Raw genomic sequence first — 120,607 nt, forward strand, 5'->3', positions numbered from 1 at the left:
ATATAAAATAGGTCTGGGAGTATAGCCCAGAGGTAGTAGGGCCCTGGGTTCCACCCCTGTAGAGAGAATTTCTGTGCAGAGGCAGCACACCTGTGAGGCAGAGTGGCATGAAGGAGCAGCAGTGGGGTACAGTCAGAGGATGGGGTGCTTTGAAGGAAGAGGGAAGGATGATACCAAAAATACAGGAAGGAGCAAGCCACGGAGGCCCCGTGGCTGTGGAAAGACTGGTTTTTCTGTCATCCTGCGATCAGAAACACTGCGGTTAACCAACATGTAGAGTTATGTTAGGTTTCAATCGGCAGGTTTATATTGCTGAGGTGAGGCCTGTCTGATGGAATATTGAGCTGGATAACTTAAATAACGTGGCTTAAAACAGGGTATGCATCTCTGCGACAGAGGTGGAGTTGAGTGAGGAGCTGGCCACAAAGGATTACCAGACCTCATAAGGCAGAGAGCCATTCTGTTCCAACGGCAATACAATCATAAAGAATACCCAGTTCAGGAGCTCGGAAGAGCTGCTACCATTTTCTATGTCATATTTAAGCAAAGTAGGATTCTCAAGAAACAAGACTCCTCTTTCATTTCAATATAATTTGCAGACCTAAAAAGTATACAAAAACCATACAAGTATACTAGCTAAACATTATTCTATACTATGAATGTATAAAAAAGTCCTACATTTGTCTTTTAATTCCTTGAGTGATGTAGCTCAGTGGTAAAACACTTTCCTAGGATGCATAAGTTAAAGAAAAATGTGTCCTCTTAAGGATGCTTTCTGGAAGTTATAGTTACCATTTACATTTATATTCCATTGGCCAGAACTTAGCTGTATGGTATAAATGCAAAGAAGGATGGGAAATGTAGCCTTTTTTCTGGGTAGCCATATGTCCAGCTAAACATAGAGAATTTTACTACTAAAGATGAAAAGAAGCTGGGTGTGGTAGTACATGCCTGTGATCCCAGGATTTGGAAGGCTGAGACAGGAGAATCATAGGTTTGTGGTCAGTCTCAGCACTTAGAGAGAATGTTTCAAAATAAGATAAAATAAAATAGTTCTGGGGGTGTAGCTCAGAGGTAGAATGGCCCTGAGTTCAATTCCCAGAACCACAAAAAAAAAAAAAAGAAGAAGAAAAAGAAATATAGAGATACTGAGGATAGGCATGGTGGTGTATGCTTGTAATCCCAAAACTTGGTCCTCCACAACCCAGTGAAACCCTGTTTCCAAATAAAAAAAAAAAATTGAGCTAGGGGTGTAACTCAGAGGTAGAATGCCTCTGGGTTCACTCCCCAGTACTAAAAAATAAATAAATAAATTAATTAATTAATTTAGAATAATTAATGATCTGTATCAAGCCAGATGAATAACTCTACTGTAGAGGAAATAAAAATATTTATTATTATTATTATTATTATTATTATTATTATTATTATTATGTGGTACTGGGGATGGAACCCAGGGGCATTCTACCTCCGAAGTCCACCACAACCCTATTTTTTATTCTTTATTTTGAAACAAGCTCTCACTGAATTGCAAAGGACCTCACTAAGTAACTGAGGCTGTCCTCAAACTGCAGTCCTCCTGTCTCAGCCTCCCAAATGCTGGGACAAGCGTGCACAACCAAGCCTGGCTGAAAGGTTATATTATTAAAGAGTATGTGTGGCCGGGCGTGGTGGCACACGCCTGTAATCCTCGCACTTGGTAGGCGGAGACAAGAGGATCGCAGATTCGAAGCCCCTGGCTTAACAGACCCTGTTTCCAAAAATTTAAAAAAAAGTATAAAATAGGTCTGGGAGTGTAGCCCATAGGCAGAAGGTCTTCCAGGAACTCCAGTGCCACACACACACACACACACACACACACACACACACACACACACACAAAAAGAGTATGTGGAACACTGGATTAACTACTAGGGCTTTGTTTTGAGTTTTGATGCTGGGGTATGAACTCAAAGTATTCTAACTCTGATGGACACCCACAGCTCTTTTTGTATTTTTTTATTTGGAAACAGGGCCTTGCTAAGTTGCTAAGGCTGGTCTCACACTTGTGATCTTCCTTGTAATCCCAAGTACTGGGATTACTGGCATGTACCACCATGCTCTACAGTAGTAGGGTTTTATTTTATTTTTTATTTATTTTTTAATTTGGTGGTACTGGGGATGGAACCCTTCTACCTCCGGGCTACACTCCCAGACCTATTTTATATTTTATTTGGAAACAGGGTCTCTTAAGCCAGCGAGGCTGCCTTCGAACCCGCGCGATCCTCCTGTCTCCGCCTCCCAAGCGTGGGGATTATAAGTGTGGACCACCACGCCCAGCAGTAGTAGGGTTTTATATCCCCAGAATTGTTCTTACTCAGACAAGCTTTTGCTGTGACCCCAGGCCGTTTCCCCTGCTCAGCCCTACCATATGTCCTGTTAAAATCCTACTCGTCTTTCCAGCCCCACTTCGAATGCTGTATCTGTGGAGTTATTCCTGAGCCTCCCCAAAGGGCTAGAACTTGGCCCTCTAGAACTTCACATATGCAGTTCCATGGGCTTTGGCTTTCTGGACACAGGCTGCTTTAGGTCTTTGGTAAAGACTGGGTACTAGAGTGTAAATTATCCAATAAATAGGACAGAGCCTTTCCCAACTTTCTAGACATCACAGTGTAGTAGAATGCATTTAATATTTGCAAATTACATTGAATAGTTAAAGAAAGGATTTGCCTATGTGAATGGAGCAAGGGAGGAAAACAATGTGAAGTCCTTCTACCCTTTTAAGGGAAGTGTTAGTGCACCAAGTGAAACTTCCGGCGAATGCATTGCAAAGCGTGATCTTTGCTAACGTTGCAATTCCTCCTTAGAGGCCTAATTTGGCTTGGTCTGCATTGCTGAGCAAACATTGGCTGTTTCTCATTTCCCAATTCTTCCTAAAAGCTTTGCTAACACAAGGAAAGTAAAATGTTAAAATTATGACAACGGACAATATGAAAGCCACGAGCAATATTAATATCAGCTCTCAATGTAACATGCTCATTCTGTGTCTAGCACATGCTACGCGCGTCCTGTCTTCGCTCCCCTGTCATCTTTCAACAACCCGGGAGGCACCTTAATCATCTTGAGGGGATGGAGGGATCCAGGTAACCGCAAGGTTGGGATATCCCTGATCATATGACTCTGTAAATATGTATATTATTTTTTATCATAAAACTTCATATAGATCATTTTCACCCTTCAAAAAAGTCTCCTTTGATAGGTAGCCCCTGATATTACCCTTTTTAAAAAAAATATATGCAACAGAAACCCTTTTTATAAACCATTTATAATTCGCTGATAGATATAAAATAAAATCTCTAGTTATTTGTGATATGCTAATTTGTACAGCCCATATTTGTGGGATCAGGTATTTTAGAAAATAATCCCTATTAAATAACCTGTCTTTTTTCTTTTTGGTACTGGGGATTGAACCCAGGTGTGTTCTATCTCTGAGGTATACCCTCAGCCCTTTTTATTTTTTTTGAAATAAGGTCTCAATAAGTTGTTGAGGGTCTTGCTAAGTTGCTGAGGCTGTTCTCAAACCTGTGATCCTTCTGTCTCAGCCTCCCAAGTACTGGGGTTACAGGTGTGCACCACACCCTTGGCTATAACTATCTTTTCTATTCACCAGTGGAAGAATTCATTTGTAGTTGTGCATGGATATCTTTTCTTAAACATAAGTGCTATAAACATATGGGTTTCTGGTAATCAATAATTAAAGATAATAATATTAGCTTTCATTTCATTAAAACAGTGTATCATTTCTTTTTCTTCTCTTTCTTTTTCTTTCTTTCTTTTTTTTTTTTTTGTTGTTGTTGCAGTGCTGGAGATTGAAACCAGGACATTCTATCTCCAAACTACAGCCCAGCCCTGTTTTTTATTCTTTATTTTTGAAATAAGGTCTCACTGAGTTGCAGGGAGCCTAAGTAGCTGAATGCTGGGATTACAAGCATGCGCCACCACGCCCAGCTAAAATGGCACATTCTTTCTACTAGTTAAGAAAGGTAATTTGTGTATTATGTGGTTAAATGGATTCCACTGTTTCATATTTGTCATCCTAGATTTGGTGACCTCAAAATATGTTGTAAATGTTGGTCAAGTCATAGATTCTTAGGCCCTATGAAATTAGGACCTATGTAGATGGAAAGTATTGGATCTCATAATTTGCAATGTTCTTGTTTTCCTTTGGCTTGCAGAGGCCAACACAAAGATACCCAGATAGATGCCACTTTTTTCAGTTTCTGAGGCCAAACTTCCTGTTGGATCACTTTAGACGGGAATTCAGTGTGCGCAACCTGTCCACGCTCCCGACACGCCTGCGGCCCTCCATTTCCTCTCCTCTAGAAACCTTTCATCTCTTTGTTCTAAACATGTTAACGTTTCTCTCACTCTCAAACCACTTTCTTAGTGCTGCCTTCCTCTTTAGCGACCCCGTTTTTCTTCCTTTTTCACATGGGCAAAGAGTCTAGACAGAGTGACCTATCTGCTTCTGGTTTCTACCTTCAACTAAACCACAAAAGTCCACAAAACCATGGCCTTTCCCACCCCTATCCCACAGCGAAATCTAAAGGAAAAATTTCACTCCTTTGATGGCCTGTTGGTCTTGAATTTGACATTGTCGGTTCATTCTTTCTAGTTTATTTTGTAGTCTTCTCTTCCAGTATTCCTTATTATTTTTTTTAATTGTTATTTTTAGGTACTGAGGATTGAACCAAGGGCCACGCTACCTCTGAGGCCCCCAGGGGCTAGGTTGTTGAGAGCCTGTCTAAGTGCTGAGGCTGGCCTGGAACCTGCGACCCTCCTGTCTTTGCCTCCCAAGTACTGGGATTACAGGCCTGTGCCATCATGCTTGACTCCATTCATTCTTTAAGTTATATTTGGTTGTTTTCCCAGCTTCTAACTTGTTTTCACTGCTCTTCCCACTATACATTTTTCATAGATGGAGTCTACCCACTGTCATAAATTTCATCTACCACATGATGGGATAAGACACTTCCCCGGGGCTATGAACTTAAATATTCACGTGATTCATGGATGTCTCTGCTTTGCCTCCCATTTGCCCAAACTTCCTATTTCTAAAACAGAGCTCAGCATCTTCCCTTTCAATCAATCCTCTCCTTAGAGTGAATCAGGTGAATGATTAGCCAGCCACTGAAGCCCCAAAATCTGAGAGTCCCCATAAGCTCCTCTCATCTGTGAATCTACTGACCTGGTAAATATTCATCTTATTCCTTCCTCTCTGGCCTTGCTTATTACCTATCTCAGGCTCCCACTGTCTTCTGCTTGGACTAGTTGAGTCGTTTTCTGACACCTGTGTGGGAGACCTCATTTTCATTCTCAGAATGCTACCAGTGCTCTCTTTGTAATATGAATCTGACTATGCATGTCGCCCCTCACCCCCCCCACCCACCCCCCCGCCCCGCTAAGGGTCTTCAATGTGTCCATGGATGCATTCCGGATTAGAGGCTTGGCTGTCAAAGGTGTTTGGAGACTGGTTCTCTTCTGATTTCTCTAGTTCCAACTCTGAGGCTTCGCTTTAAAAGCAAGGCCTTCTTCCATCTTCCCTCACTTCTTTCTTTAAGAGAGTTGATCCAGATGTCGTGGTTCTGCACTCCCATTGCAGCCAGCACACTCTTCTATCACAATCCTCTCATTGCAGTTTTTAAGATGGTAATTTAATATTCTATTTCAGATCCCCAGGGCCCGAAAATATATATACACAATAAGCACCAGTATAACAATAACGAGCTCCTTTACGCAGAGTTGCCAACGTGGCAAATCAATAAATGAGAATAAAAAAATTAATCTGTGCCTCCCCGTCGGGGAATCGAACCCCGGTCTCCCGCGTGACAGGCGGGGATACTCACCACTATACTAACGAGGAACTGCACAACCTCCTGTCTTCTGATAGGCCTTTTAGCCTGTTCTATCCTTCCCGCTTCATCAACAGCCAACCAGACATTCTTTTGTAGCCATAGCAATTCCCACCGAAGTGGAAAGGAACGAAAATGGACACTTGGTCTTCCCACTCCACTTCTCACCATTCCCTCAGCCCACCCTCCCTCTAGCCAACCCGGCTTGGGAAGGCCCTCGGTGCCCCCGCGCATCCCCTACCCGCGCATTCCCAGGAAGCACCGCGCGCACGGCCGCGCTGCACCACGGGATTGGTAGTCCCCGCGCGCCGCCCCCGTCGCCGCTCAGCCTGGGCGCGCCTCGGTTTCCCGGCGTGCCCCTCGAGTCCTCGCCTTCCTCCGCCGCGCCCCGGGCTCCGACTCCCAGTCCCGCGGCAGAGTGTCGGGGAGCGGACGCGGAGCGTGGGGCCGGCGGCGGAGCCATGCCGGAGGTCGTGGATTCCTGCTCTTTGGCCTCTCCGGCCTCCGTCTGCCAGACCAAGCACCTGCACCTGCGCTGCAGCGTCGACTTCGCTCGCCGGGCGCTGATCGGGACCGCCGCGCTCTCCGTGCAGTCTCAGGAGGACAATCTGCGCAGCCTGGTACGGGGGCGCGCGTCCCGCTTCTCCCCGGCCACCTCCTCTCGCTCCCTGCCGCCCCCTCCGCGGCCTCCTGGATCCACAGCCCTCTGCCCCGCCCAGCGCCTGCTCTCCAGACCCTACGCATCTCGGCGTCCCCCGCCTCAACCCGGCGCTCCCCGTAGCACCCCGCCACCCTTCCCCTGCCTAGGCAGCCCTTCCCAGGGGTGAGGAGACGGCGCCCCATCCCCCATCCCCGGTACCTCCTCCCCAGGGCCCGGCACGCCCCAGCGCCCCATCCATTTCATCTTTGCCCTGGTCCCTCCTTCTGCAGTAATCCAATATTCCAGCGCCAACTCCCCCGTGGCCTCTCCATTTTCTCCGGCCGCCAGAGAAGCCCCTCCTTCAGGCCCCCAGACTTCCCCCAGCCCCTAACTCTGTCCTCAGTCCAGTTCCATGGAGCTCTCAGGTCCCGTACCCGTTGATCCCGGCTCCCACTCTTCAGCCTTTTTTGCAGCCAGTAGGTACGCAGGTTACCACCGATTACCGTATTCTCAAGGCTCTTAGGATTCCCAGCCCCCCGCCCTTCTCTCGGCCTGGCTTTTAAACTTCCAGCCTCTGCACCCCAAGTCGTGGTGCAGCTATTTTTCTTTAGGATCCTTTATTACCTGTGCTTATCACGCTTCGTAATTTAAGGACGGGTGGGACGCATTCAAGCTTTAGGAGCAAGTAATGACTGTACTTCATAGAAAATATGCACTTCTATCAAACTCTAACCGTTCAAATAAAGATTTGTTTAGATTCGTGGACTATCATTCAATGACTTTTTATGTACCATATAACCTACATTCTGTGGTCTTACGCTATCTGATGGTATTTGGACTGTACTTTTCTCCTGAAGAATTTCATAGGAGAGCATTTTGGAAATAAGAGGGAAATGAAAAGACTAACCATATTTAGCCTCCTTAAACGGGGCAGGATAGCACACAGTGTATTTTACAGTGTGGTATGATGGTATCTGCTTAAAGCAAAGCAATAAGTCATTAGGTCAGGTATTGAGGAAGGAAATGTAGGGTCAAACAATTGGGCAAAATTACAAGTGGAAAGCTGGGCATGGTGGTGCACGCTTGTAATCCCAGCATTTGGGAGGCTGACGCCAGAGGATCGCGGTTCCCAGACAGCCTCAGCTACTCAGGCCCTTCGCAACTCAGACCCTGTTTCAAAATAAAGAATAAAAAATAGGGCAGGGGATGTAGCTTGGAGGTCGAATGCCCCTGAGTTCCAACCCCAGACCCGCCAAAAAAATTACAAGCGTCGATAAAAATTTGTGGGTTTTGTGCCTCTTTTTCCTACTTGTGTAATATATCTCTATTTTGAGTTCATTAATATGAATGAGTAAAGCACTTACTCTTTAGTATTGATATGCAATCACCGAAAGTACTGCAAGAAAGAAAAGCAAAAGCATTAGAAGGAAGAAGGTAACTATTTCCTTGTGTATTGCACTTTGATCTTCTTCAAATACCTTATTATCTTTTATTGCACTGCCAACTTTACCCCAGCGGGGCTGAAGTTAGTTTCAATTTCAATGCATTCTCTGCTTTTATTAAAAGAAAGTGAATTTGGCTAGTTCATCGCCTCTTTATATGACCTTGAACTGCCTTCTGATTTGTTTTTTTAAAAAGCTTTATTCTATTAGTAAGCAAGAGCCAGGAGGCCTAAATTTGGAAAAGAATGTCCCAATCTAAAACTTGTCATTGTTTTTACATTCCTCACATCTAGAGAAAGGATTTTTTGAATCATGATTTCTGGCTGGCATGTCTCTTCAGTAAATTAGAGTTATACTAATGTTAAGATTTGTACAAGGGAAGAGGAAGGTTATTTGTAGTCCACAGTAACATCTGTTTATAATTATTTGCATATTTATGATAATAACCTGAGACCAAGAGCTTGGTCTTAGTTATATTCAAGTTAGCTTGTTTTTTTCTCCCACTAGATTAGGAACTCTTGAGTGTAGGGACTGTGTTTCATATCTCTATTATCAGATTCCTGGTATAGCACCTGGAATGCAGAGGACACTAAAAAGTTTGATTAAAGGATCAATTCCACTAGTTGGCTGCACTGATAATAGTGCCAGCTGTGTCTTAAAGGTGAGGTGGCACCATACCACCTGCCACTGACAGTGAAGACCTAGTGGGCATTAGTGTTGGGTGAGGAGACATTGTGCTTTCTTTAACACCCCATTCTTAGAGTCCCTGATGCTGGGGAATCTCAAAGGATCCTCTAGGAAGACTGACCTACTTCCCAGCTTTCTAAAATCCATTTTAAGTTTTTGTTTATTTACACTGAAGTCTGGTCCCCAAAATTTATTGTAACATTCAAGCATTTGTTTCTTTTATTGCAGTTTTCAATTTTTCTCAAGTGTCTTAAAGGTGGGTTAGTGTTATGGCCAAGATCTTCCAGAGTAAGTGATAGCAGCCAGGAATTCAACATGGTCTTTCTGACCACCAAGCCTCTGCTCTTTACCCAGTAAACATCTGAGCTGAGACTCAAAAGAGGTTTTCTTTTTTGGTTTTGGTTTTAACATGTAAGCCTGTGGTGTACTGTATCACTGCAGACTGTCTATATAACACAAAGAAAATATAGACTTAATATGAGGCATAAGGCTTTCCTTTTTCAAACCATGGTTTGTTTGAGAAAGAATTTGAGACTGCTTATAATAACATGCAATATAATAAGGTAAAATAACTAAGAAATTTGGAAGAAGAGAAATAAAGATAGGAAATAAAATACATGGTATTAGGCCCTACGCACATAAAAAGAAGTGGGCCACAAAGTTGAGATGGAACATCCCAGCAGCCTTTGACAACTGACCAGCCACTCAGCAGTACAACCCTTTTTGGTGTGTTACTCAAAGAGGATGCTATGATAAGAAGTTACTGAGTAACTATTTAAGATATAAACCATATATTCTGAATATGCAAGTGCAGAAGTTAAGCCAGTTCTAGTTAGAGTAAGGGTAGCCATTGAGATACCTCCAAGAGAAAGTAACCTGAAAGAAATAATTGTCCATTAGAAGGAAAATAGATGATGCTCATAACAAAGTTGACCACTCTTTAAATAAATAAGAATAAAAGAAAACTAAACCAAGATGGAAATTTCTTCCCAAACAAATATTATTGGCTTCAGAGAGATGGGAATAAAAGTTAGTAATAGCCCCTGTGACTTTTTCTGCACTTGGTCTCCACAGTTAACTAATAGAAAAAAGAGGTAACTAGGAAGTTTCTTGACAATCTAACTTCTAATGCATTTTCAGGCCAGAAGTCAGGGAGTGGTTAAAGGCTGCCAGCGGTGGGGAGATGAAATAGAAGGGAGCTCTGGCAGTCCAGATTCTGACCAAGGGTGGCCGTAAAAGGAAGAAAAAGCAAACGTGAAGGCAGGCTGAAGAAAGAGCCTTCTGACTGGCTATGTGGGATTAGGAAGTGAGATAGTTGTGGAGTAGAGCGTTTCAAACCTTTGATACCTTGAGGAGTTTCGTTGAACAAATCGAGAAATCAGGAGAGAGCTGATTCAGAGGGCATAGATATCGTGGGTAGGGGATACAACTGTAAAACCAGATTGGTGGTAGTCGTCTGCACGGAGATATTAGTTGAAGATGTGGGCAAGAGTAAGAGCTGGGGAGTGAAGAACATGGTAAAAGAAGAAAGAAAAAAAAAGGAAAGGACCAAGGCCAGGACTTTGGGACATGTCAGTATTTAGGAATTGTAAGAAGGGGAGAGAAGCATTAGACAAATTAGGAGAACCATTTATGTGTGAGGGCAGAGAAGCCAAGGAAGGGTTTCAGCCAGGCGGTGTGCTCCACAAGACCTGTGAGTAGACAGTAGGTCAGGGTATGGGGCTGCGGGAGACCTCCTGGACCAGGAAGACGGCCCTTTCAGGATCAAAGGGGCTAGACGCCAGACTGCAGGGAAGAGGAGTGATGAGGAAGCAGAAGGACCATCCCTAGATTGCAGTGGGTAGAGGATCAAGTGACACTTTAAAAATAACACGAGAGGTTTGTTCAGATTGCTTGCTAACAGTTTGGTGGCACAGAAAGGCTGAAGATCCTAGAGCAAGAGATTAGTAGAGAGATAGCGAAAGGGTTTGGCTTTCAGGGTGCAGACAGGGAATTATTGGGGTGAAAAGCAGTCAGGTCATTTATTTGTAGCTACTCCTTTCTGCCCCAAGCAGTTCTTAATTGACCACAGGGAATATGTATGGCCCCCCAGACCACTATAAGGTCATGAGTCATGTGATTCGGGTTGTAGTACCAGGTTGAGCTTTTTCTAGTTAATAGGGATGCACAGTATGCTTATTTTCCTAGTAAGAGCCAAGGTTTGTTTTAATTTTTGTAAATTTTTGCAAATTAAGCTGTAGGCGTTTATATGAAAGTACACTGTAGGATTTGGACTGTATGGCTTCTAGGAAAAAGTATATAGTGGGATACTGAGTCAGGGTGAAAGAAATTTAAGTTATAGGTGAAGATTTTTTAATAAGTCTCAGGAGACAGAATTAAAGACATTTTATTTTACATTGGCTTTTATTTAGATCCCCAAATTTATGTGACTATCTCAGAATTACCTCATAATACGTATGCAGATCTTAGAACCCTGAAATTTCCAGGCAGCTTAGGTTCTTATTTTTAAATGTTATTTCTTTTTTTGTTTTTAGGAAGCTTGGATTCTTGAGGGACAAACCTTAGTCTAGTTTTTTATTTCACTCTGTATTTTACTTTCTATAAGCAACAGTTTTATAATCATTTTAGTTAACTTATATCTAGTACTATTTTCTGATGTATAAAACTATTTTCTTATTATTTAAAAACATTATTTTTATTTAGGTTTTGGATACAAAAGATCTTACAATAGAGAAAGTGGTGATCAATGGACAAGAAGTGAAATACACTCTTGGAGAAAGACAGAGCTACAAAGGATCACCAATGGAGATCTCTCTTCCTATCGCTCTGAGCAAGTATGAATGTGTTCTCTTTCCCTTTCAGTGATGAATAATGGCAAAAATATATCTTAAATAACACTATATATATATGTGTGTGTGTGTGTGTGTGTGTGTGTGTGTGTGTGTGTGTGTAGTAATTGGCACGCTATTGTTGATCTGTTCAGATTTAATTTTACACTGCAAATTATGTCCTTAAGATACTAAAAAAAAATGTTGCATAAAATACTCGAGAATCGAACTTTGGATAACTGTGACTTTAGTTACTCATCATTTTACTAATGTCTAGAGTAATGATGGGACATGCCTTCTTAAGAAGGCAGTTCAGGATGGCCTGGGGAGCTGCACACTCTACATCCCTTGCCCCAGAGGCCAGCTGCCGCTGTTGTTAAAGTCATTCTACTAACGGTAATGCCAGACAGGATGTCAACCATGTGCCTGCCACTCTTGGGATGAGTGCTTTAGAGGCATTCTTCAATCCCCACAGTAATACAGTCTGTACTTTACAGATGAGGAAAGGGAATTTCAGAGAAAGTAACTTATTTGAGAAAACAATAGACAGAATGGTCATATGTGTGGAATATGTCTCAAACCTAGATACACTGGAGAAAGGAAAAGGGGTGAAAACTATTTGCCTAGAAAAAGGACGCTCTGTCCCCATCTTCCCAGGGCCAGTGTTTTCATGCCTTCCCTTCCCCTTTAAGAAGAAGAAAGGAAAGCCGGGCGTGGTGGCGCACACTTGTAATCCCAGCATTCGGGAGGCTGAGCCTGGAGGATCGCGGTTTGCGGACAGCCTCAGCTACTTAGTGAGGCCCTCCGCAACTCAGTGAGACCCGGTTTCAAAATAAAGAATAAAAAATAGGGCAGGGGGTGTAGCTCGGAGGTCGAATACCCCTGGGTTCCATCCCCAGACCCTCAAAAAAAAAAAGAAGAAGAAGAAAGGAAAGGCCCAGGTATAACTTGTGAGGAGGATGTCACGAGCCACATTCTGCTGATGACAAAGCTGTGGCCTGCCGGCGTCAGCCGGGTGCCCAAGTTCACAGCAGCTGTAGAATGTGGTAGCGTCAGCTCCAGCCGGGGCTGTGCAGCTGCTCTCCAAAGCTCTTGCTATCTGCTCATCGTCAACGCTTCTGAAATTAACTGGGGTGAAGGAGCAGTTACTGTTTTCTCCAAGTCTACCAATAGATGAATGCTTTTGTAAAATGCAAAAGGTATGAATTATTAGGAAGAGATTAAATATACGCACACTTTTTTGTTAGATTCAGCCGACAAAAAGTGAGTCTGCACATTTCTATACACTCCCTCTTGGTTTCTTGATTTACCATTGTCACCGATCAGTCACAGTTTGCAGATCAACACTGCTCTTCATCATACCCCGGCACCCGCTACTGGTAGTCAGAGTTCCAGAATTATGCTGGTCGCGGTAGCGCGTGCTTTTAATCCCAGTACTTGGGAGGCTGAGAGAGGATTGCGTGGGTTCGAAGCCAGCCTCAGCTACTTAGTGAGTCTCTCAGCAACTCAGTGAGGCCCTGTTTCCAAATAAAATATAAAATAGATCTGGGAGTGTAACCTGGAGGTAGAAGGCCGCTGGGTTCCATCCCCAGTGCCACACACACAAAAAAAGGTTCTGAAATGATTTCTTCCACTTCTCTGCTGTCATAAAAGACTAAATGGTATCACAGATGCACAGCGTGTCACACTGTGGGGCACTCAACTAATACCAGCTCCCATTGGGTCCTCATCAGCCTGGTAGAGGGGAAGGATCCACAGGCTGGCATCCAGGTAGGAAAGAGGAAGCAAACGTACCTGTGATGCAGTATCCCTAGAGCTCGCTCTTAATCAGTACCAAGACGTCGTATGATATTGTTTATAATAGGCGCTGTATGGATTATGCATTTGAATTTTAGTGAGATAGAATTGTACTCTGACATATTTACTTGTTTCATTTACTTGTTTCATACAGGAATCAAGAAGTTGTTATAGAAATATCTTTTGAGACATCTCCACAGTCTTCTGCCCTGCAGTGGCTCACTCCTGAGCAAACTTCTGGAAAGGAGCATCCGTATCTCTTTAGTCAGTGCCAGGTAACGGGTCACAGAGTGATGTATCATACAGAAAATCCCCAGCTCAGGAAGTTAGATGAAGCAAGATGCACAAGGATCTTATGAACATGTGGGGCTTACCTAATCTTAACTTATATTGTAAAAACCATATATTCTCATTTGTATCTCTTGCTGTTAACACATTCATGTATTATTTTTAAAAATGAGTGTCATTGAGTTTGGAGACAGTGTACTGAAATTAAAGAACCCAAGTCTTAAGTTATATTTACAATTCCCACCGCTTAACATAGAGCCTGTCATAGAGTGGGAACTTACTAGTCCTAAGATGCCAGGAAAAGATGAAGAAAATAAAAAATATATGTACCGATTATGAAAAATGCTAATAGTAAAGAAGAAGAAAGTCAAAGATCAAATTCCTTTGCCTCCCAGGAGTGGACACAGGCCTATTTGTAAACAGGACAGATTAGAAAACGGTAGGTTCTCTGGGCATTCTTCATGATATTTATCACAAATTGATGCAGAGAAATACTTTACAGATTATAAGAATAAAAATATCTAGATGGTATTCTTTATATGTATTTTCTCTTGTTTCATGTTTTCACTTTTTTTTTTTTTCTTTTTTGCGGTACTGGGGATGGAACCCAGGGACATTCTACCCCTGAGTTATACTCTCAGGCTATTTTTAATTTTTTTTTTCTTTATTTTGAAACATGGTCTCACTGAGTTGCAAAGGGCCTCACTAAAGTAATAGCTGAGGCTGTCTGCGAATTGTAGTCTTCCTGTCTCAGCCTCCCAAATGCTGGGATTACAAGCTTGCACCACCACACTGGGCTTCCTGTTTTTACTTTCAAAGTTTGCTGCAAGATTGAAATGTCAAGACAATAGTAGCATTTCTTAAGTTGTTTTCCTCAGAACACTGATGTTCCATTAGATATTAATAACTAATCAGAGAAAATGGGATTTATGTTACAATAAATATGGGAATTAGACTCTTTCTTCTCGCCACTCCCCCCCACCGTTTTTCTTTTTCTTTCTTTTTTTTGGGGGGTGGGGTGGGGGGTGGTGCTAGAGATCAAACGCAGGGCCTCATGCATAGGAAAGAGTTCTACCACTGATCTATACCCCAAGCCCCAGACAGCTTTCTTAGAGCCTTCGGAAACCTAATGTTTCTAGTGACTCTCTAACATAGGAATGTAATATGCTGTGGTTTACTACAGAGCCCTTTTTCCTCAGGGATCTTGAGAACCTCTCCCTGGGCACTACTGTGACATAGAGGACAGAGTAGGAAACACTGCTTAAGCCTCATGCTTCAATTGAAATTTGAGGGTTGACCATGGATTAAAAGGGAAAGTCTGACTCTTAAATTCATAAGTAATTTTGCAACTTTAAGAAATCCCCAGGGATGAGAGATGTATCTTGTGTGTCTGGTGGGGGAGGGGTACTGGAGGTGGAACCCAGGGGCTTTTCTACCTCCCGGCTACACTCCCAGACCTATTTTATACTTTATTTGGAAACAGGGCCTCACTAAGTTTCTGAGGCTGCCTTCAAACCTGTGTGATCCTCCTGTCTCAGCCTCCCAAGTGCTGGGATTACAAGGGTGCGCCACCATGCCCAGCTGAGACATATTTTTATTTTGGGAAGAGAGTATATCCAAGAACAGTACTGTGATTTTAATTATTTCTTAATGACTTCATTTATGATAAATGGAAATAGCTCTTTCTTTTTCTCTCCCTCAGGCCATCCACTGCAGAGCAATTCTTCCTTGCCAGGACACTCCATCTGTGAAATTAACTTACACTGCAGAGGTAAGCATTGCAGAATTACATGATAAGTATAAGATGTGGTATAAATGATACACTGTATAAAACAATTCTATTTTACAACATATACTTGGAGCTATAAGTAGAACCTTTAAAAATAGCCTTCAGTATTATAAATGCATCCTCTGGCCATGTAAACATCTATGTAGGTAACCTAATGGGAATATATCACATACTTGTCTGTATACATTTCTGACTTATTCCTGTTTTAGATATTGCTAATCTTTAGGCCGGGCGTGGTGGCGCACGCTTACAATCCCTGCGCTTGGGAGGCAGAGACAGGAGGATCGCGCAGGTTCGAAGCCAGCCACGCGCGCTGGCTTAGGAGACCCTGTTTCCAAATAAAAATGTAAAAATAGGTCTGGGAGTGTAGCCTGGAGGTCCAGGAACCCCAGTACCACCGGGGGGGGGAAAAAAAAAGATATTGCTAATCTTTTGGAGGAAAGGAGACTAAAATACTGAATGCTAATCATAATTGATTTTTTAGAGGGGAGTACTGGGAATTGAACCCAGGGGCATTCTACCTCTAAGCTACACCCCAAGCCCTATTTTATTTTTTAGTTGAGGTTGGCTGAAAACTTGCGATCTTCCTATCTCAGCCTCCCAAATATTGGGATTACAAGCATGCACCGCCACACCTGGTTTAATTTTTAAGGCTAGAAACATTTTACTTAATGAAATTCTACCTGAGATATGTATAAAAGGACCTCATTCTGAATCTTTGCTTTACAGGCAGTTTTAAACATTATAAGTATCATAAAAGGAAATGGTTATCATTCTCACTTTAAAAAAGCAATTCAGAGTTCTGGACCTAAAGGCAAGAGTTGAGAATGTCCATTTATTTATTTATTTATTTATTTATTTATTTATTTTTAAAATTGACATTGAGCTGGTCGTGGTAACTCATGCTTGCAATCCCGGCATTTGGGAGGCTGAGACAGGAGGATCATGGTTTACAGCCAGCCTCAGCTACTTAGTGAGGCCCTTTGCAACTTAGTGAGACCCTGTTTCAAAATAAAGAATAAAAAATAGGGCTGGGGTATAGCTTGGGTAGAATGCCCTGGGTTCCATCCCCAGACCCAGAAAAAAAAAAAAAAAAAAAAAATTGACATTGTGCTGGGCTCAGTGGTGCATGACTGTAATTTCAGTACTTGGGAAGCTGAGACAGGAGAATTGCAAGTTCAAGGCCAGCCTCAGTAATTTAGTAAGACCCTGTTTCAAAATTAAGAATCTCCAAAAATGAAAAAAAGAAAAGAAAGGAAAAGGGGTCTGGGAGTATAGTGTAGCTCAGAGGTAGAATGTCCCTGGGTTCAAACCTCAGTGCTAATAAGTGAGTAAAATCTGACATTTGCATGATCAAAGTTTCTATAAATCATGCTGTAGCCATATAAACATGTATCTAGGTAACCTAATGGGTAGATTTGTCAGAATGTATTTCTAACTTAATTCCTTTTGTAGGTACTGTAATGTTTTTTGGAAAAAAGTAGACTAATTTACAAAGCACCATCCCAGAGGCTGGACCTACTTAGACAAAGCAGAAATATTGAGAGCAACCTGTACTTATGGGGGCTTCTTGACGCTTCGATCATCCCACACTGAACCACATCTCGTGTAGTGCTAGGAGACATGCTTGGAGGGATTCTGGACTCGGGGTTCTGGACTCTACCCTCAGGAGCCTTGTGACCTTGGGCAAGTTTTACAGCATCACATTCTCAGTTGTCTCACATGTATAGCCTATGGCCACCTAAATTAAAGAAGGAGCTGGACCTAATTACGTCCTGAATGCTGATTACTTATTGCTGGTTCAAGAGTTCCTTTTCTGTTCCTGCCTCAGTAAATGTTTGGAGTCCCAAGCCGTGCAAAAAGAACATGAAAGTTGAGCTCGTACTGGAATGTATGCTGCTAGATCAATGATATCGGAGATAGTCCTTTATTCTGACATTTATTAGAAGTAGAACTTTCGGAATCACAGGGCTAGGATAGAACCTATGGTTTATCCCATAAGGACCTTTTGCGTACAGATATCCAGAGAAAATTATTTCACAGTTCTTGTTAATACATTTTAGTTTCTCACAGTTTCTATCATTAAAAGTACTATTTGTAGCTCTAAGTATATATTAAAGGTAAAATTGTCCAAAACTGCATTCTCTGTTCTACTTTTGTAGCATTTATTTCGGAGGTGTGGAGGGGGCAAAGGTGGCGGCGACCATTGCCAGACATGGTGTTAGAGTCTTCACTTATTTTACTTCTTAAAGCAAACATATGGAGTTTGCTATATTTAGTGAGGAAAATTGAGGCTCAGGAAGGTGGTTCGGGCAAACCCCCACAGTGAATAGGTGTCAGAACTGGGCTTTTAATCTTAGCTTCCACAAACACTTTGCTCTTAGTAGTCATGGAGGAATAGATGGATTTCACATTCATTTGTAAAGACGCCAGTTTTGTATATTGCTAATTCTTTTTACAAAACTAACATGTGCATGTTTTTGAGTTCGTAGTTTACTATATAAATAGAAAAGAAGGGAGGCAAAGGATTACTTCACATGTGTAGTTCAATACATACATTTATAACTAGAAGTGACTTTTTCTCTTGATTAGGTGTCTGTCCCAAAAGAACTGGTGGCACTTATGAGTGCTATTCGTGATGGAGAAGCACCTGACCCAGAAGACCCAAGCAGGAAAATATACAGATTCAGCCAAAAAGTAAGATCATAGTGTCTAGATTTCATTTTAATTGATAGTGAATTGCAAATAGCTTTTACGCATTTGGAGAGCAAAGTAGCTCTTGAACATTTCAAATTTTACAAAGCAGTTTTTTGTTTTCTTCATTTCATTTTCTTTAGTACTTTTAGAAGATTTCATTCCGCTTAAAGTTTTGCATTGAAGTAATGTGTTGCTGGACAGGCATAGTGCCAGTCTGTTTTTCCTCATTCCAGTTGCTAGCCAGCTTCCTGTTCCTCTAAGTCTGTACACTTTTGCCCACCCTGGAACTATCTTGTGGGAGTGTGGCTGCTGAGAGTATTTAAAATGAAAGAGCTACCTTACCCTGGGGAAAGTACTATGCTACCATCCTGCAGATTAAAAAGAACTGTGTTAACATCTTTTAAGTTAAGATTTCTCTGTAGCTGGTAATTGGACTTGTATCTTTGACCTGTAATAAATAGAATGTGCATGTGTGTTTGTATATGTTTGTATCTATATGCTCGTGTGCATATTTTAATAACTGATCTTACAATGGACAATTTTGCTTCTACCCCATCTTCTAGAGTTTCTAAGCTCCCAGAGCTTTGGGGTCCATTCACGCTGGTTTAAAACATAAAGAAATTTTTAAAATAAAAAATGTTTTAAAAGTCAAGGACAAGCCGGGCGTGGTGGCGCACACTTGTAATCCCCGCACTTGGGAGGTGGAGACAGGAGGATCGCACAGGTTCGAAGCCAGCCGCACTGGCTTAAGAGACCCTGTTTCCAAATAAAAAGTATAAAATAGGTCTGGGAGTGTGGCCTGGAGGTAGAAGGGTTTCCAGGAACCCCAGTACCACCAAAAAGAAAAACAAAAAAAAGTCAAGGACAAAAACATAAGGGTAGAAGCACAGTTGCTTTTTATATATTGTTACTTAGAAACATTTGAAAATATTTGGGAAATATTTGAGAAATGCTTATAACTTATGTTTTTAGACTCTGTGCAACCATGGTTTTTGTATATCAGAAGCTTTCTTCCAGGAAGTAAAAGGGAACTAGATGTTTTGAAATGTTACATCATTTTGAACTGCTTCATCCCTTAAAAATGAGAATTACTAGGGAAAAAGGGGAAGCAGGGGGAGGGGGACACTAAGTACTGTGTGACTATATGCAGTTGTCAGCATGATCCATATATGTTGTGAGACTATAGTGCACCAATAAAAAAACAATTGATTTTAAAAAATGAGAGTTATTTGAGAAGTACAAAGGGAAAGTAATCTGTACTCATTTTTGGAGATTTGAAAGGGAATTTACTTAATTTTAAGCATGAATTTCAAACACTAATGGAAGCATGTGGTGTGTATTTGCTCCCTGTAGGTCCCGATACCCTGCTACCTGATTGCTTTAGTTGTTGGAGCTCTAGAAAGCAGGTGAGCTTTTGAATGCAGTATGAAGTTTGTGAAAAGACTAAACCCTAGGCATCTTGAATCTCTGTCGGGATTAGTGGCTAGATCATGTATATATTTCTCAAGACACCAAACTGACAGCCCCCCAAAATTTAAATTCATTATAAAATACAAGCAACGCATTAATTTTAAACTAAGAAGTCTTCACTGCTTGCCTCTTAGGTTCTCCAACTATTATAGAATGAGCATGCTTTTGTCTTTAGTTTCACGTATGGATTCTGATGGCAGCTTGACCGAGACACTTCTCGTAATAGCCATTTCTGCATTCTGGGGATGGTAAAACCTGCCTTTCCTGCCTCCAGTGGGAAATAAGCGAAATAAAACATAAAACAGCACCTGGAGCAGGCTTATATCATTTAAACTCTTCTCCCCATGAACACATGGTCAGCCCAAGCCCAGATGAGTAATTCACCTTGAATTTTTTTTTTTCATAAAGCTTTTTAATTTTGCAGGCAAATTGGCCCAAGAACTTTGGTATGGTCTGAGAAGGAGCAGGTGGAAAAGTCTGCTTATGAATTTTCTGAGGTTGGTCACATAGTTATCCTTTTAAATACTTGTGGGTGATGATACATTTAAAATTTGGGCATGGCCAGGTGTGGTGGCACATGCCTGTGATTCCAGTACTTGGGAGGCTGGGTTGTGGCCAGCCTCAGCAACTGTGAGGCCCTCTACAACTTAGTGAGACCTTGTTTCAAAAATAAAGAATAGGGACTTCCGGGAAGATGGCGACCGAGAAAAGCGGGGCTTAAGAGTCCCGCTAACAACCAATCTCCATTACCACAAAAAGAGCGCCTTTCATAGCCAGAAAACACCATCACCAGAAAAACAAAAAAAACCACCAGGCTCTAGAGAGAAAGCGGACTGAGAACAGAGCTCAGGGCCACAGAGGAGACACACGAGCCCAAGGATGCGGCAGCAGCGCCATACTGCCGGCGGCAGCGGCGAACTCAACGGACGGCTACAGCAAGCCAGGTGAGCCGCTGCGGAACAGCCAGGCGGGATCTTTCGGCGCAGACAGCATTTAAAGCTCCCAGTGGCTGAGCTCAGCACACGCTGCAGGGAGTCAGAGTGGAAATCAAAACCAGAGAAGAAAAAATACGCCAGCCTCATGGCCGAGGGCGTGGCAGAGGCGCCATATTGCCACCGGCGGCGGCAGCAGCAGAGAATTCACCGAGTCCAGTACAGCTACATCTGCGTACTCAAGAACAGTGAGTCAAATTGTGGGCCACAGAGGAGAAATCGCAGTATTGGTCCTCCTGGGACTTGACCCAGTGAGGGAGTGGTGGTGGCAGAGATATCACACCATAGGAGAACGTGCAACCTGGCACCCCCCATAGTTTAAAGCAGCCTCTATCGACTCCCTGGGTCGGAGACTCTGTGATACAACCCAGTAAAGGAGTAGTGGGGTCTGAGGTAATACAGACTCGAGATCCAGAGCACCTTAAGTGAAGCCATAGTGACCCAAGGGAAGAACCCAGAGAAGGCACAAACCTCCGAAATCATGGGAAAGAGAAATAACACTGGAGTAATGAATGTGCACAACCCCACAACATCAGAACCTGATAAAACAGAAAATCAGAGATTTCTAGAAGATCAAATCAGGAAAATAACTGTAGAAATAATAGAGGTGCTTCGAAAAGAACTCAGAGAGAGCCAAAAAGAGATAAAGGATGCAATTAATGAAGTAAAGGCCTCAATTCAAAGCACAAACAACCGATTAGACCACATGGAGAACAGAATCTCGCTCTTAGAAGATGAGCAATCCAAAAATGAATGCATAGTTTCTAATCTAGAAAAAAATATCCAACAGCAGGAATCTGACATTGAAGAAATATGGGCCCATCTTAAGAGAGCTAACCTAAGAATAATTGGAATAGAGGAGGGAAAAGAAAGTGATACCAAAGGGATCAACAATCTCTTCAAGGAAGTAATAGCAGAAAATTTTCCAAATATAGAGCAAGAGGTTGATATACAGATCCAGGAAACCTATAGAACTCCCTTTAGACAGGATCGGAGAAGAGGATCCCCACGCCATATAATTGTCAAAATGACCAATGTGGAAGCCAAGTAGAGAATCTTAAAGGCAACAAAAACAAAGGGCCAAGTGACATTCAGAGGCAAACCAATTAGAATCACTCCAGACTTCCCAAACCAAGTCATGAGAGCCAGAAGGGCTTGGAGTAACATATTCCAAACTCTGAAAGAAAACAACTTCCAGCCAAAAATTTCCTATCCAGCAAAACTTTCTATCAAATTAGATGGAGAAATAAGAAGCTTCCATGACAAACAGAAACTGAAGGAATTTATGTCTTCAAAACCAGCGCTAGAGAAAATACTCAAAGAGATTAACTACAAAGAAGAAATAGGTAACACTCACCAGAACCAGAGAAACAAGAGTTTCCATCCAACAGACAACTAAGATTGGTTATCTGTGGAGACTCATTATTTATGTTAGTCTTTTACCTATCTCTAAGTTGTATTGTTTGCCTTTATTGTTGTTAATTTTTAGGATTTCTAGTTGGAATATTAATATACCTTCAGATATAGCATTTGGAAATATTTTATCCAATTCTATTAGTAACTTTTAACTCTGTTTACATTGTCTTTGGATATACAATATTTTCTTTTATTTTTTAGGGAGTTTGTATATTCTTCTGTTGCCTGTGCCATTGAAATCATATCCAAGAAATCACTGCCAATTTCAATGTTGTGAGGTTTTATGACCCAGATTTTCTCCTAAAAGTTTATAGTCTTAAGATTTATATTTAGGTCTTTTATCTATTTTGAGTTAATACTTGTATATGGGATTAGGTAAAGGTCCAATTTTATTCTTTTCCATGTAATTATTATTTTTCAACAATATTTAGTTAAAAGATTATTATTTCCACCACCAAATGTTCGTGGAAACCTTGTCAAAAATAACTTGACAATATAGGGAAGAATTTAGCTCTAGGCTTGTATTTAACTCCAATGGTCTATATATCTGCCTTTAGAACAGTACTACACTGTTTCAATTATTGTAGCTTTATATGGTTTGAAATCAGAAAATATATATCTGCTAGCTTTGTTCTTTTTCAAGATCGTTTTGGGTATCTAGAATTCATATTCCATATTAGGATAGATTTTTTTTCTGAAAAATAAATATATAAATATATGATAGTTTCACCTAAAAAAACAGAAAAAAAATATGCTCTAGTAAGAAAGAAAGCAAAAAGAAATATTGAAATGCTATCTTTAAATCATCAAACACTTGGTATCAGACAAATGAAACTGTTTTGTGAGATTATCATTTTTAATTTTGGATAAATTGCTATAATACTAGATGTCAACCACTAAGCCAAGCATGGGAAGGAGGGATGGGGAGAGAATGGGGGGGGGGAGGATCGGGTGGGGGCTGACTGGGCGATGTGTGCATGTATGTCTACAAAAGTTTGTATCCCACTATGATGTATGAATACAGTGCACCAATAAAATAAAATTAAAAAAAAAATAAAGAATAAAAAATTGTGCTGGGGGTGGAGCTCAGAGGTAGAATACTCCTGAGTTCAATCCCCAGTACCACAAAATAAATAAACAGATAACAAATAAATTTGAGTGTGACCTGATAGCTTTAAGTAATATGGCAAAAGCATCATGTATTTCTTATATGAATTTGAAGTTGCTATATTTTTAGCATACTTATTTAAAATAAGCATCATTCTAGCCGGGTGTGGTGGTGCACTTGTAATGCCTGTACTTGGGAGGCTGAGACAGGAGGATCACACAGATTCGAAGCCAGCCTCAGCTACTTAGTAAGGCTCTCAGCAACTTAGTGCGACCCTGTTTCCAAATAAAGTATAAAAAATAGGAGAGTATTGCCCAGAGGTAGAAAAGCCCCTGGGTTCTACTCTCAGTACCACCAAAAAAAAAAAGCATCGTTCTAAATTATGAATATAACATGGTTAACCTGGACACTCATTGTTGGATGGGGGGAGGGGAGAGGGTACCAAGCACAGTCTGAATGTATGCCATACATTCATAGAACTTTTAAGAAATTGCTCTGGCAGTAATTAAAGCATGCAAATACATGTGCATTTATTTTTCAGACTGAAACTATGCTTAAAATTGCAGAAGACCTGGGAGGACCCTATGTGTGGGGGCAGTATGACCTATTGGTCTTGCCCCCGTCCTTCCCTTACGGCGGCATGGAAAACCCTTGCCTTACTTTTGTAACTCCTACTCTGCTGGTAAGGATAAATATTCCTTCATTTGAAATTGAGATCTCAACAATAAGCCCAGATAGGAAGACACTTACAGTCCTACTTAATATTTTAAAAAATGTTTTCTTTGTTTATATAACTCTTGTTTCTTCCTTTTTCAAAAGAAAATGATTTGAGCATTTGAGGAAAGAAAATATTATGTCTCTGGTATTGGGGGTACTATATAACAACAATCCATTGATGAATTATGTATCCCCACAAATAAGGCTGTACACCATTTATACATGACATATAGGTGCTGGTAAAACAAAGAAACAAAATTCAGCATGCCATCCTTGTATTGGCAAGTAGGCCCAGAGTACATTGTTATCTATGTGTCTTATAAACTCTTGTGAATCCTTCCTAGAACCAAGCATGTAATGCATTAGCAGAACATATAGAACACTGTAAACAATTAGAGACCACTATTTCCTAGTATTGAGGAAAAGAAAAAGGGTGCTATTTTTCAATCTTAGCTCTTTTGAACTCTTTAAAGTGCCGTGCCATAGTAGAAATTACAGTGGACTATCAATGCAAGCACTAGATGTGAAAGTTGGCAGTCTTTTAGAAGTTTCCTGTAATTTTTTAATTTGATTACTGAAATAGTAAGATATTTTCCTTCTCTTTCTCTTAGGCAGGTGACAAGTCACTCTCCAATGTAAGTTAAAACTTCTTATTACAGTTTTATCCTCAAGAAGTATTAAGTAACTGACTTGAAAATATGCATCGTATTGTAATGTTTTAAGATGTGGTTATAAAAGATAAGTTGGGGATTCTCCTCCAAAGACATTATTGTGTTAAGGATTAGATCTAAAGACCTAAGAAAAATTTATGGCTTGATTTCTTCAAATGCTTACGGAATATTTTTAATGGAGTCATGTGTCCATTAACATATTTTTTATTTTTTTCTAATTATCTTAACTATGCCTTGATTTTTTTGGGGCTCTGGTTAAAAAAATTATGTTTTTAAATTTTGTTTCTTTTTTTTTTTGCTGAACTGAGTAATTCCATCAGTATATTTTTATTTTCATTCTATTGATTTATTTTGCAAGTCTAGGGATTGAACCTAGGCTATTCTACCTCAGCTACACCCCGGCACTATTTTTTATTCTTTCTTTTGAAACAGGGTCTCACTAAGTTGCAGAGGGCCTCACTAAGTAGCTGAGGCTGGCTGCAAACCTGCAATCGCCCTATCTCAGCCTCCCAAGTACTGTGATTCCAAGCATGTGCCACCACACCCGGCAGCTTGAGTATATTTTTAAGAGAATTGAGTAACGGGGAGTGGAAAGAACAAGAAAGAGTGCTTAACAATAGCTTGTCTTAGGTTAAGATAATCAGTTTTTCTACTAAGCACTCAGTATTCCCTTTAGGTTATTGCACATGAAATATCTCATAGTTGGACAGGAAATCTAGTGACCAACAAAACTTGGGACCACTTTTGGTAAGATTTTAAAAAATTATTTCTTTGCTTTTGTTACTAATTCTGGCCTCCTACCACTCTGAATTGTTTTCTGTGTATTTCTTTGCTATCATCATCCTTGGTAGATAGGGGTTTTTTGTTTTTTTTAATCCTGTAACATTTGTCCTGTGCTCAGCTATATGCATGTTTTCACTTTATACTTCTTGCTTAGTTCTTGACATAGTCACATTTTGACACACGGATGTGTAAACCCAGAAGCATGGCCTAATTTTCCTGCTGCCCTCTGCTGGGCTGGACTCTTTGCTATGCTCACTGCCTGGGAACCCATACACGGTGGGCTTAAAGGATAGTGGCCATGCTTTGCTCATGCTTCCCAACTGCTATCTTACATAGGAAACCAAAAAAAAGTATCTTGTTGATTAAAATGCCTTTCCCTCTCAGCTGTGACAGCATTTTTATTTAAAAAACTTTTTTTTTTTTTCAGGTTAAACGAAGGACATACTGTGTATTTGGAACGCCACATTTGTGGACAATTGTTTGGTGAAAAATTCAGACATTTTCATGCTCTGGGTGGATGGGGAGAACTACAGAATTCGGTAAATAAATTGAGCTATTAAAAGCATTCAAAGTTGTATAGTTGCTAAAATGTGGAATTTATATTTACTAATTAGCAACAAGAAAGTCATTTTCACAGGTGTGGAAACAAAACAGATGCTGTTAAAATATTCCAGCGATGTGTGTCACTGTTGAGTAGTATTGGTGACCTGACTGGATTCGGGAGCTATGAGGCCTCATTGAGTCTTTGCTATTAATACAGCCGGCTATGTGCTTGAACTTTATTTAGTATATTAAGTTCTCTCTCCTGAAAGCTGATTTACTGACCAGACATTGAATCATATTTCTAGTGTTTGGTAAGAATAAAGCCTATTATTGGGCAGAAAACATCAGCGCTATGTACGAGGCCATTTTTTAAATTAGCACCTCACAAGTTTTGACAGCATACTGCAGTATTTCCAGTTGAGAAGTTTAAGTTTGGGATTTCCCCAAAGTGAAGCAGCCAATTGAAGTATTACTTTCTCACCAGCGTGCTTGCATGTTAATACCTGTTCTTGTACATGAATGTTCATCTTTTTGTCCTGCAGATAAAAACTTTTGGGGAGACACATCCATTCACCAAACTTGTGGTGGACCTGACAGATGTAGACCCTGATGTTGCCTACTCCTCAGTCCCCTACGAGAAGGGCTTCGCTTTACTCTTTTACCTTGAACAGCTTCTTGGAGGGCCAGGTAAGTAATTGACTTTTTTTTTTTTTTCTTCTTCATGACAATGTATAAAGAATACGGAAGAATTGCAAGCCATTGTTTTGCTTCACTTTATATTCCCACTTTATTCTGCTAGAGAAATCTGTATTGTTTTCTGATGTTGTTTCTACCCTTAAAACTTTGCTTCTTAATTTAAATTTTTTTCATCAGTATTTTAAGGACTAGGATAATAGTTGGTATTTACTGAAAAAATGTCTATGGTATAGAAGTTTATGAGCGTAACAAGTGAGATTCCCTCCACCTTTCTCATTCCCCATTACCAATTTGTGTGGGCTCCAGATTACTTTCTCAGTGTGAATGAATAAACAGATGAATAAATGTGTATAGTTACGTGATTTAAAAAATGGACCCTGCAGCAGTGGCCTTTTACTCCTGTGTCCTCTTTCCACAGTGCAGTTACTGGCAATCCATCACATAACAACGAACACAAGTTTCTCTTTCCTTCTTCACGGTTTCATGGAGAGAAGATTAATTCTTACTTTAGATCTTAGTGGCCTCAACATGATTTTTTTCTTTCTTTATTAAGTTGAGACCTTTTACCTTTTCACTTAAAGGAAGCATTTTATTTGCTTTATTTTGGCATATCTGAATTACCAGCATCAGGGCTTCTGTGCTTTGGGGCTATTAATAGATAAAGCAAGAGTTCCTTCAATACAAGCACTGCAGTAGCTTAACCGTCCATCTGATACCCATTGTGGCTTCTAAGGTAGTTTTAAGAGAGAGGGATACCGAGTTCACATAGCTTTCATTACAATATATTGTCATATTGTTCTATTTTGTATTAAGCATTTTTAGCCTCTTGCTGAATCTAGTTTATGAATGATATTTTATCATAGGTATGTATGTTTAAGAAAACACAGTATGCCGGGCGTGGTGGCGCACGCTTGTAATCCCCGCGCTTCGGAGGCTGAGATAGGAGGATCGCACAGGTTCGAAGCCAGCCTCAGCTACTTAGTGAGGCTCTCAGAACATAGTGAGACCCTGTTTCCAAATAAAGTATAAAAAATAGGGCTGGGAGTATAACCTGGAGGTAGAAAGCCCCTGGGTTCCACCCCCAGTACCGCAAAAAAAAAAAAAAAAAAAAAAAAAAGAAAAGAAAAGAAAACACAGTATATATAGGGTTTGGTACTATCCATAATTTTAGGCATCCACTTGAGTCTTAAAATATATCCCCCATGAATTGGAGGATATTACTCTATTATACATTTGCTCCAAATCTGGTTGTTTTTTTTTTTTTTTTTTTTTTTTTTTTTTTTTTTTTTGGTGGTACTGGGGTTCCTGGAAGCCCTTCTATCTCCGGGCTACACTCCCAGACCTATTTTTACATTTTTATTTGGAGACAGGGTCTCCTAAGCCAGCGCACGCGGCTAGCTTCGAACCTGCGCGATCCTCCTGTCTCTGCCTCCCAAGCGCGGGGATTACAAGCGTGCACCACCACGCCCGGCTCCAAATCTGTTTTTTTTTTTAACCCAATATTTCACATTCTATTTTTTCTGGTTTTTTTTTAGTCTTTTTATTTTTGAAACAGTCTCACTGAGTTGCAAAGGGCCTCACTGCGTAGCTGAGAGTATCCGGGAACTGCGATACTCCTGTTTCAGCCTCCCCAAATGCTGGGATTACAGCGCCACCATGCCCGGCTATATCAGACTTTTTAATGACATCATAATAATTATTAGATGTGGTGAGTATGTGACCTTCCCCTCCTGATGGCAAGTGAGGCGTCATTTTTTGTTGATTAGCTTTGAAGGCCCTCCCTGGTCCCTGAACCCATTCTGCCTGTCTGATCCAATTTTCCTCCCCTCAAATCCTACCAGGGGTGTTGCTCTTAGAACCTGTGTTAAATGCCGGGCGTGGTGGCGCACGCTTGTAATCCCTGTACTTGGGAGGAGGTGGAGACAGGAGGATGGCGCAGGTTTGAAGCCAGCTGCGCTGGCTTAAGAGACCCTGTTTCCAAAAATAAAATAGGTCTGGGAGTGTAGCCCAGAGGTAGAAGGGCTCCAGGAACCCCCGTACCACCAAAAATTTAAAAATAAATAAATAAATAAAAAGATATATTTTTGCCATTATTCATCACTGAAAGGGAAAGAGAACACATTCATACTTGCTCAGAGCGATAGGAAGAGAAATCTCCATTGGTGATCCTTTGTAGCTCTGTCTTTCTCCAAGAGTGTATTTCACTTCTTGTCCATTGATCACCACTTTCTCGATTGTAAGATCTTTTGTATCCAAAACCTAAATGAAAATAATGTTTTTAAATAATAAGAAAATAGTTTTATACATCAGAAAAATAGTACTAGATATAAGTTAACTAAAATGATTATAAAACTGTTGCTTATAGAAAGTAAAATACAGAGTGAAATAAAAAACTAGACTAAGGTTTGTCCCTCAAGAATCCAAGCTTCCTAAAAACAAAAAAAGAAATAACATTTAAAAATAAGAACCTAAGCTGCCTGGAAATTTCAGGGTTCTAAGATTTGCATATGTATTATGAGGTAATTCTGAGATAGTCACATAAATTTGGGGGTCTAAATAAAAGTAAAAAAAAAAAGAACCTTTGTTATATATTTCTATTCTGTGTCTTTAGTGTATAATTAGGATTACTCTGCCCCCCCTCCGCCAAATTGCATCCACTCTTTAAGGCCCAGCATAAATCAAGCTTCCTTTTTTGAACATTTTTTCACTTTTACCACCCTCATTGGCCTCCTGTTCTCTGTTCTCTGTGGTTAATAGTTCAATGCTAAGCACACACAAAAATAGTCAAATAATTTTCTTGGGGAGTTCCCTCTTCTCTGTGGTTAATAATACAATGCTAAGCACAAAAAAGTCAAATAATGACTTCTTTATGTATTGACTGTTTTTTTTCCCCTTGTTTTTAAATTTTTTACTCTTAGAGGTTTTCCTAGGATTCCTAAAGGCTTATGTTGAGAAATTTTCCTACAAGAGCATAACTACTGATGACTGGAAGAACTTCCTGTATTCCCACTTTAAAGACAAGGTTGGAGTTAAAAGCTTATTTTGCACACTCAATATATATATTTGTATTCACTATTTGTTAGGCTAACTCAATGGTATTGGTCAAGGATTTGCTTTTTGACTCAATCTTGAGGGTTTTTTTCTTATTAATAATGTGATCTCAACATCATGAACTAATGTGTCAATTATTCATATTCAGAGATCCTTAGTCGTATGGTTTAGAATTTTACTTTGTATGTGTACTTAATTCTCTTAATTATTTAACAGAACATTACTAATGAATATAAATTTCTTTTAGAAGAGATTTAGATGAAATCTGTGTACATATATATCAAACATCACATTGTACTATTAAATATACACAGTGATCTGTCAGTTAAAAATAATACTAGTCAGGATGGGTGTGATGGTACACTCCTATAATTGCAGACAGGAGGATCACAGGTTCAAGGCCAGCCTCAGCAAATTAGTGAGACCTTTTTTTCCAAAAAAATAATAAAAATAAATAAATTAAAAATAAATAAATAAATAAAAAGGGTTGGGGATATAGTTCGGAGGTAGTATGCCCCTGGTTTCAATCTTCAACTCCCCCCTCCAAGGAAAATTAACAATGCTAATTAAGAAAAGAGAGAGACTTAGAAATTATCCTGAGCGGGGCTTGGTGGCGCACGCTTGTAATCCCAGTACATGAGAGGCCGAGTGAGGATCATCTCAGGTTTGAAGCCAGCTGCAGCAACTTAATGAGGCTCTCAGCAACTTAGTGAGACCCTGTTTACAAATAAAAAATAAAATAGGTCTGGCAATATAGCCCAGAGGTTGAAGGTCCCTGGCTTTCTTCCCCAGGACCACACCAAAAAAAATTTAAAGAAAAGAAAAGAAATTATTTTGACATGGCAGAATAGACACAATTATAAATTTTCAGGACTTACAAGTTTGTTTTAGCCTCTCCTTCCCCAAAAGGTCATGCTGTAAAAAATGAGTATGCTCACTGTTCCTAGGTTGATATTCTCAATCAAGTGGATTGGAATGCCTGGCTCTACTCTCCTGGTCTGCCTCCTGTAAAGCCCAAGTAAGTACTTACTCGAGCAGCCTCTTCTCCTTCACTAAATTTTAGGGCTCCTTAAAGTATTTGAAAGGGCCAAGCATGGTGGCACACGCTTGTAATCCCAGCATTCAGGAGGCAGAGACTGGAGGATCAGCTGCTGGGTGAGGCCCCTTGCACCTCAGTGAGACCCTGTTTCAAAAAATATAAAGACTAAAAAAATAGGATTGGGGGTGTAGCTCAGAGGTGGAATGCCCCTGGGTTCCATCCCTAGTACCGCAAAAAAAAAAAAAAAAAAAAAAAAAAAAATATATATATATATATATATATATATATATATAACTATAGATATATATTTTAAAGGATTTTATGCCTTCCTTAAGCTGTTACTAGTTAATGATGAGAGCAGAGTTCTTAGGTGTTTAGATCTTAACCCTGAGGCCAAAAGATTAATCACCATGATTCATAAACATAAATTAGTTCATGTCATTGCAAGTAATTATTGAGTGACTCCTTTCTGTGTCAGTGAAGGTAAGAGGTTTACAGAAGAGTAAGCTATTGTCCCTTCCTTAAACCTTTTTCACTAAGAAAAATAACATCTTATAAGAATTAATCTTTACAATAGCGTTACAAGTTATTATCCTCATTCCCAGGGATCCGGTGCACAAATTAGGTTTAGCCAGCTTGCCAAAACGTGCCCAAGCTTCCTTGGCTAGTAAGTCATAAGAGTTGCAGTTCAAACCTTGGCCGTCTCGCTTGCTTTAATGTACTGACTTTTAAAGTGAACACTCTCCTTGAGTCAGGCACCGGAACCCTGATTGTCCATGAGTCATGTGAGAATTTTGACTTCTCATGATCCAGCTCCTTTTCATTTTCCTTTGAATCACAGAAACTGCTTACCAGCTACTCATCTGCTAAACAGCCTGGTGTAACTGCTGTACAGGGGAGTGGCAGGGAATAAGGTAGAAGAAGGATATCATGGTCATCTTTGTTTGCAAAGTCCCTTGCATGGCCAGGCCGAGAAGAGTTTGGTTAGGAAGATATTAGGAGTTTGGACCTGAAAGAGAGCTGGTCATTCACTGGGAAGGCCTGGGTGTCACAGACTGGTGGGAAACAGGTACTCAAAAGCTGGGAGGGTCGATTCAACAGAATTGTTTCAGATTTTGTTTTAGAAACAGGCAGGTGGCATAAATTGTCAATAAACTCTTTAATGTCTAAGAAAAACACACTGAAATAATACTTTATATTTTTCTAGTATTTCCTCGCTAAAGTGCCATCATAACTGGGTGTAGTGGCACATGCCTGTAATCCCAGGACTTGGGATGGTGAGGATCTCAAGATTCAGGGCCCGCCTCAGGATCTTGCAAGACCCTCAACAACTTAGCAAGATCCTATTTCAAATAAAAAGTACCATCAAATACATGATCCCATTAACTCTTACAGTAGCCTCATCAGAAATAGTAGGGGCCTGAAGTAAGGCAGAGGAAGTAGGAAAAGAAAGGAGTAACTGAGTTTTAGGGGTAGCATCTATTGGCAACCAGTTGACCATGGTGAATTTCTTTGAAATTCTTCAAAGAATAATTTAAGAGTGACCCAGCAGAGATGTTGTGGTTAAGGATTCAGTTTAGTCCAGGTCACTTTTATGAGTGGCAAGACACTGTGATGATGAGCGACAGATAAGGAACACAGGAGGTAGCAGTAATTATAATACAATGGGAGTGTTTTTTTTTAATATATCTAATAAGTGCGACAAGTGAGAACAGTATTAATTAAAATAGATATAATTTGGACATCAGCCCAGAGGCAGCTTACAAAGAGGACTACAAGCAAAGTTTAAAACCTTAGTAAATCTCCACTTGAGAGCTAGGAGAGAAGAAAGATAGCAAAATTGACTAAAGATCAAAAGACACAGAGATTAGCTCGTTCAGGAGCTGGTGGCAGGAAGTCATTTAAAAGTGACAGAATGGTCACAGTGTAGTGTGTTGTACAGTTACGAGGGATGAAGGAGATGGAAAAACATAGAATTTAAAGTTAGGGGTCTTTTCTAAGACTCTAATTTCAGTGGCCTGAGAAGGGCCAGATAGTTGCAGAAAGTTGAGTGAATAAACCCTTGGCCATTGATTGGAAGCTAAGGAAATCTGGGTTTTCCCAGTCTCACTGCTGCTAAGGGATCATTTGGGGCTCTTGATTCATTCTAGACCTCTTGAGGTTGCTTCCAAGCCAGCCATACCAAAGTGCTGGAGAAACCTCAAAGTCCTTCCTGAACCCTAGGGGTCCTGTAGAGATTGTTTCTAAGCCATAGAAAATACTTTGCAAATCTATTGCAGCACAGAACGTGGGCTTCCAAGTCCTGTTTATTGCTGCTTCACATTTTTCTCTAGACTATGAAAGTCTTTTTCTACCAAACTATAAAAACCATGAGAACAAAGTTCGTGACTCTAATTTTGTGGATTACTTTTTGTAGGACTTTCAATCCTTTTTATTTTTCTTCTTTCTTTTGGTGTGTGCGTGTTTTGCTAGGGATTGAGCCCAGGTACATTCTACCTCTGAGCTACACCCCAGCCCTATTTTGTTTTTTTTATTTTGAAACAGGGCCTCACTAAGTTGTGGAGGGCCTTGCTAAGTTGCTGAAGCTGGCCAGGAACCCATGATCCCCCTGTCTCAGCCTCCCAAGTACTGGGATTACAGGTATGTGCCTCCATGCCAAGCTAGATTAGTTCTTTTATTATACTGAGAGGAGGTTTCAGAACACTTAAGAGATCCACCAGCCAAAAGATTTCCACTATTCTATTGTTTAAGAAATCATTGCTGAGTAATAGTCTCATCAAAGGTGACTTGTTGCCGAAGAAGTCGAGGACCTCTGGAGACCTCTCTCCTACTTGTTCTTGAAAGCACACATGGTGGCTTGCCTGCATCCACAGCCTGTCTACTTCATGAAGAAAAACTGGTGCCTCAGAGCCCCTCTTTTCTCTCCCCTAGGAAACAATCAGGGAGCCCAATCCAAACTCTCTTTAATTCAGGTTCAATACCTTCTAATTAAAACTTAATTTTACTTAGGTCCTAAGTTGCAGGTGCCTCGCTGTTATCCAGTATAGATGTTTCACAGCAAGCGAGCTGGATTTGCAGACAGAGAGGGATGTTTCACAAGAATTTCATGTATATGTTCTTTTTTGTGGTTGAAAATGTAATTTATTTTCTAAGGTGAAAATATATACACATTGGTATAATTTTCTTAATAATCACAGTGTGTTAATTCCACTTTATTCTGAAAGTAAAGTCATCACAGGAAGATTTGGGACACTCAAAAGGGTCTAGCATCCAGCACAGTGCCTATTACTTAGCAGGCACTTGCACATTTATTGGATGATGAGAAAGTTGGAACAACAGAGAATAAAATTCTAGAGCGTAGGACTTGGTGTTCCTCTTGTTGTTTTGATTGCCTAGAACCATTCCAGCCCGACAGCAAGCACTAAGCTTGCTCAGCTGATTACAGCTTCCTTATCAAGCACTACGTGAGCAGGTGACAGTCTTGTGCTGAGACGCTTTCAGAAAGATTGGTCAGGAGTTTCATTCATGTCATATCCACTTGGATTGGTGAGTTCTTAAATGAGGCCAGTCATACTTAGGTCAAAGATGTACTCTTTCTATCGCTTTAGATTCCTCGTCTTCATTTAAAAGAAACTGAGATTTAAGCGTGTGATTTATAGCTTTAAAACTGCCTTTATGCAAAAGAACATGCATGTTTATTATATTTCATCTTTAATTTTTTTATCTTTACAGTTATGATATGACTCTGACAAATGCTTGTATTGCCTTAAGCCAAAGATGGATTACTGTAAGTAGTAATAGATGGGGTTTTTTTTGACTCTTTTTTTTAATTGCACAAATGTGTCTCTACTCATAGAGGATGAGTTTTAAATCATGAGCAGGTGCATTCAAAAGAGCTATTTGAAAGTTCATTTTGCCCAAAGTGATACTATCTCTACCCTTAATGTATGAAATTAAGTTTCATAGTAAAAAAGAATATTGTCCTCATAAATCATTTAAAAGATACTTCTTACAATATAGCATTTATGCATACTGAGTAATCTAAAATGATCTCGCATGACTGTCAATGTCATCTGCCAGAAATGGGAAGAATTCTAGGACTTTTGCTCATTGTTAACTTTGTTCATTTCTTCAAAACTTCTTCAAGTACAGACTAAAACACAGCCCTTCGGGAAACCAGAGCAGAGATGTGCCTTCGATAATTCTTTAATGGAAAAATAAGAGAAAATTGAGCAGTAGTAGTATTTCAGTTATTTGCAACATATTTTGATGTGAAATTTGCTTCAAAAGTTTATTCAACCGATATTTCTTGGTGCTCCCCTGTGTACAAAGTGCTGAGCAAGGCGCAGAGATACACTTGCTTTTGGAGTATCCGTAGTCCAATTAAAGAAATTAACTGACTGTAATTTATAGTAAATAACAGTGAATAATGAGCAGCACACGAAGGATAATGAGGAATCAAAAAGAGTTGAACAAGGCACCTTCCCTGGGGCTGGGACCTGGGATTGGCAAAGCCAGTTAGGGGACAGGACCTCCAGCTGTTCTGAATATGATTTGAGCATAGCTAGGTGCAAGAAGACATACTGGGTGAGCCGGGTAGTGTTTCACCAAAGGTTTTCATTAAAAGCTGCAACACGGTGTAGTACTATTTACAGAATTTCCTCTGTCACTCCCCTTTCATCAGTTCGCCTGTTGTTTGATACGATCTCGTATGACGGACACATTTGGAAGCACATAGAGCTGCCTGAGTGCAGGAAGGCATGTGGGGGTGGGGTGAGGGGACCAGTGGTCCCAGGTGCCCCCCCCCCCCGGACAAATCTGTGCTCTGGACATTAGTCATTTAGTCATTTTAATTTATGGAGGGAATAGGGAGTACTGGATAATCTGTTCTTAGAATAGCCCATTTAAGATTGTTTTTGCTGTATTTGTTAACTTTTCTGCATATCCCACCAGACTATGAGCTTCTTGAGAGTAGAAATTGTTTTTATTCCTCTCCATATCTCCAGGGTCATCACATTTATTCATTGTTGGATGAGTACATGAATTAGTAGAGGGAAAACAAAATTGGGAAGATAAATAAGCTTGTCAGGCTAAGGATTAAAACATAATCTCTAGGAAAGGTTTTTAAATTGCAAATGAATGATGAGAGATGGGTGTTATAACCATTAACCTAGGAGCATGGTAGATGGGCTCGGCTAAGGTGGCTAAGTTAGAACTAGTAAGTAAACCAGTTAGAATAGTAGCCATAGTAGTGCAGATAAGATTTGAGGGCTTTTGAATTAGGATAATGCAGGAGGAAATATTAAGTTGAAGCTGGGCGTGGTGGCATACACTTGTAATCCCATTGACTTGGGAGGTGGCGACAGGGGGATTGCAGATTGGCAGCTAGCCTAGTAACTCAGTGAAACCCTCTGCAGTTTAGTGAGACTCAGTTTCAAAATTAAAAAAAAAAAGGGGGGGGCTGAGGATGTAGCTCAAAAGTAGAAAGCCCCTAGGTTCAATCCCTAGTACCAATAAAATAAAAATTATGAGAGGTGTGTGTTACAACCATTGATCTAGGAGTATGGTAGACAGGCTCGGCTACGGTGGCTAAGTTAGAGCTAGTAAATAGAAAGGTGCAATGATTTTCATCCAGAGAGAAATCTGGTAGCGCATCTTACCCCAGATAATACCTTGTTCTCCTACCTCCATCTGGAACACAGTTTTTTGTTCCACAAGTCCTGGAGATAAAGATAATAGATGTTTGTGGGAGGCAGCGTTTCTTTCATAACATGAGTCTGTTAGAACTCTTTTTTAATTTGAAAAATATATTCCAGCTTGCCTGGTAGTAGATAAAACTGCTACTGATTTCTGCTCAGATCTTCTTGGGCTGGGCAGCTACAGTGGGTCACTTTAGAGAGTTCAGCGTCCGTGGGAGTGGGCAGCACTGGGAATAGAGTGAGGACAAAGTAGTCACCGGCACACTCTAATCGTGTACTTGCTCAAATAAATGCAAAAGAGTGTGTACTCTAAAAACATACTGAGACAGAAGAGAAACTATAAAAAAAAAATGTCCATGTACCCACCACGAGCACAAGAAAGCAAGCCTTTGACCAGGACCTTCGCAGCATCCCCCAACAGCCCATCCCTCCCCCACCTGGCTGACCCCCCACGTAACCATTGTGCTCAGCGACGGTTTCTCAGTCCCTTGCATTATTTTGTGTTTTTACCAATATAAATTTATCCTTAATTAATGCATAATTTAGATTTGCATGTTTCTGAGCAGAGGATGAGACGGAATTATCAATTCTGTTATTAAGGTGAGGTTCTAAATGGGAAGGAAGTTCACATAGGAGAATTCTGAAAGGTGGAGGGATGTGCAAGGTAAACAATTCTTTAAAAGGACATGTGTAGCTGGGCGTGGTGGTACACACCTATAATCCAGTACTTGGGAGGCTGAGGCAGGAAGATCACAGGTTCAAAACTAGCCTCAGCAACTTAGTGAGACTCTGTTTCAAGATGAAAAGGGCTGCAGGTATAGCCCAGAGGTAGAACACTCCAGGGTTCAATCCCCAGTACCAAAACAACAACAATAAAGGATCTCTTATGTGTGCACTAAATGTTCTGGAAGGATATTCAAGAACTATTAGTACTGGTTAATAAGGAGTAAACTTAGAAACAGGGTCAAAAGTGAAGAAATTTCTCATTCTGTCCCATTTGATTTTTACATTTGCATATATTTTTAAAGTTGAAAAAAACCCTGCAGTTCAAAATGATTTAAAATGAGTCTAAGATTTTAAAGTACTTATTTTTTATAAGTTTTACTTAATATTCCTTAATTGTATTCTCAAAACTTTTGGCAGTGAATCCTAATTTTGAAAGTGTAGGCCAGCCTTTTTCTTAGATGATTTTCAAGATGAAGTAGGGAAAATAAAATATATGGGGATAGAGGGGAACATCAGTTTGTGACCTGATATTCATTAATATCATGGTAAGAAGAATATGCAATTTGATGTGTGTGTGTGTGTGTGTGTGTGTGTGTGTGTGTGTGTGTGTGTGTGTGTTGCTGGATATTAAACCCAGGGGCATTCTACCTCCAAGCTACACTCCCAGCCCTATATTTTATTCTTTATTTTTGGTTGTGGAGGGCCTCACTAAGTAGCTGATGCTGGCCACAACCCTGGATTCTCCTGTCTCAGCCTCCCAAATGCTGGCATTACGAATATGTGCCACCATGCCTGGCTTGCAATTTGATCTTTTACCCACATATTTTAAATGGCCTATAAATTAGCTTACATGCTTTTTGTAATGTTTGCTTTGGAAATCTCCATATTTCAAATGGCATAAAAGATTTCAAAAAAGAATAGCTATTCTTTCATTCTTACAATTAATAGTCTACTTTTTCTCAATAATACAGATTCTAGAAATCATCTTTTTAAGTCATACTAACTTAATTTCGGGGTTATATAATCCTGACTTGTTTTGTATGATGTATTTCTGTGTTTTTCTTAATTTTGACTTTTGTGTCAGACAAACTAATAGTTATTACTAAATTTTACACGAATACAAATAACCAGATACTGTTTATATTAGGCCAAAGAAGAAGATTTAAGTTCATTCAATGCCACAGACTTGAAAGATCTCTCTTCTCATCAGTTGAATGAGTTTTTAGCACAGATGCTCCAGAGAGTAAGTACCTGCTCGAATCATTTGAAATTAAGATGGGCACAAAGGCACAGCACATATGTTATACTCAAGTTGGGAATTCATTGGAAAATAGCTTGCACAATTCATTCTTTTATTTTTAGAACAGCATGTATTAAATGCCAACTATATTTAATATTGTGCTGAATATAAAAATTATGTAGGGTAGAATATGCCTTGCTCTCAAAAAACTTACAATCTAGTAGGAAGGGGAACAGATGCCAAATTTAGCAGTAAAAGGAAATATGTAGCTGGGCGTGGTGATGCATGCCCATCATCCCAGTACTTGGGAGACTGAGGAAGGAAAATAGAAGGTTTGAGGCCAGTCTCAGCAATGTAGTGAGACTCTCGGCAACCTAGCAAGACCCTGTTTCAAAACAAAAAATAAAAAGGGCCTAGGGTGTAGCTTGGAGGTAGAAGTCCAATCCCCAGTACTACAGTGAATAAAAGGAATTATATTGTAGTTATTATCTGGGGAAAAAAAACTTAATTAGTGACGAAGGCCTCTTTTCTAATTGGAGTCATCAAGGAAGGATCTTTGGAGCAGTGAGTGAGCCTTGATTTGGTGTTAGCAGGGAGGAAGAAATTCAAATGGAAGGGCTCACCGAGAGGCGCGCGGTGCCAGTGTCGAGGGGTAAGCAGTAGACTGGAGTTAGTGAAGCTGCCCTAGAGAGGAGGGTAGGGTCAGAGGCCACGAGTCCTGAATGCCAAGCCAAGAAGTTTAGATTTTTATTCTGCCAGTCAGAAAGGATTTCTAGTCCTAACAGGAGAGCTCTTGATGGAAGGGTGACTGCTGTTGGGAGAGAGGGGTGAGCTGGTGAGGAAGGAGAGTCCAGCCAGATGAGAGATGCTGCAGCCTGGCATGGGCTCGTGACTCGCTGGATCTGGAGGTCACTAAGAAAGAGTCTGAATAGGTTTTAAGGTTTCAAGCCCAAGTGTTTAAAAGAATTCAGGACTGGGTCCTTAGGACTGGCTCTGAGGATCTTGAGGGGGCTAGAGAAGATTTGGATCAGAATTTTTATTGGGACTAACACAGAAATGAAGGTGAAGACCTTGAGGCAAAGGCAGCAGGGGCCCTGTCCATGTCAGAGTGAATCAGTTTTAGTACACGAATTTCTGTAGTACTGCAGTGGCTTAGGACGAGGAAGAGACAAAGCCTGACCGACGACCTGGGAATGTGTGACCAGCCCGGGAAAGCCAGGGAGCTGTGAAGGTGACCTGAACTGATTGACATGCCGGGGGGGCGGGGGGGCTTTTCTTGAATGTGTCCTTTGGGAGCCAATAGACTGACTAGTTTGGGCTCGGCCTGGCAGTTAGTGAGAGCAGAGCTGGTCAGTGGGTGTGAGGGAGATTGCCGTCAGGTAAGGGGGCCGTGGCTGGAGAGGAGTGTGACTGTCTACCTAGTGGTACCGCTGCCTGTCCTCTGCAGGCGCCTCAAACCCTCTGCCTGTTCTAGCTGAACTCTCCTCCTTTCTCTCCTTCACCCAAACTGTTCCCCGCAATGCAGGTTAACACGGCGCAGGAGGCGCATGAGCCCCTGACATTGCATATAGGTGTTTGTATGTACATGGTAAAAGTGTTTCCCCCACCTCGGGAAAGGATGCATTGTATCCATTAGATTCTCAAAGGGGTCTATATTATAAAAGTCTAAGAGCTGCCGCATGTGAGTCGCATGTGAGTAACAAGAAAATTTAGAAGTGATTTCAGAAGAAATAACAAAGATAAAGCCAGAGGCAATCAATAAGGGAAGAACTAAGTCATTTAATCTGGAGAATGGCATAAACTTAAGCTATATGAGGTAAAGGGAAGAACTTAAAAGACTCTGGAAGGTAATAGTTATACCAAAAAGTTCTTTTAATAGTTATACTGTTAAATACTATTCAGTAGTTACCTAGAAGGTAATAGTTATACTAAGAAGTACTTTTAAATACCTCACAAAGTAAATTATCCCTATGTTCCCAGTAAAACAGCTTTATCCAGAGTATGTTTGCACAAAATTTGCCTTAGTGTACATTTGTTTCTTTATTTTTTAATCTAACTTACTTCTATATTATAAAATATTTAGGATTTTAATCTGGCTAAGAATCTCTCTCCGGCGCCTTTCTTCCAAGGAATCCTGTTGAAATGATCTGTCATACTTGTTTATTTTGCTCTTAGGCACCTCTTCCATTGGGGCACATAAAGCGAATGCAAGAGGTGTACAACTTCAATGCCATTAACAATTCTGAAATACGATTCAGGTACATCATTTTAACTTGTCTCTGTGGAAGAAAGCAGAATAGCAACCCGAGGTGGAGGAGGGAGAGCAGAGCACGCGGCAGCCCTGGGTCTTGCGAAGTCCTTGCCAGATTTACTGCATCAAAGTCGTTAGACTAGCACCCGAGGGGTAGTGACAGTGTCTTCAAGATGATGATAATAAGCTTTTTGTTAGGCTGTGTTTTAAGCTTGCTTTAAATTTTTTTTTTTTAATTGAAGGGATTCAGTGGTAAATAGGCTTTCTTTCACAGCCAGCGAAATCAAGTCTGAAATAGAAATAGTTAGAAACTTTTGATTCTTATTATACTTAATCTTTCTTCATTCAGATTTGTAGTGTGAGGTTTAAACCAAAGTGCAGTTCCTTTAGAAATTATATCCTTAAGTTACATGAGCACCTCCATAATCTTCCTTTTAGAACATATGATCTTTTCCAAGAACCAACTCCACTTCCTTCTCTTCTCCAGTTGTTATATTTGTATTATATATGGGTTTGAGATTCTCAGAGGAAAGCTAGAAAGTGGTATAAAATATGACTATAATGGGATTATTCATCCTTACAGCAGTAAGATTCAGGTATACCTATTGCTTCTGGTTCCTGCCTTTTCATTTTCTCATCCTTTAAAAATCCTCCTTTCAGATGGTTACGGCTCTGCATTCAATCGAAGTGGGAGGAAGCAATTCCTTTGGCTCTAAAAATGGCAACTGAACAAGGAAGAATGAAGTTTACACGACCCTTATTCAAGTAAGGCCAAGCCACACGAGGCCTCGTATTATTCAAGGAATGGGAAGAAAAATCTTAACATTTTTAATTTTTAAAATACGGTGTAAAGTACCATCTATACAATAGATATTTTTAAATTTCTTGAAGTTTATTATTGATGTAATTTTGGAATAGGAATTCACACTTCTACTTTTTTAAAATTGGAGGCAATTTTTTTTTAGAAACATAATTTATAAATTACCTATTATTAATCAAATGAGGTTAGCCTCTGATAAAAAAGGAAATAAATTGAAGACAATCTTATATACACAGAAGGATTTTAAAAATAAATGTATTGGTGAGTAAGTATAGACAAAAAGAGTCCAAAACTAAATATAAGGAGATATGAGAAGATTAAGCAAAATCTTTGATTCAGATGTTGCTAAGAGGCAGAAGAGTAGGTTCCTTCACATAATAAAGGAATACTTGGTACAGGGGAAGGTTTGATGTTTTGCTTGCAAGATGTAATTTAAGAATATCAAGCTGGGTTATAATTTTAAGAATATCAAGCTGGGTGTGGTAGCACACATTGGGGATCCCAGCGCTTGGGAGGCTGAGACAGAGGATCGCATAGGTTCAAAGCTAGCCTCAGCTACTTAGTGAGGCTCTCAGTAAGTTAGTGAGACCCTTTTCCCAAATAAAATATAAAATAGTTCTGGGAGTATAGCCTGGAGGTAAAAAGCCTCTGGGTTCCACACCCCAGTACCAAAATACATACACACACACACACACACACACACACACACACACACATACACACATATACACACACACACACACACACACACACACACACACACACACATATATATATATATATATATATATATATCAATCAGCTGGGTACTATGACACATGCCTGTAATCCCCCAGTACTTTGGATGCTGAGATAGGAGGATTTGTAGGTTCAAGGCCAGTCTCAGTAACTTAGCAACACACTTTTTTAAATTTGAAAAAGAACTGCTGGGGGTATAGTTTGTAGGTAGAATGCCCCCTGGGTTCAATCTCCAGTCCAAAAAGAAGAAAAAAAAAAAACTCCATAAAACTCTTTGATAAATATTTGGTCCATACTCTGAAAACAAACATAAATAAAGCATTTCAATTTGTATTTTATTTGCTTTCTATGATTAAATTGAGTAAAACATAACTTTAAGTAGGTTTTAAAGAAGAATGTACCTTTTGTGGGGAAAATAAATATTTCTTATTTATAAATAGCTACATTTAAAGTGACTAACCTACAGTTTTGTTTGGTTGCTCTAATTTACCATTATTATTTCAGTATGGTTAGTATTGTTACACTCAATTTAATTGAAATCTTCAGTTTTGGGTTTTTTTTTTTTTTTGGTACAGGAGTTCCTGGAAACCCTCTACCTCCGGGCTACACTCCCAGACCTATTTTTATACTTTTTATTTATTTGGAAACAGGGTCTCTTAAGCCAGCATGGCTGGCTTCGAACCTGCGCGATCCTCCTGTCTTCACCTCCTAAGCATGGGGATTACAAGCGTGCGCCACCACGCCCGGTGCAGAATTTTAAAAAATATATTTAGTATTTTTATACTCAAAAAATATATATGCATATATTTATTTTATTTTTGCAGTATTTGGATTGGAACTCAGGGGCATTCCACCTCTGAGCTATTCCCCCAGCCCTATTTTTTATTCTTTATTTTGAAACAGTCTCACTGAGTTGCAAAGGGCCTCACTAAGTAACTGAGGCTGGCTGCCAACCACGATCCTCATGTCTCAGTCTCCCAAATGCTGGGATTACAAGCATGCACCACCATGCCTGGCTTTATACTCAAAATCTTAATGGAAAATAAACTTTAGAAAGCAATTTTTTTTTTTTAAGGACAAAAAGCCAGTCGTAGTGGCACATATTTGTAATCCCAGCATTTGGGAGGCTGAGACAGGAGGATCATGGTTCACAGCCATCCTCAGCTACTACTTAATGAGGCCCTTTGCAACTCAGTGAGACCCTGTTTCAAAATAAAGAATAAGCGGGGCGTGGTGGCATACACTTGTAATCCCCACACTTGGGAGGCTGAGACAGGAGGATCGTGCAGGTTCAAAGCCAGCCTCAGCTACTTAGTGAGGCTCTCAGCAACTTAGTGAGACCCTGTTTCCAAATAAAATAGAAAATGGGTCTGGGAGTATAGCCCGGAGGTAGAAAGCCTCTGGGTTCCATCCCAAGTACCACCAAAAAAAAAAAAAAAAAGAAGAAGAAGAAAAACAAAATAAAGAATAAAAAATAGGGCTGGGGGTTTGGCTCAGAGGCAGAATGCCCATGGGTTTTATCCTCAGTAGCAAAAAATTAATTAATTTAATTAATTTAATTAAAAAATAATGAAAGACAAAAGTTGTTGAGGTACACTCTACTTCCATGTACTTGGTAAAAAGCTACTGACCCTGCCACCCTGGCCCTTCCCTGTAACTCCCCAATATATCTGCTCTGCCAGTTTAAAGGTCCGTCTGCGATACAGGAATGGACCAAGGCTTCCTGGCTGGGGCGCATGCTCTCCTAGGTATTTAGCTATTAATGCTATTGCCATTTTTAGTTCATTCTCCAGTATTGACTTATATTCTTGTTCTCCCTTTCCCTTGCTCTCTGCCCTTCTTTCTCTCCCCTACCACCCTTTTCTCTTTCTGCTTCTGCTTCTGCTTCTCCTTCTGTTTCTTCCTCCTCCTCTTCCCCCTCTCCTCCTCTTCTTCTTTTCTTCTCCTTTTTTTTTTTTTTTGGCAGGGACCTCGCGGCCTTTGACAAATCCCATGACCTAGCCGTCAGTGCCTACCAACAGCACAGAGCGAGCATGCACCCTGTCACTGCGATGCTGGTGGGGAAGGATTTGAAAGTAGATTGAGGACCTGGCCGGTACTGATTGCAGAAATGTCTCTTTTTAAAATTGAATTTATGAAGAAATATAAAACATCAGCTTACATTGTAATTAAATGTGCTTTTTAAGTTTGGCTTTTTATTGTTCTGTCAGTGATTTTGCTAAATTTTGCTACTTTTTTCCCCCAGTAGTGGTATATTCTTTGTAAAATAAATTTTAGCAAACTTTAATCCTTTGATTTGTTTCAGTTTTTAATTAGCTTTATTATTATTCCCCCAGTATGATCACAAAATATATTCAACATATTATTTATCTGATGTTGTATTGAAGTTTAGTCTTAATCTGCTAAAACTAAAAGTTGAGCCTAATGAGGGTTTTGCTTTTTAAATAACCTTAAACATGAACACTCAGACTTGCTCACCACACCTGGTAGGCATAGAAGTCCCTTCCCAAAGTGTATAAACTCTTATGGGAGCCCTCTACTCCCCAGCCAATCCAGTGGGCTCGTCCTGGTCTCTTGTGCTCCAGGGTCAGGTGGCCACCCTGAACATCAGCCTGTCCGTCAGCCTCATCTCAGCCAATGTTCTTCACCCACACCGAACATGGAAGCACATTAAACACCATCCAGCCTGAATCAAATCAAAGACAAGTAACAGCACCCATGAGAATGTGGTGACCCTTTGGTTGCGAGTACCAGCAATGCAATGACTGAAGTTACAGGGGAAGAGGATATGGTTTTAAGGTACAAGCTAGGAAGACGTTACCAGCACCTGTGGCCAGACAGAAGTCAGCAGAGCGTCGGTGCTCCTGCCCCGTCTCTGCTTCTCTACTCCACGTTGTGCAGTCCAGGTGCCTTCCAGCTCCACTGTGGCAAATGGTTCCTTCCTACCACCTGGAGAGATAGGTCATCTCCTTCCAGACTCCCAGAGATAAGACTGACCCAGGCTGGGTCCACCCCTGGCCAGATAGACTCTAGTCAAAAGGAATGTTGCCTTGGTATAAGCCTGAATAAGAGTGTGTCATCACCAAATTACTAACACACACACACACACACACACACACACACACACACACAATGCTAATACAGTGACTAAACTCTTGAAATACATAGGAGCAGACATTCAGAAGATAAGTCTGGGATCACGGGGACATATTCCTGCTTATTCCTGGAATCCTGAAGCCTCCCTCACTTTCCCTTCCCCCGGGAAGCTCTGTCCTTTGGACATTTACCTACACCACAGTGCGACTGTTTCTTAAGGCTCTTCTTCTCACTTGTCTCTATGCCAGGAGCACCAGAGGAGAGAGTTCAACTCAAATCCCTGTATGCAATTGTGTTCTAAATGATTAGACTTAAATCCTTACATCCAAATAATGTTTTGTGAGGCTTCTGCCCTATGAGTTCACAAGACAAACTCTTAAGCTACTACTATCACTTTTCTGAAGTCACAAACAAGCAAAGGATGCTTGCAGGGCTGTGTGGAAGGGCTCTGTGAAGAAGACAGAGGGCGCTAAAGAGGCATCCACGTAGGGTTTACCTAGGGCCACTTCTTCAGTTCAGCTGGTGCCTATTTCTTAGGTGTACTTGTGCCATCTTGGCTATACATAGGATTACTGGATGAACAAAAATAATTAATTTCTGCTAGTGGAGGAAGGTGGGCAGTGCCTGCCTATAATTCCAACTACCTGGGAGGCTGAGGCAGGAGGATCACAAATTACAGACCAGCTAGGCAACTTAGTGAGACCCTGCCTCAAAAATAAAAAGGACCAGGGCTCTACCAATGGTAGAGGGTTTGCCTAGCATGTTTGAGGTCATGGGTAAATAGAAAAGAAGGTTATGCTAAAGCAGCCTGGAAAAGGGTTGCTTAACCAACCTGACCAAAGGTTTAGGGGACACTGCCTGGGGAAGAAAAGGCCTGAATTGAGATTTCAAGAATAAGAAACATCTAGTCAAGGAAATAAAGGTGGTAGAAGGATAACAGGAGTCAGTCAGCTCCACAATGTCTAGGGGCTGAATTTAGAGTCCTGGGATTGCTGGGGGTGGAAGTCACTGGTAGCTGGTGTTATCTTGGAAAGCTGAGCTCAGCTGGAGTGCCCAGTCATTTGGGATTTCTTCCAGCATGGGGGTTAGTTGGACATCATATTAGTCTTTCTAAGTCTGTATCCATCACCAGACAATAAGTGCCATAATGGCAGAAAATGAATCCCTTTATTTCATCCTGAGCATCTGATACAGAGCTTGACCCATAACAACTGCTCAAGAAATATTCATTAAATGAATGAATAAATGGATGAATGTAGGCAGGCAAAGAGTGACGGTCATCATATCTGATAGCCTCATTTTTTCCAGATAGTAGATGATAAAGCCTTCCTCTGAGAGTCAAGGTGGGTATTGAGAAATGGAGGTTTTGGAGACTCACTGAGGTGGTGGGACAAGTCAAAGGAGAATACCATGATTCTGTATGACCAGAGGACTTACTGTACAGTGTTTGGCCTGGGTGAATAGAGATGGTAGTTTGTTAGGAACCAGGGCATAGTTTTACTCCAAACGTAGGCTTAGATTTAGGGCTACCAAAGACCTTCAAAAGGCTTAAGAAGAGTGGTTCTAGCTGGGCAAGGTGGCACGTACCTGTAATCCCTGTAGGTGGGAGGCTGAAACAGTACTATCGCAGGTTCAAGGACAGCCCAGCAAGTAGTGAAAACTTCATCAATCTAGCAAGACCCTGTTTCCAAATTAAAATAGATCTGGGAATGTAGCTTAAAGGTAGAATGCCCCTGGGCTCAGTGTGGGGGTTGGGGGGAGTGGTCCAAGCCAACAACCAGCATAAGGTCTCTATGAAAGTGAGGAGACTGGTGGGAGTAGAGAGAAGAAGGGACCAAATAGATCAGGTTCAAGGGTAGAGATGATTGAAGTAAAGGGAGAACGGGAAGGCTAGGTGGTCGTGGTCAGAAGGTAGAATACTAGAATTTAAGATGACGTATGTGAGCCGGGTGTGGTGGCACACACTTGTAATCCCAGCATTCGGGAGGCTGAGAACAGAGGATCGCGGTTCGAGGACAGCCTCAGCTACTTAGTGAGGCCCTTTGCAACACAGTGAGACCCAGTTTCAAAATAAAAAGAAGAAAAAATAGGGCAGGGGGTGTAGCTCTGAGGTCAAATGCCCCTAGGTTCCATCCCCAGACCTGCAAATAAATAAATAGATAGGTAAATAAATAAATAAATAAATAAATAATAAAATAAGATGACGTATGTGTATCCAACTCAGGTGATGATGAATTCCAGGGCACACTCAGAATGTGACTGAAGGAAACATTTCAAATAGACAGTGGGAGGCAGAATTAGAAACTGACAAAGGCATAGGCATTTGTTGGCGGTGTTTCTTCATCTCCAATGAAGTCTGTGGTGGTGGAAACACACTTGTTAGCATTTTCTACTTCAATAATCAAATCTCTGCTTGGTAAAAATCATGCACACATTTCTTTGGTTCCTTTTTCACACCATCAGAGTTCCTTAAGGCTAGTGGTAGTGAACTAGATACAGGAGGCATCTCCTGTGATGGAGAAATTTAATTGCATGAGGAATATCCAGGGGCCAAGACGAAAGAGTATTCACAAAGCACCCAAGGTAACATAGAGTATTGAAGTCCAAATGATAGTGACCACAAATATGTCCCCCCATGCATCTCCAGCGGCCAGCTGCTGTCTCAGGGCTGTTACAAGTTCCTCAAGATTAACTGAGGAAGCCGAGGCCTCAAGAAGACATAACTTTGCTAGTGGTTAAACTGCTAGTAAATCCAGAACTGGGATTTGATCGCAGGTAGATACTGCAGGTTACGGCACTGAGCAGATGCCCTCCCCGCTCCTGTGCCTTCGGATGAGGAAGCAACAGCTAACAGCTCACTGCGGCCGGTGCGCTGGGGACCTCTGAGCCGCGGGTCTGCCGGCCCAGAGATAACCTTGAGTTGTGGCGATGCTCTGTGGCCTCCATAGCTTCCTCTGTGGAGCAAGAGCTTCAGAAGCCTCTCGGGTGGCGGGGCGTCTGTTGCCCAATGTGTTTGTGTGATAAACAAATGATGGAGATTGCCACACTCCCAGGTGTCACAGTTGGCCAGGAGGCTGCATTCCAGATAAAGACAGGAACATGGTGTTTATAAGCTGCCCTGAATGGAGGACAACTAGCACAGAAATGAGGAGAGAGGGAGAAACTGAAGACCCTGACCAGAGGGGGCTGGTGGCCATTGCCCAAAGAGGCTGAGCTCCCCAGGGTGGGAGACCCCAGACCTTTCTCCCTCAGGACTGGATCACAGATGGACAGGGGCTCACCTGCCAGCAGCCCCCTCTCCTGCCACTAGCGTAGCTGCAAAAAGCCAAAGGGACACCCGGGGCCCTCAATAAATATTTGTCCAATGTATGAATGAGTTAAAGGGAGGGAATTAGCATGTTTCGAAAGTCCATCCCTGGCTGTCCTGCCAGCCACACCTAGAGTCACTTCTAGATAAAAACTCTCTCTCCAGAGACACTGTCTGCAAAGCGGAACCGTCAACTTTCTGTGGGCCTTTGTGTGAGATCGGAGCCATGCCCAGGTACACAGTACATGTGCGTGGGGAATGGCTGGCGGTGCCCTGCAGGGACCCGCAGCTCACGGTGGGCTGGCTGGGCCGCGAGGCCGTGCGGCGCTACATGAAGAACAAGCCGGACAACGGCGGCTTCACCTCGGTGGACGACGTGCGCTTCCTCGTGCGACGCTGCAAGGGACTGGGCCTGCTGGACAATGAGGACCTGCTGGAGGTGGCCCTGGAGGACAACGAGTTCGTGGAAGTGGGTGAGTGAGCGCAGGCGAGGAGGATGCACTGGTGGGGCACGGCTGGGCTCTGTCCTAAAGAGCCTGGGAGGGGACTCTAGTCACCCAACCATTGGGGGACAGCTTGTTAAGCGCTTGCTCTGAGTATCAAATCCTCACACCATAGGACTCTGGGAGAACAGGTAGGCTTCTTGCCACACTCCACGGACAGCAGGTGAGCCGGCTAGCAGTGTAGTACCACGGTCAGGCAGCTAACGCCATACTTGAACCCGAGCCTGCAGGGATGAATGCTTAGCAGTGGCTAAATCATTTCAAAGGCCCTTTTGCCCTTTAGTAGACCTCCCCAAACTGCAGATCAGAAGAAACAGGCATTCAGATTTAAAAATCAACACAGCAGGCAGTAGGGATGGAGGTGAGTTTAGAGCTTGGTCTTTTGCCTCTACCTCTGTGTCTACACCTCTGCCTTTTGCTCTCCTGTGTGACAATGCTAAGGCTGCTTGAACGCATCACCAGTGATGGTAAAGCAGCCACTTCTATAGAATGCATGGGCTGTGGACCGGCCCTCTCGGGCTTAGCAGCAGCTCAGACATGGCTCGACATGGTTCATCAGGGCTCCCTCTCGCCTTCTTGTTTCAGTGATAGAAGGCGATGTGATGTCCCCTGACTTCATTCCCTCTCAACCAGAAGGAGTTTACCTGTATCCTTTCCTGCAAGGCTCTCTGATCAGCTCTGGGGGCTACTCCAGTTGGGGTGAGGCTGGAGCTTTGCCACACTACCCAGTATTTTCTTTTACCTGGCTTCAGATATAGCAAATACAAGGAGCCTGACAAGGTAAGCTGCAAACCATTCTCTTTTTGTTGAGAAAATGAAGTTCTCCCATTTAAGTGTGTGTGTGTGGGGGGGGTACGGAAGGCTGGCAACATTTCTTTCTTTCTTTTTTGGCACAGAGGACATTTTACTCCCGAGCTATGCCTTCAGCCCCTTTGTTGTTGTTGTTGTTGTTGTTGTTTTGAAATGGTCTTGCTAAATTGCTGAGGCTGGCCTTGAACCTGGGATCCTCCTATCTCCCAAGTACTGGGAGTACAGGCATGCTCCACCTTGCCCAGCAAACATTTCTGAGTATATACTATTGAGACTTTCTCCCTTCTCCTCTCTCTCTCTCTCTCTCTCTCTCTCTCTCTCTCTCTCTCTCTCAGTCTGGTACATGCTAGGCAAGTGCTCTACCACTGAGCTATACTCTCAGCCTTTTTATTCTATTTTGAGACAGGGTCTCACTAAGTTGCCCAGGCTGAACTTGAACTTGTCATTCTTCTGCCTCAGTCTCCCCAGTAGTTAGGATTACTCCTGTCTCCGCCTCCCAAGTGCAGGGATTACAAGCGTGCACTACCATGCCCAGCTCAAGCAAGCTGTCTTTTTTTTTTCTTTTCTTTTTTTTTTTTTTTTTGGTACTGGGGTTTCTGGAAGCCCTTCTACCTCCGGACTACACTCCCAGATCTATTTTCACATTTTTATTTGGAAACAGGGTCTCCTAAGCCAGCGCACGTGGCTGGCTTCGAACCTGCGCGATCCTCCTGTCTCTGCCTCCCAAACGCGGGGATTACAAGCGTGCGCCACCACGCCCGGCGCAGGCTGTCTTTTTAAGTAGCACATTAATGTTTCACAGCAAGAGAAATTTCTGAGGTGTCAAAGTCTGACTCTGCTGGGGGCTTCTCATGAGAACAACTCAGCATTTCAGAGCTGGACATGGTGCACACACCTGTAATACTAGTACTTGGGAGGCTGAGACAAGACCAGGATGCTTGCCAAGTTCAAGACCAGCCTTAGCAACCTGGCAGTACTCTCCACAACCTAGGGAGATCCTGTTTCAAATCAAAAAATAAAAAGGGCTGGAAGAATAGTTTGGAGGTAGAATAACACACACACACCCCGTTCAATTCTCAGTACGAAAAATAAAACAAAACAAAACAAGGGTTTATACTCACTGAGATTCCTTCTTTTTGTCTAGTACATCCGCTTGGATGGGGACAGCCTGACCACAGAGGACCTGGTCAACTTGGGAAAGGGACGCTACAAAATAAAGGTATGGGGCAGAGAGGGAAGGACATCCTTTGGCTACCTTCTTCGCGAGTTCTGATAGGAAAGTCTTTGACGAGCTCATTTCTAACCAACGTCTCCCTAGCTCACTGAGACTGCTGAACAGAAGGTGAAAAAGTCCAGGGAAGTCATAGACAAAATCATAAATGAAAAAACAGGTATCCTTTTCTCCTTATAACATTCTTTTTATAGTTTAAAACACTGCCCGTGCCTGATTGCGTAATGTCTTTTTTTTTTGTTTGTTATTATTCCAGTTGTTTATGGCATTACTACAGGTTTTGGGAAATTTGCCAACACTGTCATTCCTATCAACAAACTACAGTAAGTTTGAAACATCCGTACAGTCACATTCCACCTGCCCCTATCTTTGAGATTTTTTTCAGCAAGGGAAATCACTGACGATTGTCCCAGTTTCCAGAGGAGCAGGGTGAAGCTTGGGCTACCATGCATATAACTTGGTAGTGAAAGCACAATTTGGTTGTTTTCCTCCATTGCGATTGTGAGGATTCTTCCCTCCGTCTTCCCAGCATAGGGTGTCTTTTCACATGGAGGTATATGACAGAGTGTTTACCTTTCTTTTCCAGGGAGCTTCAGGTCAACTTGGTTCGTTCACACTCATCAGGTAAACCCAAAGCTTTGGGTGCCTCCTGTATCTTATTTGCTAAATGAATAAAGCCCAATGTGAACCATCCAGCAATACACTGAACAGCGAGTGTGCTCCAAGCGCACTCCCTGGGCCGGAGGCTGGCTGGAGGGACGGGACACAGATGGCACCAGGCCAGATGGCCTTCCTGCCAGCGGGAGGGCGGGGATGGGACAGAGTGTCCCAGCCTTCAGGGAGAATGGTGCGGTCCAGGCGAATGAATGTGGGAACTCAGGGAATGAGCTAAGATGGGCAAGGCAAGATGAGAAAGTCTAAGACTCAGTGCCCAACCAACCGCGTGCTAGGGAGTCTTTACGCTGTTCATTTGACTTTGGTGATGCTGGGAGACATCATTCTAAAGGTGTTTGGGAGGCTGGAGTTCACCGAGGCATCCAGGGACGGGTCCCGAGAAGACAGATTTGGACCTTTACCTTTGTCTGGAAGCGGAGGCCTTGAGAAGCAAAGCAGGTCACAGGGAGAGCTGTGGAGAGCAGGCGGGACATAGGGCTGATGAGGGGAGAGAGTGAGGGAGAGAGGCAGCTGGGAGGTGCAAAAGCTTGGCTTTTCTTAGAGGCAATGTCAACTCTGTTTTGTAGGTGTTGGGAAACCACTCAGTCCCGAGAGGTGTCGGATGCTCTTGGCTTTACGGATCAATGTCTTAGCTAAAGGGTACAGTGGCATTTCCCTGGAGACCCTCCAACAAGTCATCGAAGCATTTAATGGTATAGTAGTGAATCCCCAGACAGAGCTTCCACAGAGGCTGGGCGGGTCCCCCAGAGTAGACCGATGGAACGACTGAGTTGAGAAGACAGTGACATGAAGCCGGGCGTGGAGGTGCAAACCTGTAATTTCAGAATTTGAAAGGCTGAGATAGGAGGACTACTGGCTCGAGGCCAGCCTCAGAAACTCAGGAAGGCCCTCAGCAACTTAGCAAGACTCTGTTTCAAAAAAAAAAAAAAAAAGAAAGAAAGAAAAGCTGAGTGTGGTGGTGCACGCTTGTAATCCCCATTGTTGGGAGGCTGAGACAGGAAGATCTCAGCTAAAGGTTTTCGGCCAGGCATATATACTTAATAAGGCCCTCTGCAACTTGGTGAGAACCTGTTTCAAAAAAAAAAAAAAAATAGGGCCGGGGTGTGGCTTAGAGGTAAAATACCCACCCCTGAGGCCAACCCTTAGCACAAAATAATTGAGATGAGTGGAAACGGGGGCCTGGCAAGGAGTAGGAGGGCTAGACAAGGTCAGGGAACAGGAGGGGTGGCAGTTACTCCTATGAACTTGAACCCATCTTACAGCCCACTTGACTTAGCTTTTGGCATCTTTAAGACTAGCATGAGTCCCTTGAGTCTGCGCTGCAGTACAGGTCTAGATAGAGCCTCAATTCAGCAGTTGCTTGAGGAACTCTCTGTCCCCCATGTTTATGCCACAGAGTGACTCTGGCTGTCTCTGAGGCGGAGGCTGTATTGGCTGGAGAGGAGGAGGGGGGACAAGCGAAGTGAGGCAGGGATCCTGAGGTCTCCCCGCCTCTCTTGCAGCCTCCTGCCTTTCCTATGTTCCTGAGAAGGGGACCGTTGGTGCCAGCGGAGACCTGGCCCCGCTCTCTCACCTTGCCCTGGGGCTCATCGGAGAAGGGAAGATGTGGTCTCCAAAGAGTGGCTGGGCTGATGCTAAATATGTAAGACTTTATAATAATCATGAAGTCAATTCATTATAACTTAGAATTAAGTCATAACAACAGCCTCCAGCCACAGTGGTTCCCCTGGCTGGCTACCTGGTATCGCTGCATGCCGATGGCAGCCCCAAAGGAGCGAGTCGAGCCTCTCCTTATGTCCCAGATGAGAACTCACACTTGGAAGCCCAACTAGACAAGGCCATTTGCTCCTACACTCAGCCTCTTGCATCTGGGGATCGCCTTGGCGAAAGGGCACAGCTGCCGGTGTTGATCTAGGAAGATATTTGGCACCTAAAACACTTCCAGTGCCCATGAGGGAGGTCACACACTGTCCCAGTTGTATTTTGGAGTTCATCTCACCAATGCAGAGCTGTGGATTATAGTGCTTACCGTATGGCGTTTAGGAAGCAGGTCCATTTTCTTCCCAAGCTCCTTCCCTGATGGCTAATTGGAAAGGTGTGTCTTCCATAAAGCTTTTAGGTTCTCTTCATCCATCCAGGTTCCATCAGAGCACCACATAGCATCATTTAAAGTGGCATCTCTGATGGATTTCTGGGAGGTACCCTAACAATGAGTAGAAGGGACAGAGGGCCGCCAAGGAGGAGGAACGAGTTGTGTGAATGGATCATTCTTTGGGGGTCCAGGCTGCAGAGCATCTTCTTCCCAGCGGCAGCATCTTGACTGTCCCTCAGTGCACCCGTTTTTTCTGCCTTCTTCATGCTCCAGTCAGCCCCATCTCTCCAAACAGCAAGTCCAAACATGTTCTAACTAAAACTTGCAATGTTGGCTGGGTGTGGCGGCACATACTTATAATTTGTAGTACTTGGGAGGCTGAGTCAAGAGAATCACAGGTTCATGGCCAGCCTCAGCAATTTAGCAAGGTCCTGTTCCAAAAATAATAATAATTAAATAGGGCTAGGGGTATAGTTCAGAGCTAGAACACCCCTGGGTTCAATGCCCAGTATCATAAAAACAAAACAACCTGTAATGCTTTCCCATGACCTTAGGATAAGTCTAGACTTAATGTGGCTTCAAGATTGTTGTCACATGATCCCCCTAATCCCTCCTACCCAGGATTCTCTATCTCAGATATTAGAGGTTGCTTGCCTACATATGGAGAGTGCTGGGTACTAGGCAGGGGACCTAGCACAAGCACCTTATTCTCCTACCCACCTGTCTCACTCTTATTTTTCCATCTGCAGAGTCTCTAGGAAGCTCTTTTTTCTGGTCCTCTGGTCCTTTTCCCTACCCCGCAAGTCTCCCGTGCCCCTACTTCATGTGGTCCTACCAGCCATGATTGTTATTATTTTTTAGACATTTATAAAATGCAGGATACAGAATATCCCTGGAAGAACTTACGAACTGGCAATGCAAAAGTGTTCTGGAGTGAAATAATATAATATGGGCTTCTAATCTAGTTGGTGGACAAATTCATTGATGGATTATCTGAATGGATTTACCAGATGGTAATTAAGGAAGGCAGGATGCGGCTGGAGAAGGCTGGTCACTGGGGATTTGGCCTTGGGGACTATATATGTCCCTCCTCTCTTGTCCTTGTTCACTCTGCTTTGGGCCTCTATGATGTGGGAGCAGCATCCCTCAACAAACAAAAAATAATAATAAAAAATGAAGTTTATTTTTATGTACTTTTTTTTTTTGGTGGTACTAGAGATTGAATCCAGGGGCATTCTACTCCAAGCTCCACCTCAAGCCCTAGTTTTTTTTAATTCTTTACTTTGAGAAACAGGGTCTCACTAAGTTGCAGAGAAACTCACTAAGTAACTGAGGCTGACCACAAACCTGCGATCGTCCTGTCTCAGCCTCCCAAGCACTGGGATTACAAGCGTGTGCCACCACACCTGGCTCAGAGTTAATTTTTAACAAATGTGACATATGTCTACTATAGTACATTATAGTACTATATAGTACTATAGTACACTTGGAATTTCCTTTTTTAAATATTTTTATTGGCGCAATGCAATTCTCTATCATGGTGAGATTTGGAGTGGTAACAACCACACATGCACACATCGCTTGTCGTATTTCCCTCTGTAATCCCTCTTCCCTTCCCACCTTCCCCACACATGTTAGTGAGAAAATGAGGACTGAGGAAGGGAAGAGTTCAAATAAGTTTACATCCATATGAGGTTTCCCCATCAAGCCCACTATGGGATGCTTATCCATTGAACTCTCCTCACTTTCTACACCCTCAGAGACTCTACATACCACTACTCTAATTTCCTCTGAACTTGCCTGTCTCCATTTTTCCTGAGTTCAGCCCAGCCTAACACCCAGAAGAGAATCAGGCATGTGACTGATACTCAGATCTTCTTGTGAAGTGGACTTGGTTAAGTGACGCTAGCTCTGTCTTTCTCTTACTTGATCTCCTCCTTCCTTCTTCTCTCGAGGGCCCAGAGCTTGGTGGCTCTTTTTACTTCTTTTATTTCAGGGAAGACCATCCTTCCACTTTCCTCTTTTGGGTTTTGTCTCCTGCTGGCAGAGGAGATTCAATAAGCCCTTTTTGGTTGGTGCACACAGATTTGCCAGCCGAGCTCTGCTCTGAAGTTCTGCCAGCGCAGGAATGAGGAATAGACACCAAAACCAAATCTGATTCTGTACGTAACAGAGTTCCTGGTTTAAGTACAAAAGTTGTTTGAAAGATAAGTCTGCTTTCAAAGAATGGAACTAGAGATGAGAGCAAAAGGCACAAAAGAAAAACCAATTCATATAGGTCTAATCTTAGAAATTGGATTTACAGGCTTTACAGACTTTTTTATTGGAATTTATATGAAATCAGAAACAGGCTGGTATCCACTTGACACCCACTTTTATATTTGTAATAATTCTCTAGGTCCTGGAAGCCCATGGATTAAAGCCAATTGTTTTGAAGCCAAAAGAGGTAAAGAGATTCAAGAACATTTTATTCATATTAATAGTTATGTTTGTATTATTTTCAATCTAATAGCAGTCTCACTAGTTACCCCAAACAAAGGTGACTTACAGATTTGTTTTAAGTTGCTCACTGAAAAAAAAATGGTACCTAAAAGATTTTTCATGCCCCCAAATGCTTGGGGGATTTTCTCCAAGTCTAGTTCCCTAAGAGTCCCTAGGAGATGATGTCAGTTAAGGTCCCTTAGGATGCTCTAAGCCAAAAGGCTTTGACTAGAATTATCTTAGGATGTCTCATCTACAATGGTGAGATATCAAAGAAGTAATACAGTATAATAAAGAGCTAAAGATTGTATTGCCATCTATATGCCAGAGGTCTATGGCTACCTGAAGGTGACCACTCAACAGGTATTTCCCCCTTACCAGATTTGTGCTAGTGATTTCATATATGATGATACTGATGGTACTTATCTCTCCAGTGCTTAAATAAGTATTACTGCCCTGGCTTTAAGAAAGCAGAGGTAAACAGTTCAACTGATAGACTAACCTCTTCTCTTATAAAAGCAAAGGTTATAAAATCCACTTGTATGTAGGTTGATCACTGTAAGTGCAGTAGGGAACTTCTCTCTCCTTCCCCAAAGGGCCTGGCACTCATCAATGGGACGCAGATGATCACCTCCCTGGGCTGTGAGGCCATTGAGCGGGCCAGCGCCATTGCACGGCAGGCTGACATCGTGGCGTCCCTCACCCTGGAGGTGCTGAAGGGCACCACCAAAGCCTTCGACACTGGTCAGCAGGGTTCTCCCCTTCAGTGGTGTTTATTCACCAGAGCTGGTGGGGCAGGATGGCTGGGGTCTGGAGGCACAGGAGTGGTAGGGTTGGATAGTAGGGAAGAAGGAGAAAACCCAGGTGCCCATGACTCACCCAGTCCTGATACGGCTTCATCCAAGTTATGCCACACTTGATCTTGCAAGACGGTGCGTTAGAGACAGTGACTCAGGGGGTCAAGTGAGATCACCCTGTGGTGTGTGTGTGTCAAACTAGGTATGGTTTCAGAAATCTATTTTGCGGGACTTTTAAAACTAGAGTAGGAGCTGGGTGTGGTGGTGCATGCTTGTAATCCCATTGCTTGAGAGGATGAGATAGGAGGATTGCAAGTTCAAGACTAACCTGAGTAACTAGAAAAACTCTCAGTCACCTAGTGAGACTGTTTCAAAACAAAACAAAAAAACAAACAAACAAATAAGAAGGGCTTCAATGTAGCTAAGAAGTAGAAAACCCCTGGGTTCAATTCCTAGTAACACACACACACACACACACACACACACACACACACTTAGGATTAGGATTGGTCCCAATTAGAAAATTGCAAAAGGAAAACTATAAAAGTCGTTTATCTGAAAAGTACAATATTTCAAAGACTCCCTACTATAATAAAAAAAAGAGGGCAGAAATCTATCTAAAAATGACTTAGTTAAATTAGGCCACTATTTGAGCTTCCTGCTGTCATCAGCCCAATTTTTTTTTTTTTTTTTATGTGTGAATTGCAATCATACATCTTGGTGAGATACAAGATGGTGGAGACATACACGCACACATCACCCAATTAGCCCTAACCCAGTTCCCGCCTCCTTCCCTCTCCTTCCTTCTTACTCATGTTTGTCTTAGTGATTGGCATTGGTATTTTGTTAAAGTACATCATGTGCATTAGAGAATTTCCCTCTACTCTGCTCCCATCCCCTCAGGTCGCCTTTTTTGCTCATTTATAGTATCTCCTTCTACTTCTAGAGTTCCTCCTGTGACTCTTTTTCTCCTTAGCTTTCACATATTAGAGAGAACATTCTATTTCTTGATTTCTTACTTTTTGTGACTAACTAATCTCACTTAGCATAATGTTCTCCAGTTCCATCCACTTCCCTGTAAATGACATAATTTTTTTTATTCTTTATGGCTGAGTAAAATTTCATTGTGCCCAATTTTTTAAGGGGAGGCCCGATGTCTTGAGTTCAGTCCTAGGGGGCTCAACACATAGTTTGATTCCCAATATTTAAAGTAGGAAGAATAAAGTCAAGAAAAAAATTTTTGCTCTTGAAATTAAGTCTCTAATTCTGAGTGGCAGGTAAAGCCCATTGGGACTTTTGAGAGCCAGGCCTGTGCCTTGTATGGTCCTGAGCTGCCGGGTGGTAGTTCATTCTAATACCAGAATCGCTGAGCCCGCTTCACCTTTCTCAATTCCAGATATTCACGCTGTTCGTCCTCATCGTGGGCAAATTGAAGTTGCTTTCCGGTTTCGTTCACTCTTGGACTCAGATCACCACCCTTCGGAAATAGCAGGTGCGGGCATGTTTGTGTGACTGGTTATGAGTTCTGTGGGAAGAATTGGTAACAGCCAGGTGTGGTGGTGCATGCCTATACCTGGGAGATTGAGAAATAGGTTTGGCACCAGCCTCAGCAACTCAGTGAGACCCTGTTTCAAAATAAAATAAAATAGAGCCGGGCGTGGTGGCGCACGCTTGTAATCCCCGTGCTTGGGAGGCTGAGACAGGAGGATCGCGCAGGTTCGAAGCCAGCCTTAGCTGGTTTAAGAGACCCTGTTTCCAAATAAAAAATATAAAATAGGTCTGGGAGTGTAGCCCAGAGGTAGAAGGCCCATGGGTTCCATTCCCAGTACCACCAAAAATAAAAAAAATAAAATAGGGCTGGGGATATAGCTCGAAGATAGAATGCCCCTGGGTTTGATCTCTAGGACAGAAAGAAAAGAAGAAAGGAAGAAAGAAAGAAAGAAAGAAAGAAAGAAAGAAAGAAAGAAAGACAGAAGAAAGAAAGGAGAAAGAAAGAAAGAAAGAAAGAAAGAAAGAAAGAAAGAAAGAAAGAAAGAAAGAAAGAAAGAAAGAAGATTCAGTAATATTTTCCTCCCTCCAACTCTTCCACAGAAAGCCACAGGTTCTGTGACCGAGTTCAGGACGCATACACCTTGCGCTGCTGTCCACAGGTAAAACAAACAAAACAAGAAACCAGCCAAGTTTCTTTTCTCCCTCTTACCCCCAAATTCAGGGAAAAGAATTAGAAAAAAGGTGTTAGAAAATCACATCATAGCCAATTATAATCCACATTTCCTTACTACCTCCACTAAAAATTATATACATCACACCTTCAATTCTCCAATTATTATAAACTTTCTACTCTCTATGCTAAATTGTTTGTTTTCTTTGGGGTTGCTTTGCTTAACCTCCTTGCACAGTTCAAATAGACAACCTGCTATATTGATTTAGTGTAACAGCTACACAGAGTTAAAACAGTTTTGCTGGTTCTCACTGTTAGATAAAACTTGAACCAGCCAGTGAGGGATGTTCATAGAAAAGTCTCATTCTATCCTTCAAAATTCAAATGTGTGTTCGTGAATATACCTTATCTGCACTTTTTATTTAAATATAAATTTTATCTCAAGGTAGGGAGAAAAAGGGTCATAGGAAAAACTCTAGATGAAGGAGGAGAAACCATAGATGAGCAAATAAGGAGGCCTAATTTGCAGGTGATGGGAAGCAGGTGGAGAGGGAAATTCCCTAACATACAGGATGAACATTCACAAACATCAAAGTCAATCACTAAGCCAAACCTGAGAAGGAGGGAGGGGGAAGGAACTGGGGAAGGGCTAAATGAGTGATGTGTGCATGTATCTCTACCATCTTGTACTCCACTAAGATGTATGACTACAATGCACCAATTAAAAAATAAAAATTATATAAATTATTATAGATTAACTTAAATTAAAAATGCAGATGACTGGGGTTGCCATTAGGCGTCCTGTTTTGCAGTAGCATCAACTCATTTACATAAATTGATGGAGAGATAAACAAGAATCTCATAAAGCCATACGTTGGCTTATGGCAAATTCCAATCTAGAGTGTAATACAGAGTCCTCCCTGGAGTGAGTGCCCTCATTTCCTTTTACTCAATCCTATTCTTGCTAGCTTAATCCCCGCATTTGGGAGACGGAGACTGGAGGATCGCAGTTCGTGAACAACCTCAGCTACTTAGCAAGGCCCTTCACAACTCAGTGAGACCTTGTTTCAAAAAAAAAAAAAAAAAAAAAGACTAAAAACTAGGACTGGGGTGGGTGTAGCTCAAAGGTAGAATGCCCCTGGGTTCCATCCCCAGTACCACACACACGAAAAAATCTATGGGAAAGAACTGTCCAATCATTATACTATAAGAATAAGTCTTGGCTGAAAACCTCTCTGATGTTCTAAGAATCATAACCAACTCTGATATGCTCCAACATGTTAATTCACTAGCCCTTCCCATTCAATTGTCCTATGAGATAGATATTTCCTTCCATGTTGCAGTTGAGAACTAAGGACAGAGTTAAGTACTTGCCCAAGATTACACAGCTGGAGCTTTACTTCCTTGACTTCTGGGAGAAGCTGGGTGGCCGGCACTACTACTCATCATGGTGGCTGTGCAGGGTAGCTGCCTTGCTTTTGAGAATCTTCTAGTGTAGTACCGTCATGTTTCATGAACAGCCTCCTTGAATAGTAGTGACCATCTGAGTGATCTCTGAGTCATGTCTAAGAGTTTGTCTGCATTATCTTATTTACTTCTCAAAAGCAATAAGGCATATTACATTATTTGTTTTCTAAGACTGTTTCAACTATAAACTTAAGTAACTAGCCCGCGTCCTACCAGTAACCTGGAAGTAAAACCCCCTGGATCTAGAGTTGGCATCCTTTCTCCTACATCACACTGTTCTGTATAGATTTGTCTTCTGTAAACCCATATTGTCTTGTATAAACCCATGAATTTATTCTAACTTGCCTCATGGGAACCCAGAAGATGTATCAAAGTCATCTTCATAATTCTAAACGAGCCCAGTATAATTTCCATGGTAATAAATGCCAAGCACTTACTAGGGAGAGGCTGGAGATAAGATCTTAGTAGAATTGATGGAACCCATTTTGATTGTATTTTAGATCCATGGCGTGGTGAACGACACGATAGCCTTTGTGAAGGACATCATTACCACAGAACTGAACAGTGCCACAGACAACCCTGTATCTTTTGAATCTCTACTAATCTGCAATTATAGAGTTCCAGCTGGTAATGTCAGGATCCACCTAAGCAACTGTTGTGCAAGCACCTCAATCTACTAATTCCATTACATAGTTAAATGATTTTGTCCCTGAGGCTATAGTTCAGGGAGTAAGTGACAGAAGCAAGCCAGGAACCCACTCTCAGGCTCCAAGTCTAATATGCTATGCTTTTAACATTAACCCATTAATGACCAGGGTAGGAATTTTTCCAGCACTGGCTTTCACAAAGACATTTGCCTTAATACCCACCGCTGAAGTTGTAAGTAGAGTGATGAAGACCCTTGTCACCAACCTGATTATGGAGACTGTGGTATAACTGGCCCACCTTTGTGCAGGACCCACTGGTTCTACCAACGCAAGACGCAGTAAACAGAAGACAACACTCTCACGGGGCGTGGTGGCGCACACTTGTAATCCCCGCGCTTGGGAGGCTGGGACAGGATCGCACAGATTCGAAGCCAACCTCAGCTACTGAATGAGGCTCTCAGCAACTTAGTGAGACCCTGTTTCCAAAGAAAGTATTAATAGGAGTATAGCCCAGAGGTAGAAAAGCCTCTGGGTTCCACCCCCAGTACCACACACACACACACACACACACAAAGACAACATTCTCACCCCTACCAGTGTTATCAAACATGGCTTTCCTCATCCCAAGTTTTTATCTCTAATGTGGACTTAAGTCATTACTTCTATATTTGCATAAAGAACAGTAAGAATGCTTCCATTTTTCAATGGTGGAGCTGTTCTTTCCTCAATGGGAAAGAACATCTGCCTTTTTCTATGGAATGTTCTGATGGTTTTCTTCCCTAGAAGTGGAGGTGATCAGTCAGGAGTGCAGTCTTCACAGAGACAACACTGCTTGTGATTGTGGCCAAACCACTTAGGGATCTACTTTTCCCCTTCTAATTGCAGCTCTGGAAGCAGTTGATAACCTACGTTAACAGCTGGCCACACTAGAGCTGTGCAAGGTTGTATCTCTCTTCTGACAATCCTGTGCTGATGTGTGTTTCAAGTTCTTTCAGATTTCTTCACAGCTGATTAAAACCCACACTAAATAATCTTCAGGGCTGTGATCTCTCAACTCCTCAACACCACCCATCTCCCCAAGAATAGTCGTGGTTTTCAGGAACTCTACTTGGTCTTATCTCACATATCCAGTCTTGCACAGTTGAGGAGAGGTATCTCTTCAACATCTACATAATTTAGACCTTAAAGGGTATTGTATGGACTTAAAAAGAAAAAAATACTATTGGATATGGAGGGTAAGTCTTTTACTTTCTCAATGAAAGACTCTTTAATTTTCAATAGGCTAATAAGTGAACATTCTCCTGAAATACTGACATTACCCAAAAGAGTATATAGAGTGCCTATTACGTCTACATTCTAACTGGCATAATATAATGGCCAACAAACAAATTTAGAACAACTAGAGGATAATAGAACATGCTGAAGTCCTACATTAGTGCAGCAATCAATGGCTCAAGGGATTCTGAGAGTTATGAGAAGACCAGGGCCTGAGGTTGGGCAGATTCCTGGAGAAGAGCAGGAGTGAGGTCTAATAGGTTCACAGTTACGTGCATAGAGTCTCTACAAATGTGACCAGATTTATGTAACACATGCATCTCCAACTCTTCGAAAGTCAGAGCCTTTCTCACACACACTGCGTTCCAAGTAAGTTGTGAGTAGCTATCCCTTGGTTTCTGTGGGAGAGTGATTCCAGGACCGTTCTGTGAATACCAAAATCTGCAGATGCTTAAGTTTTTTTTTAATATAAAATGGCACAGTATTTAACCTATGCACACCCTCCTGTATACTTCAAATCACCTCTAGATTAGTTGTAATGCTAATATAATGTTATATGAACAGTTATGTTGTATTATTTAGGGAATAATGACAAGAAAAACATCTGTATGTGTTTAGTACAAACACCTTGTTTTCCCTATTTAGGGAAATATTTCAATCTGAACTGAATTAAATTCACAGATGCAGAATCCATAGATACAAGGATTGACTGTATTCTTTAGTCTAATAGGCAAAATATGAGATGTTTGGAACCAGAAAGTTGGATTCGATACCATTTTTGCCTGGGTGTCTGTTGGTTTTAGTAAAGTGCAGAACAGTAAACACTTTACTAAAAGTAAACACTTTTAGTAAAGTGTTTATTTCAGCAAATAGGACTGTCAGAAGAGAGATGCTAAAATCATCTTGTCAACAGACTCTTCTATAGAGCACAAACTCACAGCGCTCACCAAAGAAAGAGAATTTACTTTCAAACAGGTTTACTGGTCTCTCTTCTTAGTTTCAGTTTCTAAATCTTTTGAGTACAAGTACTAATGATTAAATCAGTAGAGTTATGATACTCATCTCAAGAGAAAACAGCATTTCATACTCCATTATTTTTGGCCTCCAATAGGTATACATAATTTACCTTTCTTTCTTTTTTTTTTTCTTTTGTGTGCCTTCACGTCAACAATTCTTTCAGGGTGTCCTGCCTTTTTTCCTTTATCCTACATTTGCACAAAGATTACTCTATTTCACTGCTAAAAATCAGCAGGTGGGAGCAGGAGTTATATACCATATGATCAGCAAAAATTCTGTTCAAGCCTTAACCTGTTTTCAAAGATGGTCTTTGCCAGTCGGGGAGAGACAATTTCAGGAGGAAACTTCCACGGTGAATACCCAGCCAAAGTAAGCTTTAAAAAATTGCTCCTGCTGCGAAATGCATATCCCAATAGCGTCCAACTGAATTGAGACATTCTTTCAGGCCTTGGACTATTTGGCCATTGGCGTCCATGAACTTGCTGCGATTAGCGAAAGGAGAATCGAAAGGCTCTGTAATCCGTCCCTCAGTGAGCTGCCTGCCTTCCTGGTGGCTGAAGGTGGACTGAACTCCGGGTTCATGATAGCCCACTGCACAGCCGCAGCCCTTGGTAAGAATGCTGCCTTTTCCCCAGAACACAAACCTGTCCATCTGACAGCCCTTCCATTTTACTGATAATACCAAATCTTGCCTTTGAATGAGATTTCACATTTTACCACTTTTATTTGTATTCTACCTCTGTCAGTACAAATGTAGCAGTTTGATATTTACTTATTTATTTATTTATTTATTTATTTATGTTAGTGATACTGGGAATTGAACCCAGGGGCATTGTACTTCTGAGCTACACCCCCCAACCTTTGTATTCTGAAACAAGGCCTTGCTAAGTTACTGAGACCTTGCTAAATTGTCAAGGTTGGCCTTGAACCTTGATCCTCCTCTCTCAGCCTCCCAAGCACTGGGATTACAGGCATGTGTCACCATGCCCAGCTGCAGGTTGATCCTTTAAACATTTCTTTTGAAAAAATAAAATAAGATATACACAATGTTATCCTGAAACATAATAATACAATACCGACATTGTGTAAATGGACATTTTCTCTGTGGAGAGCAATCTGATGTTGCATGTGAACTTTATCACTATAGCTTTTTCCAAACTCAATTTGAAGATTATCAAAAGAAGAAAGGACAAAAGACAAAATGCACATAGCTAATGGTGAAACTTGAACCAGCTGGAATGATGAAATTTGGAGGACATTCTGTTAGCACTACCAAACACTCAAAAGATGAATATCAAGACCAGCGTGGTGGTGCACGCTTGTAATCCCAGTACTTGGGAGGCTGAGACAGGAAGATCATGGTTCACGGACAGCCTCAGCTATGTAGTGAGGCCCCTTGCAACTGAGTGAGACCCTGTTTCAAAATAAAGAATAGAAAATAGGGCTGCGGGGGTAGCTCGGACGTAGAATGCCCCTGGGTCCCATCCCCAGTACTGAAAAATAAAAAAAGAAGAAAAGAAAAGAAAAAAAAAGATTAAGATCTTCTTCCAACATATAAAAAATGCTTACAAGAAGCAAAATGCTTCAAAAAATTGAGCTTCAAAATAGCTGATTGCTGACTCAAGACTGTAAGGGGCAAATAAATAACACGTCAGAATAATACCACAAAGTAAGTGCTAAGGTCCCCACTTGTAACTCAATACTCCAACAATATCACGAGGGAAATACTATTATAATCTCCAGCTTATAGATAGGATATCTGAAGAGCTGAGAAGTTAAGTGATTCAAATGGGTAATATTAATGCACTCGAGCTGGGCAAGGTGGTGCACACTTGTAATCCCCACGCTTGGGAAGTTGAGACAGGAGGATCGCACAGGTTTGAAGCCAGCCTCAGCTACTTAGTGAGGCTCTCAGCAACTTAGTGAGACCCTGTTTCCAGATAAAATATAAAATAGGTCTAGGAGTATAGCTCAGTTAGAAAGCCCCTGGGTTCCACTCCCAGTACCACCAAAAATAAATTATAATAATGCACTCAATATTAAGTAACCAATATTGCACTACCAATCAAATGTACAACAAAATTCAAACCCAGGCATATTGGCTCCCAAGTTTGCTTTAATGAGAATTTCATTTTAACGGATATTTATTCCTAAAATAGGGCTGCTAATCTTAACAAACAAAAATACAGGATGCCCTCTCTGAATTATTTGGAACTCCACTTGTACTAAAAAAATTATTTTTTCAATCTGAAATTCATACTTAATTGGTGATTCTGTATTTTCTTTTTTTTTCATATTTATTTTTAATTGGTGCACTGTATTCATACATCATAGTGGGATACATACTTTTGTAGACATACATGCACACATTGCCCAGTCAGCCCCCACCCGATCCCCACCCCGTTCTCTCCCTATCCCCCCCTCCTATGCTTGGCTTAGTAGTTGACATCTAGTATTATAGCAATTTATCCAAAATTAAAAATGATAATCTCTCATAACAGTTTCATTTGTCTGATACCAAGCTTTTGATGACTTAAAGATAACATTTCAATATTTCTTTTTGCTTTCTTTCTTACCAGAGAATCTATTTTTTTCTATTTTTTAGGTGAAACTATCATATATTTATATATTTATTTTTCAGGAAAAAAAATCTATCCTAATATGGAATATGGACTCTAGGTACCCACATCGATCTTGAAAAAGAACAAAGCTAGAAGATATATATTTTCTGATTTCAAACCATATAAAGCTACAATAATTGAAACAGTGTAGTACTGTTCTAAAGGCAGATATATAAACCATTGGAGTTAAATAAAAGCCTAGAGCTAAATTCTTCCCTATATTGTCAAGTTATTTTTGACAAGGTTTCCACGAACATTTGGTGGGGGAAATAATAATCTTTTAACTAAATATTGTTGAAACATAATAATTACATGGAAAAGAATAAAATTGGACCCTTACCTAATCCCATATACAAGTATTAACTCAAAATAGATAAAAGACCTAAATATAAATCTTAAGACTATAAACTTTTAGGAGAAAATCTGGTCATAAAACCTCACAACATTGAAATTGGCAGTGATTTCTTGGTTATGATTTCAATGGCACAGGCAACAGAAGAGTATACAAACTCCCTAAAAAATAAAAAACATATTGTATATCCAAAGACAATGTAAACAGAGTTAAAAATTACTAATAGAATGGGATAAAATATTTCCAAATGCTATATCTGAAGGTATATTAATATTCCAACTAGAAATCCTAAAAATTAACAACAATAAAGGCAAACAATACCCTTTACAGATAGGTAACAGACTAACATAAATAATGAATCTCCACAGATAACCAATCTTAGTTGTCTGTTGGATGGAAAATCTTGTTTCTCTAGTTCTGATGTGTGTTACCTATTTCTTCTTTGTAGTTAATCTCTTTGAGTATTTTCTCTAGTGCTGGTTTTGAAGACATAAATTCCTTCAGTTTCTGTTTGTCATGGAAGCTTCTTATTTCTCCATCTAATTTGATAGAGAGTTTTGCTGGGTAGGAAATTTTTGGCTGGAAGTTGTTTTCTTTCAGAGTTTGGAATATGTTACTCCAAGCCCTTCTGGCTCTCATAACTTGGTTTGGGAAGTCTGGAGTGATTCTAATTGGTTTGCCTCTGAATGTCACTTGGCCCTTTGCTTTTGTTGCCTTTAAGATTCTCTGCTTGGCTTCCACATTGGTCATTTTGACAATTATGTGGCGTGGGGATCCTCTTCTCCGATCCTGTCTAAAGGGAGTTCTATAAGTTTCCTGGACCTGTGTATCGACCTCTTGCTCTATGTCTGGAAAATTTTCTGCTATTACTTCCTTGAAGAGATTGTTGATCCCTTTAGTTTCACTTTCTTTTCCCTCCTCTATTCCAATTATTCTTAGGTTAGCTCTCTTAAGATGGGCCCATATTTCTTCAATATCAGATTCCTGCTGTCGGATATTTTTTCTGAGATTAGAAACTATGCGTTCATTTTTGGAATGATCATCTTCTAAGAGCGAGATTCTGTTCTCCATGTGTTCTAATCGGTTGTTTGTGCTTTGAATTGAGGCCTTTACTTCATTAATTGCATCCTTTATCTCTTTTTGGCTCTCTCTGAGTTCTTTTCGAAGCACCTCTATTATTTCTACAGTTATTTTCCTGATTTGATCTTCTAGAAATCTCTGATTTTCTCTTTTATCGGGTTCTGATGTTGTGGGGTTGTGAGCATTCATTGCTCCAGTATTATTCCTCTTTCCCATGATTTCGGAAGTTTGTGCCTTCTCTGGGTTCTTCCCTTGGGTCACTATGACTTCACTTAAGGTGCTCTGGATCTCGAGTCAGTAGTATCTCAGACCCCACTACTCCTTTACTGGGTTTTATCACAGAGTCTCCGACCCAGAGAGTCGATAGAGGCTGCTTTAGACCGTGGGGGGTGCCAGGTTGCACGTTCTCCTATGGTTTGATATCACTGCCACCACCCCTCTCCCACTGGGTCAAGTCCCAGTGAGTACAGTACTGGGATTTCTCCGCTGTGGCCCGCAATTTGACTCACTGTTCTTGAGTACGCAGATGTAGCTGTAGTGAGTTCCGTGCTGCTGCCGCCGGTGGCAATATGGCGCCGCTGCTACGCCCTCGGCCGTTGGGCTGGCGTTTTGTTTTTTTTTTTTTTTTTCTTGGTTTTGATTTCCACTCTGAATCCCTGCAGCGTGTGCTGAGCTCAGACACTGGGAGCTTTAGATGTCCTCTGCGCCGAGAAATCCCGCCTGGCTGTTCCGCAGCGGCTCCCCTCGGCTTGCTATGGCCGTCCCGTGAATTCGCCAGCAGTATGGCGCTGCTGCCGCGTCTGCCGCGTCCTCGGGCGTGAGGATATCCTCTGTGGCTCTGTTCTCAGTCCGCTTTCTCTTTGGAGCCTGGTGATTTTTTTTTGTTTTCTCTGGTGATGTTGTTTTCTGGCTTTGAAAGGCGCTGATTTTGTGGTAATGGATATTTGTTGTTAGCGGGGCTCTTAAGCCCCGCTTTTCTCGGTCGCCATCTTCCCGGAAGTCTCCCTCTGTATTTTCTTAAACAATTCTACCTCGAAAGGTGGGATGACATGGTGATTAACAGCTAGAGCTAAATTCCATCTTTGCAATTTATTAGCAGTGTCATATCAAGTCTTTTAGTCCTATTGAGCCTCAGTTTACCCCTGCATAAAATGATGAATTGACCTACTGGGGCTGTTTGGAGGATGAAATGAATTAATACATAAAAATGACTATGCTTGGCAAAGCATAAACACAGAATAAATATTAGTTTTTATTAACAATATTACTCTTAAGGCCTTCCTCACCTATGCCTCTCACTAAAACTCACCACAAATAGCCAACAAACAGCCACTGAGTTATCTTCACTGTTCCAGTATGGATTTTCTATTTGCTTATTTGCTTGCCTATTTATTATTTACTTGGTACTAGGGATTGAACCCAGGGTCATTCTACCTCCAAGTTATACTCTCAGTCCTTTTTTTTTTGTTTTGTTCTAATTTTGAAACAGGGTGTTGCTAAGTTGCTGAGGGGGCCACTAGGTTGCTGAGGCTGACCTTGAACCTGTGAACCTCCTGTCTCAGCTCCCGAGTACTGAGATCACAGATGTGTAACACCACTGTGCATGGCTACTTTCCTGCTTATGTAAATACCCCTTTAGAAGATAGATTTTGAGCCGGGCGTGGTGGCGCACGCTTGTAATCCCAGCATTCAGGAGGCTGAGACAGTAGGATCATGGTTCATGGACAGCCTCAGCTACTTAGTGAGGCCCTCCGCAACCTAGTGAGACCCCTGTTTCAAAATAAAGAATAAAAAATAGGGCAGGGGGTGTAGCTCAGAAGTCAATGCCCCTGGGTTCCATCCCTAGACCCACAAAAAGAAGATTTCTCACTCTAACATGGTCGTAGAGGGAGCAGTAACTGAGTTTTAGAGAGCATTATGGGCCTTGAGAAGCCTGCTTTGAGTGACTTTAGCTTTCCACGCTGCCTATTGGCGTTGTTCAGCTTGCTTTCTTAATGAAAATGATGTTTAATTTTTAGGGGAGTCACCTTAGATTATCTTTTAGAACGAGCCTCACCACAAGGTGCTTGTCATCACAACCCTCGGTTAGGATCCCCAGGGCGTGTGACGAGCAATGCCAGAGCCTGCAAAGTCCTGGAAACCAGGACCAGCAGATGACCCTAGTTTACACTTAGGTTCTTGCAGGACCACATCCCTTACAGTCTAAAACAGAGCTCAAGATATGCTCAAGGCCAATGGCAGAGGTTAAAAGACTTTGACTTTAATCTTTTCTGACTTCTGAAGCTGGGAATAAGGAACTCCAACAACTAGGTCCCTGCCACTCAAAGTGTTGTCTTCAGACCAAAAATATAGCATCATCTGGGAGCTCCTTAGAGGAAGGGGATCCCAGGCCCTATCGTGAACTCAATACCTGCAAGATCCCTGAGACACGGATACACACAGCGGAGTTTTGAAAGGCCCCAGGAAGGATTCCATTCACCTCTCAGAGATATCACTGGTCATTATGAGGCCCTTGCTTAAGTTCAGAATACCTTCTTATGTAATGTTGCATATTCTGAAGTGCTAAATCTCCTTACCCAAACCCTGCAGGTGCAGGCTCAATTCTCAAACGCCACACCTGAATTCTAAGCCCTCCTCTGCTCCATGCAAGCAGTCGGATGGTTCTTAAGTACCTGAATGAGACCGTCATGTCTTTTCGCCAAGTCTCTTGGTGTACTCAATGACTCCAGGCTTTGCAACGTGTCTCACCCTTGTCTTATCTCAAAGCTCAGTAGAACTTTGAGTCCTTCTTATTTGAGGGGGAAAAAAACCTGACTTTTTTTTCCCCAAAGAAACTTTGTACTGTCTGGTGCATGGGAACCAAGAGCTCCTAGAGAGGGTCTCCCATGCAGTGGATATTTTGACATTTTAGCTACTTAGGGGTACTTCTTAACTTGTGCTGATCTCCTGCAGTTTCCGAGAGCAAGGCTCTCTGCCACCCCTCGTCTGTGGACTCCCTCTCCACCAGTGCTGCCACCGAGGATCACGTCTCCATGGGAGGGTGGGCAGCGAGGAAGGCCCTCAGGGTCGTCGAGCATGTGGAACAAGGTAAGACCAGCAAGTTCAGGATGACAGGTGTCACTGACCAACCACTGTGTGGGCAGTTTCCAAGTGGAATCTCTACCAGCAGCATCAGCATTACCTGGATATCATTTTAATCAATACCTAATCAATTTCTATTTAATTAGAAATGCAGGTTCTGAAGCCCTCTCTCAGATCTGCTTAACCAGAAACTGTGGGGAGGAATGGGGATCCACCTGTGTTTAAAAAATTTTTTAAGATGGGCATGGTGGCGCACATCTGTAATCTTAGATTACTTGGAGGATCACAAGCTCAAGACCAGCCTCCGCAATTTAGCAAGCCCCTCCACAGCCTTGCAAGACTCTGTTTCAAAACAAAATATTGGGCCGGGCGTGGTGGTGCACGCTTGTAACCCCCGCACTTGGGAGGCGGAGACAGGAGGGTCGCGCAGGTTCAAAGTCAGCCACGCTGGCTTAAGAGACCCTGTTTTCAAATAAAAATATAAAGTAGGTCTGGGAGTGTAGCCCGGAGGTAGAAGGGTTTCCAGGAACCCCAGTACCACCACATATATATGCATGGAGTGTAGCTTGGAGATAGAATGCCTCTGAGTTCAGCCTTCAGTAACACACACACACACACACACACACACACACACACACACACACATTTTCCAGGTGATTCTGATGCTCACGAAGGAATAAGATTAAGAACCAAGAAAGTATACCTAGATCAAGTGGTTTCTTGGCTGTTTTGTTTTTCAATGAGACTTTTAAAAACATATTGAAAACTGGAGAGACGAGTACCAGGAATCCTCATATACCTCACCCTGATTCAATGGTTTGCACATTTGCTTCACATCCAACACCACTGGACAATAAGAGTAAGTCCAGGTATCACCACAAAATACATATTCAAGATTTTCCAGTTATAGTATCTTTTATTTATTTATTTATTTATTTATTTATTTTTATTGGTGCATTGTATTCATACACCATAGTGGGAAACAAACTTTTATAGACATACATGCACACATCACCCAGTCAGCCCCCACCCGATCCCCACCCCATTCTCTCCCCATCCCTCCTTCCCATGCTTGGCTTAGTGGTTGACATCTAGTATTATAGCAATTTATCCAAAATTAAAAATGATAATTTCACATAACAGTTTCATTTGTCTGATACCAAGCTTTTGATGACTTAAAGATAACATTTCAATATTTCTTTTTGCTTTCTTTCTTACCAGAGAATATTTTTTTTCTATTTTTTTAGGTGAAACTATCATATATTTATATATTTATTTTTCAGAAAAAAATCTATCCTAATATGGAATATGGACTCTAGATACCCAAAATGATCTTGAAAAAGAACAAAGCTAAAAGATATATATTTTCTGATTTCAAACCATATAAAGCTACAATAATTGAAACAGTGTAGTACTGTTCTAAAGGCAGATATATAAACCATTGGAGTTAAATAAAAGCCTAGAGCTAAATTCTTCCCTATATTGTCAAGTTATTTTTGACAAGGTTTCCACAAACATTTGGTGGTGGAAATAATAATCTTTTAACTAAATATTGTTGAAAAATAATAACTACATGGAAAAGAATAAAATTGGACCCTTACCTAATCCCATATACAAATATTAACTCAAAATAGATAAAAGACCTAAATATAAATCTTAAGACTATAAACTTTTAGGAGAAAATCTGGGTCATAAAACCTCACAACATTGAAATTGGCAGTGATTTCTTGGATATGATTTCAATGGCACAGGCAACGGAAGAGTATACAAACTCCCTAAAAAATAAAAAAAAATATTGTATATCCAAAGACAATGTAAACAGAGTTAAAAATTACTAATAGAATGGGATAAAATATTTCCAAATGCTATATCTGAAGGTATATTAATATTCCAACTAGACATCCTAAAAATTAACAACAATAAAGGCAAACAATACCATTTAGAGATAGGTAAAAGACTAACATAAATAATGAATCTCCACAGATAACCAATCTTAGTTGTCTGTTGGATGGAAAATCTTGTTTCTCTGGTTCTGGTGTGTGTTACCTATTTCTTCTTTGTAGTTAATCTCTTTGAGTATTTTCTCTAGCGCTGGTTTTGAAGACATAAATTCATTCAGTTTCTGTTTGTCGTGGAAGCTTCTTATTTCCCCATTTAATTTGATAGAAAGTTTTGCTGGGTAGGAAATTTTTGGCTGGAAGTTGTTTTCTTTCAGAGTTTGGAATATGTTACTCCAAGCCCTTCTGGCTCTCATGACTTGGTTTGGGAAGTCTGGAGTGATTCTAATTGGTTTGCCTCTGAATGTCACTTGGCCCTTTGCTTTTGTTGCCTTTAAGATTCTCTGCTTGGCTTCCACATTGGTCATTTTGACAATTATGTGGCGTGGAGATCCTCTTGTCCGATCCTGTCTAAAGGGAGTTCTATAAGTTTCCTGGACCTGTGTATCAACCTCTTGCTCTATGTTTGGAAAATTTTCTGCTATTACTTCCTTGAAAAGATTGTTGATCCCTTTGGTTTCACTTTCTATTCCCTCCACTATTCCAATTATTCTTAGGTTAGCTCTCTTAAAATGGGCCCATATTTCTTCAATGTCAGATTCCTGCTGTCGGATATTTTTTTCTAGATTAGAAACTATGTGTTCATTTTTGGAATGATCATCTTCTAAGAGCGAGATTCTGTTCTCCATGTGGTCTAATTGGTTGTTTGTGCTTTGAATTGAGGCCTTTACTTCATTAATTGCATCCTTTATCTCTTTTTGGCTCTCTCTGAATTCTTTTCGAAGCACCTCTATTATTTCTACAGTTATTTTCCTGATTTGATCTTCTAGAAATCTCTGATTTTCTGTTTTATCGGGTTCTGATGTGGGGTTGTGGGCATTCATTGCTCCAGTGTTATTCCTCTTTCCCATGATTTCGGAAGTTTGTGCCTTCTCTGGGTTCTTCCCTTGGGTCACTATGACTTCGCTTAAGGTGCTCTGGATCTCGAGTCTGTAGTATCTCTGACCCCACTACTCCTTTACTGGGTTGTATCACAGAGTCTCCGACCCAGAGAGTCGATAGAGGCTGCTTTAAACTATGGGGGGTGCCAGGTTGCACGTTCTCCTATGGTGTGATATCTCTGACACCGCCACTCCCCCACTGGGTCAAGTCCCAGGGAGTACAGTACTGGGATTTCTCCTCTGTGGCCCACAATTTGACTCACCATTCTTTAGTACACAGATGTAGCTGTACTGGACTCGATGAATTCACTGCTGCTGCCGCCGCCGGTAGCAATATGTCACTGCTGCCACGCCCTCGGCCGTGAGGCTGGCGTATTTTTTCTTCTCTGGTTTTGAGTTCCACTCTGAGTCCCTGCACAGTGTGTTGAGCTCAGCCACTGGGAGCTTTAGATGCTCCCTGCGCCGAGAGATCCTGCCTGGCTGTTCTGCAGTGGCTCACCTCGGCTTGCTGTAGCCGTCCGGTGAATTCGCTGCTGCCGCCAGCAGTATAGCGCTGCTGCCGCGTCCTCGGGCGTGAGGCCGGTGTATCTCCTCTGTGGCTCTGAGCTCTGTTCTCAGTCCGCTTTCTCTCTGGAGCCTGGTGATTTTTTTTGTTTCTCTGGTGATGGTGTTTTCTGGCTATGAAAGGCGCTGATTTTGTGGTAATGGAGATTGGTTGTTAGCGGGGCTCTTAAGCCCCACTTTTCTCGGTCGCCATCTTCCCGGAAGTCCCAGTTATAGTATCTTGATGTCTTTAGAATTTGTTCAAATCAGGATTCAAGGCCTACTTGTTAAGTCTGATTGTCATGATTTTCAGCTTCTTTTAATCTATAGTAGTCCCTCATCCTTTCTCCCTTGTGCCTTTGACTAATAGAAAAACTAGGTTAGTTCTCCTAGTTTGTCTTCCTTTAGAAATTGTCCTCTATGTTCCTAAGTTTATGTAATAGAGTTGCATAATTATTATTGACAAAAATATCATTAGTCAAAGGTAAATGTAAGAGCCAGATAGTCTTTTTTTGTAACAGTATTTTGAGATATATTCATCTGTCTTAGAATTCACCAGTTCAAAGTGTATAATTCTATGATTTTAGTGTGTCCATAGAATAGTGTCATCATCACCAAAATCAATTTTAAAACATTTCTATGATTCCCAAAATGAAACCTGTCACCGTCCATTCTCCCATTCCCCCCAGTCCTAGGCGACCAGTGGTCTACTACTTTCTGTCTCTATAGTTCTACCTATATCTGAACACTTCATATCAATGAAATTGCATAATATTTGGTCTTTGTGGCTGGCTACTTTCACTTAGCATTCAGTTTTCAAGACTCATTATGTTGTAGCATGTATCAATACTCCACTTATAGTTAAAAATATTCCCTTCTAGGGACAGACCACATTTTCTTTATCCTTTTGTCAGTTGAAGGGGACTGGCTTTGTTTCCATCTTTTGGCTCATCTACATGATGCCACTAATAAGGTGCCCAAGTTTTGGTGTGAATATACGTCTTCATTTCTCTAGAGCAGAAGTGCTGGGTCATATGGCAGCTCTACATTTGTCTTTTTAAGGAGCTGCCAGTTTTTCAGGGTTTCTACACCATGTTAGGCTCCCACCAGCTGTGTTTGAAGGTGCCAGTCTCTCCACATCCTCACCAGCACTTGTTCTTAGGTATCTGTCTGCCATGGTGAGCTCCTCAGATGTTTTCCTATGAAGCACTGCATGATCTGGCTTCCGCCTTTGCAGTCGCTTCTCGCCATCCCTTTCTGTGCCCTGAAACAGGTTTTATCCCTGTACCTGCCAGTGAGCACATCCTGCCTCTGCACCCTGCCTGCAGCTCAGCTGGTTTGCTTCCTCACACTGTCTACGTAGCTACCCACATATCATCTGAGCTGCCTTCCCTGTCTTCCCAGCTAAAGGAGAAACTGCCATTCTCTCCCCTTTTATAATTTTATTTTTTCTTAATAGCACTTAGCGCCTATAATATATTTAGGAATATTTGCCTTTCTTGGTGAAATACAAGCTCCATAGGGCAGAGGTCTTGCCTGTTTTAGTCACATCCCTGGATGGGGCTGAAACACTTAGAAAAGGACCCTCCATCGTCTTGGCACCCAAATATTTGCATGACAATAAAGTTGGTATTACAGCTCCACATGGCAGATCCGGCTCATCTGATGTTGTTCTCTTCATTTACATCAAGGAAGTGCAAATGGGAGGGAGAGAATTGGCAGTTTGTATTATATGAATATTTATTACTTATTTGTTTTTTTTTATGAACTGGGGATGGAACCCAGGGGCAGTCTACCTCCAAGCTACACCCCAGCCTTATTTTTTTTAACTCTTTATTTTGAAACCAGATCTCACAGAGTTGCAAGGGCCTCACTAAGTAGCTGAGGCTGTCTGAGAACCGCGATCCTCCTGTCTCAGCCTCTCAAATGCTGGGATTACAAGCATGCGCCACCACGTCCGACTTACTTATTTGTTTTGATAACAACTACTTAACAAATATATATAAGTCTTAGAATCTAGTAGTTCTGGTTATAAAGTAGATAAAATATGCCTATGAGCACACCTAGTAATATTAAGCACTTGGCGTATTTTCATTGTACAGGTGACTAGTGTGGGAACATGAAAAGAGAATAATTCCAACTCGGTTGGGGTGGAAACGCACCTACCTCTTAAGCACAGTGGATGAAACAGTGAATGAGATCTCCCTGGATTCTGCCCTCTTAGAAATTAAGGTCCGGACAGAGAGACAAATGCTGGGCACCTTGACAAGTCTCGGTAGCGCTTGAGAAAATTCTAACTGAAGAATAGAGTTGTAGGGAGATAGAACTGAACCTGATCTAGTCTGAAGAGAACAGAAGAGGCATTTCCAGTGTTTAAGATTAAGACCCAAACAATGCATAGGGCTGACTTGTGTGGGGAGATGGCAGGTGTATGTGCACGGTACTAGTTTTGCAAGGGAAAGAGGAGGGGGGTATGGACAAAATCAACTGACTCAACACATGTTTAGATGGAGACACTTATAGAACATCTAAATACAGATACCAGTGCCCAGCAAAGAACTGGGATCAACGGTGAAGTCAGCACTCTCTGCATCAAGGTAGCTGAAGACTACTAGTGACAAAGAGAGAAAGTACTAGGAGTGGAGCCTGGAAAGACAGTTGCATTCAGAAGGGAAGGGGCTTGAAATAGAATAGCCAACTGGAGAAAGAATGAAAACTTTTCTCCTTTTTTAATTTTTATGTGGATCATATTGAAAATGGCATACATTCAGACTCTGCTTGGTGCCCTCTTCCCCACCCCCTGTCCCCTTCCCCCCTCCGAACAATGAGTGTCCAGGTTGACCATGCTACATTCATACTTTTACATATTTGAGTGTAGCTCCTCCATTAATCAACCTCAGCCTTCTTTCTCTCCTATCCTTCCATTCTAGCTTTGCTAAGGTTTCCCCTCCATTATCTGGAGTCCCTCTGGTATTCCTAATACCCCCTAGTTTAGTCATGTTAGAGAAAACATATGTCCCTTCTCTTTCTGTGCTTGGCTGACCTCACTTAACATAATGTTCTCCAGGTCTTTCCGTCTTCTTGTGAATGACATGGTTTTGTTCTTCTTTATAGTTGAGTAGAATTCCATTGTGCATATTTCCCATAATTTTGCAATCCAATCTTCTGTTGATGGAGACCTGCATTAGTTCCATATTTTGGCTATTACAAATTGTACTGCTATGAACATGGGTATGCATGTGTTACTGTAGTTCTCTGATTTCAACCCCTTTGGAAAGATACCCAGGAGTGGTATAGCTGGATCATATGGTGGATCCATTCCCAGTTTTCTAAGGAAACTTCACACTGATCTCCATAGTGGCTGAACTATTTTGCACTCCTACCAACAGTGTAAAAGAGTTCCTCTTTCCCCACATCCTTGCCAGCATTTGTTGTTATTTGACTCCAAAATATATTAAGAGCTCAAAAGACCTTATACTAGCAAAACAAATAACCCAATTAAGAAATGTGTAACTGAGCCAGGCGTGGTGGCGCACTCTTGTAATCCCCGCATTTGGGAGGCGGAGACAGGAGGATCACGCAGGTTCGAAGCCAGCCGCGCGCGCTGGCTTAGGAGACCCTGTTTCCAGATAAAACATAAAATAGGTCTGGGAGTGTAGTAGCCCAGAGGTAGAAGGGCTTCCAGGAACCCCAGTACCACCAAAAAAAAAAAAGAAAAAGAAAAGAAAAAAGAAAGAAAGAAAAAAGAAATGGGCAACTGAATTGAATGGATACTTCACAAAAGAAGAGATACAAATGGCCAATAGATACATGAAAAGATGTTCAAATTATTAGCCATCAGGGAAATGCAAATCAAAACTATGCTGAGATTCCATCTAACCCCAATCAGAGTGGCAAGCATAAAGAATGAGAATTTTTCAAAGGGAATGACTTCAAGAGCTTGGACTGGCAGAGGTCTGGAGGGAGAGGAGAGGCTACAAGGTCAAGAGAATTTTTTTTCTTGGTGATAAGAACACAGGTATAAATTAGCCCTGGAGACAGATGAAATGGATAGAGTTCAAATTTCAAAATGTGAACACTTTTTCCCAATATATCTAAGAGGAACATATATTTGCAACATATCTTAGTAGTACTATTATTTATTTGCTTAGGATAGTTTTAATTCATATGAATAATGTTCTGTTAAAATGAAAAAAAATCAGGCACGATGGCACACGGTTGTAATCCCAGTACTTGGGCAGCTGAAATAGGAGGATCACAGGTTCTCTGCCAGCCTCAGCTACTTAGTGAAGCCCTCTGCAACTTAGTGAGACCCTGTTTCAAAATAAAGAATAAAAAATATAGGGCTGAGGTTATAGCTCAGAGGTAGAATGACTCTGAGTTCAATTCACAGTACCATACAATAAAAATAAATAAATAAATACACAAAACAAAAAGAAGAAGATATTCATGTAAAACTAGAAGGCATTTCTGTGATTCTTCAGATATTTTTGATGTTTTTTTTAAAAATTGGGGGAGTTAGGCAGGGCATGGTGGCACACGCTTGTAATCCCCGCGCTTGGGAAGCAGAGACAGGAGGATCGCTCAGGTTCGAAGCCAGCCGCGCACGCTGACTTAGGAGACCCTGTTTCCAAATAAAAATGTAAAAATAGGTCTGGGAGTGTAGCCCGGAGGTAGAAGGGCTTCCAGGAACTCCAGTGCCACCAAAAAAAAATAATAATAACAATAATAATAATAATTGGAGGAGTTCCACTGGGCATGGTGGCACATGCTTGTAATCCCAGCACTTGGGAGGCTGAGACGGGAGGATCGCACAGGTTTGAAGCCAGCCTCAGCTACTTAGTGAGGCTCTCAGCAACTTAATGAGACCCTGTTTCCAAATAAAGTATAAAATAGGTCTGGGAGTTTAGCCCGGAGGTAGAATAGCCCCTGGGTTCCGCCCCTAGTACCACAAAAAAAAAAAAAATGGGGGGAGTCAAGGATGATTATTAACCCATAAGATAGCAACTTATTTCAAAATAAATGAGAATCATATAAAAAGCATGCAGCTAAATCAAGATTCATTGAGCCCCTTGAATTTGTAACAAGGATGTGCATGGCATTTTAAGTCCTAGTTGATAACTTTGAGGAACACTGCTGGTTTTAGATAGCAAAATATTGCAGAGTTGGTGACTTAAGTTTTTTCTGATATATTTCATGATTCTCTTGAAAATGTTTACTTCTGAGTTGTTGTTTTCCTGTCTTTCATACTTTTATTGACAGCCTTTCTTTTTGGCCAGTGCCATGTCACTCACACTTACTAAACATTTACTGTGTGCACACAGACTCGTAGTTCATAACCCTAAAAAGTGTGTACTATTTTCCTGCTTTACCAATCAGAAAGCCAAAACAGGGGATAAATAATGTGCCCAAGGTTGTTTTGATGCCAGTGCTAGGATTTAATCCCAGGTGGCTTTAAGTCTCTTGTCTTAACCACTCTCTCACACTAATTATAAAAAAATGAACCGGCCTCCTCGTTATTTATCTGACCTCCATTTACATGATTGCTGTGTGTGCTTCGGTGGAAGTTATCTCAAAATTAAACCTCTGTGAGCTGAGAGTATACAGTTTGAGTCAGATCTGTATAATATCTGTGCAGTTGGGGATGAGGACAATGAGGAGTGGATTTGTCAATATACCATGATTTATTCAAATCAGCTAAGTGGCTTTAGATGAAAAATCTCCTCATTCACCCACTCCATACCCAACTTCTTTGATCAAGATGAATGACAGCTGTTTTCTATTTCTATCTTCATGAGCATTTCAAGATGTTTCTAGTCTCGCTATTCCCTTTGACTTAAAATACCTGCACATAGATCTTCATCAAAGGGTTGAAGGAGCCAGTTAATAAGCCAGTGAGTCTGTGTCTGCGCTGGGATGAATTCTACGATGTCTGCTTCAAGCCTTCAAACCTAAAGGTCCCCAAATTCACTAACGCTAAAATCCTATCAGTTACTATCTAGCCAACTTTTTCTTCATAGAATAATCTTCAAACAGTCTTTCTTAGGTTAAAAACTCTTTTTTAAGCTTATCATACCTTGCAATAAACCCTGAATATTGAAATATACATTTCTCTACGTTTGATACAGTCTAAATCATGAATAATTTTTATGGAAATAAAATTCAAGATCAAACCACCGTGGATTCTATTATTTGTCAATAAAACGCAAAAGAAGCTTAATCAGACCCGTTAAGTGGGTAAGCCAAATAGAGTATTGAAGGCATCTAACTTCTTGTCTTTCAATTTGTGAAACATGTTATGAACTCTGGGGAGGCAGAAAGGTCAGGATTCTAGAGGAAGAAGAACCCATTGTGAGAGACACGGAAAGAAAGTTCCCATCTTCTACTCCAGTATCCTCACTTCTCACTCGTGGAGTTGGAATCGAGCATCCTGAGCAGCTTCCTGGTTGGAATAAGGCGCCTGGCAATCTATTTAGGTCAATGGCTAAAGTCTCCTCTTTTTGCCATTACATACAGCCAAGGGGTTAGAAAGTGAGCTTAAAATGATAACTGTTTCTTCTACCAATAGAGGATCGGCCATCTGTTAGTTGGCTATTGATGGCTGTTTCCTTGGATGATAATTCCTCAAATGTGAAGCCAGGCTTTCATCAGCCACTGTCTTGGTATTTTTGTTTTAGTGCTGGCCATTGAACTTCTTGCAGCCTGCCAGGGTATAGAGTTTCTACGCCCTCTGAAATCAACCACTCCACTGGAGAAGGTCTATGACCTGGTGCGCTCCGTTGTAAGGTAAAGTCAAAAGGGCCCTGGAAGTTACACCACTTCAGAACTGTGAACCTTGGCAGTGCTAAATGTTTGGCTGATGGGTTGATGTGCTCTCTCTGTAGGCCCTGGATAAAAGATCGTTTTATGGCCCCGGACATCGAGGCGGCACATAGGCTGCTCCTGGATCAGAAGGCAAGCCAGCTACTAGACTTATTTCTTAGTTTTTGGTTGTTATGGGAAAGCAAAGTGGGAACGGTGGGCAGAAAGACATTGTCTTATTCTCTTGTTTCCTGACTATACCTTAAAAACGAACGCAGAAGCATGGAGGCAGTGTGCAAGGTCACTGGGAAGCCACTGGTAATCCCTGACGTGTGCCACGTTGCACACAGATGTGCGCTAGCTGAGGGTTAGGAGTTGAAATAAATTTTAAATATAGTTTGGGGACAAATATTCGTGGGGAGAAAGTGAGATGAAAGATTCATAGGCTCCTCCCCTCAAAGATGTACTCTTTTGGAGAAAAGAATGTTCCCTTCCTAGCGATGTTAGTACAATTACCAACAACAGGTGCAATGGTTACATGGGCCTGGAGGGAAACAAAGTCCCAGGTTTTTACTTCAGAGGGCTGTGAGTCCATTGAGTGTTATGGTGCAACCTGCCCCTATCTCAGTGGATGAGATACGGCTTTTCCCTGTTTCTTATTTCCTCTGGTTATATTGACCATAGACTTAGATGATTGATACAGCTGCTTAGCATGCTGATTCATCATATTAAAGTGCTTTAAACCTTTTTAATAACTTATGAGTATCATGTTCCCTAGAACTACTTGATTTCCCCAGAACATTGCTCTGCTTCGGGGGAACGATTTTTCCTTTCAATCTTCATGCCTTTCACTTCTAGGTGGACCCCGATCCCTTTTAGGGGAAGCCACTTGCCTGCCTCCAACTTCAGTGCTAGAAGAAAGATGCATGAGGGGCTGGCTTGTGAAAGAACATATTTTCTAAGGTCACAGAGTAGGAAAGACTCCTTGGCTGACAGTAGTAATCAGAAAAAAAGACAGCTGCAAACCCAAAGCACCTCACCTCGAAAAGATGTTAAGGGAAAAGTTGGTGGGTAGAGGGAAAAACTGGACTAGGATCTGAGGCAATGCTCCTCAAACTTGAATGTGCACGGGCACCTCCTCCTCATCTTGTGGAAACGCATAGTCAGATTCAGTAGGTCTGGGGTGGGGTTGAGACTGTGTCTCATCCCAGGTGATGCTGACGGGGCTGGGACACCAGCTACACTTGAGAAGCAAGGGCCAGAGGCACAGAGCACCTGGGGCATGGAAACAGAGCCGTGGAAAACCCCACTACACTGCCTTTTGTCACTCAAGGCTTGCTTTAGAAACACTCATATCATATCCTTGAGCAACCGTCCTTTACTCTGTCCATGCTGATTTTTTTAGGTTCTGTTTGCTACTTGCTTGCTTGTTTGGCTTGGAAAAAGGAAGCAACTTAACACCTTCAAAACTTCAGAAATGGTTTGGACTTTGTATGTTTAAAGCCTTTGACGCAACCAGTAACTAATTGACACAGATCACGTGTCAAATGGCTCTCAAAAAAAAAAAAAAAAGCAAGCAAATAGGCTATTTGACTTGGGGTGAAGTTGATGTTTAATAGCATGTGGGAACAATGGGATTGACATTTCAGCTTCTTCTGTCCTTGCTTCTCAGGTTTGGGAAGTGGCTGCACCATACATTGAAAAATACAGAATGGAACATATTCCAGAATCAAGACCCATTTCTCCAACGGCCTTTTCGCTGCAACATCTACACAAGTCCACCAAAGTCCCAGAGTCTGAGGATCTGTAGTGGGCTTTGTCAGGTCAGATTAGCAGAGCAGACAGCTCTAACTGAACACAGAGCCATTTCTTCACAAAAAAAAAAAAAAAAAAAAAAAAAACCTGAGAACTTTCCTAGACAGATCAGTCTCTTAGATAACATGACTTCTCTAAAGCCCACTTGGGTTAAGCTGGCAGCAGTATTAAGCTTGCTAAATCCCACATGGAGTACCTGTTGCTATGGTTTGAAATGTACCAGGTGTCCTTGGGTTATAGGAGGTTTCTTTCTTTCTTAATAATATTAACAGACCATTTACTCTTAAGAATAGCCAGAGGTGCATGCATGGGTCTATTTTTAATTCTTAGAATTATATAAAGTAAAATTTGAAAACAATCTTCTCTAAAAACATTAGATGCTATGACCCCTCATTTTTTTCTATTCATTTTAACATGCTCTCCACAAAGTTGACTTTCTTTGCCGTGATATATCAACTGTTTCTTAATATGCCTTCATAAATGACCATTTCAAGTCACGATTCATCCTGAAGGTGTTATTCCTTCCATTAGTTGAATCACAGTAAAGAATAGTCAATAGGCCTTAAGTCATTCAGCGCAGAGGTGGTAAAAATCCACAGAAAGTTTCATGTGGAAAGGAGTTAAGGAATTAACATAAAGATGATTATCTGGGTGTCTCTTATTGTACGTGTCTTTTCTAGCTGCTGAATATCATTACACCTCTATCCTAAACGTTTACTCATATTCTCAAGTTGGAGTTTGAAAGCAGTATTACCATTGTCTGTATGTGAACGCTCACCTATTTAGAGTATCCCAGCTAAGACATCTCCACATTTCACAGATAAGGAATCGGTGAGGGTTGACCAACCCCATTCCTGTAATGGAAATCGTTAAAATGAGCCCTGTTGACAAAGGCGAAATGGGGACCTAGGTTGTATTGAATGATCTGTATTTCCCCCAAGAAGTTGAAGGACCTTCCAGGAAGGCTTAAGTGTAATCGTCCAGGGGAAGAATGGATCAGATGACCTGTTGGCTTCCCAGAGCTAAGATCTCTGCTTTTGGAGTCTAAAGCCCTGGCTCTGAAGACAGACAGGTGCACTTGCCGGCTTGAGCAGCCGAGCCCAGCCTATGGTGGGCCCAACAGTGTATCCACAGTGGGCTCTTCACCTGCCCCAGGTGAAAACAGCTGCCAACCTCAGTTCAGGAAGCAAAAAAAAAAAACATGCTGGGGGACTTGTATATCCAAAGGTTGCTCTTGGTGCTATTCTTTGCACCAAGATGAACACACACAGTTTACTCTTAATGAGCTGCGGTTGAGCCAGTAAGCCCCAGAAGATAGCGGTTCTTCACTCTAGGAAGTGCTGGATTCCTACCCCCAACAGCCTCAGCCCCACCCGAGGTCCTTTGGGGGGACAATGGCATTTGATACAGCTCTGTTAGTAACTAGCAACACCATCTTCAAGAGAATTTAAAGGTAAATATGGAATAAACTGTTTTAATGGTCTTGTCGCTTCATTCTTAGATTTTTTTACTCTTTTGGATGCTGGGAGTTGAACTCTGGGTATTGTGCATGTGAAGCACCTTCCTTCCCACTGAATTATACCCCTAACCTTATTTTTTGGATTTCTTGTAACAAAGTTTAACACGTCTTTAGAGAAAAGCCATTCCAAGTGTAGTTAATCCCATTTCTGGAAGATTCAGTCAACAAATGTTAATATGTTTTAGAAAATGTGATGGACCTACTGCACTTTCTTTCTCTTCCCCATTGATTTGGAAGTGGCAAAGTATTGGAGGTGTGGGGGCTGGTCCCCCAGCCGAGAAGGCACGAGAGCCTTTCAGGCTTCTGATAGGTTTTGCGTGCTAACATCACAGAGGCCAAAGCCAGGGCCAGGATCAGAGCCAATTCAGGAGGGGCACTCATGGACATGGATGTGTGGCTTGCCACAATCCGTGGCCCTTATCTAATAATCTAACATATACATAAAACCCAATAAATATTTGTGAGTTTCTTTTTTCAGGACAAGGGATTAAACTCAGAGGCATTCTACCTATTTTATTTTTTATTTTGAAATGGAATCTCACTAAGTTGCAGAGAGCCTCACTAAATTTCTGAGGCTGGCCTTGAACCTCTGATCCTCCTGTCTAAGTCTCCCAGGTACTGGGATTAAAGTGTGAGCCACCATGCCCAGCTTAAAAATTTGAACTGAGATATTTTTTATACTACTCTAAACTTGTGTCTTGTTTTTGAATCTGGTCAGCTGATTAGTATCTTTTTGTTAAACATTATGGTTATCTCATATAAAGGATCATGTATGAATATTTTGTTTGGGGTAACTTTTGTGAAAGGTGATAATTTATTAGCTGTACATATTGAAAAAAAGGAAAGTTGGAGGAAACCTCACTCAGCTCAGGGGTGGGCCTAAATCCTGTAAAGATGGGCCTGGTCCCTATTTTTCCTTCAAGAAAAGGCTGGGACTGCACTTTGGGTCAGTGAGACAGAGGAGAGGGTTTTGGAAGCTGCTAAAAAGTGTGGAGAGCCATAGGAAGCCATCCTTCTTCTCCTCTTTGATGTAAATGAGGAGACAGAGAACCCTGGCTGTTTGCCATCAGTCAGATCCAGGGCATGGCGAGATGGCAGAGCAGAGGGAAGGAAGGAATCTGACTGTCCCACATCACTGAGCTATTGGGCTAAACAGTCCTGAAACCCGCCTTGCCCCTGGGTTTCCAGTGGTCAACTAAGGAGCTTCCTTAATATTATTATTATTATTATTATTATTAGTAGTAGTAGTAGTAGTAGTAGTAGTGGGGATTGAGCCCAGGGGCCTTCTGCCTCTGACCCACACCTGCAGCCCTTTCTACTTTTTATTTTGAAACAGGGTCTCACTAAGTTGCTGAAGCTGGACTCGAACCTGTGACCCTCCTGTCTCAGTCTCCCAGATACTGGGATTACAGGGTTAGACCATCACACCTGGCTAGCTCCGTTCTTTTTTAAGCCACTTTTGTCATTTTTGATATTCGTAGCCATTAGCATCCTATCTATCACAGCCACTGCCTGAGGGACCATGCCAGGGCTGTGATGTTTCACCCATCTCAGCGGGCCTGTCTTCAAAGACTTTCCATGGAGTTGGGGCGGGTCGTGGCAACTGTGGTCGCAAACATGTAACCCAGCTGAAGGCAGAAGAGCCACAGCGCTACTGAGTCGTTAGGGAGCCCTGGGAAGCGGTGACTGAGCTGGGCTTTGCAGGATGGGAGTCAGAGAGAGTAGGAAGAGAAGAAGGAAAACTAAGTTACATTTCCGTGTTAGGTTTCCACGTTAATTTTCGGGCAAGTTTCCTTCATGTTTTCATGGCAGGAAACCACTTCTGTGTTTGATAAGTTTCTAAACAGTAACCTGGATGGCCTTGTTCCTTGCCCTCACAGTTTACATTCTAGGCTGTGGGTCAGATGAGCAAACAAACAATAGCAACATGGAGAAACTCCGTGGGAAAGCAGGGAAGTGGTCAGGGGCCGGGCCCTGGCGAGCTCCTTCCCGCGGGCTACAGTAGGACAAGCACAGCACACCTCTGACGTTGAGACGCGTGAGTGGGGGCAGATCCCTGGGGCTCATTGGCCGCTTCCACCATCCGGATACCAGGTGCCCATGCCTACGTAGCTTTCACAGAACCACTGGAACACAAATAACTTCCCATCAGAAAAAAAAAATCTCTCCAAGAGGGCTGACATTGTCTTTATGGTTCATCAATTTATACGAGAAAAACCAAGATGGTTATACTGTGGGGGAAATGTTACGGGTGGAAACTGTGCGTGGTATGTGTGTGTGTGGAGAAGTAATCCCCACCACCACCACCACACAGACAGACAAACAGAAAAAAACGTGAATTCTTGCCCTAAGCTAAGAATAAGTATTCATCGCTTGGACAGCTACTGAAGATTTAAAGAAGTTTATTCAAAAGATAGAAATATAGGAATAGTTACAGCCCTGTGCCCGGAGCGGGGCACAGGGGGGCAATTCGAATGAAAATGCCAAAGAACTCCAGTTTACTAAGTTTTTATCCTGTCCAAGTCCAACAGGTCCCTGTGATTTTGGAGATAATGTTACCCCTTATCTCCAGCCCCTGCTCTGCTTCTGTTATCTCTCCAGCCGGATTTATGGCCAAAAGGGGGAGGCATCTCTGACTCCAGACACAGGCTTTTACCTTTTGTCCTATCCCCCAAAATGTGTGAAGTTGTTCTTAGGAATGCAAGGACACATTTTTCTCCTGGCTCCAGCCTTCCTTCCTTTACAAATGGAAATTACAAGTCTCTTCTTCCTGTTAGCTAACCCTGGCTTTCTTAGTAAAGAAGATATATTATAAAATTGGAAATCTTTCCCAATACAGATACATTAATAAATTTTAAAACCTCTTCCCACTACCAGTACAGGAAATCCGCAAAACAAATTTGAATATTCGTGTTTTCATTAGCGTGTTATTCTTTGCGCACGTGGGCATATGTGGTTCTGGGGATTAAACCCGGGGCATTCTACCTCCAAGCTACCTCCACCCCCAGCCCTGTTTACTTTTTGTTTTGAAACAGGGTGTTGTTAAGTTGCTGAGGCTGGCCTTGAATCTGTGGTTCTACGGTCTTAACCTCCCAAGTACCAAGATTACAGGCATGCACCACTGTACCCAGCTAGAATGTTATTCTTTTAAGAGTACAAACCTCTTTCTTAGGAAGACATTTAATTTTTATTTTATAGCAAGCTGACTTTTTATTTTAATTTATTTTATTTCTAATTTTAATTTTATTTTTTAATTTTTATTTATTTATTTATTTTGGTGGTACTGGGGGGTGGAACCCAAGGGTTTTCTACTTCTAGGCTATACTCCCAGACCTATTTTATATTTTATTTGGAAGCAGGGTCTCACTAAGTTACTAAGAGCCTCACTAAGTAGCTGAGGCTGGCTTTGAACCTATGTCATCCTCCTGTCTCAGCCTCCCAAGTGCTGGGATTACAAGTGTGTGCCACCATGCCCGGCCAGGCTGATAATTTTTAGAGGTTGAGAAAAGGGATGCTGCTCTGGTTCTGAGAAGCACACAGTACAAACTCATAATCCTGTCTGGCATGATTCCACTAGTGAGAGCCTGCTCAAAATAAAAAATAAAAAGGGGACTGGGGGTAGCTCAGTGACAGAATGCCCCTGGGTTCAATCCCTAGCACCTAAAAGAAAAAGAAGAAAAAAAGAAAAATTACATTCTAACTGGTGAGCCTGATGTGCAAAGCCCTATGAAATCTGACCTAATATGACTTCAAAATCCTAAACTGGGCATGGTGGCTCATACTTGTAATTCTAGTACCTGGGAGGTTGAGACAGGAGGATCACAGGCTCAAGGACAGCCTCAGCAACCTTAGTGTGAATCTTAGAAGCCTTAGTGTGACTCTCAGCAACTTAGCAAGACCCTGTTTCAAAATAATTTATTTTGTTTAAAGGGCTGGGTATGTAGCTTGGAGGTAGAACACCCCTGGGTTCAATCTCCCATCACACACACACACACACACACACACACACACACACACACACACACACCACACACACACACACACACACACACACACACACACACACACACACTAGCTACCCCCAAATCCTCTGCTCCAGGAGGGCTCACTGTATACCTTCTGAACATTTCTTGATGTTTCAGTCCAGTCTTTCTATATCATCAAAGTCTTCCCAACCTGTGAAGTCAAAAAGGCAGCTCTTTCCCCATGCCCTGCCATGCTGGAGTTTCTTTGGTCTTACTTTCACACTCTGCTCTCCTGTGAGGATCATCCTTTGGCATTATATTAAGATATTCATATGCTCTTTCCAATTTATTCACACTGCATTCTGGTTTGACCCACTTGCAAACGATTTTCACTGTTTTTGCAGTCATTCATTAATCCACTCACCGATCATCTGCTCTGACCCAGTCACTTCTAGATTCTGGGGACATGTCAAAGTCCCTGCTCTCTACTGCTTCACAATTGAATGGGAAAGGCATTAAATTATAATTACAAAGGCTATCATAGGAGCAGGGATAACCAGTTCCAATCTCCCCACATACAAAAGAAGAACAGCAATTTCCCCTTATCCACATTTCACTTTCCATGGTTTCAGTGACCTGCAGTCAACTGTGGTCCAAATTTTTAAATAGAAAACTCCAGAAATAAATACTTCATTAAGTTTTCAGTTGTGTAGCATTCTGAGCAGCAAGAAGAAACCTCATGCATCTCTTGTCACCCCATGTGGGGCCGGAATCGTCCCTTCGTCCAGCATATCCATGCTATATACCCTGCCTGCTTCTTAGTCTCTTGTCAACCATCTCAGTCACCAACCTACTCTCATGATATCTTAGTACTTGTGTTCGAGCAACCCTTATTTTGCTTAATAATGGCCCAAAGTCCAAGAGTAGTGGTGCTGTCAATTCAAATATGTGGGGAAAAAAAGCCATAAAACGCTTCCTTAAGGTCGAAATGAAAGGGGGGTTTCTTGAGAGAAAACCCGGCAAGTTCTTGTCTACGGTGAGCGAAGAATGACACCCGCAGACCTCAGGAAGGGGAGTAAAAGGTTTATTGGAAGCAGCAGGAATGGGGCAAGGGTGGCTGAACAACCCCAAAAGGGCTGGAACTCTGGGTCCAGCAGCTGCCTTCAGGACAATACTTGAGAGTAGCCCAAGCCGAATTGCCTTCAGGTGCAGGCTGCTTTCTTCCGGAGTCCACGTGATCTGCCAGAAGGGAATAGAGAAAAGTGGCCGAACACCCCATAGGGGCTGTCGGAACTCCGGGGTCCAGTAGCTGCCTTCAGGGTCACTACCCGAGTGTCTCCCGAGCCAAGTGCCCATCAGTTGCAAACTACTTTCTCCCAGAGTCCACGCGATCTGCCAGAAAAAAGGTACAGGTCACCCCTAGGGGCCTGGTCAGCCATGATGTCCAGCAGAGGCATTCAGGTCACTTCTTGAGAGTTGCCCAAGCCACGTGCCCTCAGATGCACTCTGCCTTCTCTCAGGGCCGACACGGCCTGACCTGCGAAAGAGAGAACAGCTCCCCAAAAGGGGAGGGGGTCCCGAGTGGGAAAGTCCCCGCTTTTGCCATCTGACTGGCCGAAGCCTGACCACTTGCAAGTCCGTTTGTGGTTAGGGTGACTTTTGGGATTCCAAGAAGAATTTGCATAGGGCATTTGCAAGTCCTTTGAAGGGTCTCCTTTCAGGAATGCCAGACTTGCTTGGTGGGTTTGTTGATTAGGAAACTCAGGATGGCTTTGTGAAGCTCTGGCCTTCTTATCTCCTGAGCCTTTGGAATTTCAGGCATTTGTCGCCCCTCAGGAAACTCAGGAAATTAACTTTTTTCTACCAAGGCCTTTTCCCTATCTGCCTATTTCCTTTCTATCTCCTCAGAAAGATGAAGGTACAGTAGGATATTTTGAAAGACCACATTCGTAAAACTTTCACTACAGCATATTGGTATAACTTTTCTTTTATTATTAATTGTTGTTATTCTCTTAGTGTGTCTAATTCATAAATTAAGCTTTATCAGAGGCATATATGTATAGGGAAAAACATAGTGCCTGTGTACGTAGGGTCTGGTTACTATCAGTGGTTTCGGGCATCCCCTGGGGGTCTCAGAACATATCCTCTGTGAGAGCGGGGGTCTACTGTATTCTAGGCAGAGGAAACAGAGCAGTGACTCGTATCATATGTTTGAGGATTGTGTGAAGACATGTGTGACTGGACCTAGACCCCAGTGCTTCTCAGATGTTAGTGGCCTGGAGGTTTGTAAAGCTACAAATGCTAACCTCTGACCTCTGACCTCTACAAATGCTAAGCATCTGACCTCTGGGTGATTGATATCAAGGTTCTGCACCTCTATCAGGTCCCAGTAAGCAGCAAGGCCTACAGCGCACTGGCCTGGGAGGCATGAGGTAGTTCAGGCGGGGACCCTTTTCAGAAAGCTGTCATTTAAACAAGATCTACATACTATCTGTTTAAAGTGAAGGCTACCGAGAAGCCATTCTCAACCCTTAGCTATAAGGATCTAACCCTGTGTGACCGGGGTTCCAGAACAGTCCTGGCATTTGATTTGCCCTTTGTGTCTATCTTCTGCCTCCCAAACTCCCCCATCACCTGAGTGACTAGTCACAGTTGAGGCATCACCTGCAGCGACCCCCAGTGCTCCCTTCAAGACTCCTTCTCAAGCCCCATGATGGACAGAATTCCAAGACCCATGGATGACAACATGCAGCATTCCTCTTAACCTTCCAACGGGGGCATGCATTGGTTTGGGTAGAGTTTGTCCCTGAAGGGCCGGTGTGTTTTTAGCTTGGTCCGTGCTGTGGTGATGCTGGGAGGTGGAGCGTTTCAGAGGTGAAGCCTGGTAGAAGGTCTTCAGGTCGTTTAAGGGTGTGCCTCTGTAAAGGGTTAAGGCATTTCTCCTGGGACTCTGGTTAGCTCTTGCAAGGCCTTTATTATAAAAGCCTGAGCTTGGCCTCCTTGCCCCGCTTGTGTATCCAGATGTGGCTTCGTGTATCCAGATGTGGGTCCTTCCTCATAAGATGTGCACGCCCATATCCCAGTCTGCCATGAGTTGACAGAGCTAAGGAGGACCCTCACCAGAGCTTGGGCCATGCTATTTGGAACTTTCAGTATGCAAAACCCTGAGCTAAATTAACTTCTTTTCTTATAAGTAGCCTGCCTTAGGGATTTCATTAAAGTAAAAACAAACAAACAAAAAAAAAAACCTGACTAATACAGGCATCTTGATTTATTTTGAATATAGTAAAGCCTCACTAAATCAGAGTCAGTCAACCTGAATTTACCGATAATTTGGTAATTAATGTTTACTTGTCAAATCACTTTTTAAATAAATAGGTCAAAGTTTAGCTGGGCGTGGTGGCAGACGCTTGTAATCCTAGCATTACATATGGAGGCTGAGACGGGAGGATCACGGTTTGCGAAAGCCTGGGCTACTTAGTGAGGCCCTTTGCAACTCAGTGAGACCCTGTTTCAAAATAAAGAATAAAAAATAGGGCTGGGGGTGCAGCTCAGAGGTAGAATGCCTCTGGGTTCCATTCCTACTACCGCAAAATAATAAATAAATAAATAAATAAATAAATAAATAAATAAGCTGTGCATGGTAGCACACTCGTAATCCCCGTACTTGGGAGGCTGAGACAGGAGGATTATGCAGGTTTGAAGCCAGCCTCAGGTACTTAGTGAGGCTCTCAGCAATTTAGTGAGACTCTGTTTCCAAATAAAATATAAAATAGGTCTAGGAGTGTAGCCCAGAGGTAGAAAGCCCCTGGGTTCCATCCCCAGTACCACAAAAATAAATAAATAAATAAATAAATAAATAAACAAACAAACAAACAAATTTTGATAATGTAGTAGTTGTAAAACTAATTAAAACATTTAAAATGATTCCATGTAAATTAACATAGCCTTAAAGATACCCATTTATATAAATAAACATTCCCTCTGCAGATAATTTTGTAATTTATTCATTTAACTTTGCTCAAAAAATTTTAATAGACAATGCTGCTGATTTATTTATTGGGTATAAGGAAAACAACAATACTAATAGCAATAGCAGTGTGTATTAGAAGCTGTAAAATATTTTTATAGACTTGTAAAGAATCAAAAACAATTTTTAAACAACATTATTGAAGTTTGTTACGGTGCTGGAACTGTTCTGGGGACCCTATTGGGCTCCTGCAACTGTTCCAGTGAGAGAGGCACAGAGGCAGGTTCTTGTTCTTAACTAGGTATAGCAAACTCTAATCTGAACTCTGCAAACTTAAGTCACTTTTTCTTTTCTTTTCTTTTTCTTTCTTTCTTTTTTTTTTTTTTGCGGGTCTGGGGAAGGCATTTGACCTTGGATCTATACCCCCTGCCCCATTTTTTATTCTTTATTTTGAAACCGGGTCTCACTGAGTTGCAAAAGGACCTCACTAAGTAGCTGAGGCTGTCCGCGAACCGTGATCCTCTGGTCTCAACCTCCCAAACGCTGGGATTACAAGCATGAGCCACCATGCCCGGCTTAAGTCACTTTTTAATTACAAAGATGGAAAGACAGAATACAGATGAATAAAACCCTATACCAGAGATAGTATAGGGGAGTAACTTCAGTGACTTGAAGTCACTGAAGATTCCTGGATACAGAGTATTTTATATCAATAATCTTCTAACCAGACTAGATCTGCCCTTTTTCCAGGGCAGGTCTTTTGATGTGGAGATTCCTTCGTGTAGACCTGCTCTGCATCCAGCACAGATCCTACGCTTTTTGTTACATTCCAAAATGTGCTAGTTGATATCAGAGTCTGGGATTCCTTGGAGGCTCAAGGCATTTCCCTGTCCTAGGCTTTCGGGCTTCCTCTATTCTCTTGCTAATCACCCTTGGTACCTGGAAATCTGCAGCCCTTTCCTTGAAGCTTCTAGCTTCCTAATACCTAAGTTGTTTTTTTCCCCACATATTTCCCAAAATTGGCACATTCGATATTTTAAAGCCATTTTTGGTACATTAATACATTTTGAAGCCATTTCCCAATAATGGTACAAAGTTGATCAAATACATTTGAAAAAATGCAAAAGGCACCTCTGTGTGACACTTGACAAGTCTTGAACTCTGCTGTGAAATTTCATCTCTGGGGTTGAAGACATATTAGAAATGGAAGGATACCCTCCCACCAGGGACACTGATCCATCTAAGGGTACCTAGAAAGATGTAGAGAAAGAAAATCCCATCTGCTTCTTATAAAAGGGTATATTTTAGCTTAATTCCGTGGACATCACTTGGGTGTCCTCCCATTTCTCAGTGTTCACTAAATATAGTTTGAAAACTAAAATGTGACATGCAGAAACCAAATGGAAATTTCAAGCTGAGTCTGCTCATACCACAAAGACATTTTATGAGATTCCACCATCCTAATCTTCAGAATATTTAAAACTAATCTTTGTGAAATAATTTAATGATCTGAGATTATCATCGGAATAGGTTTACCTGTTGAACATGTGCACATGTTAAAGTAAATCAGCCCTGTGGGTTTTTCAAATGGATTAATAAGCCGGGCGTGGTGGCGCACACTTGTAATCCCCGCGCTTGGGAGGCGGAGACAGGAGGATCGCACAGGTTCGAAGCCAGCCTCGCTGGCTTAAGAGACCCTGTTTCCAAATAAAAAATATAAAAATAGGTCTGAGAGTGTAGCCCGGAGGTAGAAGGGTTTCCAGGGACCCCAGTGCCACCAAACAACAACAAACAAACAAACAAACACCAAAAAAACCCAAATGGATTAATAAGACATTAAAATATATTTAGGTGTAAGCCACATAGTTCTGGAAAGCCACTTAGATATTTTCACATAGATCAAAACTGTATTGATTTAGTGATGCAATGGAGGTGTCTTCTGTCTCCTTTCAGATCTATCATTTTTTGTAGATGACTTTTCCTTTAGCTATAACATAGTCAATTAATTCATGATGGCCTCCAAACTGGTAAATCAAATGCTCCCATCTAAGAATAAAAAATAATATATTTTTTTCAGTGCATTCAAGTCAAAATTATTGCTATGTCAATAAATGCTAATAATTTAAAAATGTACTTAAAATTAGTTTATACTAGGTCACACTGGTACCTGGGCTTTAAGAAATGGTAAATAACTTGCCTACGAGAAATCACATGTTGATCTTAAAATATTTGCTTCATTATATGATAGAGGTGGTAGATTCTGACCATGAAGTGTAGAAATAGCCACGTGTGGCGGCGCATATCTGTAATCCCAATATTTGGGAGGATGACACAGGAGGATTACAGGTTTGAGGGCAGCCTCAGCAAAATAGTGAGACTGTCAGCAACCTAGCGAGACCCCGTTTCAAAATAAATAATAAAATAGAATGGGGATCTAGCTTAGAGGTAGAATGCCTTTGGATTCAATCTCAAGTACTACAAAAGAGAAATTTTTTAATAGAATTACAGAAGTATCCACTCCCCTCTGTTGAACATGGGGCCTAAGGACTGTAACAGGCTCACAGTGTCAAGAACTCAAAGCATTTACAACTTTTATATTTAGAACAACAAAACCCAACTTGCCACATGGGAGGCCCAGATGGCAGCAGACTGTGGGTGAATATTAATCATCATCATCATCATCATCATCATCATCATCAGTATAACTGAGTGAAGGGTTTGGGGATGGAGCTGAGAGCAGAAGTCAGAGAAAGAATCAGAACCAGTGTTGACAGGCTGGAGCCAGGAGCAAGCAGAGAGTCAAGCCTGGTAAAAATAAAAACAGGGCCAGAGGGCAGAGCAGGTCCAACGTCCAGGCAAACAGGGGAGGGAACTGAGAAATCTATGAGAGACGTAATCAGATGACAGTACTGAACACTTGGTCTCCCTTGTGGTTTAGGACCTGGAGGTAGACTTTCTGCTTGGAAATGGGTGGAGACAAGAGGGGCATGCCTAGTGTGTGTGAGTCTAGGCACAGCCTGATACCAATGCCTACTGAAGAAGAAATCGAAACCTCATCCACAAAGGACAGTGGGCATAAAATAAAATAGCTGGGTTGGAGGAACACTCGCCTGGATGAATTGATGATAATGAGATCTCCTTGCTTGCCGACTTCCAAAGACCCATGCGTGTGAGATTTTCCCAGTGCATAAGCCGCATTGATGGTGGCGGCGGCCAAGGCCTCGGGCATGGACATTCTCATGTTCACACAGGCCAGATGCATGACCATTGGCTAAGGTGGGAAAAGAAAGCATTGGAGGAAAGGACGCTTCTCAACACAGGACAACAAAGTCGGTTACAGGCACAGTGGAGTGCTGGGTGTAGCTCATTAGTGGTAGACCTGGTCTTTGGCATGCAAGATGCCCTAGGTTCAGTCCCCAACACCTCTTAAAATACATAGAGATGGAACTTGCTAAATTGCTATTGGAAAAGCTATATTTACACACAAATTATGCTTTGGAAAAATCCCTTTATGATGATTATGTTTAATATTTATTTACAACTTTTCAAGACCCTTGCTGTATATGATGGAGTTTACCTCCATCCATAATTATTAAAACTTCTTTGAGCTTCGGCTGTGCTTCAGAGGAGAAAAATGAGTTCATGTAAAGCCACAATGCTCGAGGCAGAATCCAAAAATAATGCAAGTAGAAGTTTCTCTCTTCTCTTTAGGCCTGGGGGCCCTCATGTGGTGCAGAAGAATCCAATTACGCTGCTGTCTACACTTTTTTTTTTCTCTCATTTAACAGGGGAATATTTTTTAGATCTTTTATACATTTAATAGCTAGTAAAATATTTTTAAATTATTTATACGGTTGGTAGATACTCTGCTCGGAAAAACACATGAAAAATAATTACCATTGAAAAACAATAGGCATTGGGGTTGAAATCACTGCCCAGGGCAACAATTACTCCTTCGTCTAACATCTTCCTGGCACGAGGTTGCTTCAGTCTAAGGGGAGGAAGAGAAGCTGTCAGCCTCTAGGCTTGGAACTGTGTGCAATAGCCATTCAAAAGGGAGGGGAACTTGATACAGCCAACACTTCCTGTCTGGGAGAAGAAAGAGACAGGGCTCCGGGACTCTCATTTTCAACATTATGCTGTTGGAATTACTTGTTTAATTTGTGATAACTTATCTTGGCAATCTTCCACATGTATACTCTGAGATTGTTCCTACGGGAGAAAAATATCACTTATAATTGGTTTTCAGTAAGCTAAAAAAATCTAACAAATGTTTTATGACTCCCAAATTAAACAACCAGTGAAAATTTTTGTGTGTGTGTGCGGTGCTGGGGATGGAACCCAGGGGCACTCCACCTCCGAGCAACACCCCCAGCGCTCCCTATTTTTTATTCTTTCTTTTGAAACAGGGTCTCACTTTGAACCTGCGCGATCCTCCTGTCTCAGTCTCCCAAATGCTGGGATGACAAGCGTGCGCCACCATGCCCGGCCCTACAACCAGTAACGTTAAAAATAATGCTTTTCTTAAAATTAATTCCCACTTTGCCCCCTCGTTCTTTGTTTGTTTGTTTTTAGGTGTCAAACTTTTTCTGTAGGCTCTTTAAAAACACTCCAAGAATTTAATGTGTCACGTGTTGTGCTTCTTCCTGGATTAGGTACCCCTAGACCTTTTTGCCAAAATATTCTATATTATTTAGGACATAATTCAAAGATAAGGCCAGATACTAGTTAAAGTGATGAGGACAGATTTAATTCGGTCATAGCTCTCGCCCCAGGGAAGCATGCAGTGTGTGCTAAACTCCCATTTGTGCAGAGGTAACTGGCATTTTCAAGGACGAATGAGGGAGCAGAAGGGAAAGGCTTGGGGCGGAGTCTCAAGCTGGCAGAGAGGTGGAAATATGCAAAACATGGGATGGGGGGGTCAGTGAGATCTGGATTTGTCCATTGGTGCTTAGCTGGAGGAGAGACAAACATATATTTATGGCAGCAGGTAGGGGTGTAAGTTAGAGAAAGAGGCCCAAGGGCTGGAACAAGAGTTTTATCTTCTTTTTATTCTTCCTCCCTTCCTTCCATCCTTCCTTCCTTCCTTCCTTCCTTCTTCCTTCTTTCCTTTCTTTCTTTCTCTCTTTCTGTCTCTTCTTTCTTTATTTTTGGTACTAGGGATACCCAGTTTTACTCTACCTCTGAACTAGATGCCTGAAATCTCAGACAGTACCAAGCCCTATATATACTATGTTTTTCCTATACATGCAGCCTGTGATTAAGTTTCATTTATAAATGAGGTATAGTAAGAAATTAACACTAGTAATAACATAAAATGATTACAACAAAATACTTGTTTTTCTTGCAGTACTAGGGATTGAACCCAGGGGCATTCTACCTCTGAGCTACACCCCAGCCCTATTTCTTTATTTTTTATTTTGAAACAGGGTCTCACTGAGTTGCAAAGGGCCTCACTAAGTAGCTGAGGCTGGCTGCGAAACTGTGATCCTCCTGTCTCAGCCTCCCAAGGAGTGGGGCTACAATTGTACACAACCACACTTGCCTACAACAAAATACTTTAATAAAATTTACTTAACACTTATGAATTGCCGGGCATGGTGGCGCATGCTTGTAATCCCAGCATTTGGGAGGCTGAGACAGGAGGCTCACAGTTTCGCGGCCAGCCTTAGCTACTTAGTGAGGCCCTCTGCAACTCAGTGAGACCCTGTTTCAAAATAATAAAAAATAGAGCTGGGGTGTAGCTCGGAGGTAGAATGCCCCTGGGTTCCATTCCTAGTACCGTCAAATAAAAAAAAAAAATCTTATGAATTATTGCCAGGCGTGTTCGCACATGCTTGTAATCCCAGTACTTGGGAGGCTGAGATAGGAGGATTGCATAGGTTCAAAGCCAGCCTCAGCAGATTAGTGAGGTTCTCAGCAATTTAGTGAGACCCTGTTTCCAAATAAAATATATAAAAAATAGGTCTGGGAGTATAGCCTGGGGGTAGAAGGCCCCTGGGTTCCATCCCCAGTTATACACAAACAAAAGACTTACACATTTTTATTTTCAGGATTCCTCATTTAATATTTTTAGACTGCAGTTGACTGTAAATAAGCAAAATTTCAGAAGGCAAAACTGCAGTGAGGAGAAGGGAGGTGGGTACTGTGGCTTCAAACTTCTTGTTTCCTTCTAGATCTTATTAGGTGGTAGTGATGGGGGGGATTAATACCTAAAAGTGTTAGGGGAGAGCCCTAAAAACAAAGGGAGTATTTCCTGAACAATGATTGCATGCAAATATTCATAAAATACACAATAAAAGGCAACCCTAATATGGCATGAGGGAATGGTTTTTCTAAAAATGAGATTCGAGAGAGAGTTCTGGGTATAGCGAGGGGCCCTGAAAGATCAGAACAATATAGGAACAGAGAAGCCACAGAGGCGCGGGGCCTCCGCTCTGACAGTCCGTTGTTCCAAAAGGACACAACCCTATCTGGGGCAGCTACAGACGGCAGCCGCCAATGGTGTAGAAACAAAGGTCAGACATTGCATCCTGAACAATTCGTCTATATCGCAACTCAGATTTTTGCTCCATGTTAAGAGATTCAAGGCAAGGAAAAGAAAGCCTTCTAGGTGTGTATAAAAACTTATTCCTTAGCCAGGCATGGTGGTGCACGTCTGTGATCCCAGTACTTGGGAGGCTGAGGCGGGAGGATTGCAGGTTCAAGACTAGACTCAACAACTTAGCAAAGCTCTTAGCAACGTAGTGAGACCCAATTTCAAAATTAAAAAAAAAAATAGAACTAGGGGTTTAGCTCGAAGGTAGAATGTTCCTATGTTCAATCCCTAATACCACAAAACACACACACACACACACACACACACACACACACTTACAATGTGACTGGTGGTGAATTATCCACAATTAAATATTGATTGATAGCCAGGCATAGTGGCGCACGCTTATAATCCCAGCATTTGGGAGGCTGAGACAGGAGGATCACGGTTCGTGGACAGCCTCAGCTACTACCTAGTGAGGCTCTTTGCAACTCAGTGAGACCCTGTTTCAAAATAAAGAATAAAAAAAATAGGGCTGGGGGTGTAGCTCAGAGGTAGACAGCCCCTGGGTTCCGTCCCCAGTACCGAAAAAAAAAAAATTGATCGATAGCTTAGATTGATGACCACTGAGATTTGTAAGAAAAGCAGATGGTCATACTAAGGACAGTTACTAATATCTCCTGATTGTACCCTATATCATGCCCACTCTTTAAGAGAATCTAAATAACAATAAAATTATGTTATATGTTATGTGTAGAAATCACAATATATCGGGGAAAAGCACTGGAATATTCTTTTCTTTTCACTTCAAAATGTTACTAGAAGCCTCGCCTTTCTTAACCTCACCACAATTCACATCTTGGGCCAAATGACTCTTTGTTATGTGGGCTGTTCTGTGCATTGAAGGTGTGCCAGTAGCAGCCCCGAGTAGTGAAAACCAGAACTGTCTCCAGTCATTGTCAAATGTCTCCTGGGACACAAAATCACTCTGAGGTTGAGAACCACCGTCCTAAGGCTACAACTGCAGGACCCCCCCACCACCACTTCCCAGAGACCCTATATCCTAGCCACACAGAAAGGTCCCAGTACTAAGAGAAAACTGTCTCTTGAATGTGGGCCTCCCAGGCCTCAGACTGGGCAGCTGTCATGGAAGTGGTACAACGGAAACAGTTGGAGGACCTCAGGTGTCATGTTTAGCAGAATTAGAGCAAGGGCAGTTATAAAGGATGGACAAGGCATATTTCCATTCATAGAAGGTCCCCAGCACATCTCTGGGGAGATTTTACAAAACATGCTTTATCTGTCTCTACTCCTCCCATCTCCAGTATTTGTGAGGATTCTGGCACCCAATCATGGTACTCACCAGCATCCTTTTAGAAAACAAATTGGATTGCTGCTAAATATCCCTAACATCTTATGAAACCTTTCATAAGTATAGACCTGTTTCATTATTCCTAATGGTAAAAATAATGCATAATATTTTTTTTAATTGGAAAATCCCAAAATCCAGAGGAGAGAAAAAGAAAAAGAAAGCGTCATTTTCCTCAAAAAGTCCTACCACTTAAGGTCAATTCATTTCCTCAGGGAAATTCATTTAGGAACATCTATCCAGACTTGGCATCTTCATGAGCTAAGTTCCCATCATCTGTATTTTTCAGGGTTACCAGGGCAATGGAGCAAAGCTTAAGTGCCTTGTAGGTCTGTGTTCTCACCATTTGTACCTGCAGCCCTAGTGTTGGGGGTGAGAAATGGCCTTACCTGAGCATATAGGCTGTGGTGGGCAGAAGGACCGCAGAGCACCTGGCCGTTGCCATGGCAGCGATGCCTGCATCACTCACTTCTTCCAGGTGGCTGATTGCCTGGGCTCCCAGTTCAGCCCCGAGCTAAGTAGAATGGGCAGAGAGGGAATGTTTAACAAATGGCAGCAACAAAGCACATTCAAACTGTTTTTCCTACAAAAAGAAAACAATACTATATTAGGAAGATTTTTCTTTTTGTCAATTACCTCCACAATAGACACAGGGTTTGTAATTGACGTGCATTTGAAAATTAGTTAGTGTACTACTTTTAAAGGAATTTTTAAACATAAATGTTTCTATATATTTTCTGAAACAGGAAGTTTTAGGAACTTTATGGATTAGAATAAAATGTTGAGTAATATTGGTCATAAAATCTAACTATTTAAAAAAAACCTAGCCAGTCAGATGGCAAAAGGGAGACTTTCCCGCTCGGGACCCCCTCCCCTTTTGGGGAGCTGTTCTCTCTCTCGCAGGTCGTGTTGGCCCTGAGAGAAGGCAGAGTGCATCTGAGGGCACGTGGCTCGGGCGACTCTCGAGTAGTGACCTGAAGGCCTCTGTTGGACATCATGGCTGACCAGGCCCCTAGGGGTGACCTGTACCTCTTTTCTGGTAGATCGCGTGGACTCTGGGAGAAAGTAGTTTGCAACTGATGGGCACTTGGCTCGGGAGACACTCGGGTAGTGACCCTGAAGGCAGCTACTGGACCCCGGAGTTCCGACAGCCCCTATGGGGTGTTCGGCAACTTTTCTCTATTCCCTTCTGGCAGATCACATGGACTCCGGAAGAAAGCAGCCTGCACCTGAAGGCAATTCAGCTTGGGCTACTCTCAAGTATTGTCCTGAAGGCAGCTGCTGGACCCAGAGTTCCAGCCCATTTGGGGGTGTTCAGCCACCCTTGCCCCATTCCCTGCTGCTTCCAATAAACCTTTTACTCCCCTAAAAAAAATAAAAATAAAAATAAAAATAAATAAATAAATAAATAAAAACCTAGCCAGGCATGGTGGCCCACACTTGTAATCCCATTATTCAGGAGGCGGAGACCGGAGGATCACGGTTGGAGGCCAGCCTCAGCTACTTAGCAAGGCCATTCACAACTCAGTGAGACCCTGTTTCAAAAAAAGACTAAAAAATAAGACCAGGGGTACAGCTCGGAGATAGAATGGCCCTGTGTTCCATCCCCAGTACTGTAAAAAAAATCTAATTATTATAGCATATAAAACACAACATAGATAGGTATTTTGGAAAGCTCCTGCACTCTGTGAAAACAGACCAGTTAAGGAAATAAACTTAAAATGTGGAATTATATGAATAATTTGAAACTATCAACTTGAACTTGATTTTCCTTCAGATGATAAATTGAGGGCTAGATTATTAGAAATAAACCAAAAGGTTTACTTCTATGATGACAGTGGACATATTGCTTTAATGTAGGTTCATCTCAGCTTAGTCTCATCATATACTTTATTTCTAACTAGGAAAGTTTCCCCACACATGCACATGTGTTCCCCAAGCTAACACATTAAACATACTAAGGAAAGAAAAGCAGATTGATATTTGATGCAGCCCAGGTGGGATGCGATGTCCCCAACCTGTATCAGCAGCTCTCTCAGGTCAGAGAATATTGGAGATCAGGGCTCTGGGGAGTCTGGTGATCTACAGGGGAGTTTCTTTCTGACCCTGGAATCATCCTCACTTTTCTGAACTTGATTTGCTTACCATGGGTATTGATCTCTATTGATTTAATCCACTGACCACTCTTTACAACCAAGAGTTTCTCAGTGATCACCCAGTTTGCATTCATTCAATAAACATTTACTTGGAAAGCTCATCTGTAGCCCCAGGCACTGTGCTGACTCCCAAAGATGTGTGACTATGCCCAACAAGGGCCACAGAGGCTTTTAACCCTGTGGGATGAGGGCAGAAAGAAGCCATAAGGTACTCTTGGGGAAGTTTGGGAAGGAGACCCAGAGAAGTGACAGCTAAGATGAAACATGGGAATTAGACTTAGCCAGAAAAGAGGAGTTGAGATTAAAGAAATGGCATGCACAAATGCTGGGGTACTGAGAGTAGTTTATTGTGGCTGGTTCACTGTAGAGAGGGTAGAGGAAGTGAAACCAGGAAGGAGAGATAGGGGAAGTTGGAAAGGTAAGCAACAGTCAGAGCCTGGTAAGCCATGTACAAAGCTTGGAATTTGTCCTAAGTGTGATGCTAAGCCTTTAAGTGTCTTTGAGCAATGGAACAGAAGAGAAAAATGCCCCAAGAGAACAGATTAAAGGACGGGATTAAAGTGGATGGAATATCGGAGGCTCAGAGAACAGCTATTGCTGGAACCCAGGTGAGAGGTGGAGGTGGTCGGAGCCAGACAGTGGGGTGAGGGGAATGGATGTAGGGGGAAAAGGGGAGGCCTTGGTGATTAGCTTAAATACAGTTGATGAGGGCCAGAGAGAAGTCAAAATGGCGCCCAGGTTTTTGGCTTAGGCAACAGAAAGATGGTACTCTTATTCACAGGGGCAAGAAACACAAGACAAGATTGGAAGTGGTATTAAGATTATTGGGTGGGTCAGCTTGTGGTTGAGATGGAGGTAGAATGTCTGCAACTGTATTTATGTCTCCAGGGAAGTTGTTTATTAAGTTTCAGGCCAGAACTCACAACTGTAGGCACTGTTTCTTATTCACTATTGAATTCTCAATTCCTGGAAGAGTGCCTAGCACACCAGCTGAAAGCATAAATAAATGAATCTGGGCAAGACATAGATTTGAAAATCATCCTGTGGCTCTTAATAGCGCGCTCTACCAACACCAGTCTGGATGCTACCATAAGAAGATCCCGGAAACCTGAGGTGGCGGCACATGCTTGTAATCCCAGTATTTGGGAGGCTAAGACAGGAGGATCACAGGTTTGAGGTGAGCCTCAGCAACTTAGCAAGACCCTGCTTCAGAACAAAAAAATAAAAAAGGGTTGGGAGTATAGCACAGACACACAGATCCTAGAAGCTACAAGTGAAATTACTGTCCTATGCTAATGTGGCTCTGTGTGTGAACCAAAATATGTTGTGAATGTAATAGATGAGAATGCAGAGGCTTCTTTTTCTATTACTATCACCGGCAGATGATAATAAAAGACAGTGATGAGGCTGGGGAGGTAGCTCAATGGTAAAATGTGTGCTCAGCCAGAAAAAGAGGAAGTTTGTATAGAGGTCAGGGTTTCCCAGGCTCAAACAAACCAGTCTGCACATTGTTCAAACAAATGCCCCCTTTCTCTATCTTTCCAGAAGGCCACCTTTAACTGTGTACAAACAGATTAGGCCTTCCGTAGCAGGAACATGCAAGAATGATTGTTGGCAGAAACTAGAGGTTAGGGGGTCATGGTACCTCCGCAGCCCGCATCGGATGCAGCTCGTCCCCGTGGAAGTTAATTTGTAGCCCTATCTCTTTCCCACTTTGAAGGATCCTTCTGGTGGAATCCAGATCAAAGACACCCTTCTCACAGAACACATCTATATTGTCGACGTGTATTTCCCCATTCCTCACAAGTTCCTTCAGCTTCGGGAGGTGGTTATTAATGATGTCATCAGCAGCTTCCAGGGCAGTTTTTCCTCTGATGGGAGAAAATAAGATTACTCTGGGCTTAGGACAGTGATGTCTCCATGCGCAATTGTAGGGACTTTGTTCTCTCTTCTCCCCCCCACCTCTCTCTGGAGAAATGGTAATTGGCCATTTGTAGATGCGAAGAAACAGTGTAGGTAAATGACCTCAAGCCCCGAAAAGGTAGAAAAAAAATGCAAGTTAATCTTAGGAATCTTAACAACTGTGCCATGCCTGCCAAGCAGAGGTACCAAAATTTCTGTATGCACCAACCAACACAGAGATGCAAATTGTTCAGCTCTGCTAATGCTAACACACCTGTGTTGCCTTTGGGACTCTAATAAAGCCAGCTGCTGCAAAGGTGAGTTTCCCTATCAAGACACTTATGAAGCATCCTGGATGTGACCCCTGAGAACCCAGCTGCGGTCCACTTACCTGGGCCCCACCCACCAGCCTGCCTTTTTCTTTCTCTTCCTCCACAGTCTTTCCTGAAGCATCTGCCTAAGGCAGCCTATCTCACTATAAGGAGACATGGCTAAAGAGGAGAGCAGGAGGCCTTGAAATGCTCTCTAAAATTTTGGGGTCGTTGTACATCAGAAAGACTGGGCTCTTAAAGTCTGATAGACACAGAGCGCTACCTGTGGCTACATAACTATAGACACACTATTTGCCTGTGATTTGCATCTCAGGGCATCTAGATGCAGATTTCAGAGGCTCATAGACAGATGGAGAAATTTCCTGTAAAACTTCAGCCCTTTCTTTTGCACATAAAAGACTCTTGCTCAGAAAAATATTTCAGGTATGTAGGTAAAACATATTTCAGGTATGTAGGTAAAAGTCAACTAGGAGGTAAAGAAACAACTTGTGTTGTTTCTACTTCTCAAGACAATCATAAAATACGGTGTTAGGTAGCTCCATATTATAGATGTGCAATTTATGTTCAAAAAAGTTGTCAACATCCTCAAAATTGCCTAGAGGTAGCTAAGCTGCAGTCAAACTCAGTTTCGCCAGAGTCTAAGACTTCTCACCTTGCCACACTGCATCTCCTACTGAAAAAAAAAATTAAAAAGCAGACGATCATACACTATAGTCCATCTGAAAAAAACCTACTATTTTTTATAGACAGGCTATTTCAAAAATCTCAGTGCATTTTTAAACTTTAACAATTTCAGAAATACAAATGCTGAACTTACAACAAGATAACAGATTACTAGAAATATTAAATATACTTTTATTACTTTTCTACATAGCCAGTTTTGTGAATTTTAAATAATGAATTTTAATGGTATTTTTTCGGTTTCTCTGATTTAAGAAAACCACTTCTGAATTCTCTATATCACAAGATTTTATCTATGTCCTGCACAATGTTATTATTAATCTCTACTATATAAATATATTTTGTTTTGTTATGTTTTGTCTGCGGTACTGGGGATGGAACCCAGGGGCATTCTACATCAGAACTACACCCCTACGCCCATTCTTTATTCTTTATTTTGACACAGGGTCTCACTGAGTTGCAGAGGGCCTCACTGAGTAGCTGAGACTGTCCTCAAACCACGATCCTCCTGTCTCAGCCCCCCAAATGCTGGGATTAAAAGCGTGCACCACCATGCCCAGCTCTACAACGTTTTATACTAACCATCACAGGAAACTATTCAGATTAGTACCTATATTTCTTTTCTTTTCTCTTGTCAGCACTGAGGTTTGCACCCAAAGGCACACTACCTCTTTGGTGTAGCTACTTTTGTAATCCTTTATTTTTATTTATTTATTTTTTGACAGGGTCTCACTTAGTTGCCCAGCCCGCCCTTCAACTTCTGATCCTCCTGTCGGGCCTCCCAAGTCTGGATTAGAATCTATAACTTTAAAAGGACTACAGCGGGCCATTTCTTTTTGGTAACCAAAAGACCTTGAAGTGCCTCCTCTTTGACCATTAAAGAATCGGCAAAACTGCAGGGGCTGGTGGAGCTCCTTCCTAAAACCGCCTGTGCTAGGGGTTCAGCGCGACACCTCTGCAAAGGCCTCTTTCTACAGGTCGCCTTGCCAGAGCTGAGGTGCTAGTGGACCTCCACCCCAGAGAACGCAGCTCCCACTTCATCCCGGTGCCCTAGTTGCACCCCAGTCCCTCCGGCTGAGGTTACTTGGGCACGGAGTGAGCCCCGCAGTACGTGGCGGAGATGCCCAGGGGCCCCTCTCGCCGGGCGCGCTCGATCACGCGCAGCATCTTGAGCTCGGCGTCCAGGCTGAGGCCGTATCCGCTCTTGCACTCCACCAGCGTGGTGCCGGCCCTCATCATGCAGCTCAGCCGCTCCTGGAAGGCGCGGAACAGCTCCTCCTCCGAGGCTTGGCGGGTGCGCTCCACCGTGAAGTTGATGCCCCCTCCAGCCTGGTGAATGTCCATGTACGTGGCTCCTGCCAACTGAACACGGGGCTGGTCAGGGAGGTTGCAGACGAGACTCTAGACCCTCACTCCACTGGGGATATTAACGAGCGAGTAAGAAGAATGGGGCACAAGCACCGACCACACCCCCAGATCAGAAGTTGCAAATCTTGGAAGCTTTGCTTTGCCAGACTCTGGTTTGTGGGGCTGGGAAACGAAGAGGGGTCTCAGGAGGGCACTGGCGAGGCAGAGGTGGGAGATGTGATGTGTAAGCATTTGGGGGTCTCAGGGCAGCAGCAATCCACTAATACTCTGGTACAGAAGTATTTCAATATTTTTATTATTATTATTATTATTATTATTATTATTATTATTGCAGTACTGGGGATGAAACCCAGGAGCATTCTACCACCGAGCTACGCCCCCAGCCCTATTTTGTATTCTTTACCTTGAAACAGGGTCTCACTGAGTTGCAAAGGGCTTCACCAAGTAGCTGAGGCTGTCCTTGAACCGCGATCCTCCTGTCTCAGCCTCCCAAAGGCTAGGATTACAAGCATGTGCCACCACACCAGGCTGAGTATTCCAATATTGTAACCACCAAGTCTGCTCCAGTATATGCCAGCTCAGACCCAGCCCTCCCTATACCCCCTCAGCATGTTTGAGAAAACAAAGTTTTAGGGGATTCAGGGAGCCCCGCTGCATATCCACAACTCCACTAAAGTTACCCTGGGGAGTTTCCAGGTCTCGATATTTGAGCACCAGAGTTTGGAGGCTGATCTTTGTCACTCAAGCAAATAAAGAAGCTTTGCCTGCGGTCCCCTGGGCTCCAGGTGCTCTGCAGGGCAGAGAGAGGGGCAAAGTGCACAGGTCACTGGCTCCCACCTCGCTTCAGCGGCTCTGCCACCGCCAGCCCGGACCTTTGTCTACACGACCCTGTCCCTTCTCCAGACCTGGTTTGCTCCTCCCATATAAGGACAGCACTGGACTAAACAACCTATCTTTGAGGTTGTTTTGGGCTCTGAAGTTGTTGTTGTTGTTGTTGTTATTTATTTTATTTAGTACTAAGGATTGAACCCAAGGACATTCTACCTCTGAGCTAAACCTCCAGCCCTTTTTATTTTTAATTTTGAAATGGGGTCTCACTAAGTTACTGAGGCTGGCCTTAAACCCTGTGATCTTCCTGTCTCAGCCTCTCAAGTACTGGGAATTACTGGCATGCACCGTCACGCCTGGGTGTAATTCTGAATTTGGTAAAATAGTTTGAAAAATAACTAGGATATTGAGAAAGGTGTATGATATTTGAAGAGAAGGCTTTTTTTCTGAAATAATCCCATTTAGCTACTAGAATGCACATATTATTTTTCCTTAAACAATGTGAATATGGCTTTAACCATGGAATTAGGAGTTGGCTATGGCTAATGTATGACTAAGACAAATAATGTTTTATAATTTGTAATGTCTTATTTTTTGAAAAAAGAATAATATAAGACATTTTATTTTTGTGATTAGTAGTATATTTTTTCAAGGTGATTTTCAAACTATTCCTTGGATCTCTTTCAAAAGCTACTAAAGGTAGAGATTTACAGTGGGGTGGGGGAAGGAAAGGAATGATCGGTGGGTAAGTCATCCGGCTTTGTTCTGAAAGGATTCTGCAGCTAAAATCTTTCCAATGCTATTCTACTTAAAATGTTTGCTAGCCCTGTGACTACTATAAAGATCTAGGGTAGTTATAAATGAGCCCATTTTGTTGCTATTTACTTCTAATACCCAATTTAAAATATCCATCAAAAAGAAGTATGGACATATGAGGCAAAAATCGATTGACAGCCTATAAACTCTTTTTTTTTTAAAGACTGTGTTTGTGCCTTATTTTGATTTTTTGTTGTTGCAGTTACCTTCATTGCGAACTCGTGAACTCTTTCACCAGCCCATACAGGGTGTGTGTGGGCATCCACCAAACCTGCAACCAATAAGTCACATCATTTTATTATTTATTTATTTGTGGTATTGAGGATACCCTGGGGTATATATGCCCTAGGATACCCAGTATCCTCATTTTTACCTCTGAACTATACCCCCAGCCCTATTTTTTATTCTTTTTTTTGGAAACAGGGTCTCACTGAGTTGCAGAGGGCCTCACTAAGTAGCTGAGGCTGTCCGTGAACCGCGATCCTCCCGTGTCAGCCTCCTGAATGCTGGGATTATGAGTGTGCGCCACCACGCCCGGCTAAGTCAGGTCACTTTAAAGTTGGGAAGTAGAAAGCACTTGGCTGACGGCTGTACCGTGCTGTGTTGAGGAAGCATGGCAGTGGAAGGAGATGGAAGAGGAAGATTTTGGAAGTTTCCCTCTCTATGCCTCATCTAGAAGGTTCTAATAGGAGAGGGTAACTCAACATGATGAAAATATCCCTCAGAGAGACACAGCCCCTTTGCTAAGTCCACGTTCAGCAAACAAGCCTGTACGCCAGGTTGTCAAAACCATTAATTGAGTGTTAGCTGAGCAAAACTAAGGACCGTGTCACCAAGGAATAAGAACATCCCCAATCCCTCAACTTCAAGAAGGAAAAATGCAAAGGCTCGATCTTCAAGCAAGAAATATTTTAATTAAAAGGTAATTATAAGACAATTACTTGGAATGTTTGGTTTTTCAGGTATTTCAGTCAAGTTTATCTTTACCAAATATTTAAAATAGCTTAAAGGGGCTCATAAATGATTCTGATTAGACTAAGATCAAAAGTCCCTGTTCAGATGTTTTTCTATCATCGTTTCTTTCTTACATTTCACCCTGACTTTGTATCCTGACTCCCAAATACCAGAACAGAGAACTTCTATCAAATGTGCTCAGTGAGCTTTCTTTTTTTTATTTCTTTTAGTACTGGAGATTGAACCAGGGACATTCTCCCTCTGGGTTCTGTTGAAATGGAGTTATATTAAATTGCTGAGGCTGGTCTTGAACCTGCAATCAATCGTTCTATATCAACCTCCCAAGTACAAGCATTACAAGTATGCACCACCATGCCTGGCTAAACATTTTTAAGATATAAAATTGTATGTAAATTAATTATATTAAAATGTATATATAATTAAATGCATATGATAAATCCAAAAATTATATAAAGTAAAATAAATGCAATAAATTCATTTAAAACAATGAAAATAGTTGTATACTAAATACAATAAGTTTATATAAAGTAAAAATAAATAAAAAGCCCTTACATTTACATTGGACTCAAGATTTGTGAGATTTATTTTAGAGATGGTGAGAGATATAACATAGATGATCATTAATAAACTGATTTTATTGTCAATCACTTTCATGATAAAAGTGGACTATAGCAAAATCCCTAGGGTAACTCTAGGTCCCTACAAATTTGGAAAATTTTCAGTATTAGAGACAGCAACTGTCCTGATACTTCCCCTCTGCAATGAATCAACAAAGTGATTTCAACTGCTTTGAAATCTAAATATGACACAGCTCTTTCCCTTCAGCATATAAGTGGAAAGAAGTGGAGAAGGTGAGTGGATTTGATTCCCAGCTTTCCCTTTACCTGGTCAGTACCTTGGGGAGGATATTTCGCCCCTAGCCTCCAGTTTCTGAACCTATAATATGTAGGTGACACCTACCTTTCAGGGTAGTTATAAGAATTTGGCACAATGTCATGTTTGTAAAAGTAGCTAGCCTCTCGATAGTGGAAATTCAATGCATGGAACCCTTATTTTTTAAATATTATTTTAGGAGCCTATTTTAAACAACCTGATATTCTCCCTCTGTATATTTCTGAAACAACTGTTAAAACTACTTTCTAAGATTTATGAAAAAAGGATGGATACCTGGTAGGATACATTTCCCTGAGCAGTCAATTCTTTCTTCAAAAATTTCTTCAGAAAACTGTCTTTGGATAGCATCAGCAGGACCAATAGCTTCTATAAACCCATCTCTGAAAAAAAATTTAAGAAATATCACTGAATCTGGGGAACGTCTTGTGAGAAATCTCACCAATTATCTAAAATATGTTTTTGGGTGCCTTGATATCAATCGTTCAGCGTTTATTGTGTTTTCCTGCTGAACCTAAGTCTTTAGGTTCAAGGCTACATTAAAGACAAAAGGTCAAACCATGTATATAGCCGAGGTTGCTACTCCATCCCCAAGATCAATGTTCCCTTTTCCCACAGTACTAGATTTCTAAATTTTAGCTGGACACATGGCCATTCAAAATAGAGACTACATCGCCCATCCTTCCCTTGGCCAAGTTTGGCCATGTGACTAGGTTCTAGCCAATAGGATTGTTCTCAGCTCCTCGTCTTAATGGCTGGAATGTACGCACCATAACTAGAGACAGAGTCGCCTTCTTAGATTGTGGATTGACTGTGAGAGCTGGTCGTACATGGTAGAGCAAGGTAGGAGCTGGTCATACATGGTAGAGCAAGGTAGGAGGGGCCTGAATCCTGACAACTCCATGGACCGCTGCCATCAACTAGTCCTGTATCTAACTTCTGAATTTCTACATAGGATAGAAATAGACCTCATCCTGTTTCAGCCACTGCTAATATAGGCTGTTGTTACTCACGGTAAATTAGCTTCCAAAATGGCAATTCAGGGATATGATTTCAAGAGCTAGAAAGTGCTATAAAGAGCAAGGGAAGGTAAGTGATTAAGAAACAAGACTGCAGTGGTTTGTTTGAGTAACCTAACAATATCAGAGTGGAGGAGCAGAAACTGGATAAAAAGATATTGGCAAGGAGAAAAAAAATAATGATTTTTGAGGAGGACACATTTAGAGGTAGAAGAAATGAAATTTTGAAATTTAATTCTATGTCCTGATGAACCCAACTCTGAATCACTAACAACCTTTCTCTGGCCGAATTCAATAATCCACCCACTATGCAGCAAATCTGGTGATGGAAGGAAACAGCAGGGTTAGAAATTGACCCCTGGGTGGGAAAAACCAAAGAGAAGGCTCTCAGGGCTATTTTTCTCCTTTTCTATCAGAGCCGTGTCCCGTTTGGTAGAAAGCCCCAGTAAACAGGAGCCATAGGCCAGAAGACCGGATAGAGGACTCTGCAAAGAGTTAATGACCAACAGCGCCGAGGAGGGGCTGTTTGTGCTTTAACAAGGTCAAACCTGAGAAGTCAATCTCTAACTACCCCACTCTGTGTGGGAGGAGAATGTGGTCCTCTTCCTGACCACACAAATCGCACGATTACAGCTTTGAAAAACATGGGTCTTGCCTTCGCTGATGAATTCTTACGTTTAATGTTTGGACAAAGTCTTGTGTCCAAGGACAGTTATTGAGGAAAACTAAAAGAATTTTCTCAAAATTGTGTTTTTAAAAGTAGCCTTTAAAAATTACTGAGATTTCTACTGTCTCTCAGTGCTGTGGTGAGATTTTCACTGTTCTTTGCCAAGTATGTGTGTGTGGTGGGGAACAAGGCATAAAACAATGTATATACATTTATTTTCTTTTTAAAAAAGTATATTTTTATTTATATTTTTTATTTTTTTGAAAACAGGGTGTTTTAAACCAGAGGCTGACTTCAAACCTGCGTGATCCTCCTGTCTCAGCCTCCCAAGCATGGGGATTACAAGCGTGCGCCACCACGCCCAGTAAAAAAAAAAAAAAAAGTATATTTATGCAACTCTGTTTGCCAAAAAAAAAACCCTCTAGAAGAGAAAAATCTAAATGTTGGCATTGATTCATTGAAAGGTGGGTGTAAGAGCTAGTTTTTTCTTTTGCATGTCTGTATTTTCTAACTTTTTTTTACAATAAACATATATCACAGGTACTTTTTATTTTTATTTATTTATTTATTTTTGCCGGTTTGGGGATGGAACCCAGGGGCATTTTACCTCCGAGCTACACCCCCTGCCCTACTTTTTATTCTTTATTTTGAAACTGGGTCTCACTGAGTTGCAGAGGGCCTCACTAAGTAGCTGAGGCTGTCCGCAAACCGCGATCCTCCAGGTCTCAGCCTCCCGAATGCTGGGATTACAAGCGTGCGCCACCACGCCCAGCTTCACAGGTACTTTTTAAAGACAAGCAAATAAGAATAGAGAAGTGTTGTTTTTATTTACTTCCTTTTCTGAAATGTTTAGGAAGAAAAAATTCTACAGAATCTTTTAGAAGCAGCAAAGCCAACCTGAAAAGTACCTTATACTTGAGAAGCTACGGTAATGAGGATGACTTAGGGAGGCTGATGCTGAATGGCTCTCAGGGTGCTTTGTGAAAGTTTAGCAGAGGCACATAAATAGTCTCTGTTACCAAAATCTAAAAATTGCTCTTATTTTAGAGATAGAGAAATCTGACATTCCTCTATGCATTCCTTGCCCTTTGTGCAGTTCGCATAAGCCCCAGCAGGTCAAAGTACATGTTTGGTGAATGAATGAAAAGGTCCTAATTTTAATGGGTTCATTATCCTGGGACTTACTGGCCTCAAAGAAGGAAGATAAAATGCCCATTAGTTTTTGTTTCCACATTCTCCCCTTTTTGCTCTCCTCTGAGATGCTAAAACAAATGGTCTTTGTGGATGGATTTATATTTTCACTTCTGTCGCTTTTGCTCATCAGGATGTTTCCATGTTGGTTTTAGCCTTTGGATAAGACACTTGGAAGGGGGGTGACTGGACTTTTTTGTCTCCATTTGGTGACAAAATGAAAAGTTTCTTCAAGCTGGACATGGTGGCCCATGCCTGAAATCCCAGTCATTGGGAGGCTGAAACAGGAAGAAGGCGGGTTTGAAGCCAGCCTCAGTAACTTAGTAAGACCCTGTTTTTTTTTTTTTTTTTTTTATGCTTTTTAAAAGGCTGGGAGTTTAGTTCAACGATAGAATGTCCCTGGCTTCGTTCCTGATATCAGAAAAACAAAAGAAAAATTTCTTCAAGATTAGCTACAACTGAGAGAGAGAGAGAGAGAGAGAGAGAGAGAGAGAGAGAGAGAGAGAGAGAGAGAGAGGCTAGCAAGTGAACAACCCAATCCTGTCCCCAACTAGTCATATTAGAGCAGCAAAGTTCTGAATAGTCCTCTCTAAGAAGCATATCACAGATATCACAGACTCAAATCAAGAAAACCACCTTCCAGACCACAAGTCCCCTCCTTCCTCCTTCTTTCCTCTTTGATGTGGTTTTGATGTGACCGTGAGTATGAAGAACACCCTGGAATCCGAGAGTGATGTTGGTAGCAGTGCTATCCTTTCTAGGGGTTCTCTATTTCCCAAACTTAGTAGATATTCTCTCAACTCTCTAAGTGAATGTGTAACTGTAGCTGATTTTAACAAAATTTTTATATAACACTGGAAACGTTTTCTTCCCTATATTAACTTAAAAAAAAAAAACCACAAAACTACAATTCCCTAAACCTGGGCTCCTACTCAACCTCAGGCAGACTTAATAATGCAGGGCAGTCCAGGTGCTGTGGGGCTGGAATGCAAATCCTCATCCTCATCCCGGTAGCCCTCCCAAACATTGTTCTTTTTTTCTCACTTTGGGCAGGAAGCTCAGAAGATTAACAGTTGAAAAGAACACATCTGAATCAGGCCATACCCCAGTCCAGATTTACATCATTCAAAGCCACCACCATCTAAGTACAAGACCACAATGATCAGGAGGTGCTTTTTAAAATTCAGATGGACCTGCTTGGCTTTCTGACAACAAATTATCCAGTTCTTATAGCTAGTTCCTGTCAGTAAATTTTTTCTTCAATAAATTAAACTAGTCCATCTCTAGAAAAAAAATGTATTGAGAACTACTTTTTATTATTATTATTATTATTATTATTATTATTATTATTATTAATTATTTTGGTTGTACTGGGGTTCCTGGAAGCCCTTCTACCTCCGGGCTACACTCCCAGACCTATTTTTTTTTATATTTTTTATTTGGAAACAGGGTCTCTTAAACCAGCGCAGCTGGCTCCGAACCAGCACGATCGATCCTCCTGTCTCCGCCTCCCAAGAGCAGGGATTACAAGCGTGCGCCACCACGCCCGGCTGAGAACTACTTTTTAAAAAGTTGAAATCTTACCAGTCTTAAGACTCTCTGCTAATCTTGATATTTTCCTGCATGTCCTTTTGTGTTATTAGACTTAATATTTATTTCAACTTCAAACCTCATCCAATTATAACATTAATTCTAGTACTATAGTTCCTCATTTAGTATTCTAGTTCTTGCAGGATTTGATCAGTGCTGAATTATTGAGGTCAAAGTAGCCAAATGCAAAGTTTTCATCCCAAGTCTTTTTGTAATGCATGGCCCATTGCCAAAGTCCCAGATGCTTCAGAATGATCTTAGGTGTTTGTTAACAATAATGACACTGTTTTAAGTAGCATATTAATGATCCATTACCTGGCAAATATGCAATTACTTAAATTTTAATAATTACTTGAACCATTTTATTAAATACCTCAATTTACCTCAATATGATATGCTATTTATGTAACGAAGTGCTTTTATAAGTAAGGGAAACATGGTAAAATGAGTATACACCATAATATTTATTGCATACTGAAAATAAATTTAATCAATTAAAAAATAAATAAAAGAAAATTCAGATCTCAGCCACTGGGGATGGTTGTACACATCCCAGTACTTGGGAGGCTGAGACAGGAGAATAACAGGTTCAAGGCCAGCCTCAGCAATTTAGCAAGACCCTGTTTCAAAATAAAAAGGACTGGGGATGTAACTCTGAGGGAGAACGCCTCTGGGTTCAGTCTTCAGTATATAAAATAATTAGGTCTCAGAACTCCACTTCCTGAAATGCTGACTTAAAGATCTGAGACTAGAGGGTGGAGTCAGAAATCCATTTGACACAGGGTCTCGGATAGGTTGATGGGACCCTGTTTCAAAATAAAAATAAAATTGGGCTGGGAGTGTAGCTTGGAGGTAGAATGTCCCTGGGTTCAATCTCCTGTACAAAAAAGAAAGAAAGAAAAAGGGAAGGAGGGAGAGAGGAAGGGGAAGGAGGGAAGGAAGAGAGGAAGGGAGGAGGAGGAGGAGGAGGAGGAGGAGGAGGAGGAGGAGGAGGAAGGAAGGAGGGAGGGAGGAAGGGAGGAAGGGGGAAGGAAGGAAGGAGGAGGAGGGAAGGAGGAGGAGGAGGAAGGGAGGGGGAGGGAGGGAGGAGAGTGAAAGGAAGGAAGGAGGGAGGGAGGGAGGGAAGGAAGGAAGGAAGGAAGGAAGGAAGGAAGGAAGGAAGGAAGGAAACGATCCCTCTTACAAAGTTGGCGCCCTGGTCGCACCCGGAGAGGACCCCAGCCCTTCTAATTGTTGGGCAGCGGATGGTATTTTTGCAGCAGAGGCGGGACCCTGATGCGTTCTAAGGGGGTGATCAGCTTGAGCGCTTTTTTTCCCCCCCCACCAAAGAAAACCCAAGCAGCCCGACCTGTGCGCGGGGGTGCCTCGGCGGCAGGCCGGCCCCGTCTCGGGGTGCAGGACGCGCCCCCGCCACTTACGTGCCCACCACCAGGCTGGCGCCCTCCAGCACCGCCAGGCTGCGCAGCGCCGCCCCGGCCAGGAAGCGCTCGCCGCGGCCGCACACCAGCACCGCCTGCCGCGCGTTCTCCAGCAGGAGGCGGCGGCCCGCCATGGCCCGCGGGGCGCGGGAAGCCGCCAGGGACCGGGGTGGAAAGAACCAGGAGGACGCTTAGTGACACTCGTGTCAGGGGCTCCCTTGCTTGGGGTAAAAAGAGGTAGAGACTTTGCCCCTGCCTTTTATGGAAGGGAGAGGAAGCTCGGCCCCTTGGACAGAGCAAGCCGGGCTGCGGCGACCACGTGGCCTGGCTAAGGGGGTCACCCTGGGGTGCGCGAGTGGGGAGAGCTCTGACCCCGGGCTGGGCTGGGAAGGGTCCCCAGGAAGAGACCCTGGGGGGACAGGTGAGGAGAAGGGGCTTCTGCTCAGAGGTGCAGAACCTTCTGCAGGGCAGGGTGTGGGGCGAAGCTGTGAGCAGGGCAGGTGCAGGAACCTGGAGCAGAGCCCCCCAAGGGGCAGAAGGACCGGGGCTGTGCCCCAGAGCCTGAGGAGGGAGCCTGGGCCGGAACCCCCGGGGAGTTCTGGGGAGCCTGTGCCCAGGCCTGGGTGGGGGCTGGGCAGGAGGAACCCGGCGGGATGGGTGCAGGCCGAGCTGCGGGGTCCACGCGCACTCTTCGGTTGGCCAGCGCCCGCTCTAGGTCCCCAAGATGAAGGGGAGCCGGGCCGAAACTTAGAGGATCGATTGTTGCCTCTGCCCACTTTCGCCCCATCACCTTTCTGAAGGATAAGTGGAAAGGACTCCTGGATCCCAAGTCGTCGAGGTAAAACAGGCCTGAGGTCCAGGTCCTCCCCACCGCACCAAAACCTTGTCTGGAGGGTTCTGCAGGCACCTCGCCAGCCATCAAGGAGGGCTTCGGGAAGATGGTTCGCCATCCTCGCCTGGTCTCTTCCTGCCAGTGAATTGCTACGGAAACACTGGCAGGCACCGGGGTTTGTTTTGATTCTTTATACAGTATATTTTTATAAGAAACTCAGTGTTAGGTTTTGTGGAACATAAAAAGTCATGAAAGTCTTTTCTTGCCCAACAAAGACTATACAATAAAAAAGAAGATAGACGTGGATACAAATAACATATCATAGAAGCAGGCCAACACTGCACAACATAATATATATTCTTTGTCAGTTTAAAGCCATTTTAAAATTGAGAACAGCTGGGTATGGTAGCCCGGGCTACTTGGGAGATTGAGACAGGAGGATTCCAGCTTCACAGCCAGCCTCAGCTCCTTAGTAAGGCTCTCTGCAACTCAGTGAGACCCTGTTTCAAAAAAAAAAAAAAAAAAAAGAAGAAGAAAAAATAGGGCTGGAGGTGTAGCTCAGAGGTAGAATGTCCCTGGGTTCAATCCCCAGTACCACAAGTAACTGAGAACAGAGCAAAAACTCCCCTGAATGAACACAGTAAAGAATATAATTTGCCATCATACTATAGTCTATAAAAGAGATCAGGTAGGAAAGAGAAAAATATAAATTAGAAAATAGACAACATGAGAGTAAGGGGCTCCAATGCGAAAGAATTCAAAGAAAGATGGCTCACAGTCCAGACACAATCATCGGAGTGTGTGTATAGACACAGTTTAAAAAAAAAATCCTAGAGAATAGAAACTAAAGTCATCCGGTCATAGAGAAATACCAAATTGTTATGTTATTTAAGATTTCTGCTGCCGGGCGTGGTGGCGCACGCTTGTAATCCCAGCATTCGGGAGGCTGAGACGGGAGGAGCGTGGTTTGCGGACAGCCTCAGCTACTTAATGAGGCCCTCCGCAACTCAGTGAGACCCGGTTTCAAAAATAAAGAATAAAAACTAGGGCAGAGGGTGTAGCTCGGAGGTCAAATGCCCCTGAGTTCCATCCTCAGACCCGCAAAAAAAAAAAAAAAAAAAAAAAGATTTCTGCTTAAGATTTTAATCTTAGCTTTTGCAATGATAGGCACGTTAGCAGATTTATGCAATTATAAATAATAGGCTAGAATAATTATAAATAAAATTATAAAATTGCATAAAATATTTATGCAATTATAAAAATGGGCTAAAGAAAAATAGAAGACTTTTGGATGTTGTAAACTTGATTTAGCCCCACTTCTGTTACTTATAAACTGCTTGATCTTATGAAAATTCCTTAAAAGTTCCATAAGCCTCAATTTTCTTACCCTTAAAGGTAATTACTTCTACTTTATGAACTTGTTTGAGTTGTGTGTGTGTTGCAGGGGAAAGCGGTATGGATGTACTGGGGATTGAGCCCAGGAGTGTTCCCTCTGGCTACACCCCCAGCCCTTTTTTTTCCGGGTCTGGGGGTGGAGCCCAGGGGCATTCGACCTCCAAGCTACACCCCCTGCCCTAGTTTTTATTCTTTATTTTGAAACCAGGTCTCACTGAGTTGCAGAGAGCCTCACTAAGTAGCTGAGTACAAACCACGATCCTCCGGTCTCAGCCTCCCGAATGCTGGGATTACAAGCGTGCGCCACCATCCCCGGCTCCCCCAACCCTTTTTTAAGTGTTTTATTTTAAAATAGGGTCTCACTAACTTATCACACGTTAGCCTTGAACCTGTTATCCTCCTGTCTCAGCCTCCCAAGTACTGAGATTATAGGCATGCACCACAACAGCAGACTTTGAGCTTGAAATAAAATAAAACATAAATCACTTAGCCCCTTGTCTAGCTGTAAACAAGTAATAGCTATCATTGGTAGTCATCTTTATTTGAATCCTGCTGTTTGTCTTACAGGTCACTTAAGGATTAGATTTCATCCGGTAGGTACTAGCTCCCCTCCTGATTTCCCAGAATGCACCACACTTAAAGCTTATACCTTCTTGGCAAGTCTAAAGAAACTATAGTTCTTTTTCATGGGCATTTATGCCTGTGTGTGAACTTAGTGTGCCTGATCGATAGTGTAGACAGACCGGAGAAGTAACTGTAAATAAGAGGCAGGAAGGATGAGAACGAGCTCTCTGCCCCTTGGTTACCATTCAATAGTTACCGAGGGGTAAGGATAACAATTCTCCTTAGTAACAACCAGCATCCCTATAGTGCTTCCCAGTTTACAAAGTGCTGTCCACATCACCACACCCACATTTATGGAGTCCCTTTCCCGATTCTTCCTTCCTCTTGACCTCTAGTTTTTCGGTTTGCAAAAGGGGCAGTCAGAAGCATGAACAGAAAAGTCCACACAAAACAGCAAGCGTGACACCAGCCGGGCCTTACGGGTCAAACTGAAAGTAATTTCCACATCCTTGTGCTCTGTTCATGACCTAGTCAAAAGAGGGAGGCCATGGAGCAGGCCAAGGACATGGTGGCTCGTGGCCTTTGGGTCAACAAAAAAACTGCTAGCTGTCGTGTCTCTACACCATCCCAGGACACAGTTCACAGCTCTCTCTCTTCTAGTATTTGTCCAAGGTGGGTGGGGAGGAGGTGGCAACAAAAATGTGCACGGCATTGGGTCTGAGAGAACCTGTCTAGATCCTTATATGGGTGTGGGAAATACACACAGCTTTTTATCTCACCTGGAGGGAATCTGGAGTCCATTTTCAGTGGGTTATAGGCAGGGTTCTGAAAGCCAAATACAAACAGCTTCCAATCCGGTCAACAGTTATTTAGGATGTGTCTAGGACTTTAGGATTAGACCTGCTAAAACTCCAGTCCTCTTTCCCCACTTCCCTGGTTTGGAATATTAAGAATCCTCACTAGTGTGGGACAGGTCTCCCAGATTTGCATTGATACTGTAGTAGATTTTTTTCAAAGGATGAGGTTTCAAGAATGTTCATTTGGGGGGTCTCACAAAAGCTAGTTGCCTGTGCTTTTCAAATGCTGGTGGCTCTTCCTTCACAAGACAGCGTGGACTAGACAGAGGCCAGATCTAGACAGCGTCTGGTTTGAAGACAACATAGGTGATTCTTTTAGCCCACCATGAGCAGGCACTTTGCCTGCATGGCCTGTGTTTGAGAGTTGCAACAGGCCTTCAAGGAAGGCACTGTGGTCTATACTGAGTAGAAGAATTAGAGGTGTACTGAGTTTAAATCACTAGGCCCGAGGAAAAGTGCTGTTAAGGGTCAGAGGCAGGAATCCACTGGCCTGGCGTCAAAGGCCAAGGCCTTTCCACAGTGCCATTTTGCCATCCAGCGATGCCAGTCATCAGAGGACCCAGCTCAGTGGCCACTTGTATAACTGTCAAGGAGTGCAAGAATTGACCAAATCAACAGCATGATATTTATCTGGAAGAACAGGGTACTGTACTCTCCTGTCTCTTTGCATTATCTAATAGACAGCTCCAGTTTACCATGCTCCAAACTGAGCCTCTGATGTGCTCGGCCACCCCCTTTTCCCTAGTCTTCTCTGTCATTCTTTGGCAACGCCATTCTTCACTGATCACCTCTGTATGTCATACTTCGCATCCAAACCATCAACCAAACCTACAGGCTCTACTTTCAAAATATACCTAGAATCACTTGGGCATGATAATGCATGTCTATAATCCAGATACTTGGGAGGCTGATATATGAGGTTGGAGGGATGAAGGCTAGCCTAAGCAACTTAGGG

At 42.1% G+C, this 120,607-nt stretch overlaps 3 protein-coding genes across 6 annotated transcripts; 2 read left to right on the forward strand and 1 right to left on the reverse strand.

The window, feature by feature from the left end:
- Positions 1-6,352: 6,352 nt before the first annotated feature.
- On the forward strand, positions 6,353-44,103 carry LTA4H (leukotriene A4 hydrolase; the record flags this gene model as incomplete). 4 transcript variants are annotated; one of them, XM_080706140.1, is made up of 19 exons in its annotated part: positions 6,353-6,511; positions 11,364-11,494; positions 13,440-13,560; positions 15,276-15,344; positions 17,955-18,059; positions 19,413-19,465; positions 19,954-20,026; positions 23,587-23,727; positions 24,374-24,397; positions 25,110-25,180; positions 25,644-25,755; positions 26,302-26,446; positions 29,374-29,477; positions 30,454-30,524; positions 34,278-34,332; positions 38,118-38,213; positions 40,386-40,468; positions 41,122-41,226; positions 43,986-44,103. In XM_080706140.1, 19 exons carry the CDS (start codon positions 6,353-6,355, stop codon positions 44,101-44,103), a joined length of 1,836 nt encoding a protein of 611 aa, XP_080562266.1. The 4 variants fall into 4 exon arrangements, with proteins under 4 accessions (XP_080562266.1, XP_080562267.1, XP_080562268.1 ...); XM_080706141.1 differs by lacking the exon at positions 38,118-38,213; XM_080706142.1 differs by lacking the exon at positions 17,955-18,059.
- A 4,545-nt stretch (positions 44,104-48,648) lies between these two features.
- On the forward strand, positions 48,649-82,804 carry HAL (histidine ammonia-lyase; the record flags this gene model as incomplete). The annotated part of the gene is made up of 20 exons (XM_080705071.1): positions 48,649-48,895; positions 49,511-49,571; positions 49,678-49,705; positions 50,880-50,954; positions 51,054-51,126; positions 51,223-51,289; positions 51,553-51,590; positions 52,208-52,333; positions 53,144-53,283; positions 56,132-56,179; positions 56,811-56,958; positions 58,408-58,503; positions 59,103-59,161; positions 61,140-61,220; positions 63,882-63,947; positions 64,024-64,189; positions 70,584-70,718; positions 80,871-80,979; positions 81,078-81,147; positions 82,667-82,804. 20 exons carry the CDS (start codon positions 48,649-48,651, stop codon positions 82,802-82,804), a joined length of 1,971 nt encoding a protein of 656 aa, XP_080561197.1.
- Positions 82,805-94,221: 11,417 nt separating this feature from the next.
- AMDHD1 (amidohydrolase domain containing 1) lies at positions 94,222-116,138 on the reverse strand (the record flags this gene model as incomplete). Its single annotated transcript, XM_080706023.1, has 9 exons — positions 94,222-94,309; positions 95,374-95,534; positions 96,161-96,254; positions 100,560-100,684; positions 103,972-104,197; positions 106,326-106,603; positions 108,460-108,524; positions 110,396-110,502; positions 116,005-116,138. 9 exons carry the CDS (start codon positions 116,136-116,138, stop codon positions 94,222-94,224), a joined length of 1,278 nt encoding a protein of 425 aa, XP_080562149.1.
- Between the last annotated feature and the right edge of the window lie 4,469 nt (positions 116,139-120,607).

This window comes from Muscardinus avellanarius (genome assembly GCF_963383645.1).
Source record: "Muscardinus avellanarius genome assembly, chromosome: 11".
In the NCBI taxonomy this organism is placed as follows: domain Eukaryota; kingdom Metazoa; phylum Chordata; class Mammalia; order Rodentia; family Gliridae; genus Muscardinus; species Muscardinus avellanarius.